The sequence below is a fragment of the Balaenoptera acutorostrata genome, chromosome 6 (assembly GCF_949987535.1).
Source record: "Balaenoptera acutorostrata chromosome 6, mBalAcu1.1, whole genome shotgun sequence".
NCBI lineage: Eukaryota > Metazoa > Chordata > Mammalia > Artiodactyla > Balaenopteridae > Balaenoptera > Balaenoptera acutorostrata.
Genome location: NC_080069.1, coordinates 124,079,691 through 124,218,142, shown reverse-complemented (window position 1 = coordinate 124,218,142; position 138,452 = coordinate 124,079,691). Strand labels below are relative to the sequence as shown.

At 57.2% G+C, this 138,452-nt stretch overlaps 3 protein-coding genes across 8 annotated transcripts; 2 read left to right on the top strand and 1 right to left on the bottom strand.

Moving 5' to 3' along the window:
• The first annotated feature begins 38,212 nt into the window (after positions 1 to 38,212).
• Positions 38,213 to 42,173, top strand: TMEM250 (transmembrane protein 250). 3 transcript variants are annotated; one of them, XR_452179.2, is made up of 3 exons: positions 38,436 to 39,617; positions 39,939 to 40,520; positions 41,173 to 42,173. XR_452179.2 is itself a non-coding variant. In XM_057548367.1 (2 exons), the coding sequence occupies exon 2, from the start codon at positions 40,021 to 40,023 to the stop codon at positions 40,438 to 40,440; it is 420 nt and encodes a 139-aa protein (XP_057404350.1). In that variant the 5' UTR covers positions 38,213 to 38,577; positions 39,939 to 40,020; the 3' UTR covers positions 40,441 to 42,173. The 3 variants fall into 3 exon arrangements, 2 of the variants coding, with proteins under 2 accessions (XP_057404350.1, XP_007194452.1); XM_057548367.1 differs by having other exon boundaries at positions 38,213 to 38,577; positions 39,939 to 42,173; XM_007194390.2 differs by having other exon boundaries at positions 39,939 to 42,173.
• NACC2 (NACC family member 2) lies at positions 40,415 to 135,415 on the top strand. Of its 4 annotated transcripts, none has more exons than XM_057548366.1 (6): positions 40,415 to 40,520; positions 101,002 to 101,950; positions 126,789 to 126,953; positions 129,090 to 129,195; positions 129,492 to 129,589; positions 131,058 to 135,415. In XM_057548366.1, exons 2-6 carry the CDS (start codon positions 101,065 to 101,067, stop codon positions 131,561 to 131,563), a joined length of 1,761 nt encoding a protein of 586 aa, XP_057404349.1. In that variant the 5' UTR covers positions 40,415 to 40,520; positions 101,002 to 101,064; the 3' UTR covers positions 131,564 to 135,415. The 4 variants fall into 4 exon arrangements, with proteins under 4 accessions (XP_057404349.1, XP_057404347.1, XP_057404348.1 ...); XM_057548364.1 differs by lacking the exon at positions 40,415 to 40,520 and adding an exon at positions 59,307 to 59,419; XM_057548365.1 differs by lacking the exon at positions 40,415 to 40,520 and adding an exon at positions 99,476 to 99,618.
• LOC130708505 (collagen alpha-1(I) chain-like) lies at positions 53,784 to 101,066 on the bottom strand. Its single transcript, XM_057549186.1, has 7 exons — positions 101,047 to 101,066; positions 100,817 to 100,931; positions 99,490 to 100,192; positions 58,820 to 59,631; positions 54,385 to 54,760; positions 54,132 to 54,264; positions 53,784 to 54,012 (listed from the first exon to the last, which is right to left on the bottom strand). The coding sequence occupies exons 1-7, from the start codon at positions 101,064 to 101,066 to the stop codon at positions 53,784 to 53,786; spliced, it is 2,388 nt and encodes a 795-aa protein (XP_057405169.1).
• Positions 135,416 to 138,452: the final 3,037 nt, after the last annotated feature.

Sequence of the window (138,452 nt, the reverse complement as noted above, 5' to 3'; positions counted from 1 at the left end):
GTATGAAACAATGGTTGTCTGACATTGGAATGTAGGCAGCACAAGACAGTGATCCCCAAGAGACGGGAAGCAAGCAAGGTGACCCCACAAGGACCAAGTACCACAGGGGCGAGTGCTGCATGAAGAGCTCCAGAGAGCTGCAGAGCAGCCCCTCAAGTCCCAGGGGAATTGATCAGCACACATGTGTGTAAGGAAAGCATGCAATACTGGAAAAGGAACACAAAGAGTAATCCTCAGAACTCACACCTGAGAGTGGTTTATGTTTCCACCAACTAGAGTGAGAAGGTCCCATGATACACAGGACATTGGGTGGGGCACTCAAGAGGGCATTGCCTCAGGTTTGGGGCAAAATTACCCCCGAACTAACAGTGCTGTGGTCTAACAGACTAACAGAGCTCAAAGGCCAGCCTCCAAAGGAGCAAACTGTTCCCAGTAATGTAAGCACACCCCAGTAAAAGCTCAAGACGATCTGCAGGGACACATAAATACCCAACACACAAGAAGATAAAATTCACAATGTCTGGCATTCAAGCAAAAATTACCAAGCATGCAAGGAAGCAGGGAAATGTGGCCCATGATGAGGAGAAAACTCAGTACAAGGACACAGAAATGACACAGATGAGAGTCAGTATACAGGGCAATTAAAGTAGGTGTTATCACCCTCTTCCCTCCTCCCAGAAGGTAGAGGGGAGACTGAGCACTTCACAGAGGAACATGGACAATATAAGAAAAGACCCGCATGGAATTTCTAGACGTGAAAAACGCTGGATGGAATTAACAGCGGAGTAGGCACCAAAGAAGAAAAGATGGCAAGTGAACTTGAAGACATAGCAAGAGAAAGTGTCCGAAATGAAATACACAGAGAAAAACGACCAGGAAAAGTGGTACTGGTGCACCTGTCATTGGAGCCCTTGAGGGAGAGCAGAGAGAAGGGGGGATAGAAAAATACACAAAGAAATAATGGCTAAACCTTTCCAAAATTGGAGAAACCTGTAAACCGACAGGTCCAAGAAGCTCAACAAACCTCAAACACAAGAAATATGAAGAAAACAACACTGAAGCATGTTACATTTCTTAAAACCAGGGATGAAGAGTACATTTTAAGAGCAGCTAGTGGGGAAAGTACATAAGGGACAGAGGAAGGAAGATGGACAGCCAACAACCTGCAAGAAGAAATGCAGGTGGAAGACAGTTGAGCAGTGTCCCTCAGGCTCTGGAAGGAAAAAAGGGTCCAACGACATTGAATTCAATTCTACCACTGCTGAAGTCTCTCTCAAAAGTGAAAGTGAAATAAAGGCTTTTCAGGCAGACAAAAGCTAAAAGAATTCATCACGAGCAAACCCACCCCATAAGAAATGTTAAAGGAAATCCTTCAGACAAAAAGAACATTATTCCCAATGGAAAAAGAGGTCTACACAAGGGAATGAAGAGCACTGGAAATGGCAACTGCATGTCTAAATATAAAATGATTTCTTTCGAATTAAAAAAAATCTTTAAAAGGAATTGATTGTTTAAGGCAAAAAAAAACCCTGATAATGTATCATGGGGTTTACGACATATGTAGAAGTATGAAACAGTAGCACAGAGGCCAGGAGGGGGCTACTGTTGTGAGGTTCCTACACATACGTGAAGGGGTTTAGCATCACCTGAAGGTAGATTGTGATAAGTTAAAGATGTGTAATCCTTAAAGAAAGCACCAAAAACACAAAACAAAGAGTCACAACTAATAAGCCAATAAAGGGGATAAAATGAAATACCCTTTTAATCGTAAAAATACTTGATTAATCCAAAGGATGGCAGAAAAAGAGGAAAAAGGAAACAAAGAGCATCTGGGAGAAAGAGAAAACAAATAGCAAGTGATAGCAATAATCACATTAAATGTAAATGGTCTGAACACCCAACTAAAAGACAATGATTGTGCTATTGGTCCATAAAAGGGAATAAGATCCTGACACATGCTGCAAAGTGGATGAACCTTGAAAACATCGTGCTAAGTGAGATAAGCCAGATACAAAAGGCCCTATATTGTAGGATTCCATTATACAATATACAAAGAATAGTCAAATTCATAGCAACAGATAGTAGAATATAGTTATGAGGAACTAGGGGCGGGGAATGGGGAGTGAGTATTTAATGGGGACAGACTTTTGGGTTGGGGTGATGAAAAAGTTTTTGAAATAGTAGTGATGGTTGCACAACATAATGAATGTAATTAATACACTTAAAGATGGTTAAAATGGTGAACTTCATGTCGTATATATTTTACCACAATTTTAAAAATTAATAATGAAATATAACAAACTTCATGGAATTGTACAATTTAAATGGGTGAATTATACAGTATGTAAACTAATATCTCAATAAACTGTTTAAGAGAAAAAGGTGGGGCTTCCCTGGTGGCGCAGTGGTTAAGAATCCACCTGCCAATGCAGGGGACATGGGTTCAAGCCCTGCCAGGAAGATCCCACATGCCGTGGAGCAACTAAGCCCGTGCGCCACAGCTACTGAGCCTACAGCCCGTGCTCCACAACAAGAGAAGCCACCGCAATGAGAAGGCTGCGCACCACAACGAAGAGTAGCCCCCTCTCCCCACTAGAGAAAGCCCAGGCGCAGCGACGAAGACCCAACACAGCCAAAAATAAATAAGTAAATTAATTTATTTTTAAAAAGTTAGATTTAAAAAAAAAAAAAAGGCAAAGGTTGTCATAATCAATTTTAAAAATCACTGTGTGCCAGGCACCGTTGTTGACAGTGGGGACTGAGCAAGTAAAACCCAGCCTGGGCCCTGCAAGCTCACCTTCTAGAAGAGACAATGAAGAGGAAAAGCTGTGAAGAGTATTCGGAAGAGGGGATGGAAGTGATGGAAAGAAGGAGGCTTCAAGGAGGGGCCGTGGGGAGGAAGCTCCGTGGGCATCAGGGAAAGAGGGCTGCAGGCTGCGGAAATTGCAGGGCTGCAACCCGAGTGGCCAATTTGAGCAACATTATTTATAATAGCAGTGAAATAGCATCCTCCCAAATGTCTAAATGTCAAGGAAACTATTAGGAGTTTTATGCTACAACCAATCCATTGAACATTTTGCAGCCATTAAAAAAATATTTTTCAAAAGGAATGTTGAATAACTTGGGGAAATGTCTGTTGCGATGGGTAAAAAACAGGAAATAAAGTCAACCATGTGATACAATTATAACAGGGCACAGGGGATATGACAACCGCTTGCGCAGGGCTGGCCAGTAACCGTGAGTCGGCTGCTGGGATTATTCCATCCCATCCTGAGCGGCCTCCTGCCAGCTTCTCCCAAGGCCAACCCAACTCCATTCAGTGACATCTCCCCGTCGCCACTCCGCATACCCTGGTGCCCAGAGCCCCTGCCCGTGACCCCATGTAAGGGCGTGAAAACGAGAAGGGCTTGGCCGTGCCCTCCGTACGCTGATCCCGTGTCCCAGGGACAAATGAGAATCTTACTTGAATCTTCATAAATCTTCCATTCCAGACAAACCAAAGGAAGACCAGGGCGAAGGAGAAAGGAGGAGGGGAGAGAGCCACGTCCTCTGCTAATTCTTTCCAACTGCTGTTTATTGAAATGAGGCACCAGGGATAAACCGGAGCCGGATCGATGATGGTCTGTCTAATACAATCAGCTGAGGGCCACCAGCCTCCTGCCCCGCCTGCAGCCCCTCCGTCCAGGTGACGGTCCAGAGGAAAGGGGCCTGGACCAGCCGGCCCCAGGCCCTGGGAACCTGCCCACCTGCCCCCCCCACCACCACCAGGGCAAGCTGCTCACAGGGCGTGGGGTCCATCTGTGGACGCAGAGTGAGGCTGCTCTCTCCCAGCTCTGGGCTGACCCCGGCCTCCTTGTCCTCCTGCCTTCCTGCAGGGACCCCCAGAGAGGTGAGCGCGTGCCCCGGGCCCAGCCACAAGCTCGTGGGGAGTAGGGCTCCGACCCACGCCCTCTGGCCGCTGCAGTTCCCAGCCGGCCTGCACACTCCAGCTGGCCCGGGTCTCAGCCCATCAGCTTTTCCTGCCCTGCTCCCCACCACCGCAGCCCCAGCCCTGGGTACCTGGGGTCCCCGGGACCTGGTGTCTGTGATTCCCCTCACGCGAGCCCTGCAGGCTCACCTGCAGCTTGGTGCCTGGCTCCTGGGAGGCACCTTCCTTCTACGTTGAGTAACCGGAGGCTGACAGGGGTCTTAACCTGGCTGAGGGTAGAGTTGCCAGGAGATTTTACCAAACACGGGTGCCCTGGAGACGGATCATGCTGGGAAGGCCCCCCAGGGGGCGGACTGGGGGCTCTGATCTGGGGAGGGGGCGGCAGGATGGGCTCACTCAGGACCCCGCTGGGCCGCCATGAAGTGGATCTGACGGTGGTGGCGGCACAGGTGCCCACGGCTCTGCACCCCCTGCTCAGATCCAGGCCACATGGGACATCCACCAGCTGCAGTTAGGGGCCAGGCAACCTTACCTGGAGACCCAGGGGTGGCGCTCCTGGGCCCCAAATTCCCCAGGAAGTGGGTAGACATGGGCTCATCAGGGAGCCAGCTTTGGGGGGGTGGAATCGTGGTGCCCCAGCTCCCAGCTTCCTGATGACAAGCTTGCTTCCCGAGCGCCCCACCTCACCTTCAAAGTTGACGTCTGAAAGCAACTGTGATCAATGACCTTGGCCAAGTCGAGAATTAGTCTTTTCGAGAGAGCCTTCCAGGTTCCACCCATCAGGTGAGGACCATTAAAGGTGGGAGGAGGGACAGAGTCACGCAGGGCAGCCAAAAGGTGATGTACTGCCAAGAGGCTGTCACGGAAACCATCAGATTTTTGAAAAATAAGCCTGCGTGCATGGCCAGCCTCACCTGGCTATAGACTGGCTCAGTCCATCGTCAGGAGGCAACGGAAACAGATCACAGCGGGGGGGGGGCAATGGAAATAGATCACGGGGGGAGGGGTGGTCCTCATCCCTCACCCCCACCGCAAGTGTGAGGAGGCGCTGGGCACACACCCAAGGAGCCACCGGCCATGGAGCGCCAGCCCTTGGAGATTTTCTTCCCAGGAGGCTGCTGGGGACCACAGCTCCTTCCCGGGGAAATGGAGGGGGCCGTTGGAATCCCCCATCCTGCCCGGTGGCGGTCAGTCCCCCTGCTGTGGCCAGGACCCCTGAATGGGGGTGTCTATAATGTCACCCATGAAGTGGGTTCACTTAGTCAATGAATGAATCCTGGTCCAGGCCTTGCCGGAACTTGACGGTCAGGTTTCGGCTGGTCCTTGACCTTGGTGGGTGAACAACTTGGGAGGTTTGTCGCCAGTCACCTCTTTCCAGAGACAACTTCATGCTTTCGGCTCAGGGTCAGGAACATGGCTCTGCTTCCTGGCAGCAAAAGCAAAAAGGGCAATGGATTGTGTGCCCCCGGGTTTCACGTCTGCAGACACAGCCTTTCCTGGGGCCGACTGACCCAGAGCAGGGTTTGCCTGTGTTCCCTCTGCAGGGCCGGCCAGCGAGGCAAGAGGCCTGGCCTTTACAGGGTCACAGGGCAGCTGTCCATCACCCCCCGCACCGCCCCCAACTCTTTCTTCCTCAAGGAATGTCTTCCCCGTAACTTGTGTCACATGCTTTCCCGGTAGAGGAAAGACACAGGATGATGGTGTTGGAGAGACCCTGTGACCTGAAGGAGGGGGGAGGCCACCCAGGCCACCTGGTGACCCCATCAGCCACCTCTAGGCACTGCTTCCGGAGGCCCAGGCTCCAGTGCCCCTCACTTAGGATACCTCCCACAGACAGCAGCCCCGTGCCCCTAAAAACGTGGTGGCTGCCACAGGAACAAGGAGGCCGTAGGCAGCGCCCCTCTGGACCCCATTACCTGCAGCCCCTCATCGCGACTCTGACCCAACCCGACATCCGCAGATCCGAGGAGACGTCCAGCGAGGGGATGTCGTTTACTCACAGTACGTGCTGAACAGGTGGCTCCTCAGGAGAGCGTGGCCCGCCTTGCCCACCTGGAGACCCCGGCCCAGTGGACCAGGGGTCTGTGGTCTCACGAGCTCCAGGCGGGGGTAGCCCTGGCCGGGTGCCCCCAGGGCTCACAGCCCTGCCCCTCACGGAGGCTTTGCCCAGGCGGGCAGGGGACGCTCCGGGGGGCAGACCCTCGGGGCTGGAGTCCAGGACTGCGTCCCCACTTTCCACAAAGCCACCCCCTCTCCGGGTATAGCTCCACTTCTGCCCCTTTCTGACGACCCTCCCCTCTGGCCTCAGTCTCCCCACCTGCAGGGGGAGGGGCGCGTGCTGAGATTAACCGCTGATGGAATCGGCGTCCGGCGTGCAGGAGAGGAGCGTTTGTGTGGTTTCTGCAAGCTCTCCCAGGAGATAATGATTCGATTTTGTGCTTCTTTTTGAAAGTCCCCGGCGCAGGGGATACTGAGGGGGAGGGCTGGGGGGACCACGGGGGGTGTCCGGGCTGGGCTCTGTCCACTGAGGAGAGACCCTCGCTAAGTAGCCCTCCAGACACAGAGTGGGCGAGCCCCCCAGCGAACAGGAAGCCCGGGTCTCCCTAGATGGGGCGAGCCTTCCCCACGCCCAGCCGGCCTCGGGCTCCCGAGCAGGGAGAGGAACAGCAGAGACTAAGAGGAAATCAAAAGCAAATTATTTTCGGGATTATAGCTCTCAAGCCCCAGCAAGATCGTGTCCATTTTTCATAGCAGACAAAAACATTTTCCAAGGGATCAATTTTGCCTGTAAAAGTCGCCTTCTTTCAACCCACAATCCATCATATTTCCCCATTTGCAATTTCTTGGTGTCTGAGTGTTTTAAGTTTCCTATGAATTATTTTACAAAGCTTTCTTTCTTCTGCTGAAATGAGGTGCCTTGGCCCAGCTTGGAGGCCCAACACCCTTAGGCGTGGGCCAAGGGACCGGCAGTGTCCACCCGCAGGGCCTGGTAGGTCCGGGTGTGGGATGGACTTCTCTGTCAGGGGCCCCCCGTCATCCCCTCGACCCCGGTCAAGGCGGCCGCAGCCACCGGAGCCCCAGGGTGGACACAGGCCCAGCTGGGTGGGTGGGGAGCTGATGGGACGGGCCGGCAGGGCGCAAGGAGGCCACCAGCCATGGGGCGGGGTGGGCAGAGGGGGAGGAGGCTTGGGGAAAGTTTTTGAAGAGATTTATTCTGATGTGCTGCTGAGGGAGGGTCAGCCTTCAAGAGGCAGCGTGTATAAAAATTTCCCGGCCTGTTGATTGGTCTGTCACAGTGATTTGTGGCTCTTCCCCCGAGGTGGTGGGGAGCAACTGGGCCCGTGAAGGCGGCCGGACAGATTGCTGAACAGAACGGGAGGGAGGCCGCGGCGGCAGGCAAGATTTATTGACCTCGACCCACGGAGGTCCCTTCAGTACTTTTAATCTGGCCTTTCAGCCTGTCACCAGCACTGATTACAGCCCGGCTGGCTCCCCGGGGCCCCGTGGGGCAGAGGCACGGGGGGATGCCCTGCCATCTGGCCGGCCTCCCCCCTTGGGTGCCCCTGACCTGGGAGGAGGAGAGGGGATCCATCCCCTGCTACCCTGATTTGCCATCAGCTGGAGCTGCTGCTTAAAAAAAAACAAAAAACAAAAAACTTTCTTGAGACATAATTCACGCCCCGTACCATTCCCCCACCCAACGTGCACAATTCAGGGGTTCTCAGGGTATTGGCAGAGTTGGGTAACCAACACCTCAGTCAATTTTAGAACATTTTCATCACCCCAAAAGGAAACCCTGAAGACAGTTTGGCAGTTTCTTACCAAAAAGGCACTCTTAGCCATATAATCCAGCAATCATACACTTTGGTATTTACCCAAAGGAGGTGAAAACTTATGTCCACCCAAAACCTTGCACACATGTATTTATGGCAGCTTTATTACTAATTGCCAACACTTGGAAACAACTGAGGTGGCCTTCAGTAGGTACGTGGATAAATAAACTGGTGCATCCAGATGATGGCATATTGTCCAGCGCTAAAAGACAGGAGCCATCTAGCCAAGAAAAGACGCAGAGCAACCTTAAATGCTGTTAGTAACTGAAAGAAGCCAATCTGAAAAGGCTGCATTCATGCAAATCTAAGCCACAAGTGCTATCCCCCTCCTCACACCTGTTAGAATGGCCATTATTAGAAAGATAAGACCTAAGTGTTGGTGAGGACGTGGAGAAAATAGAAACTTTGTGCACTGTTGGTGGGAATGTAAATTGGTGCAGCCACTATGGGAAACAGCATGAAGTTTCCTTAAAAGATTAAAAATGGAATTACCACACAACCCAGCAATTCCACTCCTAGGGACAGGCAAACCTTGGTGATGTCACGGATTTGGTTCCAGACCACCGCAATAAAGTGAGTCACACACAATTTTTTTTTTTTGGGTTTCCCAGTGCATCTAAAAGCTATGTTTAGGGACTTCCCTGGTGGCGCAGTGGTTAAGAATCCGCCTGCTAAGGCAGGAGACACAGGTTTGAGCCCTGCTCCAGGAAGATCCCACATGCCGCGGAGCAACTAAGCCCGTGCACCACAACTACTGAAGCCACGTGCCTAGAGCCCGTGCTCTGCAACAAGAGAAGCCACCTCAATGAGAAGCCCGCGCACCACAACAAAGCGTAGCCCCCGCTCGTCGCAACTAGAGAAAGCCCGCGCGCAGCAACGAAGACCCAACGCAGCCAGAAATAAATTAATTAAATAAATAAATTTAGATTGAAACATAAATAAATAAATAAAAGCTATGTTTACACTATACTGTAGTCTATTAAGTGTGCGATAGCATTATATCTAAAACACAATGTACACACATAAATTTAAAATACTTTATTGCTAAAAAATGTCAAAACAATTACAATAGTCACCTCAAAGGTCACTGACCACAGTCACCATAATAAATATAATAATAACGAAAAGTTTGAAAATTACGATCATTACCACGTGACACAAAGACACAAAGTGAGCAAATGGTGTTGGAAAATGGTGCCCATAGACTTGCTCAACGCAGGGTTGCCACAAACCTTCAGTTTGTAAAAAACGCAATGTCTGTGAAGTGCAATTAAACCAGGTCTGCCTGCATTTATCTGAAGGAAATGAAATCACTATCTCGAGAAGATATCTGCACCCCCATGTTCATTGCAGCATGTGTACAATAGCCAAGACATGGAAACAACTTGTGTCCATTGATGGATGAGTGGATAAAGAAGATGTGGTCCAGATGGCTAGACCCTGAGGGCATTATGCTGAGTGAAATAAGTTAGACAGAGAATGACAAATAGTGTCATGTTCACACTTACATGTGGAATCTAAAAAATCAAACTTAAAGGAACAGAGAACAGATAGGCATTTGCCAGAGGTGGGGTCTGGGATGGATGAAGGCATTCAAAGGGTACAAACTTCCGGTTATAAGATAAATAAGTCAGTCCTGGGATGTCATGTACAGCCCGGCGACTATAGTTAACATTGTACATATTGTCACCAAGAGAGTAGATCTTAAAAGTTCACATCACAATAAGAAGAGAGTTGTAAGGATGTGAAGTGATGGATATTAACTAGACTTACTGTGGTGATCAGTTCACAATATGTACATGTATCAAATCATCACGTTGTACACCCTGGACAAATACAAGGCTGTATGTCAATTCTGTCTCAATAAAACTGAGGCGGGGAAAGACTACAGACTGTATGACTCCAACAATGTGAAATTCTGGAAGAAGCGAAACTATGGAGACAGTGAAAGGGTCAGGGGTTGAGGGGAGGGAGGGATGAACTGGTGGAGCACAGAGGACCCTTAAGGCAGTGAAGCTGCTCTGTATGATACCATAGTGGTGGATACACGTCATTGTACTTTTGTCCAGACCCACAGAACGTGGGGCAGGAGTGAGCCCTAACGCAGACTAGGTGATGATGACGTGTCACTGTCGTTCCATCAGTTGCGACAAGCGGACCCCATCCGGTGGCGGACGCTGAGGGTGGGGAGGCTGTGCGTGGAGGTGGGAGCAGGGGGCACGTGGGAAATCTCTGGACCTTCTGCTCTATATTGTTGTGAACCTAAAACTGCTCTTAAAAATCAAGTCTATTTTTAGAAAGGAAAAAAGGCCCTTTGTTCTTTAGCTATTACCCCTCCTCCCCCCATGTCCATCCTTGGCAACTACTTTCCGTCTCCGTGGATGCAGGTCCTGGATACTACCCGTAAACGGACAGTGCAATGCATGTGCTTTTGTGTCTGGATTCTCCCGCTGAGCATGATGTTTCCGAGCTGCACGCGTGTTGTAGCGCGTGTCAGGGCTTCATTCCTTTTACGGGTGAATAACGGATGGACCAGATTTTGTTAATCCGTCATCCGTTGACATTTCCACCTTTTGGCCATCGTGAGTAGTGCTGCTTGAACAGCCTGTATGAGTGTTCGCGTGGAGGGAAGGTGTCATTTCTCTTGGGTACATGCACGCCTGGAGTGGGATTGCTGGGTCTTGCGGTAATTCTGTGTTTAATGGTTTGGGGAACGGCCAGATTGTTGGCGGTTTATTTTTCCACTTTTCCCTCATGATCTAAGTCGGACGTGCTCATCGTCCTAAATCTATAAGATACAGAAAAGTGGAAAGAAGCAAAGCAAACAAAAGCCCCCACCCGTGACCCCGGAGGCAGGCCTGCTTTCCCCTCTGACTTCTTGGGGCCCATCTTTGCCCGCCAAGACCACTCAGCTGTGTACCTGCCTTTTCTCCTTGTGGTTAAATATTTAGCATAAATATTTCCCTGTGTTGGTGAAAACCCTCCTACATGTCATTTTGAATGGTTTTCTGATACTCTGGGCAGTGGAGGCCCCGCTATCTGCTCTTTCCTGGAGCTGCTGGGCGCAAAGAATGACACCATGATGGGGGCATCTGAGCAGAGGCCTCTTGGGAGGTGCTGTCCACCCCTTCCTAGCCTCCCGCTCAGCCCCTTTTAGGGGCCACGGCCCTGGTCTTGGCATTGACCGGCTCAAGGGCCCAGGGATGGAGACCAGGACAGGCCCTCGGGGCCTGGAGTGTGGCTCAGACTGGCCACCTCCTGGGCCTCTCTCTCTGTGAGCGACCTGGACCCACAGAAGGTCCTGTTCTCCCCTCTGGGTCGCCAGCTGACCCTGGAGGGTCTGAAGGGCACAGTCAGCTATCCCAGTCTCCACCCGCCAGGGGCTGAGAGGCAGGAGGGAAGGGCTGGCCTGCTCCCTTCTTGTCCCAGGCTCAGTCCTGGGGAAACTGTGGTCCGCTTCTGAAACTGGCCCCAGAGGAGAGTCCACTGTGTGTCCCAAGAGGAAGGGGCTCCCCCTGCAGGACACGCGGGGACGTGGACGAGCTAGGATCAGAACCAGAACCGCCAGCTCAGCCCTCACCATGCCGGCTCTGCTCTCAGCGCCTAACCGTAATTGCTCATTTGACGGCTGCACCCATGAGAGAGACGCTGCTGTCACGCCCATTTTACAGATGAGGTCACCTGCTCCGAGGCTTGACGCTGGCCGGGGACAGAGCCCTAGTGGGCTCTTCGCCGCAGGGTCTCGGGGCAGCTACTCTGCCACCTACCAAGTGGCCCTTCAAAGAGATGGCAGTGGGAGCAGCGGGGGCAGTGGGCCCTGAGTCCTGTCACAGTCTGGACCTGGGGCCCTGGGAGGGCCTGCATCCCACCCCGGGGGCAGACAGGGCCCTGAGCCCAGCCCCCAGCCCCAGGTGGAGCCCAGATCCCGGAGGAGGAAGGCACTGGCTGCCGTCCTGCACAGAGCCTGGGCAGGGTCCTCTCACGGTTGAAGGAGAGCGAAGCTGCGTCCTCAGGGCTCTGAGCGATCCAGGGTGTCCAGGGAACGGGTCTGAGTGCGCCCCCCATAGGCCCCGCCCAGCTCTCCCTCAGGACTTCACCTGGTCACGGCCCCTCTGCCGAGGCAGCTCCGGGGACCGCACCACGGCCGCGTCCCGTGACGGGGGGCCTGGCGGAGGGCAGCCGCCTGGACCCCCAGGGTAGCCCCACCCCCTCACCCAGACGTGCTGAGCCCCGAGGCAGCGGGGTCTAGCGTGACTTTGGCCCCGTGGAGGACGGAGCAGGAGGCCGAGAGCAGCCCGGACGGCAGGGTCCACTCCATCCCGACCTCCCAGGGTCCAGGCTCCTCCCCAGGCCCCGGTGCGAGGGGTGCACTGTATGATGGATGGGGGGACCCTTGCACCCCAGGGTCTTGGGGAGATGGGGAAGCCAGGGGTCGATCCATCTGTCACCTTCCTGGGGACTAAATTCCCCTTTCTCCAGAAGGCTGGGAAACCTCTAGTGTTTAGAGAATCAATAATAACTCGAGCTAAACCCCAGGGCCGGACAGAGACACTGAAGGGAAGTGACATGGGCAGACGCTCATCACCTCCCCAACGACACTGTCTCCGCAGCTCCTCCTGGCACACGGGCGTCCTGTGTGTGGCTCGGCCCCAATCCGTTCGGAGCGCGCACTTGGAAATTAAATTCCCTTTAGCAAAGCGAGCCTGGCTTCAATCAGCCCGAAGCACGTTTTCCCATCCCCAGCCCGCCCCTCCCCACCAGCAGCATCTTTTAAGTATGCAAATGGGGACACCTTGCTAACCGGCCAGCAGATTGATCCTGCTGTTTCATCAGGGAAATGAAATTAAAGTGGAACCAGGAGGCTGCTGGGCTGGCCCGTGTGCTCTGCCCTTCAGCTGCTTGGGTATTCGCCTGGACACGGCTCTCTGAGGCCCGCCTGGCCCCTGACCCCTGCCTCCCGCTGTAGAGGGCGAGGGTGGCCCTGACCTTGAGAGCTTCCGGAGAGCGCAGGGGTGCTGGACGCCTACTGCAGGACTCCCAGCTGGGTCGATCCCACCAGCACCTCTGCCCTGGCATGGGAAGGCAGGTCCCTGAAGTGTCCCCTCCCGTGGCCTGTGCCCCTCCAATCAGATTGACTGGTGAACGTGATAGGAATTCAGGCCCTGGACCCCAGGAAGACCCCACAATGCAGTAGGGGGGCTTCTGGGAGCCTGCAGTTCCCCTCTCTTGGGGTTCGATGCCCACCCCTGAACTTCCTCATTTGCACCCATGCGCCCACGTCATTCCGTGGATGCCCAGGGCTCCTGCCCAAGCTAGGCCTGGCGCTGGATCCTGAAGACACAGAAGAGATGCCGCCCTCATCCCCACCCCGACCCCCAGCCAGTCAGACTGTGGCTTCCCAAGGAGGACCTCCAGGAGAGGGAGGGGGGGTCTTCAGGACCCTCCAGGATGGCTCTGGGGTGGTGGGATTTCAGGCTGGGGAACAGGGGGACTGTTGGGGGACTTGTGGCCAAAGCCTCTGCCCAGGGGCCCCGCCACCCAGGGCCCATGGTAAAGACAGGTCGGGACCCAGCGGCCACTGGTCCCAAGCCAGGGCAGGCCCCGGGGGTCTCACCTGGGTCATGACCTCGTGCCTCCCTGCATGGCCCTCAAGCCAGGATGCAGCTGCGTCCAGAGGCAGGAGGGATATGGGACATGCCTGGGACGAGGGTGGCTTCTAAGTACTTGGTCAACCTTTCCTGAGCCACTCTTGGCGCCCTGTCCCCACTCAGGCCGCCCGGGAACTGGGCAGTTCAGGCCCAGACCTACCCCGGGGGCCACAGCAACAAGTGCTGTCCTGCCAACGTTCACAGGAAATGTGGGTAATTAAATATATCATGATGACGAGGGGCAGAGGGTAGAGGCGGGGTGAGCCTGTGCTAGCTGTGGGGGGGCCTGAGCAGGATGACAGGCGACCCACAGCACAGGGCCCAGCGCGGCCGGGCTCTCAGCCCAGCCTCCCTGGGTGCCTCCTGTCCCCACCTCAGGGCCTTTGCACCTGCCACTTCCCTCCCCCGGGGCCTCGTGTGGCCCGTTCCTTCCTGCCACTCATGAATCAGCTCACAGGCCACTTCCCAGGCGGCTGAAGGGGTCAGCTCCCAGGTGGCTGAAGGGATCAGCTCCCTGGCCGGCTGTCTCCGTCACGACATCCTGGACTTTCCCAGTTACGTGTTTTGCTTGATCTGGCTCTATGAGGCCAGGACTTTGTGGAGAGCCAAGCTGGGCTCCCTGGACTCAGCCCCCAGTAGACGCTGTCCTGGAACCTGCCCGTGTGTCCCCCTGACCCTCCCACCAGCCCCGGGGGCTTGTTTCCCCATTTTACAGGCCACCCCCATCTAATAAGGGCAGACTGGACCCAGAGCCCGGCTCGCCAGCCCAGAGGGTGGGCTAAGGCATCTGGCTGCCTGAGGCCCCGTCTCCCCAAAAGGGAACATGCGGGTAGACCAGGAGGGGGGTGCCGGGCGTCCTGGGTCTCACGGGAGCCCCTCTATGTCTCCCACGCCAGGATGGGGAGCAGGAAAGAGCCCCATCTCTGAATTAGAGCTATAACGTTAATTATGATGCGTGATTCCAACCGTAATTAAACTGATTCATTCCCAACAATCAAAGCTACACTGAATAATATATTTAATTAGCCAGATTTCCTACGCACATTGGCGGGACGGAACTGGCAAGTTCTCGGTGTAATACACTTAATTCTGAAATAAATCATTGTTTGGAGAGACACTCGCACAGCCCACCCCACCCAGGGGACCAGGGGCACTCGGGGAAGGGCTCGGGCATCGCCGGCCCTGGGACTGGAATGATGGGCAATTCCGAGGGCATATTCAGTCTGGAATTCCTTCCTGGTGCTGGGGAGGTGAGTGAGAGGGCCAGTCCTGGGGCCGAGGGCAGGGGCTGAGGGGGAGGCTGAGGGATACCCCGTGACTTCTCGAGAAATCTCAGGGCTGCCATTTCAACAGACGTGAGAACCAGAAGGGCCACCTTGGGATGGGGAGGAATAGGTTTCGTGGGGAAGGTCTGAGCCCCATGACCCGGGAGGCCCCGTCCTCGGCAAGAGTCTCCCCACATCTCTGCCCCGCGCCCCCACGGTGGGCTCTGGCCCCAGACCCTGGGGACAAGGGTGCCCCTGCTGCCCTCGGGTACCACCCCTCCGGCACGCCCACGTCCTCTCTGGGTCCCCTGGGCAACGCCTCCACTCCTGTAACCAGACGAACTTCCATGACCTTGGTGTTTCAATGAAAGACGGGCCTTGCCAGGCTCCAGGCACAGCCGGCTGGGAGCCCCCCGCCCCAGGCTCCTCTGGGCCCTGCGTCCCCCGCTGCAGCCCAACCCTGGCTGCCCAGCTCTTGCTGGCACCTCTCCCGAGACCCCCGACCTCGGCCCGCGCACTCTGCCTCCCAAACGTTTCCCCAGGCTGGACCAGGAGCCTGTCCTTTTGGTGCCCGCGTCCCCTTTGGAGCTCCGGGAGGACCAGGCCCCCGGCTGCCAGAATCCACACAGCAAGAGCCAGGGGCTCAAAGACGACGTGCCCGGGACCAGACCGCCGGCTCCCTCCCTCACGGCGATTCCGGGGGGCAGGAGCGGCCTGCCTGCCTCCCCCTGGACAGCCCGCCCACCCCCCCAGCTCTGGTTACCGCGTGCGTCTCCATCTGCCACCCGCGTAGCCGGGCCTTGTGCATAATTCAGGCGCCTTGGAGAGGCCCCAGCAAACAAGTATTGACGAGGCCCGACGGGCCCGATCGGATGTCGTGACATCGGACACGCGATGAGCAGGACGAGTGTCCTTTTGCCCCGTCTGGGCTTTGGTGACAGTGGGCAGGGAGCAGTGCGGGTGGTCTCCCGGGTGTGGGGGGCTCTGTTGGCTGCAGGTGCCCCAGACACAGCCAGGGGCTGGGCTGCTCCAGTGCGCTGTGGGCAGCGGTTCCTCTCCTGCTGGTGGCTTGACTGGGTGACCACACCCCAGCCCTCAGGCCTCAATCTCCTCGTCTGTGAAATGGATCCAGGGCAGGCCCTGCCACTCAGGGTTGGAAAGGCATGAGGATGACCACCGGTGAGGGCTGCCCCAAGGCATGGCCAGCCGTGGCCTCTGGAGGCCCAGCCGCCTGGTCAGCTCGAGGCTGGAGTCCTGGAGACCCGGGCTTGAGCCTAGGCGGCTGCTCTGGCCCTGAGGACACCACCTCCCCTCCCCAGGCCATGCCCTCTCGCTTGATGAAACTGGAGAGGTGGTTCTGGCCTCTCACGTCCGACTCTAAAATGAGATCTCAGACCTCGGTCTGCAGCACCCAGAACGCGCAGCCATCCCCAAGTGGGCCACCGAGCAGCTCCGAGGGGCCCACTCCTGCAGCCACCGCATCTCTGTCCTGAGGCTTGTGGGTTTCCCTGGAGGTCCGGGCTTCGGGGCTCTTCATCCCGGCCTTGCCACGGGCCACTGGGTGATGGGATAGCTCACTGCCCCCCTCTCCAGGGAGGATACCGGGCAGGGGCTGACCCTTAGCAGGACTTCCTGGCCTGAATCTCAGGTATGATCACCACAAGTTCTCAGCCTGGACAGAGAATGGGGGGTGGGGCATGCTTGCTCTGCTTGCCCCCATCTGCTGCTGGCTGATTCCAGCAGGACCTCGGCCTGGCCACACACTCTCAGGACACCCAGGCACAGAGGACCCAACCTCCAGGACCACAAAGCTGCCCTAACATCATCCCCCCAAGACACCTGGCCCCAGGGGAGCGTGGCCAAGCTGAGCAGAGAGAAGGGATCCTCTGTAGTGTGGCCACCGCCAGGGTCTCTGCCCCCTCCTTCTCGGTCCAGGGGTCCCGCTTGGAAAGGTGTTGTGAGGATCAAGACAGGCGAGAGCCCAGGCGGGGAGGGGCTCACCCAGGACCCCAGGAAGCCCTCCCCGGCCTGCCAGTTCCTGGGGCGCTGCCCCTGCCCATCGTGGCCCCCCCACCTCTCTTCTCGCGTGGGCACCTGCAGGCCAGGTAACCTGACCCCGCTCTTCTGCTGCTGCTGCTGCTTTTTTAAGAAAAGAGGGTTCCCTCTCCTTAAATAATTGATGAAAGTCATTAACAATTGACCCTGCAGGACATCTGGCAGGTGGAGGGCTTTTCACCCAGGCGGCAGCATCAGGTTCAACTGACTTTGCAGAAGGAGGGGTGCTGGCTGGGTGGGGGGCAGGGCGCTGAGCTGTGCCCACTCCCTGCCCCCGCCTGGCCCCCGCGACCAGGGCACCCCCTCTGCAACGTGGGGTTTGTGGGGGGAGGGGTGTCCCTCTGCCAAAGGGGCTGCCGGGTGCCTGGGCTGGGGCAGGCGCTCACAAGTACACACTCTCACGCCCCCCAAGCACGTACAGACACACCAGTTACACACACCACACATGTACACAATCCTGCACACACACGTGCACACATGTCACATGTACACTCATGCACCGTGCACGACACACACATGCGCGCTTGCACGCCTGGGCACGCACACTCCCCGTGAGCACGTGGCAGGTTGTGCGTGCACGTGCCTGCTTGCACACGTGCATGCACTTACACTGATGCACACACCACATACATGTGCACAGTCCCTTCTGTGAGGGCGACCTGCCATCTCGGCTGGCTCTGGGGACAGCAGGGACCTCTTCCAGCCCAGGCTGGGAAGTTCCTTCCTTGCCCCACCCTGGAGGTGGGAAAGAAGAACGGGCAGTCCTGTCTGGGGCCTGCACCCTGGTTGTAGAAGCAGCAAATGGCAGACCTACTGGGCAGCGTCTTTCCTGCTGAGGCCCGACCACACCGGAGTGGGCGGGAGTCTTAGGACACAGGCCTGGGTGCAAGGGGCCGGGGGGTGGGGGGGTGGGCCGGCGACTGCAGGCTGCTTGCAAGGTGATGTGGCGATTGGTGGCAAGGGGCCAGAGAGGCAGCCAGACCCCTGGGGCCTGGCAGGGGGCGGTTTGCTGACCACTGGTCCCCGGGGAGGGCTTTGCTCTCTCAGACCCATCAGAGTCCAACAGAGGGATGCACAGGGAATCCCTTCACCCTGAATCGGCTGCTCTCGGGACAGAAGGAGCTGGCCTCCCCGGGCCCCTTCGCTCATTACACTCAGTTTAATCCTCACAACTCAACAGCATCATCCCATTTTGCAGCTGAGGAAACTGAGGCCTGGGGTGGAGAAGGACTTGCCCAGTGCTGCCCAGCTCCAAACCCGGTGCCCCGATGCCCGAGTCCTCACTCTTACCTCCCGCTGCACCGCCCCCCCCCAGGTCACGTGGGCTCCTGGCAGCCCGGACGGCTGGCTTGGCAGGCGGGGGCTCCTTGTCCGTGCCCACCTGGACGATGGCACTGTCCTCCTCCTGAGCTGGTGTAAAGCCCGCTTGCGCTCTGCCTAAAGGCCCAAAGGGCAGGGGGCACCTGTGGGCTGGGGGTCTTGGAGAAGGGGCAGCCGGCTCTGGAACTTTCTGGACTCAGGTACTAGGTCTCGGAGTGATGTCTGTGGAGAGGAAATGGAAGAGCTCCCAAAGCCAGCCATACCCCTTGTTTGGGGACGAGGAGGAGCTGGAGGGCCGGGGGGAGTAGGCTTGCATCCCCAGCGCAGGGGCCCTGGATGGGTGGCCGGGATAAGCAAGCCAACGCCAAGTGAGGGCCTCAGACGGCACCCCTGCCTTCCCCGCTGCCCCCGAGCCCGGCCCCAGCCAGGGGGCACCTGACACTCTGGGCCCTTCAGGACCCGCCCAGCAGCAGTAGCCCCGCCCACCGGCCCCCAGCACCTGGGAAGTGCGCCCCTCCCCGTGTGCTCCGCCTCCCCAGCCCCACCCAAGTCAATGACTTCCTCCTTGCAGAAGCGTCCCCATTCTGTGTCCATGTGGCCCTGCCCCCCACCTCCCTCAAAGCAGAGGCCCCTAGACTGTGGAGCTGGGCGGGGTGTGGGAGCAGCACCCCTGTGAGCCTGCCCCAGACGGGACCTGTGACCCGGGGCACCTGGGAACCACCCGCCATGGAGAAGGGGGATGGGTGGGCTGCAGCAACGCGAAGACCTCGGTGGGGCAGGGCACCCGCCAAAGGCTGGGAAAGAGCCTCTGCTCAGAAATACTCTGCGTCCCCAATGGAAACTGACTTTTTTGTCTGAACTCACCCTCCCCCGCCAGGGCAATCAGCGGATGGGCTGGGGTCGGTGGGCAAAGAGTAGATGAGCCCCTGGCCCTGCACCTGGGAAGGGGTCAGGGGGCTGCCCTGGGGGACGGGGGAGGGGGGAGGGGGGAGGGGGGAGGGGGGGTCCCACCCGGCTCTGCACATCCCCGCCAGCCTCACCAGGCTCAGGGACTCCAATTTCCCAGTAACTGGTCCCAGCTGGTCCAAAACCTTCCCAAGTGATGCTCGTGGGTGGTGGGGGTGGGAGCCTGTCCCAAAAAACCCCCCGAGACCTGGACCCAGACCCCTGGTGGGGAGGGACGAGGAGGTGCCTTCCTGGGCCCCAGACTTGGGACAGGCCAGGCTGGGTGACCTCGGTGCAGAGGGGAAGTTCTGCCACTCCCCTTCCCGCAGGGTTGGGGCAGATCCGGGAAGCAGAGGGGAGGCGGGGCCTTCTCCTCTCCTGCCCCTCGTAGGTCCCTGTGGCTGGGCCACCCACATGTCAACACAGAGGAGGAAGTGAGCGCCCACAAGCCTGGGGCCCTGGGTGGGGGGCCTTGCTCCAGGCCTCCCGGGAGGGGGTGGAGCCGGGACTCCCTGTCCAGGGCCCCCCCTCAGCTTCCCCTTCCCAGATGGGCTGGAGACCCTGGGGTCAGAAAGGCAGCCGGGCCACGGGGCGGCCTACAGTCCAGGTAAGGGGAGCAGTGGGGGGGGCCCCATCCCTGGGCCGCAGGACCGTCACTCCCCTCGCCCCCAGCCCATCAGTAAGGGAGGGTGGAACCCTCATGGTGACTCTGGCTGGGCGTTTCCAGGAGGCCTCCCACCTCTGCACCCACACACAGGGCCAGGGGTGCGGGGCACTGGGGACCAGCCGAGGCAAACACAGGTTCCCACCCTGCTTGCCCCCAAGGGAAACATCACCAGGGCCCCTCTTCCTGGGCCGCCAGCAGCCCCTTCCCTGGACCTGGCCCAGCAGCCGCCCAAGCGAACCAAACTCAGAAGGAGCCCTCTCCTCCCTGGGGGTTCTGCGACCTGGCCTGGCCTGGCCTGGGCCATCTCTATCCTTGGTCAGCCTCCAAGGTCACCGAGGGTGGAGGCCACCTGGGACTCATGGAAACATGAATAACAAGTTTAGATTTTTCCAGTTTTACAACATGGAGACAGGCTTTCAAACAGCCGCACCGTGCAGAGAGGTGGGGGTCTGGCTTTATGAGGGAAGCGGGGAGGCCCCAGGCACGCACGCCCCCTCGTCACCCCAGGACTCCCTCCCTGGGGAAACTCTGGCCATGAGCGATGATGCCAGGAGGCCTGGGGGACCGTCCCTTCGACTCATAGAATAGTGATTCCAGCCCTCACTCATTGATCTCTCTGAGTTTTTAAAGCAAATTTTATTTGTTTGGGGTTTCTAGTCATTAAGTTAAAACCAGTAAAACAGAGCAAAATCAATACCTGTAGGACACAGCAGAGCCAGTCCGTATTACGATGTAAAACAGGCAGAATAAATTGCAGCCCGGGTTCAGGCTGGGGGAAGGGCCCTGGGCACACGGGTGGATGGTGGGTGTCCTGGAGGACCCTCCCTGACCTAAAGGGGAACTGTGGGCCAGGCGCCCAGGCGGAACCGCAGGCCGCGTGTCCTAGGGCCTCCTGCTGCCCGTCGAACCCTCTGCTCGTTGAAAGTTCTGTAATCCGAACAGCAGATGTGCGTCTGGGGAAGGTGAGTGCGTGACTCAGCCCAGGAAGTGCGCCAAGCTTTGCAGAGGGTGCCAACCGCACAAGCCCCCCACGGCCTCGGTGCCAGCCGAAGGCCCGGCGGGTACGTAGCCGGCGGAGACCCCGCTGCACGCTGGTCTGACCCACCTTTCACTGGGCACCACACGCCAGGGCTTTATCCACTTGGGCGTCTACCCTCACACCCCTGGGAGGAGGGCACCCACTGGGCTGAGTGTCTGGGGGCGGGCGCCGGGCACAGCCGCACCAGGCATTCGACTGGGACCAGGTGAGGGCAGGATTGAGCTGCGGAGAGCGGCAGCGAGAACGCTGACAACACAGTCGCTGCCCTGGAACGTTCCCCGTGCTGCTGGGGTGGCCAGGGCCCAGCAGGGGCTGAGGTCCTCAGGCCCCAGGTGCGGTAGATGGAGGGGCTGCGTCAGGGCGGGACAGGCCCCAGCAGGGAAGAAAGCTGGCTGAGTCCCTCAGTCCAAGAGTTTCCAGAAGCCTCTCATCACCAGGGAGCCAGGTACGTGCCCCTGGCGATAGGAAGTGGCTGCAAAGCCCACCACCTCTGGCTTCTGAAGCTCAGCCCCTTGCAGGACAGGAGAAGGGAAGGCGGGCAGGCAGCCTGGACCCAACCTCTGTTTATAATCCACACACCATACAGTTCACCAAGCTGGAGCGTACAGTTCAGTGGTTTTTAATATATTCACAGATGCGTGCAGCCATCACCAAGGTCAATTTTCCAACATTTTCATCATCTCGGAAAGAAACCCTGGGAAATCCCAACGGGGGCTCCAACAAGGATGAACCTGGAGGACGCTGTGCTGAGTGGAAAAGCCAGATGTAAAAGGACCAGTCCTACGGTGTCCACTCACGGGAGGGCCTAGAAGGGTCAAACCCACAGAGACAGGAAGTAGATGGGGGCCGGCAGGGGTGGGGGTGGGGGCGGGTCAGGGGCCGGGGGAGTGAGTGTCTAGTGGGGACAGAGTTTCAGTTTGGGAAGATGAGAAACATCTGGAAACGGATGTGGTGATGGTGGCACAACAACGTGAATGTGCTTGATGCCCTTGAACTGTGCGCTTAAAAGTGGTTAAGGTGGTGGATTTTGTGTCATGCGTATTTTGCAACTTAAAAAGTAAAGGAAGGAAAGAAGTCCTGTACCCATTAGTTCTCACCCCAAAGCCCCCATCCCAGCCCCTGGCAATCACTGGTCCACAGTCTGTCTGTTGCACATGTCACATAAATAGGACCCCACACAAGCGGACTTTTGTGTCTGGCTCCTCTCACTCAGCATTGTGTTTCTGAGGTCCATCCGTGTTGTAGGTGTCGGTGCTTCATCCCTTTTTATCACCGAATAATATTCCATCCAGTGGATGGACCGTGTTTTGTTTATCCATTCATCAAGTGATGGACATCTGGGTTGTCTCCCCTTTGACCTTTAGGCATAAAGCCGCTTTGGTCACACGTGCACAATCTTCCGCATGGACACGTGTTTGCAGTCCTCTCGGTGTGGACCCAGGAGTGGAATCGCTGGGGCAAACGCTCACTCCAGGTTCAAGTGTTGGAGGGACCACCAGACTGTTCCCAACCTCTATTTTTTAAAGGTGGTTTTGGGATTCACCATGATTAGGGAGGAGAAATTTCCCTTTACAGAAGATGTTCTCAGCCCAGGCAGGACCCGGGGGTCAAAGATCGCCATTGCATATCAGGCAGGAGGGTGTCCAGTCCTTCCGAGGCGTTTGGTGATGAAAGATCGTTGCCCCGTGCCCTGCCCTAGACGGTCCAGGCGTTTAATCTCACAGGTGACCTCAGGGTCCACAACTCCCGTCTTCTCTCTCGGAGGATGAGTAGAGGCTTTTCTGCTACAGGCATCGCAGGTTTTCTTGCCTCCCCTGCTCGCCTAGGCCATCAGGCCCCAGTGCAGCCGCCGCCTGGCACTCTGCTCTCTGGCGGGATCGCCGCAGTAGGGGTCTCCGGAGGGCAGGCCCACTCGCCCCTCACACACTGGGAGAAAGCGCAGGGCAGCCCCCTTCCCCCACTCCAGGGCGCCTCCGAATCAGAGCACATGTCATTGTCTGCTGGGACCTCTCGAGGAGACCCCTGTCCATCCCCCAGGCTGGGGGCACCAGCAGAGGCCTGAGCCACTGTAGGCACTTGTGCTGCAGGGTTTCCAGAAACCCCACCGGGCAGCAAGGTCATGGCCCTGCCCACCTTTCCTGTTAGGGAAACTGCCTGGTGGAGGGGGGCCCCCAGCTCCAGGTGGGAATCTTCAACTGACAAAACCTAAGGTATGTGTGGGGGGGTGGGGAAGGGGGTGGGAGGCGAGGCCGTGGGGGGAGGGGCAGTGGGGGGGAGGGGCGGCCACAGTGACCCTGCGGACCCGGAGGGTGGGAGCAAACCTCCCACTTCAGGAAGCTTTTCCTTTTGGTCCGTCCAACTCCATCCCCCAGAATTTGAGAGTTCACGGAATAGAGGATTTGGGCACTTGGATTCCACAGAAAATTAAATCAATTACCAAGTCTAATAACGAACCCCAGGTTTTTAATTAAACTGAGCGTAATTAAATGGTGAGCGCAGCTCTGTCGATGTCCTGATCAGGCCCTGGGGGGCTCGGAGCATCCGAGGAGACCACACGGTGCTGGTGGGAGGGGGATTGATGGGCCGCATCCGCAGGGCTGGGGTTGGGGTGCGTGTTTCAGGACGGCAGGTGTGACAACGTGACGGCGTCACCCTGCAGAGGGTCAACACCTCCTGGCTCAGCTGGGAAGACCTTGGAGACGCCCAGCCATTCGAGGCCCCCGAGAGCCAGCGACAGCTTGAGGTCACACAGCAAGCTGGCGCCAGGCCTCCCCACTACTTGGCCGAGGGCACCTGGCAGCCGAGCTCCAGCCCCCTCTTCTTGCGGTGGCCCGGCTCCAGGGGTCTCGGTGTCCTAGGGCAGAGGCAGCAGTGGCGGCCGAGGCAGCTCCCAGCCCGGACTCCACGACCAGGCTGGTCCTCTCTGCCTGCAGAGCCCCGGGCTGGGCCCCCCTCCGCCCGCTTACCTCCTCCTGCCCGTACGGGCTCCTCATGCCCTCTTGGCCCTGAGCCCAGGGTCTTAGTGGTCAGTGGAAGCAAAGGCCAGGCCTGGCCAGAGCTGCTGTGCTTCCATAGAAGCCATCTGTGCCAGGGCCTGGGCACCGGGCACCAGCCCCACTGGCCCTCAGACCACCAGCTGCCCAGCCCCACGCAGTGAGCGCCACGGGGGTGACCCTGGGGCCAAGCAGGATGGGGCGGCTGCTCGGGCTGCAGTGGGCCAGGGGAACAGGCCTGGGGGCTTCTCAGGGTTCATGGGGAGCCCTTGCTTCAGAGGCTGCGGAGGGGCCCTCGAGGGCCCCGTGTGGGCAGTAAACGGACCTGCATCCAGTCCCGGCCATCACAAAATTGTGTGCTTGTGACCTCTTGCCTCTTCTGTAAATCAGAGGTGAAACAGTGTGGTGTTTCCTGACGCCGCCAGGCAGATTCAAGGCCATCCGGGGCAGGTAATGAGAAGAAACTAACATCAAATGCAGCCAGTTTGACCAAAAGAGATCCCAGCAGGGCCCCTCCTGGACCCTTCAGCCGGGCTTCCCAAGCCAGCCTGAACTCACCCCATTGGGAACTCATGCTGCTTCTGATGAATTTCTGCCAGCTGTCCCAGGCAGCCCCAGGGCAGGGAGCGGCCCGTCACCCTGGCACCCCCGGCACCCAGCAGTCCGGGGAGATTCCAACTCACTTAACGCCTTGCAATCCCAGCAGAAACACCGCAGAGAGAACCCAGCCTCCCTTCCTGATGGCACTGTCCATCCAGCTGTGCAATCCCTTCAAGAGCTGCTGAGGCCACTTGGGTCCTTCTGGTCTCACCCTTCCCCCCCTGCAGCTCCCTGCCCCCCTCCCCATCCTCCCCGCACCCCGCCCAGGTGCCCAGAATCTGATGGATGTGTGTGGACGTGACTCTCTGTGCTGGAAACTTCCTACCCCGGGCGTCAAGAACTAAACAGCATAATAATAAAAAAAGAACCTTCACGGCGATTGTCTGATCTAAATTTATTTCATAACATGCAGAATTAATAAGACACCGGCTTTAAGGCAACCATGGCAACCGAATGCAGAAAAGCTTGTCCCGGCAAATAGATGAATTCATAAATAACCCTGAAGTGCTGATATCAACAGTGGCGGGACACTGCTTCAATGCTAATGCAGTACGGCGCCCCTATGACGGTGTCCGGCCAGAGCGGCAAGGCATGGCCCCACCAGGGGTGACTGTCCCCCAACTGTTACCTGGAGCTGGCGTGAGGTGGGTGAGTGTTCTGTGGCTGATCAAATGGGGGGCCTTGCTGAGCTCTGGCTCCTGTGGGGATCCGGTCTGCAGATAAATGAGCCTGGGGGCAGGCGGGGTAGACACAGGTGAGCCAAGCTGTTTCCCTGCAACTCTGACAGCCAGGTGGTGCGGCCTCTGGTCCTTCCCCCCAGGGCAGCAAGCCGATTCATGGAAGAAGGCACTTGTTCATCCATGGAATCATTCACACATTCGACAAAAGAATGTGGGGTACAGCGGTGAGCGAGGTGGGCCGGACAGGCGCGTCTGGGGGAGCCGCTAGACACACGGGCAGACTGCCGACCTCCGAGCTGCCCGCTCAGCCCTGAGTGACACCCCGCTGTAGACTCTCCCTGTGCCCTTGACTGAGAGCTGGTCAGGTGTGCCTTGCCTCCCCGTGGCCTACAATTTTGGCTGCCCTGGCTCTTCCATTTAGCGTGTGACAACGAAACAGCTCAGTGTGACCGTGACTCTGCCCAGGAGCATGAGCGGCCCACGGAGGGGGGCCACTGCACTGCCCGACTGGCCACGGGAAGGATGCGCTTCCCAGGTGTTTGGCCTCCGCGTGGAGTCTGGCGCTGCCATTGGGAGCTGCGTGCTGAGGCCGGCGGTCCGTCCTCCTCCTGGCTGGCCGGTGCTGAGGGTGTGCGTTCCTTCACCCCCAAACCTGAGTCTCCTCATCTGAAGTGCGTGAATACGAAACTGTGGACTTTGGGTGATTACGAGTGTCAACATAGGTTCATCAATTGTAATAAATGGACTGCTCTGGTGGGGGATGGTAATGGGGGAGCCTGTGCTTGTGCGGGGGTGGGGTGGGGGGGAGTGGTAAACGGGGAAATCTTTGTACCTTCCTCTCAATTTTGCTGCGAACCTAAAACTGCTCTAAAAAGTGGTCTATACATACATATTTAAAGTGACACCGTCAGAGGTCATTGCCATTTTTACTTAAGCGTTTTTTCAGCACAACTCCTTATAAGAAGGCTTTCTCACCTTGCCGGGTGGTCCCCCCAGACCTATAGGAACTGTCCTCCTCAGGCTCGCAGGTCCTCGAGTCCCCCTTGTGCCTGGAAGACTCCTTTGCCCAAGAGATGTTTCTGACTCAAACCCGAGGAGCTGTCTGGACACGGTGGGCAGGGGCACCGCTGCCTGGGGTGGGGCAGACCCAGGCTGTGCCCCAAACCCCCGGGGAGAAGAGAGCAGGAGCCACTCGACGGGGCTGTGAGACTCCTGTCCACACCTGCCCAGCAGCCCTGACCACCCACCAGACACTTGGGCCGGGAAATCGGCGGCGGGCTCCTGCAAAGCTGGCGGCTTGTCTTCGGGGCCCTTGACATTCTCCGCAGCACTACAGTGGCCCCCCGGGGGCCCAACCAGTGCCCAGCAGCCCCACTCACCTCCTTTAATGGGAGGTCATAATGTCCATCTCCTAGGGGTGCCCCCACCCGGGCAGCAGGAGCCCGGGTGATCGATCGTCCTGCTGGACCCATGACCCCGCCGGGTTTCTTGGGTAGGTGTCTGGTCCCGGCCTTACCCATCCTAGACCTCTGTCCAGAGTCAGGCCTCTTAACCTCTGCACCTTCATTTTCTTACCCATCTCCTCCCCCTGTACGTGCATCTCTCTCTGTCTCTCTTTGTCTCTCTCTGTGTCTTCTCTCTACACACAAGCCCAGGCCTGTGTTGCGGGTCATCCCCTATCCCATGCGTCCCTGCAAGAAAACCTGCAGCCCCTCCACGTCCCACCTGATCAGGACTCATCCTGTTTCAGGAGGAAGGCTGCTGGGGGTGGGGGTGGGGGTGGGGGTGGGGGCTGCAGAGCGAGTCCCGCCACTGCCTGCCCCACCCACCCCCGCGGAGCAGGGGACCAGGGTTCCCAGGAGCCGGTGGAAAGGGAGCGGGCGCCCCCTAGCGCCGTTGGAGGAGCGCGGCTCCAGGCCCCTCGCTGAGCCGCCCCGCCCGCGGCGGGAGGGAGACACGCCCCTCGAGGGGGTGGGGTCTGCCGGGTGAGGTCGCTCAGCCGGTCAAGTGGGCGGGTGCGGACCCCGGAGTGGGCGGGTCAGGACACAAAGCCATCCTCTTGGCGCTGTGCACTCTCTCCATACCCCGGTGCTCCCCACCTGCTCTGCTGCGGGGGTCCCATGTACAGGGGGTACAAGTTCCTCCTAGGATCAGCGCTCAGCTCACCCAAAAAGCCTGGGCTCCCGGCGCGGCTGCACCCTGACCCGCAGCAGCGCACCCCTCATCTTGAGGACTCCCCAGAACCAGGGCCAGGCGGCAACGCGGCCCGTTTCACGCCCAGTTACCCGGGGAAGACACTGGCACGGAGAGCGCGGGCGACCAGCCCGGCCCCGGGATGCGCCAGGGCGCCCCGGGTGCGCGGGGGTGAGCAGGGAGGGGTGCCCCAAGATGAGCCAGGGTGTGCGGAGGTGAGCGGGGGTGCCCCGGGGTGAGCAGGGATGAGCCAGGATGCCCCGGGCGCGTGGAGGTAAGCAAGGGTGCCCCTGGGTCCCCGCGGTGAGCGGGGGTGAGCAGGGGTGCCCGGCGTGCTCCAGTCCCGCCCTGGAGAGACCGAGGCCGCGGCCCGGGCGCACGGCCCGGCCCGGGGGTGCCCCCTGCCGGCCGCCGCGCGCACCAGCCGGACCGAGCCCGGGCCGCGGAGCTGGGGCGCCTCTGTCCCGGGCGAGTCTTCTGGTGCTGCGGCTCCATCACCCACAGCCTTGCGAGCTGAGATGACTCACTGCGCAGGCGCGGAGGTGCGCACCTGCTCCTTTAAGATGCTCACCTGTCTGTCTGTGCGGACGCCTCGGAAGCGCAGCTTCCTCCTGTCCTTGAGGGCGGGAGGGTGTTTGGCAATATTTTTTCTTCCTCCCGGGGGTATAAAACAACGGTGGACCTGCGGTTCACGCAGTCTTAGGTGTATGACAATGGGTCGCTGCCCCAAGCGAGTTCTGGATGCTGTGATTGTTCCCATTCAATGAAGAGAACCTACCCCGGGACCACCAGCCCATAAGGGAAAGGGCCCTCACCACCTGCCCTTACCACTCCTGGGAGCAGGCAGGGAGGGCTGCAGGAGGCTGTTCCCTCCAGACCCAGACCACAGGGCCAGGGCCTGCAGGCGGGAAAGGGGAGCCCCGTGGAACAGCCCCTGCAGCAGCAACACACAAGGTGGGTGCAGAAGAGCCGGCTTGGGGTCACCTTCAAGGCAGGCTCCATCCAGCAGCTGAGTCCTGGGCCTGAGACCCTTAGCACTCCCAGAAGCCAGCAGCACAGCTCTCAGGGCCCTAGGACATGGGTCAGAGGTGATGGAGGGAGGGGCCTCGGTCTGCCCTAATGTCAGCCCAGCACTGTTGAGAGCTAATGCACACCTGTCCCTGCCCCCAACACACACACACAGTGGAGGAAGCTGGGCCGCAGGGGTTGTGAGACCCCAGAGATGCAGCCAGGACGTGGGGGCCCCGAGGACAGTCTGGCCCCAGCGCCCTTGCCTGAGAGGGTCAGTGCTTGGTGAGTGGGGTAGCACTCGTTCTTTCATGGGGGATACTGTCCCTGGGACACAGAAGCCTAGCTGAGGCCTGGATTATTGCTGGACAGGAGCAGTTTCTGTGTCAGGGGCATACAGATTCCGCTGTCCTTCTCGGAGGGTCAACACACCAGCCCCCAGAATCCCTTTACTGCTCAGGACACCTGCATGCTGGAATGTCGGAGTCCAGGGGCCTTGCGTCTCCACGGAGCGGGGACGCCACGAGGACGCTGGCCAGGTGACTGCCGCCCGGGCTGGGGCTGCTGCCTTTGCCAGCCAGGAAACTGGATGGGGCCGGAGTCTCCCACCCCCGGCCTCCCTCCAGGGGCACGTGCTGACCGGCGCTTTGCCCCTCCCCGGGTTCAGTTTAGTTTATTTCCCTCCACTAAACTCTCAAAGCCCAGAGGGGCCGGAAGGCCCAGGACCCTTGGCCGGGCTGGAGAGCTTCTAGGGGCGCAGAAAGGAGCTCAGAGTCCCAGTGGAGGCAGCTGCAGGAGGACCATTGGAAGCATCTGGAAGGATACAGGGTGTGGCAGGGAGGGGACAGGTCAGTTGAAAAGGCGTGAACACAGCAGGGACGCATGCACGCCTTAGTGGACATCCACACAAGGCCACCCACTCGGCTTGTGTTGGGGCTGAGGCCTGGGTCCCATCAGCTGGCACGCCAGGCCCACACCCCGCCGTCCACACCGGGAGAGCCCCTCTCACCTGCTCCCCGACCCCGAGCCGTCTTGCTCTTCCAGCGCTTTTTATGCAAACTCAAGTATTTAGATTTACTTATTTTATTTATTTTTGGCTGCGTTGGGTCTTCGTTGCTGCACGCGGGCTTTCTCTAGTTGCGGCAAGAGGGGGCTACTCTTTGTAGTGGTGCACGGGCTTCTCATTGCAGTGGCTTCTCTTGTTGCGGAGCACGGGCTCTAGGCACGTGGGCTTCAGTAGTTGTGGCACACAGGCTCAGTAGTTGTGGCTTGCAGGCTCTAGAGCGCAGGCTCAGTAGTTGTGGCACACGGGCTTAGTTTCTCCGCGGCATGTGGGATCTTCCCGGACCAGGGCTCGAACCCATGTGCCCTGCATTGGCAGGCAGATTCTTAACCACTGAGCCACCAGGGAAGCCCAAGTATTTAGGAATGTATGTTTTTTTTTTTTTTTTTTTTTTTTTTTTTTTTTTTTTTTTTTTTTTTTTTTAATTTATGGCTGTGTTGGGTCTTCGTTTCTGTGCGAGGGCTTTCTCCAGTTGTGGCAAGCAGGGGCCACTCTTCATCGCGGTGCGCGGGCCTCTCGCTATCGCGGCCTCTCTTGTTGCGGAGCACAGGCTCCAGACGCGCAGGCTCAGCAATTGTGGCTCACGGGCCCAGCCGCTCCGCGGCATGTGGGATCTTCCCAGACCAGGGCTCGAACCCGTGTCCCCTGCATTGGCAGGCGGATTCTCAACCACTGCGCCACCAGGGAAGCCCGGAATGTATGTTTTTATTGCCCCCATTTCTTTTTCTTTTTATTGTGGTAAAATATACATAACACAAAATTTACCATCTTAACCTTTTTTTTTTTTTTAACCATCTTAACCATTTTTAAATGCACGGTTCAGTGGCATTAAGTACATTCTCGTTGTGCAACCATCCCTACCAGAACTTTCAGTCTCCAGAACTTTCTCATCTTCCCAAACTGAAACTCTGTCCCCATTGAACACTCACTCCCCTCCCCGCCCCCCAGCCCTGGCCCCGCCATCTACTTCCTGTCTGTGGGTTTGACTACTCTAGGGCCTCACATGGTCGGGATCGCACAGTACTCGTCTGTCGTGTCGGCTTATGTCACTGAGCACGATGCTTTCCAGGTTCACTGCCTTTTACTGAAGGAGCTTGGTGCCCCTATGGGCTGACAGTCCAGCAGACAGGCTGTTCTTTGGCCCCGGGGACCCTCAGTGCATTTGCTGGCTAAGACCATCTTGAGCCTGGACACTGTGTTCCAAATAAGTGTCCCCCTTTGCCGTGTCCTGGACCACCAGCCTCTGGGCTTCCGTGGAAGCCTGCGGCTCCAGAGCCCCCAGGACGATCAGGTCGCAGCTCTCCTCCTCAGAGGCACGGACACCCTTTGCGGCTTGTTTTGCAAATGACAGGAGGAACAATTCCCGTTGGCAGGAGAGGCTGCCGGTTCTCAGGAGGCTATGTCTGTACCAGCGAGAGCAGGCGAGGGGTGGTGAAGGCAGGACCGCAGGCGGGGAGTTCCCCGCCCCCCAGCCCGGAACCTCGCACCTCAGTCGTTGTCTGCAGCAGAGAGAGCAGGGGCCCAGCCACGGCAATTGTCAGGGGCCTTAAAGAGTTAGCCAGCGTCAGCGATCCATCCCAAGGGAAGGTGAAAGGCGTGCGCACCCAGGTTTACGTACCAGGGTGTTCATCACACAATTGTATACGCTCACAAAACACTGACACCAAGGCTCGTGTCCAGCTGGAGAGGAATGATGAGGTGACAGGACATTGTGTACCGGAACACAGGTGGCCCCAAAGGCCAGATTTATGAAGAGTGTCCACTGACATGGAAAACGTTCCTTACGAAAGGCCACGTGGGAGAGAGCAGAATGCAAACCCAGGTACCCAACAGAGTCCCGCTTTGACAATTAAGTACAATACTAGAGCACTTCGCCGGAGGACTGCAGGCACCAAGGAACACAGCTTGTCCCCCCGCGTCCCAGGGCAGAGCCGGGCTTGTCCCCAAGGGGCCCCACAGGGCGGCTGGGGAAGCAGCAGAGGCAGGGTGTGTGCTGATGGCTTAACAGAGGCCAAATCCACCAAAACGTAGGGAGAGGGGTAAAGAGGATCCCTGGGTGAGATGGGAGTCCCGAGGTGGGGTCCCGAGATCCGGGCAGCAGTCAGGGGCTCAGACTGAAGCACAGAGACCCAGCCATCCCTGATCAGCTCGACCAGGTGTACATGAGCCTCCCCTCTCCCTCCCTCTGTCTCTCCCTTTCTGTGTGTGTTTTCCTTTTCTCACCTGCTAGAATTACACGAGAAGCAGATTTGGTTCTGGTTGAAATAGACTCGCCAGATTTTACAAAAAGAAACGCGCTCCACAAAGCTTCGGCTCCCTTGTTAAAGCACAAAGCCTCGTGCAGTTCTCCTTGGTGATTTGCTCTGGTCTGGGTGGTCCTGTTGGACAGGGAGGTCTTTGGCAGGTACCAAGGGAAACGGGCACACAGCCTCGGTCAGAAGGGAAGCAAAGTGATGGGGCAACGGGACTGCCTGGGTCCCCACCACAGGGTGCACTTGGCGAGCTCGGGTCCGTGCCCACCTCGGGCCAGACCTTGAGTGGAGACCACCTCTTCCCCATGCAGGCCCAGGCGCAGGTTCACCCTGGCCTGACTGCCTGTCACACACCCCCACCCCTGCCCCGCAATATGGACAAAACACAGTTTAAGTCAAAACCCTCATTTAATCAAGAATCAGAGGGAGGAACGGACAGACGCTGAGGAAACCGTTCCCAGTCCATTTCGGTTCCGTTGTTCTGGAAAAGACCAGGAGGGAGCTGGCATCCACACCGATGTGAATGCCAGGGCTTCCGGAGCCAAGCAAAACCAGAGTGGGACTGGTTCCAGATGGTGACTTCCAGGCCCGGCCATCCAGGTGACACGTGTGAAGGCTGCTGCATTCCCAGGGCAGCAGCTGACGGGGATCGAAGCCAAGTGCCTGGTGATGGGCTAGACCTCCACGAGCGGGAGAGGGAAGGGGCCGCCCTGTAGAAACAGGTGGGCCCTGACCTCCCCGTCCCGCTACGGCCCAGCTCTGCCCCTGCTCCCGGGGGCGTGCACACACAGCCATCCATCATTTCCGGGCCTCCAGATTATTCTGGGGCTGATTAAATTAGCGAATGTAATCACAATCTGAAGCAAGTTAATTGAGAGAATTTATTTGGGCCTGACAGTTTTATGCATGTTTGATTAAGTATTATAAGGTGTGTTTTTGATTTTGCATAATTTACCTTTAAATCCTGTACTGGGGGGCCCATCAACCATTAACGACCAAAATAAACCTCTTTTAAGATGCATCTATTTATGATTTATTTCTGAATGCAATATCTTCCAGATCTTTTTGGTGCTGTTGCCAAACTGACAAATATGTTAAAAGTAACATTTTGAGCCATTGCGTTCACCTTATAAATCTTCGGGAATGGATACAATTCATTAAAAGTTTTGAAAGAAGTACAGGTTAACATTTATATTGCAACAAGTGACATATAAATGCCTATGTTTTTCTTCCGAGCGTGACATAAAATATATCCGCCCCGCCAGTCTCCTCCGAGCCAGACAAATCGCACACGCTCGGGGGTAATGATAACTCCGCCACAAATCTTCACTCCTGTCAGCACAAAACTGTTCAATCAACAGGATGTGACTTGTGTCTTTTGTGAAATTAGCACAGGAGAAAATACAACCTGGGCTGGGGAGCGGGGCGGTGGGTGCTGGGAAGGGGCCGAGCCGGTGTGAGCGCTGACCTTGAACACGAGCCGCCCCTGCCCGCTTCGCGGCCTGGGTCTGGGTTTTAGGAGAGCACATCCGTGAGACGGTGGGCCTGCCACCCGGGAGGAGGCCAGGGCCACCAAGGAGACGGGCTGTGTGGTCTCCTCCTTCCCACGGTGAGAGGCTGGGTCCCAGTCCGGGAGCTCACACGCTGGCAGCATTTAATGAGCACGCATCCTGCCCCAGGCCCGGCTGAGGGCTCCACACTCTGAAACCCTCACCAACAGCCACTGGGGATGCGACATCCAGCTCACGGATGGAGGCTGGACACTTAGGGAGGTTACGTAGCTTAGCCCACCCACTGCAGAGCCCGGGGGGAGTGGGGAGGGAGGGTGGACCCACCTCTGAAATCAGGGCAAGTCCAGCTGCCTGGGCCAGCCCCCGGTGTCACCCCCCAGGCCTGTGGCCGGGGATCTATGTGCTGCCCCAGCAACCAGCTCAACCTGCTTTCCCTCCAACGCCCTTTACCTCTGCACTGTGCGCCCAGGGTCCCGGACTGGAGCCGGGCGAGCTAATGCCCGTGGATGTCACTGGGTGATGCCAGGCTGAGGCTTGTTTCCCTCCAAAGCCTGGGCCCCCAGTTCTAAATGCCTGGCACAGGGCAGGCACTTAATCAACCAACCAACCAACCAACTCAAGTAGTACTGGACCGGCTGTGTGCCAGGCACCAGGGCTACAGCTGGAGCTTCAGCTCCAGAGGGGTGGGAGGGGGTGGGGGGCGGGCAGCGGGCAGCGGGAGGCCTCCCTGCCAGGCACCACCATGCTGAGAGTGGGGTGCCCACAGCTAGCAAGTGGTGGAGCCAGAGCCCAACCAGGCAGGCTGGATCTGGAGCACACGCTCCGGCCACTCTACTGCACTGCCTTCCGTAAACGCTGTCCACTGCTTCTGTGGTGACCTCTGGGGGTCCGACTGGCCCTTGTGACACACTGGCCCAGAATCCACCTTGAGGAGAGGGCATCCTCTCTGGATTCACAGGGCTAAAGGAGGAATCACATCAGGGGTGGGAGATGCTGTGATCTGTTAGCCAGGCACGATGCCCCCCAAAGACAGGCTGGGATTCTGTAACCGGGGACCAGCAAGGAAATAGCCGTTGGTGAGATGACTAGGGATTTTGCCAGAGTGCCAAATCAACTGGTAATGTCTGCAGCGAGTCTGGAGGAGATGGCCCAGTACGCATGCCACATATTAGCCATCCATGAGTGGTGAGGAGCTTGGGAGTCAGGCCTGGCTTGAGCAAAAATCTCTTTCCTCGTCTGTAAAGTGGAGGCAAGACTATTTCCCTTGAAGGTGGTTATAAGGATGTGAAATATGTTCGCTCAGACCATTTGGGCATGTGACAAGACCACCCCAGACCTGGTACCGTAAAGCAGTAACCTCAGGGTCCATGAGGCGGGGATTTGGACAGGGCCCAGACAGGGCTTCCCCGCTCTGTGCCATCTGGGGGCTCAGCTGGGAAGACTCAAAAGTCGGTGGGTGACCCAAAGGGCTGGAGCCAAAATCACCTGGAGGGCCATTCACTCACAGGTCTGACACCTGCCCAGGGACACCCGAAGGCTGGGCTCAGCTGGGCTGCCCATGAAGGGCTGCCCACGACGGGCTGCCCACATACCCCCATGTGGGCCTGCATCTCACAGCGCAGCAGCTGGTGCTTCCCGGAGGCTGAGGATGAAGCTGCACAGCCCCAGAATCACGGGTGTCACTTGGGCCTCAGGATCTGGTCACTAAGGCAGCCCAGAGCCAAGGGGAAGGAATTTGAGTCCTTCTCTTTTTTTTTTTTTTTTTTTTTTTGGTGGTTTTCAATTTCACTCCCTTGAGCACATAATCATTTTCACACATTTTACATTCTTTTTTTTTAACATCCTTTTTAAAATATTTTTTCATTACAGTTTATCATATGATAGTGAACATAGTTCTCAATGCTATACGGTAGGGCCTTGTTGTTTATCCATCCTATATTTAATAGTTTGTATCTGCTAACCCCAAACTCCCACTCCATCCTTCCCCAAGCCCCCACCCCCTTGGCAACCACCAGTCTGTTCTCTATGTCCCTGAGTCTGTTTCTGTTTCATAGACAGGTTCATTTGTGTCGTATTTCAGATTCCACATATAGGTGATATCATATGGTGTTTGTCTTTTTCTGACTTACTTCACTTAGTATGATAATCTCCAACTGCATCCATGTTGCTGCGAATGGCATTATTTCATTCTTTTTATGGCTGAGTAGTATTCCATTCTATATATGTACCACATCTTCTTTATCCATTCATCTGTCGACGGACATTTAGGTTGTTTCCATGTCTTGGCCATTGTGAATAGTGCTACTATGAACATAGGGGTGTGTGTATCTTTTTGAATCAGAGTTTTGTCTGGGTATATGCCCAGGAGTGGGGTTGCTGGATGACGTGGTAGTCCGTCTCTTGATGGCAAGGTGACTGCAGGGCCGTTTACAAGGACTATGCGGTCACTGAACGCTAATGTGCCTGACTCCGTTGTCGGGACATTTGCGAGGATTAAACCCACTGTCACGGGGCTGGAAGTCACACTGGCCCTGCCCGAGGACTGGACAGTTAAATATGACTGCGGGGACTTCCCTGGTGGCACAGTGGTTAAGACTCCGCGCTCCCAACGCAGGGGGCCCAAGTTCCATCGCTGGTCAGGGAACTAGATTCCACACGCATGCCGCAACTAAGAGTTCACATGCCACAACTAAGGAGCCAGCAAGCCTCAACTAAGGAGCCCACCTGCCACAACTAACACCCAGCGCAACCAAATAAATAAATGTTTAAAAAAAAAAAAAATGACCGCAGAGAGGTCAGCCCCTCCCCACACCCAAATCTGCAGGGCGGCCTGATGTCTGGGGTCACTCAGCCTCTACTGTCCGGGCAGCAAGAGCCACTCCTTGTCTGGCCCCTGGAGTGACCGGATCCTCACTCCCTAGCAAGCGCAGGGACAGTGGAGGGTGTGGCTGGCTAAAGCCGTCCCAAACCTGACAGTCTGCACCTTTAGCATTCCCTGTGCGCCCTGTGATAAATGCTTGTTTAAACCGGGGTGAGGGAATTCCCTGGCGGTCCAGTGGTTAAGACTCCGAGCTTCTAATGCAGGGGGCGTGGGTTTGATCCCTGGTCGTGGAACTAAGATCCCAAATGCCATGCGGTGAAGCCAAAAAAAAAAAAAATATATATATATTAAACCAGGTTTAAACTAGGTTTCTGCAAAGGCAGAGGGTAGAGGGTTTGTGGGCCATCAGGCCTGCTGTAGGAGGCTACTCAGCTCCACGGTAACTCCAAAGCAGCCACAGACAACCAGGGAGAGGGTGGGATTTGGCCCAGGGTGCCCTGGTTTATGGCCGGGCCTCGAAGCCGCTGACACTCAGGCGCTTCTCAGGCCCTTCACGAGGTATCACAGCGGCCGGCTCTGCGACACCACACGCACCGTCCCAGCAGGTGGCGCCAGGCCACTGCCCACAGCCTGGACACCCACGGGAAGGCCGGGGACAGGAGGGGAGGGAGGAATGCCTGGGAGGATGGAGGGCACGAAGGAAACCCCCACTGGACCCCAACACCAGGCCGAGCCTGCGAACAAACGGCACACTTTGGCGGGGCTCCCCCGGCCCTGCCACTGAGCTGGCTGTGAGGACAAAGCCTTGTCCTCGTCCTCGGGGCTCCTGACCGGCGGTGGTCGGGCTGCCGGGGAGGTGGCACCTAGCACTTCTACTGAATGAAGCAACAGAACACAGCAGAGTGCATGGTCAGGAGAAGTACTGTTTGTGAAGCTTCTGGAGTTGTTTAAACATGTGCGTGTGTGGACTAGATCACAATGAAAAGATACATCTGACTGTGTGGGCCATGGTAAGAAAACTGAGCTAGTGGGAGAGGCTGGTCCATAAAGGTAGCTTTCGAGGTGTAAGAAAGGCAGGATTGAGAATCCCCCCTGCCAAGGGGGGGCCAGGGAAGGGGTGGCACATAGTTGGAGGTGGTTTCCCAGAGGTAGGGATATTGATTGGGGTCTTAAAGGGTGAGTAGGAGCTCGTTGGGTGGAGGACAGGTAGAGGGACAGAAAAGGCAAGTGTGAAGGGACAAGTCACGGACAGGAGCAATGGGGCCTCCTGACAGAGCCGGGGAGGGGGCCTGTATAGGGCATCTCAAGGGGACAGGGCTGGACCACGGTCTGGGGAAAAAAACAGCACCCTGGGGTAGGGTGCAAAGCAGGGGGGGCCACTGTGGAAACCCAGCAGCAGAGAAGATGCATTTTAAGAATCACTTCTTAAAATATCTCTCTTCTTTCCCATCCTCTCCTGCTGCCACTTTGCCTGATCTAGAAACTTCTCAAAACTCTCTGGGCCCCTTCCTCCCCTCTCCAGCATGACCCTGCCAGACTCTCCTCACCAGCAAAGCTGCAGCTGAAGGGGTAGGACCACACGCGCCCGCAAGCATCGGACCCCTTCCCACACGACAGGGAGGGGGCGTGGGCGGGTCGGGGTCAGGACCTGCAAGGGGAGGTGACGTGCTTGCAGGTAGGGGCTCCTGCAGGTGGCTCGCCGCCCTGGCGGGTCAGCCGTCTTCTGTAAAGGATGCCCGAGGAGCTGGCCTCTATCAGAGCATCCAGTATCCAAAACAGCGACCCAGACCAGGACCCGCAGGCACTGGGAGACAGAACCAGCCGCTCCCACGCGTGTGCAACTAGCAGCTTCTCCACAACTGATAGAATTCAGGCAAATGGAACTTGCCGACTAAATCCAAGCAGGGTGAAGAGTTTCCCCTACCCTGACCTCGATCGGATTAAAATGTTTAAACACGTCTACACCGAAAGCCTCACTCTCCTGGCAAAGGGCAACCCCAGGGCTCCGTGGGTGTCAGCCGGCCCGCCCTGACTCCCTACATTTGGGGACCTCGGTGTCCGTGGGTGGTCAGCCGGCCAGTCTTCCCTACATTTGGGGACGTGCGTCCGTGGGTGGTGTCACGCAGTCCGCTTCAGACTCGCCGGGCGGCAGACACGCAGGACAGGGACCGATCTCGGGGCCATTGGCAAGCGCTCTCCCGGGGCCGGAAGAACAGCTGCGCCCTTAGGACCCGCGCCTGCGCACTGCCAACCGCCTCGGGCGCAGCGGCGCATGAGCAGAGGAGCTGCCCGAGGACTCCGCGGCTCAGGTTCGCTATCTGCGCCTGCGCAGGACGGGCCGAGACGCCGGCGGCGTAGGCGGGGCGGTGTTGTCGGGTGGCAAACTCAGGGGCCGCGCGCCGCGCCGCGCGCGCACGCACGCACGCACGCACGTACGCCCAGGGGAAGCGCCGAGTTCCGGGCGCTCGGGGTCGGAACGGAGCTGGGGGGAGGGAGGCGCTCTCCGTGTCGGCTCGGGCGGAGGGGCGTGAGGAAAGTCCTACGGTGGCCGCAGAGGGACGGCGCTACGGCTCCCACGCTAGGCCAAACGCCGCCGGCCACCGGGCGCGGGAGCCCCTGGCCCTTTGGGGCGGCCCCGGGCGGGGACGCGTGAGGGTCCGGGCCGCGCCGTCGGCACCATGCGGCCGCCCTGCTCCCGGAGCCCCGAGGGACAGGGAGCCGCGCGGCTCGGGACGCCGGCGCGGAGAGGGCACCCGGTGAGCGGGCGGGGGTGCCCGGGCGGGGCGGGGGCGGCTCCCGGGGGCGCCACGGGTCAGCCCTGCCTCCGGGATCTGGGGCCCGGCACCCCCCAGAAGCGAGCGCGTGGGTGCCGCGCGGACGCCCCGGCCCCGACCTGGAAGCCCGTGGCGCAGATGCGTTGCCCGCGGCCAGGTGGCGATGGGAGGATGGCGAGCGGCCCGCCCGGGGCCGCGACTCCGCCGCGTGAAGGGAGCACCGACGTCTGAGTGCCATTAGCTGCTGTCAGATCGCGTTCTGACCGAAGCCTGCGGGAAGGGCTGGGCCTGTGGGCAGAGGAGGGTGGACGCGCCCGGCCTCCCCCTCCTCCGCCTCAGGCCAGAGCAGCAAGTGGGCGGCCGGAGAGAGAGCTAGCAGAAATCCCCCTGCAGGCCCTCAGGCTACAAGCCATGTGATGGGACGCAGATGCCCTCGGCAGTGCTTCCCCAGAGCCTGTAACCAACTTTGCTGCTCCGATTTTACACGTCCTGAACTTCCAGTTCTGTGTTTCCAGCCACAATTCAGGGAACCTATAAATGACAATTGCCAGGCAAAACTAGAGAGCCATTTGCTGTTCCTCCTCTCCTGTGGTGGCCCAAGCCACAGGGCCTGTGCCCTGCGATAACACCACTGGCCCTGGGCCGTCATCTTCTCTGCCAGGCACGGGCAGCACTTGCCCAGTAACGCCTGCTAACCACAGCACCCCTGCGAGCCCAGCGCTCGACATCCCCGTTGTGCAGAGCAGGGACGGTCTTGGGGTGAGGTGACCTGGCCAAGGTCACTCCTGGTGAACGACAGCACGAGGGTTCAGGCCCCGCAGGGGAGCCCAGAGCCGGTGCCGGCTGCCTGGTCCCCAGCACTTGGCCTGTCAAGTTGCTGAAGAGAACGGCCCCCGTATGCCCTGTGGACATCCTCTCCCTCGTCCTGTCCTGTTGTGGTTGCCACTCGGGGACTTATTCACCCTGGATAAAGAGCCACAGAAGTGCAGGCAGGCATGGGCATCCCACATAAAAGCCGGACGGTGAGTCCAGTGAAGGGGACTCGCCGAGCCTGGGGGAGGGGGAGGTTAGCCAGGGTTTCTGTTGGCCCTTCCTCATGGGTTTTGGCATTGACTGCCAGGGGGCCTGCGGCCACTGTCCTGACCCTTCTTCCTGGTGTTCCTGGTGGAATTTTGGTTCCCAGTGATTGGGGGTCAGTTTGGAGTGTCCTCAGTAGCGTTTATGGGAAGAGTAACCCTGGGGGATGTGAGCGGATCCCAAGTCCCAGGCTCGGTCTCCCTGCGGCCCCGGGCTGGCTGGTGTCCCGGCTGACCTGGCTCCTCTCCGTGTCACTCTCCCTGCAGGCCCACGCCTCCCCCGGGACTCAGCCTCGGCCTCCCAGGCCCAGGCACCCGTGACGCCTATGCTGACTGCCGCCCGGGCCCGATGCCGGTCATGCCCATCCCCCGGCGGGTGCGCTCCTTCCAGGGCCCGCACACCACCTGCCTGCACGCCGCCTGCGGCCCGGCGCGCGCCTCCCGCCCGGCCCGCACCAAGTACAACAACTTCGACGTGTACGTCCGGGCGCGCTGGCTGTACGGCTTCATCCGCTTCCTGCTCTACTTCAGCTGCAGCCTCTTCACGGCCGCGCTGTGGGGCGCGCTGGCCGCCCTCTTCTGCCTGCAGTACCTGGGCGTGCGCGTGGTGCTGCGCTTCCAGCTCAAGCTGTCGGCACTGCTGCTGCTCCTGGGCCGCCGGCGCGTGGACTTCCGCCTCCTCAACGAGCTGCTGGTCTACGGCATCCACGTGACCATGCTGCTGGTCGGGGGCCTGGGCTGGTGCTTCATGGTCTTCGTGGACATGTGAGGGCGCCGCGGGCTCTTCCGGGGACGGTTTCCGGCGACCCAGCCGTAGATGCACCTGAGGCGGGCGCTTTTCTCGACGCGGTAGGTCAGGGCCCTTTCGGCGCCGTGTCAGAGGCATAACCCACCCCCGACCCCTGCGTCTCTGGCTCAGGAAAGGGCTGAGACTTCTGTGAAGGGGACACTGGCGCCCTCCCTCCTGCTGGCCTTTGCTCGGACCCTTTCTGTGTGTGGTTTCGGTGCCGCGTCCCCTGCGCCACCTGCTGGTGGATCCAGCCTGCACTTCCCAAGCTATTCCCGGGGCGGGGGCGGGCGGGGTATGGGTCCAGTCTGTACTTGGAGAGCCTGTGTCCCTGTCGCCGCTCCAGGGCAGTGGTGTCACCAGTGGTGTGGGAGGTCCCCGGGAGGGGTGTGCTACCCAGGTGCAGATCTGGAGGGGAGATCCTGGCCGCACAGCCCCCTCCTGTGCGCCCCCGGCCCCTGCCCCAGCCTTAGGGAAGCGTCAGGCTCCACCAGCTGATGCACCACACTGCCACCAAGCTCTTCACTCCGCCCTGGGCCACCGAGTCCTCGCTCAGCCCACGGACTCTCCTCCATTTGTTACCCTGCGAGGCGTGGGGGTCCTGAGTCCCAGGCCGGGCTTCAGCGGCACCTCGGTTTGCTTGGCAGTTCCTAGATCAGGGGCCAGCCCAGGGGAGTGCCGGGTCCAGGACGCAACTCTCTTCCTCCCGGGCAGGTCTGTTGAGAATGTCAGCTGGATGTTGTCATCTCTTCAAGTGTGGATTTCTGGGGAGGTAACTCAGTTTCTTTCTGGCCTTGGGGGGCTTTCATTCTCTTCCCCTCAGGGAACGTCCAGGTTTGAGACGTGTCTGTTGGAAGACATACCTCTTGGAATCAGGGTTGCACCAGGGCTGGACCTCCGAGTGAGGGGCTCGGCGGCCCCTTTGTCCCTGCCTCGGCGGTTGTTAGAGCAGCTGGGAGTACAAAGCAAAAATGAATGTGGGCCTGGAAAGAACCAGTGGTCCAGGGGGGCTTTCGGTTGCAGAGAGAACATACCAGAGGGCCAGCATTTTGCCCAGACCCCTCACCCTGGCCTCCATCAGTTGGGGACAGGGTAGCCGCAGGCCTTGTGGGCAGGCGAGGGGCACTCTGTCAGATGGGACAACAGCCAGAGGCGGGACATAGGGCCCCATATTGAGGGTGACAGGGAGGCCGATGCTACTTCACCCCACACCCGCGGGCACGGGCGGTAGCCCCTTCAACCCTGCCTGGCCGGGTCCCCCAGTGGCCAGGGGGAGCTGTCGGGGCAGTTGTGTGCCACTGGAAAAAAAACCAAATCAGGTAAAGAAGGCAAAAAACACTTGGCTGTAAACTGTGGTCTTTAATTTGTAGACAGTTTTTGTCGGACGACTGTCCACTCGAGGTCAGTGGACGGCTCCTCCGAGGGAAGTGGGAGTGAGTCTGTCCCCGTCACCCGGACGGCAGGCGCGGAGCCGACCCACGTGGACCCCACTCCTCGGCGCTGCAGAGCATGTTTTGCACCAAATCATTGCTGTTTCCTAAAAGCTTTGTTTTGTGTTAGTTGACTCACGTTACTCTGAGGTGGGCACGTGTCCACGGGGCTGGGGCAGCAGGGGGGTCACGGTGGTGCGGACACAACGCTGCTTGGTGTCTTGAGTGCCTGTGAAATTCTTTATGAAATGAGCCACCTGCATTAAACTTATTTTTTTAACACGTTGACAGAGTGACTGTTTAAAGCTCAAAAAGTTTATACCTTTTTTAAAGGATATAACCAGCCCAGAATACCACAGATGCCGTTTTTCACGAGTCAAATCCAAACCTTGAAAAGCAGCCATCTGCCGTGCTGGAGAAGGAGTGTGGTGGGCTGTAGGGCCACCCTGCCATGAGTCCAGGGGCCCCACCGCTGGAGCCTGTCCTGGGGATTTGGCTGGGTGGCAGCGAGAATTTGTCGGCGCTGGCTAAGCGGGGGCCCTGGTGAGGTCCAGGAGGGCTTAATTCAACCAACAGGCGAGTGTGTATCGTCCTTATAAGACAGGTGATGCCCTCACGTGCCAGAATGGCAGTAGGATGGGAAGACACTTACCCCCAGGAGAAAAACTGGAAGGAAACCAAAGTTACGAATTCTTGTTTAACCAAAAAGCAATTGGAAAAACGAGTGACAGGTTATTAGTTAGTATCTCTACTGTGTAAAGGCTTCCCTGGCTTCTGTGCAGGGGACGCTCACGTTTCTCCCTTGCAAAGACTTCTTCCCACGTGATGATGAGGGTGACGCCCTTCCACGCAGCCAGTGTGGCCAGAAAATGTGGCCCTGGAAGAGGAGCTTCCAGGGGGTCCGTGGCAGAGCGGCCTAGCTTCCATCTCTGGAATTTTGTGGAGCTTGACGTTTCAGAAAAAAACAATCCGAGTCCTTTTGGGGTTTAGTTTGTGGTGGCAGGGTTGGTAAAATCCTCACAAAAGCCTTGGCCCCCGAGCAGCAGCAGAGGACCCTTGCGAGGTGCGGTTTGTTGCACGAAGCCTGGCCGAGGCTTGGGTGGGGATGGTGCTTCCGGCCGGGAGGCCACTCTCGGGTGCGCTGGCTTCACTGGGAGCGGGTGGCAGCGGGCAGCACTGTCCCAGATTTGTCCTCTCACCACGCTGGAGCCTCGGGTTTGCCCACCTTCTGCGGCGTCCACAGGCCTCCTGGCCTGGCCTCGCCTTGTTTCGGGCAAGTTGGAGGGTTTTCTCCAGTGGGTCTCCAGACCAGCGCTGTCCAGCAGGGCTTGTGTGTGGTGGGGACGCTGTCTGCTGCGGGAGCCAGCAGCCCGTCCTCTGGGCTGAACGAACCCGATGTCCCCGTGGGGGGACAGTCACCATTTTCAAAGAGCACACGCTGAGCCGGCCGCTGCAGGAAGGCAGGGGCCGTGCGGGGTTTGCCAGCAAAGCCTCATTCTGCCCAGACTGTGCCCTAGTTACCAGTTCGGGCACCGTCCAGAGAGGGGTCTCCTGGGACCTCGGGGCACCACAGCCCGGGGACCCCAGCAGCAGCGCCGCTGCTGGTGGGGAGACGGCACCTGGACCGTGGTGGTGACACCGGGCCTTGATTTTGGGAGTCGGGGAGGGTGGGAGAGGGCGGGCAGGCAGTGTTGACCACAGAGAAGGGAGCTGGCCAGGGGAGGGGAGGAGCAGTGCCCCAGGGAGAGCTGGGGGTGGGGCGAGGCCTGGGAGAGTCGGAGGGGGCACTGGGAGCCTGGCGGCCTGTGGGGAGGACGGTCAGATCTGGGGGCGGCCATCCCCAGGCAGGAGAGCAGGAGAGCATCTGGAGAGCAGCAGGTGTTCAAGACAGGAGGTCAAGGCCGGGGCAGAAGCCGCCAGCGGTGGGGTGGGGGCGGAGAGGAGGGGAGAGGGGCTTCCCTTGAACAAAGAACAGGGCCGCGTGGTGGCCTCCTTCGCACCGGGTGTTGGGGGCCTCTTGGTGGCCCGCCCGTGGGGCCGGCCCTCCCTCTGCTGAGGGACCCCGGCCCGGAGGGTGGGAGGGGCTGCCGGTGGGAGGTGAGCCAACAGTGGGAGGGAGGCAATGGCAAGAAGGGGAATTTCTAGAAACCACATGGTTATCTGAGAAAGTCCAGGTGCTGTCCAGGCCCCGGGCAGGGGTGGACGAGGTACCCTCGAAGACGCCCTCTTTGTCCCTGCGGCTGCTGCTGGCAGCCCCGGGAGAGGATGGTAGTCGGACCCCCGGGGGGCCCCACCTCCCCGACTGCCTGGGAGGACGGCCCAGCGGGAGGGACGCAGCACCCTGCACCGAGGGTGGCCAGGGCAGGCGCAGCCCACCTCTGGACCAGAGCTTGACCCCCAGGGCCGCTGCGGAGGAAGGGCCGTCCACTGGGACTCGCCTGCGGATATTGATGTCCCTGACCTTGAGAGGTCCCTGTCCGCTCTAGCGCCTGATTGGACGAGGGAGGATGGCAGGGCTTGGTGCTGACTCAGCGCTTCCTTCCCTCCGCACAGGCCGGTCCTCTCCCTTCTCCCTTTTTGGTGTTGTTTGGAAAAGGCCCTCTTCCGGGAAGGCCCTTCCTCTCATCCCCCGGGAGGCCTGGCTCCTGCAGGGGCCGCTTTCCAGAAAATCCCCGGCAGCCTGACAGCTCCCCAAAGACAGAGGGCCCCCCCCCCCCCCCCGCCTCACCAACATCCTTGCCCTGGAGGGGACAGGGCCACGCGGGAGCAGCTGATTCAGTGCTCGTGGGCCCGCCCCTCCCCCAGCCGCCGCCGGGCAACGTGCCCAGGCAGGCTGGCAGCTGTGTCACACGGGGCCTCAGGCAGGGTTGCTGTGGCTCTCGCTGTGTGGCCCGCACCGCGCCCGGGGCGGGGGGGGTGGCAGACTGATGCTGGGAGGGCCTGCGCGGGCGGGCGGGTGGGGTGCCAGGCGCCCCCGTACAGGCACATCCACGGTCCGATGCAGAAGAGGCCCACGGGAGGGTGCTCGGGCACGGCCATCACAGCCAGGAAGTCAGCTCGTCCTCCTAAGAGACGGCGGGTACGCCAACCTGGCCGTGTGCAGGCTCCCAGGAGCCCAGGTCGGGCAGAGTTCCCCACCTCTGGCTGGTCCAACAGTGGTCACCTGCCACCCTGACCCAGGTGACCCGGAGCCCTGGGGCAGGCACAGGCTGAAAAGGGCGGGTACTGCCACCTGTACGGACTGGCCAGCTGATGGGAGCAGCCTGGGCCAGAGGGGGCAGGGCATAAGCCAGGACCCCCAAGGGCCCGGAATGACAGGCGGCCCAGGTGGACGCTGGGGCAGGCCCTGAGCCCAAGGCAGGCAGGTGCCAGCTCTGTGGGTCCCGTAAGCAGGTGTGACAGGAGACGGGGGACCTTCCTCAGTATCCCCAGTACAGGGAGGGCCATGGAAGTGGGGCGAGCATCCCGGGAAGTGGGGACGTGCGGGCTGGAGGGCCGTGTGGTCAGAGTGGGTGGGGCCTGGGGCAGCCCCCCCGCCTCGCCCCCCGCCAGCTTGTCCCTCTGGGTACCGCAGTTCACCCCAGCCGCCCGTGGTTGGCTGGTCAGAGAGTGTCTTCAGACAAAGGCCCCGGAGTCCAAAGCAAGTGTCTGAAAGGTCCAGGCCATGTTCCCATCAGCTGCGTGTGACCCTTGTTCATTACACGAGGGGACCAGTTCAGTGCTCCGTTTTGCTTCCTTAGAATACCAACGACCAGTCCTGGCTGAAACGCCGCATGGATGTCCATACGGAACCAATCAGTCCAGGCTAGGTGGCCCTGGGAGGAGGCGTATCCCCGAGCTGAGGGGCCCAGGGGGCTGGGGCAGGGCTGGGTGGGTGCACACCTGGTGGGTGCGGAAGGAACCGGCCGTCCTGCAGTGGAGGCCACCTCCCCAGGCAGTGAGTGGTCACCTTCCTGCCCTCACCGGGGTCAGGAGCCAGGCACCGGCTGGCCAAGGCCGAGATGGGGAGGCGGACGGTCTGGCCCAGGGCCGGGCACAGCCAGGTGTGCAGGGAGCTCCCACATACAACCTGGGCCCCGCTGGTAGGAAAGTTGCTGCCCACTCTGACCACCGGCTGCCCTTGTGAAGGGATTCACCTGACCAGAGAATGGGTTTCCAGTTCCTTCCGGTGGGTGCCAGCGCCCTCTCCCCTCCCCCCACCGTGCTGCCACCTTGGCTGGCGGCGCTGGGCCTCGCTCCGGCCCGGGGCACCCCTGTCCCTTCTGTCCCAAGAGCCCGGGGGCCCTCTGGCCCCACCGCTCAGCTCTGGCTCCTCCAGGCCTGGGCTGCTGCCCGGATGCCCACCTGTGGAGTTTGCTTTGCAGAACCGAGGGGGCCTCTGCCGCCTGTGGGTGTGGGCAGCCCTTCGATGATAGAAATCTGGCTTTTAAGTGGGAATTCGTCATTTACCACAGCACGGTGACGTAATGGTAACACGAATCATTTGTATGTTTTTCAAACTGTACTGCGATGGCCCTGTTTCCCCAGCTCCCTCAGTGCACAAAAGTGCCCCAGTGAACACCATTATCCTAATCCACACCCTGGGCTGACTCAGCCCACGCTCGATACCCACCCGTGGCCCGGGCAGACGGGTCATCGAGGTGCACTTCAGAGCGGCTGCAGCCCTTTTTGACCCACCACCCCTCCTCTTGCCATGCGGCTGGCCGGTGCGTGCCTGTGTGTGCGTATGTACACGTGTACATGCCTGTGTGTGTCCTCAGTTTCGAGTCCTACCCTGTTCACCCAGGCTCTGAGCAGGGCAGGTGGACGGGTCCCGGCCCTGCCACCCTCTGCGCCCAGGGCTGCCTCTAGGTGCTCTTGGAGGGCACTGGGGGGCTCGGGCCCCCGGGAATGGGAGGCCCCCGGTGGCCATTATCCACGTGCTCCTGCCCGGAAGACAGTGGGCTGTACTCAGCTGGGAGCCTAGGGTCCTGGCTCCATTCGCCTTTCCCGCTTGGGGTCAGCAGGGCACTGTTGTCGGAGCCCGTTCACGTGGGCAAGGGCCCTGTGCCCTGCCCCTGGGGAGGGAGGGGTTGCTTCTCTCCACCACCAGCTCCTCCTGTGAGATAAGGGGAGTCTGCACTCACAGCCCGGAGTGGACGGGGCTGCTGGACACAGCTCTTCCCAGAGGGGCGGGGAGGGGGCTCTGGGGAGTACAGCCCAAGGCCAGCACTTCCTCCCGGGGCGGGGGCTGCAGAAGAGGGCGCAGCGGGCTCTGATGTCCCCTGCAACCCAGACCTCCCTGTGGCCGAGCTCTCCTGGCTCCCTTCTCCAGGAAGGCGCCGGAAGCCAGGGGTGGGGACTGCAGGCCCTGCTGGGGGGGGTGCAGATTGGATGGCCCTGGTCTTGACCTCAGAGACACGTCCCGAGGGGACAGCCTGTAGAAGGACCTTCCCGAGGAGACCTGGCACTCTGCACACAGTGGTGGAACGCAGGAGCGAGTGAGTGAATGGGGCTGTCCTGTCTCGGCCCTTGCGGGACGGAGTATCGCAGACCCGGTGGCTCGTAAACAGTAAACATCCGTTCTCACAATTGTGGGGCTGGAAGTCCAAGGTCCTGGGGCAGGCAGAGTCGATGTCTGGTGAGGGCAGCTTCCCGGATCACAGACACCGTCTTCTCTGAGCCCTCACGTGGTGGAAGGGGCGAGAGGCTGTGAGGCCTCTTTTATAAGGTCGCTAATCCCATTCTTGAGGGTGGAACCCTCATGACCTAGTCATCTCCCCAAGGGCCCACCTCCTAATACCTTCATCTGGGGTCTAGGATTTAACATATGAACCTGGGGGACACACACACACTCAGACCATAGGTGCCCCTGCCTCCGCAGGGATCGCACTCAGTGGGCCCTCTACTTTCTCAACGACGGTGTCCAGGGTCACTCAAGGCCTCCATAAGCTGGGTCTCAGGGGCAGGATGTCTCCCTCCAGAAATGCCCACGGGCATGGGTGTTTGCATTTTGCTGAGTTATTCCTGGAAAGGCAGCCCCATTGTTTAGGACCTGGCCCCCGGAAGTCCTTCTGCTTGTCTCACCTGGGTGTCTCTAGCTGCAGCTGCTGAAGCCTTTACCAAGTCCTGCCTGCATCCTGTCCTTCTCCTCCCCTGGGAGCATGTGCCCAGCTCTCACCTGCATCCCGTGGAAGCACTGACTGCCCCCCAACCTGCCGTGCCCACCCTGGCATGACTGCGCACCAGACCCTGCTGTCCCTCCTGGGAGGAGGTGAGTCACCGCAGCCGCCTGGCCCTCAGCCTTCTCGGGAGCAGGCAGCAGCAGCTGCTTAACAGCTGCACTAAATGTTAGAGGGAAATTTAGGACAAAAGAGGGAGAAGATTGGAGCGTCCAATTTAAACCGAGGGGAGGCGTCCAGAAACCAAAACGGTGCTGCCCTAATTCACGTGCAGAGAGAGCCACGGGTTTGCAGCCTCTAACAAGAAACCAAAATACTCACCCAGTTTCCTTCTGTGCAAGGGATCCAAACTCGCCTGCCAAGGAGCCTCAGCTGGCCCGGGGCACCACAGGCCCCTCACTCTGGCCGGTGCACCTGCCCTGCAGGCCAGGTTGAGGCCAGGAGGGGATGGGGAAGGGGCCAGAAGCACCTGCGCAGACAGGTGCCCCACCCCCAGCTGCAGCTCCAGCCAAAGGCCACACGGGGTCTGGGAGGCGGTGCCTCACCCGAGCAGTCCCGGACTTCTGCACCCCAGCTATGGGTGCGCTCTTGGACAAGGCTCCCAGCTGGAGAAGACGGTCCAGTGGAAGCAGAGGCTGACCCCAGAGAAGGGCTTTTGAGGAGGAGTCGGGGGCCAGGTGAGCAAGCCTTAATCTCCAGAGTAGCCTTCGGCAACTTCCTGCCCCTAAATGAGGACCCCACCCTCAGTGGAACTGCTAGGCCCGGCTGCCGGGGGTTGATCTGTAAGAGAGCAAGAGGGCAGGAGGTGGGCCTCTGGATCCCCCTCCCCAGCAGGGACCCAGCCCTGAGCTGCAGCCTTGACTTCACACCTGCTGGCTTTGTCCCCCCGCTGGGCCCTGAATCAGCCTCCAGGCTGGAGTGGGGTCTGTGTGCTGACACCGAGTCACTGCCAGGAAAACCCAGCATACCGGGCCCCTGCCAGGGGTGTTTAGGAATCCCCGGTTCTCCGAAGCCAATCTGTGCCTCCGTCGCAGACCCATACTGGAGCCGCAAGCGGGACCTGGAAGGGGTGGGCATTCCCGCCCGGTCCGGAAAGGGAATTAACAGAAGGAAACGAGCGTGCTCTGCCTGGGGTTTGGAAGGGCAGTGGCTTATGTGATAAACGGTACTCAACCCAGCGCCTGCTCAGACCTTCAGCTGTGAGTAAAATGCCCGGGGCTGGGGTCCCTCCCCCTGTAGAGACTAAAGAGGAGGGAGCTTGGTAGGTTGTCAAGGAGAGAGGCACCATCTCCAGGTGTCGGCACCCCTGCAGCCTGCCTGGGGCCAGGCGACCCCCGCCCCAGGAGAAGCCAGTGGCTCGCTCAGGTGGGGGCAGGGGCGAGAGGAGCAGGGCAGGTCCCCATGGACACAGGGCGAGGCGGCCACGCTCTGCACCCTCAGCCTCCTCGCTTTGTGGCCGATACTCAGCCCGGCTCCTCCCTCCTGGCCCTTCCTGTGTTTTGGGTTTTTTTAATAAATTTATTTATTTATTTATTTTTGGCTGCGTTGGGTCTTCGTTGCCGCAAGCGGGCTTTCTCTTGGGCTCTAGGCACGCGGGCTCAGTAGCTGTGGCACGCGGGCTCAGTTGCTCCGCGGCATGTGGGATCTTCCTGCACCAGGGCTCGAACCCGTGTCCCCTGCATTGGCAGGCGGATTCTTAACCACTGCGCCACCAGGGACGTTCCCCCTTCCTGTGGTTCTGTAGGCACCTAGTTCCCTGGATCGGCTCTTCCTGCACAGAAGTGCCCATAGGGCTTCGTTCCCTGGACCCTGGCAGATCCACGACCATGAAGCGGGAGCTCCCTGGTGAGGCTCGGGCTCCAGCGGCAATGGGACCAGGGACAGATGGGGACTTGGCTGTTAGCACAAAGCCCAGGCCTGAGCTAAGGCCATATCTGGTGACCAAAAGACCTACCCCCCCCTCCCCCAGGCTGGACGCCCCACTCCGGCAGCCTGGATCTGAGCTGCCACGTCCTTGCCCGGAACTTCCCAGGGCAAAAGAAAGATGACACGGTGATGGCAATGGCCAGCAGGGACCAGGGCCGTGATACCGAAGGGCAGGGCTGGATTCGGTCATCCCTGCCATCCCAAGCACCGCGGGTACGGACAGTCAGTACCTCAAAGTGCAGGGACCTCACCTCCATCCATCCTCCAGCTGGCTCAGGGCCACGCTTGTCAGTGACCTGCTGTGGGCCTTGGGCCATGGCTCCCCTCTCTGCCCTGATTCCCTGAGGGTCTGCGTGGGAGGGTCTCACTTGGGTTGGGCTTGGAGAGCAGAGGGCCCTGTGCGTCCCTTCTCTGTGCCGCCCCCCTGAGCAGAGAGTGGGTCCCGGCCCCTCCGTGGGACCTGGAAAACAGGCGGGAGGCCTCAGCTCGTCCCTGAGCCAGACGGCTGGCGGGGCAGGCGGAGTGGAGCCGCGCTGGGGTGTCCCTCGGGCTCCCCACTGCCCACCGGGCCTTGGCCAGGCCCCACACCATCCCCAGAGGCCCAGAGCCAGCTTGGGCAGCACCGCCCCTCCACGCCCCTCTCCCAGGGTCAGGCCATGCCTATGGTGGGCCCAGGAGCAGACAGAGCTGGAGGGGGCTCAGAGGGTGCCTCGGCCATCACGGGGGCACTGCTGCTGGGCACTCGATTCCCAGAAGTGCAGGGCTCTGTGGGGACCCCCCCACCCCTGGGCGAGGGATGACCCCAGCCCGTGGTGAGGTGTTAGGAGTTCAGTGAAGCCGCCACTTTGGGGGAAGATTCCCAGGGCCAGCGATGGCCACGTGGACTTTGTTACCCAAACCTCACGACCCGCTGCGGAGCAGGTGAGGCTGCCCTTGGAGAGGCCCAGGAGGTGCCAGGCCCACTTGTAGCCAGGGCCACAGGAATGATGGTCCAGTGGGGTCAGAGGCCAACGGGGTCAACTGGACATGTCACCGCCTCCCCCCGCGGAGGCCTCGATTCACAGGGCCTGGGGCAGCATTCAGCCCCTAGAGTACCACCTTGGGGAGCGGGCCGGGTGAGAGCTGACCCCTGGGCACCTGGGGGTGAGTCCAGCCCCTGCCCTGCAGGGAAGGCTCTGCTGACGGCCGCGCCCTGCGGGCCTCCCCTCAGTCCCTGTGCGGACCCCACCACCCCGGAGAAGGAATGATTTTTAGTCCCATGTGCCTCAGACCCCCAGCACTTGGTTTTCCTCACAGGACCAGACCGGGATCCAAATCCCTGGGGCCAGTGCTCTGGGCCGGCCTCAGGTGGAAGCCCCCGGGGCGTGAGCTGCTGTCTCACGTGCAGACCCCAGACTCTGTGTCTCTGCCTGGGGTCTGAGCTGCCAGAGCATCTCCCCGGCCCAGCCTCCCATCCATCCCCCGCCTACCCTGGGCACACAGCTGGCAGGGCCCGTGAGTCCCAGGCAAGGGCCCGGGTCCTGCAGCAGGGAGGGCAGGCCAGGCCGGCCCCAGGATGCTCCCCACAGACCCTAGCGTGGACAAGCGCACCTCAGACCCTAACGCGCACACCTGTCACCTGGGGCCCTGCACTCTGTGATTCGTGTATCGGGGCCCGGGGCGGAGGGCAGAGGGGAAGCACAGTGAGTAGGGGACCCAGGACAGCAGCGTGGCTCAGGAAGCCACTAGAAGGTGTTTGGAGGAGGAGGAGGAGGGAGGGTCGGCCATGTGGCCAGATGCCGAGAGGTCAGGGCAGACCATGTGACCACTGGTGACAGTGGGGCTTCCGTCCCTGAGCCTTTGCCCCCCAGCTGAGCCTGGCCTGACTCCCCAGGGCCTTGAAACAGGAGCAGCAACTGCCACTTGTCATTTCCACGGGGGGGCTTGATCCCCCAAACTGTTCTCCCCCCTCCCCATCTGAGGAAATGGCCATCATGGGCCCCCTTCCCGGCAACAGTCTGAGCGCTGCACCCCGATCCCTCGGTTCTTCTGCGCCCCCTCCAGATCCAGTCGATGCCCCTCAGCCCTCCCTGGACCCCGGGAGAGGCCCCAGCAGGTCCAGCAGAACATTCTCCTTTGCCCAGCAGCCCGGAGACCTCTTCCCCTGCAGGCGGGGCAGAGCAAGGCAGAGTCCTGGCCCCGCCCCTCGCTGCCGGGCCCCGCCCCCTCGGAGCCTGCTCCTGGTGATACCTGGATCCCTGCTCCCTCGGCCCCGCCCACCTGCCCCCCACCTCCCCCTCAGGTCTGCTCAGCCAGCAGCCTCCTCCTCTAAGTGCCCCGCACGGCCCTTTGTTTTTTTCTTGTGGAAAATACGCACAACATAAAATCCACCGTCTTGACCACTCTTAAGAATACAATTCAGGGGCATCAAGCACATTCACATTGTCGTGTAACCATCCCCACATCCGTCTCCAGTACTTTCTCGGCTTCCCAAACTGACACTCTGTGCCCACTAGACACTCACTCCCCATCGCCCCCCAGCCCCGCCCCGCCATCTACTTTCTGTCTCTGTGGATGTGACTCCTCTAGGGCTTCCTGTGAGTGGATCCTGCAGGATCTGGCCTGCTGTGTTGGGCTCGTTTCACTCAGCACAATGTCCTCAAGGTTCATCCATGCTGCAGCCTGTATCAGAATTTCCTCCCCTTTTTAAGGCTGAGCAATATTCCATCAAAAGTATCATATATACTACATTTTGTTCATCCTTTTGTGGACACCCAGGCTGTTTTCACATTTTGGCTGTTGTGAACAGGTGCACACATCTCTCGTAGACCAGTTCTTCGGGGTGCACACCCCGGAGGGGGATTGCCAGATCATACGGTAGCTCCATGTTTAATTTTTTGAAGAACGGCCCATGGTTCTCCACGGCAGCGGCACCGCTTAAATTTCTACCCACGTTGCACCCTCGTCTCCCGACATATCCTCCCCAGCACTGGTTATCTTCTGGGTTTTTTGTTTTTTGTTTTTTTTTCTAGCCATCCTAATGGATGAAGTAGTATCTCACTGTGTGCACGGCACTTTTCAGTCCGTGATATTTTGGGGTTTTTTAGCTGTCTGTCTCCTTGACTAGGACAGCAGCCCCAGGGGAACAGCCCTGGCCCATCACGTTCTCCCGGGTCCCAGGGCTGACACAGAGCAGGACTTCCAGGAGGACCTGATGTCTGGAGACAGGTGTGCTGCCTGCTCGCCCCCCTGCAGCCTCGGGGAGAGCCTCGCCTGCAGCCCACCCAGGCTGCCGGAGCCTCCCTCTGAGCAAGTCCTGTCTCTTCTTCCTGATTAAACCATCTGCTCACAAGCGTAGCAGTTCAGCCATACCTAGGGCCGCAAGGAGGGGGCCCAGAACTGTGAGAGCCAGCTGGGGGGTCGGGATGGCTTCCCCGAGGGCCCAGGTGAATTACCCGGGCCTGAAGGATGAACCAGCCGGAGTTCACTTGCCAACGCCGGAGAGGAGGTGTCCCAGGCAGGGGAGTTGCAGGTGCAAAGGCCCTGCGGCCGCAGGCACAGGGGGAGCAGCCAGCACAGGCAGCCTGGGTCCTGAGAACACAGCGTGGGTGGGTGGGGAGAGGACCAAGGCTGCGGAGTGGCCTGGTGGGACGTCACTGATCACAGAAGAGACCCAAAGTGGGGTCCCGCCAGCCTTTCTCTCCACTACATCTACCCCCCCTCCCCCCTGCACTTTGTCCTTGGGCATCACCCTAGTCCCCAGCTCCCATGTCTACAGTACAACTGGACTTTTCCATCGGATGCACAGAAGTTTAAGAACCGCCCCCCCTCATGGGGTCCAGTTGCCACCCACAGGGGAACGTGGGCTGGCTGGGGGGCTGGAGCCCTGGGAGTCTGTTCCCAGATTCACTGCAGGACAAACTTGGTCCCAGTTCTGGTGCAGGCGGATGCCCCCCAGTGCAGGCTTTGCAGGGGATGACGGGCACCTGGCAGGCAGAGCCAGGTGCCGCTGGGCACTGCAGGCCACCCCGGGCTTCAGAGTAAGCTCAGCAATGACACTGAAAAGTGCCAACAGTACCCACGGGTGCCCACAGGTGCCCGCGGCCCAGCACGTCCCCAGAGGGGAGTGGAGGGACACCTGGGGGGTGGAGGGGTGGCCCTTCCCCAGGGGTCTCACTGGTTCTCCAGAATAACTGCCAGAAAAATAGCAGTGGCAGTGGAGGGGGTGGCCAAGGGACCAGGGGGGTCTCCGGGCAGCCAGGGGTGCTTATCTCCAGGAGGCCAGGCTGCCAGCCACTTTGTCAGAGGATCTGCGGGGCGGGGGGGGGGGGTGGGCCCTTCAGACTCACAAGCCCCAGCCAACACCTCCCCAACGTCCTGCCCCTTGTGCTGGAATCTGCACACAACGTGCCCCTGCGGGCAAACGGGACCTCCAGGCTCCACCAGGAACAAAAGCAGAGACGGTTTCCTCGGGAGGGCAGCTGGGGCCTTCCTCGGAGAGGTGCCCAGCCTGACCGGCCTGTGCTGGGCTTTGGCTGGTGGGTAGCCTGGGCCCTGGGTGGCCGGGGAGGTCTGTGCCCGCTGTCCTGGGCTGTCATCGCCCTGAGAGGCTGTGATGGTGAACAGCCCCACGCTGCCCTCCAAGCCTGGGTGGTCGCCACCTTGGGGTCCTGGCAGACTTCCTGGGGGGCTCCTCAGGTAGGCTGAAGGATTGGTATTAAAAGAGGGGGTGGCCTCGATGAACCCCGAGCCAGGGACGGGGTGGGCAGAAACCCAGCTAAACTGGAGGGCCTGAGTTCTGCGGGTCTAGGGGAGGGCGGGGGCCCTGCTCAAAGCCCAACTGCGAGTGGATGGCCTGGTTGGCACGGAGCAGTGTCCTAACAAAGAGGTGCTTTGTGGGCTGCTGGCGTGCGGCCGCTAACGGGGTGGCTGGGGCCCCTCTCGGAGCCGGAAAGGGGGCCTCACCGCTTTCCTGACAGTCGCCTGGTCTGGGGTGGGGGGTCTTCGCTGACTGTGCCTCTGCTGGGAACACAGATGCTCTGATGCTTGCAGGAAAACCCTCCACGAGCCCCTCCCGACGAAGGCCCGGGAAGCCCCCACCTGGGGGCAGCTTCCCAGGAGGGACTGGACCTGAAGTCAGGTATCCCCTCTGCCCCAGACCTGGAGGCTTCTGCTGAGAATGTAAACGCTGGCCATGCCACCCCAGGCTTTTCCGTGTCCTACTGGCAAAGGTCAAGCCAGGAAGCAGACAAGCCTCCCTTTGCTCTCTGGGCTGCCTGGGCCAAGGGGCTGGCTCAGCTGCTGGCTCTCACGCAGGGCAGCCGACAGGACCCTCGTGGGGAAGCGCTGCTTTCTCGCTCTGCCGGTTTTGATGCTGGAGTCTGTTCCCAGCCCCGCAGCCCTGGCCAAGCGTCTGACCCTGGGGTTCCCCGCCTGCTCCTTCCCTTCCTGCTGACCGGGCACCGTGGACACTCTGAGGACGGGAAAGTGGCACCAAGAACTCAGGCAGGTGGGTGGGGGGTCCCGGCCCCTCGTCAGTGAGCACACAGCACCCCTCAGGCTCTCACACTCTGCAGATGTCCGTGGGCCTCTTGTCTGTGCGTGGTACCCCCCAGGGCCAGGGCAGTGGATGAGACGGGGAGCCTGTGCCCGAGGGGGAGACGGGCTGTGAACGTCAGAGTGGATTAGTACCATAGTACCAGGGTTGGGTCAGGGAGAGCCGACTGGCAATGGCCCAACTGGCTCTTTCATATGGGAGGGTCAGGAAGGCCCACGGTCCAGGGACATCTAGGCAGAGACCCAAAAGAAGTGATAGGGTAAGCCTCAAAGACATTGGGGGAAGAAGGTATAGGCAGTGGGAACAGCAGGTGCAAAGGCCCTGGGGCAGAAGGATGCCAGCATGTGGAGGACCCATGCAGAAGCCAGTGGGGCTAGAGCTGGAGAGCGACCAAGCAGGGGTGAGTGTAGGATGAGGAGCCAGGTCCCGGCCACTCTAAGGGCTCGGGCTTGCGTTCTGAGTGAGAAGTGAGATGGGGCCACCGAGGGGCCTGAGTGGGGGAAGGTCGTGATCCGACCTGTTCAGAAGCATCTCTGCGCTGCCATGTGGTGACAGACCCAGGCAGGGGCAAGAGAGGGCAGACGGGGAGGCCAGTTATGGGGCTGTTGCAGTGACCTGAGAACGGGGGGGCTGGAGCAGGAAGGTAGCAGCGGGGGCGGTAAGAAGGGGTCGGATTCCTGACACAGCCTTGAGGCAGAGCTGTCAGGACTGGGGTGTGAGAAAAGTGAGAAGGAGAATCCAAGTTTGGCCTGAGGTGCTGAAGGATGGAGCTCCCAGAAGGAAGAGCTGTCATTTGCTGAGGCGGAGGGCGTGTGCGGGGGAGCAGTTTTGGGGCACAGTCAGGGTCTGTTCAGCCGTGTCACACTGAGACATCTATCAGCCACCCAAGTGGACAGGTCAGGAAAGCGCCTAGCTAAGTGAGACTTGGGCTTGGTGTGTTTGATGGGTCTTAATGCGTCTTCGAGATGAGCCTTGGGTGGAGGAAGCAAGCCTCTTCCCAGAACTGGTGAGGCCAACTGGGGCAGACCCGCCCGTTTGCATTCGATTTCAGGGATCCCGGCATCCCTGAAGACCACAGCCCCCAGGGTGGGAGCCCCGTGCTACATGGAGCCCAGGACAAGAGTAGAGTGAGCAGAGTCTGGGTGCACGGTGCAGTGGTCTCAGCTGACTGGTGTGGACACGGGGAGCCCGGAGGAGGAAGGCGTCCCTTCAGGTCCCTCCTCCACGAAGCCCGGCTCCATCCAGCCGCTGCTCCAACAGGCCTCCCCTGAGCACTCAGCCACCTGCAGGACTGCCGAAGCAGCACCTGGCCGGCTACCAAACGCTTCCACTGTCCAGGGAAGGACAGACAGGTGACCAGGCCTTGCTCCCAAGTGCACCCAGAGCCCCCGCCCCTGAGACCCTGCTCATCAGTTTGCAGATTTACCTCTTGTGACTACCCTCTTTCCCCAGCCTGACGCTCTCTGGATAAAAGGGGGAAAATCAAGCTACAGCCATGAAAGCTCAGGACCAGAGGCCGGGCCAGTCCTCCCTGAGCTGAGAAAACCCTCGCTGGCATCTCAGGGGGGTTGCGGTGCTAATCAGATCCCTCAAGAGGGGACTGGGGCCGCTGCCAGGCCTGTATATCAGCCAGCCCAGGCTGATCGTTTATAACGTCTAAGAGTCCTAACGATCAACAGATAGAGGCATGGGGCTTCGCAGGACCACGCCCCACCCTGCCTGCTGGGGGACCCGGAGTGAGGGACCCCCAACCCAGCTGCATTTTCTTCCTAAGCTGCATTTTTCTCATAAGTAAAACAGGAATAGAGAACCAACTTTATAGAACTGTTGTGAAAATTAAGTTAGATAACACGCAGAACATGTAGCACACGCCTGGATTTTAGTAGGTATTCAACGGTAGCGATGAAAATGTGCAAGTGTGGTTTACACGCACACACATGCACACTGAAACTGCACCGAAGCCCCTTATCCTTGGGGACGGGTTTCTGGTTATCTGTTGTCTTCTAAAATCTTATCAACGCTTTCCAAACGTCCCTCATGAAAGAAGAAAGAATCTCTTTAATAGTTAGAAAACACAAGTGAGGAAAACAACCCGAATGTGCGAAGTTGCGACCAGCTCACCGGGCGAGTAGGTTCCCACCGGCAGCGTGTACAACAGCCAGCACCCCGGCCCCTCTTCACCTCTAGACCCCATCCACACGGTGACCCCAGCCCTGGGCAGGGGAGGACCTTGGCGCCTAGTGGAGCGCTTCTTGAGTCCTGACCCCTTGCTTGGAAGCAGCTAGACGTTCTGCTCACAGGTGTTGTTTGCAGAACCCCGGTTTCCCAGGGCCCCGAGATCCTAAATAACACTTAGTAGCTAGCTGCAACCCTGGGGCTGCTGAGCTGCCCTAGGCCAAGGCATGGCCTCCCTCCCGGCCCAGGGCCTCAGCGGGTCCCCAAGCTGAGCGGGTGGCAGTTACCTGTCACTCTCTCTGTGCACCTCTTGGGCTGGGACCTCACGCCAATCCACGTGACTGTGCCGGCAACCGGTAGAGGCCCCTCAGGACAGTCAGACTGCCCTGCAGGCTGGGGCATGTGCTGGGCTGGGGGTGGTGGGACCTGGGACAAACTTAGCTCTAAGTGGGGTTCTGGGGGTGTGCCCAGAGAGTCTTCGAGGGTTCATACCCTTCACCCAGAGGGCAAGGCAGGAGTGAGCTGGTGGGGGGAAGCTTTCTGTGCAGACCCTCAAGTTGGGGGTCAGGGGTCAGTCCACGACCAAGGTCAAGGACCTACCATGAGACTGGGGACAGAAGTACTTAGACCAGGCTTCTGACCACTGCCCTAGGAGTGACCATGGCCAACTGTCCTGCAGGGCTTTAGCCCCAGCCTCTGACCCCCAAGGGGCCCAAAATGTGCTCAGCGGGGGTGGACGTGGGGGTGGGCATCTTGCTCTTCACATCAACCCCGTCCTCCTGGTGACGCTATGTTCAGGGCCACTGTCCTGGTGCCACCCCCACTTTCCTGCCAGGACCCTGTAGGGGTGAGGGAGCCAGGAGGTCTCTAGTCTTGGAGGACCATTGCAGCCTGTCCTGACCCCAGGCCTCAGGTTAGGGTGGGGCGACTGAGGGGGACTTCTGTGGGTCCTTTCCGGTTTGTGGCTGATTTTATTTCTGCGCACTTGTTTTAAAACCTCACGTCTGTCCACAGGAGGGTGACCTCGAGCAAACCGGGAGCCACGGGGGGGCGGCAGTCACTAACGGCCAGTGCGCCCAGATCACTCCGGGCCTGAAAGCAGACCCCGCCGCGTCTACGCAGCTCGCAGTTACCGGGATCCGCGCAGGAGGCGCCGCGACGCGCGGTTCGCCCAAGGGCGCTCCCACGTCCCCGCTTTCTGGCCTCCGGAGCGTCGGTGCAGCCGAGGCCGCGCACCCGCTCCCGCCGGCGGCCCCACTTGGCCCAGCATCCCGGAGGCTGCCCCGTGCAAGCGCGGCCGCCGCGGGGAGGGGCCGCCCCAGGACCGGGGGCTCCACACCTCGAGAGGGTGTGGGTCGGCGCCCCTGCCCTTCCCGCGTCCGGCCCCGGCTCAGTGCCCGGCGCAGAGTCGCACGCCAGGAGTTTGCGGAGGGGGCGCACGGAGGGGTCGTGGAGCGGCCGCCCCCGCCCCGGACCCTCGGGCCGGGGATCCCGCCGCCCCCGCCCCTCCCAGGGCGCCCACCTGGCGGCGGGGCGGCGCGCCCCAGGGCGGCGAGTGCGCGCGCGCGGCCGGCGCGCTGTCCCTTTAAACGGCCCGCGGCGCCTCCCCCGCGCGCCCCGCCCGCCGCGGTGCGGCCCGGTGCTGGGCGCGGCCGGAGAAAGTCCATGTGAGCCGGAGCGCCGGGCCGCCGGAGCACTTCCTGCTGCAGGCCGGACCGGGCCGGCGCCCGCAGGTACCCCAACTTCGCGCCGCCCGCGGGTCCCACCGCCGCACTTCCCGCGAACTCCGCGGCGCGCCCGCCCTCGCCTGCCGCAGTGCCCAAGTTCGCGCCGCGCGCCGCCCGCGGAGCTGGCCGGCGGCGCCCGGGCCTGGGGAGGCGCTCGCCCGGGCCGGGCCGCGCCCCGCCCCGCCGAGCGGGGACCCGGGCTCCGGGCGTCTCCTCTCCTGCCGGGTTTCTCGGGGCGCTCGGGACACTCGGTCTCCCCCGACCGGACGGACGGAGCCCAGCCCTCTGGGGTGGGGAACCCGCGCGGGCTCGGCCTGGGGACACGGCCCCGGGGACACGCCCCTCCCTCCCGGGCCGTCCGAGGGAGGGACCTGTTGGGCACCCAGCCATGTGTCCCCTGGCTGTGTGTTCTAGCTGAGCCTGTCCTGTGTGGTGGGGGGCTGGGCGGGGGGAGAGCGCCCTGCGTGGGCTGGCCATCAGGTAGAGCTGGTCTTCTGAGCACGCTGCACGCACACCCCTGTACACGTCTGGTCTGGTCCGGGTCTCTCTCCAGGTCTCCCCTTCCCATCCCCCCACCTTCTCCTCCGCTTCCCTCTTGAGCTCCAGACTCCTCTTCCCTCGCTCCCCCCAGTTTGCCCTGATGACAAAGGACGCGGTTCTCCTGGTCTCGGCACAGGTGCTTCTCAGCACTCTGTGCGGGGTGTCGTCTAAGCCCCCCACAGACCCCAGGAGAGGTATCTTCGAGTGTTGGCTCCATTTTAGAGATGAGAAAACAAGGAGTTAGGTGAAGGATCAAGCAGCGGGCACTGCCGTCCACCTTCCAACAAACCCCCTTCCCCTTCTCCCTGTGGCCCTCTGTGGTGTCCGCCCCTCCCAGGAGGCCGTTGGCATTCTCCCGTGGGACAAGCCACTGTTTGTTGGTACCTTGGCTGGAGCCTGAGTGAAGGAGAAGGGAGGGGGCGAGACCCAGGGTGGTTGGCCCCCTGCTGTTTCGGTGAGCTGGCTGGAAGGGGCACAGCAGTAGAACAGGATATCACTCGTCCCCTCTCAGTGGCAGAGATCGCTTCTCGGTGGTCACACCCAGGCGGGGTGGGCGCCGGACGTGGTGTCTCATACCGCACTGACTCCGAGCTGGCTTCGTCCGGCCTCTGCTCTGCAGCCGTTCCGAGCCTCCTGCAGAATCTTGGACCAGGAGAAAAAGCTTGTGCATTTTCTGACACGGGGACACCAGGCCACCCTGGCTGCCCGGAGTGCCTCTAGGTTCTTTGTCCTGGATGTGCTGGGACACTCAGAGAGGCTATCTTTGGGAGGTGGGCTCGTGGGTGACTTTTAACAGAACCCTTAAAGCCTCTCTCTGTTTTCCAACTAAAACGTGAGATGCATTATTCATATAAGAGAGACGGTGGTGATGGCAAGTGCTGAGCTGGCATTTACAGCCTAGGTTCCTCGGGCACCTCTGCCTCTAGGGCTCAGCGTGCTTGACTTGCAGCCTGGGCTGGGGTGGGCCTGGGAGCCCTCCTGGGACAGAAAGTAAGAAATGTGGCTTTGACCCTTTCAGGGATGTTCCCGGGGCTCCACCCCAGGCCCCTTCCTCTGAGGTCTGTGCTCCCAGGAATGCAGAGCCAGGTGTGGGCTGCACCGGATGCGGACTCCCTCCAGACCCCGGGCCTCCCGCTGCCATCCACGGCGCTCCCCCCCGGGGAAGCAAGTCCTGTCCCTGCAGCCCATGCCCAGTCTGCCCCCTTCCAGGTTACCCTGTCCCGTCTCGCCTGGCTCTGCTCCGGCCTGGTCCCTCCCTGGGTTCTGTTGTCCTGCTGGGGTGTGGGGGGTGAGATGAGATGCCCTGGCTGGGGGAAGGGTGGGGAACATCTGCTGAGCCGTTTGAGCGGGAACTGCAGCCCAGATCACGGCCCTTCGCTCCTGATTCTCCAGCGTGTTTCTCCCAAGAGCCTGCAGACCCCCGTGTAACAGGCGCACTTGGGGAGCTTGACCCGGGCTGGGTTCTTGGGACAAGACAAGCTGCCTTCCAGCTGACAATCTGTCGTGTTAGCTGGCCTGGGCCTGGCTCCTTCCCGTGACCGGTGTCCCCGAGGGGTGTCCCAGCCCCAGGAACCTGGCCTTCAGGCCCAGTCTTTTGAAGGGGAGCAGTGTCTTTGGTACAGTTGGAGGGGTGTCGCCCTACACAGGGACAGGGGCCGCCGGTCCCTGGCTGGACCCAGAGCTGTTCCTGGCTGTGGGCAGCCCCACTTTTGAAGCTTGTAAAGTCTGGTTGGGTCTGGGGTCCGACTGGGGGCTGGTGAGGGGCTTCAGGGCCTCTCACTGCCTGCCTGCCTGCAGGGTCTGCAGAGAGCACTGCCCAGCCCGTCCACGTTCTGGACCCTGCCCAGGCCTCTGCGAATGCCTCATTTGCTTCCAGCACGCTTTCCCAGGCACCCCCTTGGTCCTCCCCGAGGTGCCAGTCTGGCCCTCGGGTACTTCCAGGTGGGGCCGGGATTTAGGATCAGAGACAGCATCTTCACTGGTGTCCTCACCCCAATTCAGAGATAAGAGTGACCCCCTCACACCATGGCCCTGGGCGAAGCCTGTGTGTCCTCCCCTGCCCTCCACACCCACGTTCCCTCTCTCTTTCCTTGTGTCCCGAGCCACCGAGGTTGTGCCTGGGAGGCTACATCCCGCCCCCCCCCCGGCCCCCCACCCCCCACCCCACCATCCTGGGCTCCAGGGACCCAGGCCGCTGGCCGGGGGAAGCAGTCCCCTTAGTGAGGCCCGAGGCGCCACTGCCGCCCACCCTGCCTCCTGAGCAGCCAGGGATCCTGGCGACCTCTGTTTCTCTTTTAGCAAATCCTTGCTCTCACCAGGCCTGGCTCTCGATGAGATCATTTGCAAAGTATGCTTCCCGGCTGGCCCGGGCTCCCTCATTGTGTCACCTGCAGCTGCTTGCTCGCTGGGAGCTGGCCTTCCTCTGCCCTGGCCTCTGGCCTTTGTCATTTAAAGTTCAGGTTTTGGAAGAAGGTGCCCTGTGGGTGAGGGTCTCTGCAGGTGGGGCAGGCACAGAGGTGTTTGGGACGTGAACTTGGGAGCCGGGCTCCCTGGCGGCCGCCTTTGTGGTTGGCATCCTCAGAGTGGGGCAGCCCCCGTGAGGACACGGACAGTGGGGGACACTCACCCCTGCCCGGGCCTGGGAGCGTGTCTGAGCAGGAGGGACGGAGCTGGGATCTGATGCGACGCTGGGCTCCCTGGGGCCTGCCCCGCCCCCAGCTTCCGCTGGCTGGACCTGTGTCCAGGCAAGGAGGCACTTAGGAGCAGGACCTCTGAGGTCTCTCTCAGGTCACATCCAGCTCAAGGCTTTGTGACCTTGGGTGGGTAACTTACCCCCTCTGAGCCCCACCCTGGCCTGTGTGTTACTGCTGAGACACCGAAGGTGAGCAGGCCCGGCCTGGGGGCCCTGTGGAGATGCCCCCTGCCTGGAAGTGGACCAGGGCCAGTGAGGGGTTCATGCCCCTTTAAGGGGAGGCTGCTTCTCCGTCTCCAGGGCGGATGGAGGCATACTTTTCTCTGAGGTGTTGGTCTCTGGTCCCAGGGAAAGGAGAGGCTGGCTCTGGGTCTCTCTGAAGGAATCTTACCCCACCCCCTTGGCCCTGGGCCCTGGCATCCAGGAGGGCACATGGCCATGGATGGGCTGGGAGCTCCTGGGCCCCGCCCCGTGTCTGCCCGTGTGCCTGGGAAGCAGCAGGGCCGGGGGCGGGGACCGCAGGGGCCTGAAAGTGCCCATATATAGTCACTGGGGTGAGCAGTGAGCCCGGCCGGCCGTGGGGCTGTGTCCCAGGCCCAGGGCTGGCTGGCCCCCAGGCCCAGCATCAGGCCCAGCCCCCAGGTCCTCGAGGGTGGGCTGGCCCTGGGTGAGGGGCGTGCTGAGGGGAGCTGGATTTGGGGCGAAGCATCAGATATAGCAGCAGGCACAGGTTTGGTGCTCCAGGAGTGTTTGTTGATTGAAAATAAAAATCTCCTGGGCACTTGGTAGTCTGGGCCAAGTGTATTTCTTGAGACACCATTTTTGAAAGTTGGAGGCCGTAACATGTGGCTTGCCCTGTCAGCCAGAGCCACCGAGGGCCCCTCACTGTGGGCTCGGGGCGGGATGCCTGCTCGTCTGCACCACAGCCCTTGCCCCACAGAGTGCCCCCTTCATTATGGTGACACCCCTAGATGTCCCCTCCCCATCCCCACAGATGGCTGGCATTTTCCGGAAGAGGGCCTCCCTCCCTCCGCCTCCTGGACACTGCCTGGAATCCAGCTAGTGGGGAAGGGGCAAGGCCTGCCCGCGCTGCTGGTGGTCTTTGCAGGAAGTCTGCTTCCTGTGCCCCCGGGTTGTCCTGGGTTGTCCTGGGTCCCGCGGGTGGGGGGGGGCCTCCCCACCCTAGCCCTGGGCATCTGCCTATCTTCCTAATTCGCCCGTCCCAGTCTCTGCGCCAAGAAAGGAGAAGCAGCCGCCTCTGCTACATTCCGACTTTTGTGCTGTTAAAAATCACAGTGTTAACATAGTTTTGCTCCTTTAGTTTAGTTTCCTTTGCACTGCTAAGCGCCTTTGTTAAATTTTGTATATTGATACTTTTTGTTGTTGTCAGCAGTTTTTTTTTTTTTTTGGGCCATATAAAGCCATTAGGGTGAGAGAAGATTAAAAAGATACATTACAATTAAAATGTTAATGAAATCTGCATCATACAACTTTTGAAACCCTTTAGGCATTAATCTTGCCTGTGTCATGTCCATTAACTTTGGCTATTCTTATTCCACACTGACCCCTGCTGAGAGATTTGTGCTATAATTGGATTTTTTTTTTTTTAATAAAAAAGAAAAGAAAGCTTTTAAGAAAATAGAGATTGAGTGGTGGCCCCGGCTCCTGCATGAAGAGAAAAGGAGAGAAGGGGCTCCCCTTGGGGGCGGCCGTGGGCCCCCTGCCTCCTCCAGGTCCTGGCCTCGGTCCTCTCTGCATCCCTGTGGGTGACCGGCCGCCCCGTCCACGCAGGCCCTGCCCCTGCTGCTCCCCCAGGGGGACTGAGTGTGGCCGTGTGCTCAGACCTGTGACCACGCCAGGACCGGCTCACCCGTGGCGGGAGGGTGTGTCGTGGCCGCAGTCGGGCTGTGGGTGTGCAGGGGTCAGGGATGAGCTCGCCTTCCTGGGCTGGGTCCCCGAGTCCAGGTGCTGGGTGAGGGGCTGCAATGGGCAAGTTCTGGAAGCGCCGATGGTTTTGGTTTTGAGTTCTCAGGATCCCGCGTCCGCCACACGACACGCGCTTGGAAGTCTGGTGGCGTGGGCACTGGAGTCTCCAGCACGAGGCAGGGGCTGGGGGCTGTGGGGATGGGGAGCGCCCCCCTGGCCTACCCCCAGGGGAGTTGGGACCCCCCGACGAGAGCGTGCCCTAGGTGCTCCGTTAAATTCTCTGCACGGACTCACCCTTGACCGTGGCCGCAGCCCGTGGTGGTTCAGATCTGGGCGGTGCCCCTGCTGGGACGCACCCCTGGCCCGGGTGAGGCCCGGGCAGTGTGGGGCACGGTGCTGGCCCGGGCAGCCCGGGTCTCGCCAGCCCCCGTGCCGCAGTGACAGCCGTGGCGCTGGGAATCTGGTCGGGTGGTTGGCAGGGGGCTGCAACAGATTTCATGTCTGTGTGTTTTTGCAACACCTTTCTATAAAGGGAAACATAATTTAAAATATGATTACTTAGTGTTGTAACAGCCGCCTCAGCGCTCCAGCTATGCCGGGATCATTATCAGAGGCTGATATTAACTTGCAAAGAATATTATGCAAATTGCCCGCTGGCTTCTCCGGGAAACCTTCTGCCGGGATGGGGATGTGCGTGGGGTGTGGGGCACGGGCGGGTCCCTCCCGGGCGACACTCCTGCATCGCCGGCCCATCAGCCGTCGTCGGTTCCTGGCCGTGTCTCAGGACACTGGGCCGGGTCTGTCCCCTTTCTCCACACCAGCCCTCACCCCTTGTCTGCTCTGGGAGGAGGTGGGGGGGGGGACACGGGGAGCGGTGGGGCAGGATGGACCCAGTGGAGGCTTCGGGGCAGGGTAGGGGCTGGAGACTCACGTCCCCCAGGCTCGCCACCGGGCCCTGTGCTGTTTGTTGAGTGTTGCCGCTATGTCGGGCCCTGGCAGACGCGTGGGAAAGCGGTGGTGGGATTGGCGTGTGGCCCTGACTGCCCACTCACACCTGCCCCCTCCTCGAGTCTGAAGGTGGCTCCCTCCCTTAGCAAGGGTGGTGCATGCCCCCTGTTTTGTGAACGCTGCTCTGCGGGTTCCCCGTGGGGTCCCTCAGCTCCAGGAGGGCAGCGATGTTTGTTTGCCGGTGGAGAGGACAGGCTGGAAGGGGCGTGAGCCTTGCGGTCACCCTGGGGTGTAACGGGGGTGGGCGTGAGATCAGTTTCCTGGGGTTGGGTAACAAATGACCATAAACTTGGGGGCTTAAAGCAACAGAAATTTACTCTCTCACAGTCTAGAGGCCAGAGGTCCAGAATCAACGTGTGGGCAGGGCTGGTTCCGTCTGGAGGCCGTAGGGGAGAATCCTGGCCTCTTCCAGCATCTGGCGGTGCTGGCAATCCTCGACGTTCCTTGGCCTGTAGACGCGTCACTCCCATCTCAAGATCTTAACTAATTACATCTGCAAAGACCCTGTTTGCAAATAAGGTCACATTCTGAGGTTCCAGATGGGCATGAATTTTGGGGGGACCCTAGTCAACCCGGTGTGGCCAGGTGGGCGCAGAAACCCTTTAGTGCCTGGAGGGGAGGGGCAGTCTCAGAAGTAGGGGCGGCCTTGCTGGCCATCTGGGTCCGCCCTGTGCTCGCCCAGGAGGGTGGGCAGCCGGACGCATGGGCAGTAGCCACTGCCCCGACGAGCACCTGGACCGCGGGCATGAAGGGCCAGCGCAGGCTGGGAAGTCTGGAAGGACCTTTGGCTCAGGAGCTAAGCCGGGGTCGAGGGCGGGAAATGGGGCCACTGACGGAGGAGGATTTTCCTGAGACAAGAGTGTCTGCGGTTACATAAGTTTGGGGACAGGAGGCAGAATTTGTGTTAATTGTCATAACCCAGTTTAGCGGCCCATCCTTGTCCCGGGAAGCAGCCTGGAAAGGAGAGGGAGGTGGGTCTCAGTGGAGTCCTTGGGGCTGGACCCCAAACTGCAGCGCAGACGCGGGCCACCGCGGCCCTCCAGGTCCTTCCTCCCTGTGTCTCTTCCGTCCCACAGAAGAAAAACAAGGTCATGAAGTGAGAGGAAATGGCCAAGAAATGGAGGCAAAGAGAAAGTAAGAGCAGAGATGTCTCTCGGGAGGAGGTGGGTGCCCAGGATGGGTCTGGAGGGGCCACGGCGTCCAGGCGGTGAGGCGGGGCACCCAGGCGTTGTGCCTCTAGACCTCGGGCGCCCTGCCATTCCTGGACCGTGACCTCAGACAGCTGTGGCGGGCCTGAGAGGGGGCACGTTGGCAGGGGGCTCATGGCATGGGCCTCAGGGTCTCTCCTGGAGGAGGAGCAGGGTCCTCGGGTCCCCCTCACTCCTCTTCCCGCCCGGCTCTGCCAGCCCAGCGGCCCCAGCTTGGTCCCAGTGCAGGTGACCGCCCAGCCGGGCGAGGGCCTGAGGGCCTGGGAGGCTCTCGTGCAGTTTTGCGCTGGGCCTTTCTTCACATTCCCAGTAACCCAGGAGAAGTGGGAAGTCCCCCCACCAGGCCTCCTTGGGAGTTGGCCCCCAGCTCTGCTTGGGGAGCTCCTCTGTCCCTCCCCCACCCCACCCCACCAGCTGCCTGGCATGGGGCTTCTCTCCTGGGAGGACAGGCGACGTGATTTGCTGCTCAAGCTCAGAAGGAGGGTCCCCGCCACGTTCAGAGACTCGTTTCTGGGGGTTTTCAGGATGTCTGGCCAGGACTTGGGGTGGACCCCAGGGGGCGGGCGTTCCCCAGGACCAGGCACCCCTTCTCCGGGATGGGGGCATGGTGACTTGGCTTCCTCCAGCCTCCTGGCCCCGCTGTCACTGTCACAGGTCTTGAGTGTGGTGGAGGAGCCCCTACCCTGTGCCCAGCGCTGGCAGCTGGGGCCGCCAGTTCTGATGCCTGAGGAAAGGGTTAAAAGATGCACAGTGTTAAACTTACAGAGAAACTGCACGTACCGAACACAGAACTTCTTCCAGACCGTTGAGAGTAGTGGCCCCTTATTGCTGGGTGACCCACTGAAACAAGGGCTGCCCGCCTCACCGCAGCTCCAGCGGTCACTGAACGGCCCCAATGGCGCCCACGCCTGGGCCCTTTACAGCCAGAGGGTCACTGTGGAGGTCCTGTCCCAGGCACCTGTCAGATCTGCTTTTAAAATTTTAATTAAAAAAAATTCTGGTTACTTACACGTAAAACCTACCATCTTAAGCACTTTCAAGCACACAGTTCCGGGGTATTGAGTCCATTCACATTGTTGTGCAGCCGTCACCACATCCGTCTCCAGGACTCTTTCATCTTCCCAAACTGACACTCTGTCCCCATTAAACACTCACTCCCCTCCCCCCCGCCAGCCCCGGGCCCCGCCGTCCACTTTGTGTCTCTGTGGGTTTGACTCCTCTAGGGCCTCACATGGGTGGCATCACGCAGAATTTGTCCTCTGCGTCTGGCTTTTGGTCAGCATGATGTCTGTGAGGCTCGTCCCTGCTGTGGCCTGTGTCAGGATTTCCTTCCTTTTTAAGGCTGAGTTTAGTCCGCTGTGTGGACGGACCCCGTTGGGTTTATCCTTCCTCCGTCCGAGGACACGTGGCTGTTTCCGCGGTTGGCTGTTGTGAATGGCGCTGTGTGAACACGGATGTGCTCGTGTCTGTCCAAGTCTTGTTGTGTCTGTTAGGCTTTTTCAGCCTGCAAGATCTGAGGTCTTTTCCTTGGCTCTTGTGACCTTGCCCCCAGAGCCCAGCCCAGTTTTGCAGAATGCCCCCGGTCTGGGCACGTCTCGGACAGCGGTGCTGCGGCCGTGCCACTGTCCTGCCGGCTGGAGGTGGCCCGTGGTAGATTTTGTCCAGTCACTTGGGGGAATTTGTCTGGTGTGTGTGTTTCTAAAGCAACCCCAGCATGGGGGTCACGGCCAGGGGTGTGTGGGGGAGCAGGGCAGGATACGGGGTGTGGGGCAGGGGTGAGTAGTGGGCCGCACAGGACCCTGTGTGCGGGGAGGCGTTGGGTCTTTGGCCCTGGAACGGGAGGCTCTTGAGTGGTGAGGGGTGTCGGGTCTCATCAGCACGGGCTGCTCCCGGAAAGGCGGGTGCCGTCCTGGCTGTCAGTGGCCACGTCCCTCCAGTGTCCCCCGTGGAGAAGCTCTGAGCTGGGCTCTGGGCTGCTGCTGTCACAGCCCCTGGCCCCCGGCCCACTCTTCCTCTGGGCTGTGGGGCTCTGCGAGGATGAAGTAGGAGGTGTACCCAAGCCTGGCCCCCTCCTGCCCACGAGGAGCCCTGGGGAGAAGCGGGGTCGGGGAGAAGCGGCTTCCCTAGCACCATTTCCCGTGTCTCCTCCATCTCCCGACCTGGGGCTGCACCGGGGCCATCCTGGTACTTGGCAGATGTTGTCTGAGTCTGAGCAGATCTGTCCGAAACCAGCAGGTCCCCGTTCCCTCAGATCCCGGGTCAAGGTCAGCGTCAGCGGAACGGGGGTTGTGAGTTTCCCAGGACTGCTGAGACACAGCCCTGCCGACTGGGCCGTCTGAACCAGCAGAGGTGTACGCTCCCCAGTTCCGAGGCCAGAAGCCCCCCATCAAGGCATCGCAGGGCCGAGCTCCCTCCCGCCTCTCCCAGCCCCTGGCCACACGGCTTCTCCTGTGTCCAGATTTCCCTCTTCTCAGGACACCAGTCGTTGGCTTCAGGGCCCACCCTAAATCCTCTAAGACCTCATCTTAACTAATTGCTCCTGCAGAGACCTTGGTTTACTTATGGTCACATTCTGAGGTTCCAGGCGGACATGAATTTGGGGAACCCTGTTCACCCCAGCAGAGGGGTGAAGGCCGAAGTGTCTACCTGCCCCTGTTCCCTTTTCTCCATGGCTGCTCCCCTCCCCAGTCTTGGAAGGAACTGCCGTACTGTCCCCGTGTCTCCTGATCTCAGGTTGGGCCCCCCGCCCTCTGACCTCCTGTCCAGCTCCTCTGTTTGGCCTCTGGCTCCGCTCTCTTGGGGATGGCTGGAGTGCCAGGCCTCCTGTCTGGTGGGATGGCCCCATTTCTGCAGCTCAGAGGGTTGTGAGGTTTCCAGCCCAGTGCCAGAAAGGCTGTTTGCCCGCACGGGAGTTCTCCGTTGGAAAGAGGGCGTGGAGGGGGGTTTGGTCTGATGACTTTCATGTCAGCGTGCACGTCTAATGGAGTAGGAGTTAGGAGTAGTAGGAGTTTCGCAGCCTCAAAACGCACAGGATCAGCCCTCTCGCTCCGAGGTTTGACAGGGTTGAGGCAGTCGGCATGAAACCCTGGTCAGAAGTGGTCCGTATGTGAGGGTCAAGTTAGCAAGATAAAATCGGCTGCTTCTGGCAAACATGTCTGTTTTTCCTTGCGGGGAGAAGGACAGACGGAAACACCTGGAGGTTGGGAGTGGCCGGTGGGACCGCTCTGGCTGTGAGCCAGCCTCACCTGCACGAGGATGGTGGGACCAGGGCTCTGCGGTGGCCAGCTGACCGCTGACGGGTGTTGGACGTAGCGGGCCGGGACCCCTCCACCCGCCGGCCTATCTCTAGGGGTGTGGGCAGGGCCCGGCCTTCCTCCCACCAGGGGCTCCAGGAGTGGGGTTTTGTGCCAGAAGGGGAGGCACTGCCTGGGGGGCAGGTGGGGCCTCCACGCACGGAGGGCCTTGCTCTGCAGCACCCACGAGGCCTCACCTTGGCTCCTTATGCGTCGCTCGGCGTGACTCCGAGGGCCCTGCCCCGTGCTTTTTGGGTGAGGGCACCCCACGGGCACCAGGGAGAAGGCAGGTCTAGCCACGGGCACAAGGCCACAAGGTGGAGGCTTGGGATGGCCCCGCTGGCTGCTCCCTTTTATCAGACCCCCACGGCTCTTTGGGAGAAGCCCCTCCACGGCCCCGCCCTCTGCAGGGAATACCAGGCGGTCATGGTCTTGCCTTGGTGGTGAGCTGGCCCAGAGCTGCCGTTAGGCCATGCCAGGGCCGAGCGCCTTTGGAGTGTCTTGTGCCCGCTCATTTCATGGGAGGAAACAAGGGCCCGAGGGGTGAGTCACAGAGCAGAGCCGGGGGTGGTGATAGCTGTGCCCACTCATGGGTTTCTTGGGGTTCCAGGGTGCTGCCCTGGTGGGCTGTGGTGGGGCAAAGACAGCCGGAGCCCCCGGGCAGCAGCGGCTACCTGGGCCAGGTGCATCCGGGTGGACGGAGCTGGGTCAGGACAGACTGCCCCTGGGTGAGGATGGCCGCACGAGGGACCAGCAGGAAGGGGCAGCGTGTCCTCGTCCTGGGTGGGGTGGGGGTGAGGAGTCGCCCCTCCCCTGGCTCTCGGGTATTCCTGAAGGTTTCAGTTCTTCCTCAGTGTTTCTTAACTGCGCTTTCGTAATAACTATAACTGCACAGAGCCCCCGAGCGGGCTCGTTCCGGGCCCCGGCAGCTGTGATTACATTGCAGCCACTGATTTCCAAGAAACCTCGCGAGGGAATTTGTTATAGCCGCAGTGGACGCGGGTGCCCAGCACCGCCTTCCCGGACGGCTTGTAGCCGGGGGAGCACTTGCCCGGCCTGGGCAGGAGGAGGGCCTGGTGCTGGCCTGTTGCCCTGGCCTCGGCTGGCCTGGGTGGCCAGGGGAGTGATGCTTGCAGGGCGTTGGTTAACAAGGTGGGCCAAGGTAGTCCCTTAGGAGCTGGCCGGCCTGTGTCCACCCGGCCGCCCTTCCCTCTGGGTTTCCAGCGGCCTGGGAGCCTGGTGGGTCCCGAGGTGGCCATCCCAGTTCTGAGTTTCATTTGGTCTCTCTTCTAGGGAACTCTTTCCTGTGTCCCTCGTTGGTTCCAGAACATACGAACACATGTGTACAGACTGTTTCTTTTCCCCGAGACTATTGGAGACCCTTGACCCCGGGCTGCAGTGTTCCTAGGTCAGCCTCTTCCAGCACCTCCCTTCATCCCCGTGCTTCCTGGAGGGGCTGCTGGCGCCCAGGCCGGCCCCGCTGCCCCCAGGCAGCTGGAGGAGCAGCGCACTGGCTCCTGTCCAGGCTCACGTGGAGACGGGGCCTTCCTGGGGCCACGGTCACAGCTGCTTGTGACGGAGAGGGACCAGTGGGACCTCCGGTGCCAGGCGGGACCCGGAAATGCTGTCGTCATGGTGATGAACAGCACAGGTGTGGTTACTTAGCCTCAAAGTCATCTTAACACTAGTGCTGGGAGCTGGTCTGTTTCTCTTACTGCCTTCCAGCCCCCTCGCCCCAAAGTGCACCGTCTGGAAACGTGAGACACCCCAGGTGTGGAGGGTGCTTGGCGGGTCCCCGGGGGTGCTGGAGGGTCCGTGCCACCCACAGGCCTCCCCGCTCAGGCGTCTGGCTGGCGTCCTCTCCCCGAGCGCTTTCTGCTTTGGGGTATTGGAGGGCAACCCCTCCTGGGTGCCTGGAGAGGAGAGCCCCCACCTGTGCCACCCCCCCGAAAAATACGACGAGCAAGGGCACCAGTGTCCTTTGTCAGCTGATTCCGTGCAGTCTGGGCCGGGCCACTTCTGCACCGACCGTGACCTTAACAACACTGTCTAAGACCCCACACGGTGGGCTGACCCGTGGGCCACTGTAGAGCCCACAGGGCTGGAGATGGAGGTGAGGTGGGCGGGCCTGGGGTCCCGCAGGCCACGGGCCGGGTCCTGCTTCCAGGCTGTGCCTTGACGTGGTCACGGGCTGAGGAATCAGGGAGCTGGGCCCTCCCAGGGGTCCTGGGCAGCCCGGGGTCTGCAGACCCTGCTCCACCTGCCCGGCCCCGGCCGTCGGGCCTCTTGCTGGTAGGGAGCGTCCTCTGCCTGGAAGCTGAGGGGCGGCACCCCTGGCTGATGCCACGGGGCTCAGCCTCCGAGGCTCAGGCCCCCGCCGCGGCTCGCGTTTGGGGATCCGGCGGGTGGGCCTCCCTCTTGGCCCCCTGCCCCCTTGGCCCCCTCACGTTCGGGGTCCCCCTTGCCCAGGACGGGAGGCTCAGACACATGCGTGAGTAGTGTTCAGGTTCTGTGCCCTAAGTTAATATAGTGTGCACTTTGTTTTAAAAAGCCATGATTGAAGTCAAATTAACATATTTACCTTCGGTGCTCCCAGGGGAACCGTTAGGGAATCGCAGAGGTGCAACGGCGGCTGCCGTGTGCGGTGACAGTGCCGGCTGCTGGCGAGGGTGGCACCCAGCTCTCCAGGCCTCCCGGGCAGGTGGTCCTCACAAGCGCTCACCCCCAGCCTCCCCTGCAGCTCCCCTGACGCTCGCAGGGGCCCGGGGGCCCTCCTCCCCGATGAGGCAGAGGAAACCAGGCAGGGGACTGTGCTGTGGCCCTGAGGACTCGTGACCCCACCCACCTTGGTGGCTCTTTCCTCTGGGCTTTGCTCAGCCCTTGTGGCCAACGCCCAGGGCCTTCGTCCTCCTCTCTCTGGTGCCTGCTTGTGGCCCAGGAGCATTTTGTCCTGAGTCCTGTCTGTGGATGAAGAGGTCTCATGTCCACTCTCAAGATCCAGGCTCCAGTTCTCAGGCCAGTGAGCGAGTTCCTTCCCCACCCAGAGCCTCAGTTTCCCCATCTGTAAAATGGGGTAATGGTATTTATTCTGAACTTGAATTAAAAGAGGACACAGGACTTGGGAATTTAGGTCATTGAAACCAGCCCTGGGATTATTTAGGGAGCCTCCCCCCCCCCACCCCACCCCACACACATGTCTGCTCTTCTCAAGGAAACTGGATTCTGAGGTCAAAGGACCTGAGGTTTTCTGGATTCGGGGCTTAGGGGAGTGAGGGTCCTGGGGAGACCCGGGCTGCCCCACCGCAGGGTGGGGGACATGCCTGGGCCTTGGGCCTGTGGACACAGTGTCTGTGGGTAGGCGTTGCCCCCTCTGCCCCCGACACTATATTTTTAAAAACTTGTGCATGGATTTTTTTATATGCAGCACTGAAAATTTTATGATTGAAAAACTATTAATAGAGTGATCGTATTTATCTGATTTTCTCCTTTGAAAAACACACCTTTGTGTAATGAAGTACAAACGAATATTTAAATTCATTGTTCAGTTCTCAAACTGCTTCTGCCTACCTTTTATTACCATGTAAGTGGATATCTTAAGCACACTTGGCCGTGTAGCCTACAGAAAAGGGCAAAGATCTCAAGCGCACAGTTTGATGTATTTTTTTTCTTAATTTATTTTTGGCTGCGTTGGGTCTTCGTTGCTGCACACGGGCTTTCTCCAGTTGCGGCGAGCGGGGGGCTACTCTTTGTTGCGGTGCGCGGGCTTCTCATTGCAGTGGCTTCTCTTGTTGCGGAGTACGGGCTCTAGGCGCATGGGCTTCAGTAGTTGTAGCACGCGGGCTCAGTCGTTGTGGCTCGCGGGCTTTAGAGCGCAGGCTCAGTAGTTGTGGCACACGGGCTTAGTTGCTCCGCAGCATTTGGGACCTTCCCGGACCAGGGCTCGAACCCGTGTCCCCTGCATTGGCAGGCGGGCTCTTAACCACTGTGCCACCAGGGAAGCCCCAGTTTGATGAATTTTTATGCAGCCAACACACCTGTGTGACGAGGGTGAAGGTGAAGGCTCAGCTCCCAGTCCCCCACGCCCCGAATCCTGAACCTCTAGTGGCTGGAAGAGTTTACTGTTCTTGAACCTCCCGGAGACAAGTGGGCCCGGCTTCTGCTCAGAACTGAGACTTTCAGATGCGTCCCGTGGAACGAATCTGGAGGGGTCCTGGTGGGAGGTGTTGCCGGGGCTCTTCCACGATTTCAGTATCTAAACTGTTGTGGGCTGTGGGTCCTTTCCGCTTTGGGGCTATTATGAACACCCTCTGCTAGGAAGGTTACAGGTGCAGATGCTGGGTGAACACCTGGGGGAACGAGGAGGCTCTGGGGCGCAGGTGCATGCAGCTGACCCCCGCCCCCCGCAGACCCTGCCCAGGACAGGTGCGTGACCTGCCTAGAGTCTGTTTGCATCCCCGGTGACTGGTGCCCTGCCTGCCTTCTTTGGCATTCTTTTTGTGAGCCCCCTCCCCCCTTTCAAGTCTTCGCCTCCCTCCCCCCTTTCTGAGCCTCCCTTTCCTTGACTGACTTGTAGAATTCTTTAAATATTCTGACCACACCGCCTTTGTTTTATAGGCACCACATCCCTGTGGTCTTTTCACTGTTAATGGTGGACTCTTTGAATTCTTGATTTGAATGAAATAGTTTATCAACAATTTCCTTTATGATTAGGGCTGTTTGTGTCCTCTTGGGGACCCTTCTACCAAAGGTCACATTTCTCTTTTATTCTTGAAGTTTGATTCTTATGCCTTTCACATGTAGTTCTGATGAAGTATAACTTAAAGTTTTTTTTAATTGTGGTAAAGTATACATGACATAAAATTTACCATCTGAACCATTTTTAAGTGTATAGTTCTGTGTGTCATTAAGTACATTCACATCGTTGTGCAACCATCACCACGTCCATCTCCAGAATTTTCCCATCTTCTCAAACTGAAACTCTGTCCCCACAAAACTCGCACTCCCCCTCCTCTACTCCAGCCGCTGGCCCCCACTGTCTCCATGAAGCTGACTTCTCTAGGTCCTCCCATGGGTGGAATCCTACAGGATTTGTCTTCTGGTGACCGGCTTATTTCACTGGACATGATGTTCTCCAGGGTCATCCATGTCGTACCCCACGTCAGGATTCCCTTCTTTTTTAAGGCTGAGTAATATTTCATGGTCTGAGCAGGAAAGCTCGATCAAAGAGCATTTGAGGAACTGAGTGTATTTATAGTCACTGAAGAAAGAACGTTGCACTCAGACCGTTCAGTTAGTTACGCAATTGCTGAGTGTCCCCCAGGCAAGAGCACCAGCCCCCTTTGGGCAGTGTTCTTTGCTCCTGGGCAGAAATCATCATTTGCATCTCTTCTGGGCACAGCCTTGTTTAAGAGTTAACAGGTCACAGGCTCTGGGACATAATCAATATCAGATAGCAAACCAAGCAGAGGTACCCACAGTCCCCTGGAGAATGAAACAGTCCTGGTGGCCTCGTTGGCCGGTCCCTCCTGTGACATGGAAAGGGCACAGTCACTCTTTACCATATTTCCAAGTTTTTGATAATCATTCAGCATCCCTCTGTGATCATAATTTCCAAGTATAGTGTTTAGAAGCGGGTTTTGTGTTCTGATCCATCACACGCCGTGGTAAGAGGGCACCCTGTGGAGGGCAACACCAGAGCTGTCCGGCGCGGGGGGCAGCTGCTAAAGCTGGTCAGTTTCTCTGCATTTCACAAGGAGGCTCAGGTCCGTTTTCAAGAAGCTCACTAACTGCAGAGGTGGGTTTTTGCTCTTACTGAACTCCCCCCAGAGCCTGGGAGCCCACGCGTGTTGCCAGCGGTGGCCCCGGGTTCAGGCTCGGCTGCAGGATCGGCTTCTCCAGCTCCATCAGGGAATAAAAGAGACCAGATTCCCATGGAACTGCTGCAGATAGCTACATTGCCATGAAAGGTAAAGGGACTCTGGAAAAGTATTTGTTTCTGAATTCTGAGGCCTTGGGGAGAAGGCACACAGTGTACAGAACGTTTTGTGTAGTTTGCAGAAGTCAATCTACCACCTGGAGGGCTCGAGCTGCATTGGGATGGAAGAGGAGGGTTTTCTTCCCCAATATTCCAAGACCAGCCCCACAGTTAGATCTTTCTCACTGTGGTCAGCATGGACCTTGGTCAGCAGCCCATCACTTCGTGGACCTAAAGACATCTGGAGACCTGGCCCCCTTCCATGGTCGGGTAAGAGCCGTCTCAGGGCGAGCCCATGCAGGGCGCCTCCTTGGGAGATGCGCAGGTGGGCAAGTATGTCCCTCTTTGTGGACAGCCCCCTCTGGCCTGCAGCTTCCAGGGGGCAGAAGCCGCCTGTGGGTGACCACATGGGATCGGCTCCTTTCACAGGGCAGCCAGCAGTGCCAGCCTGGAGGAGGGGATGTCCTGCAGGAGCATTGAGCGGAACCGTAGCATGAGGGTTTGCTTGCTGTTTCCCAGAGTAAGAGCATAAATGGACGGTGAGGATGGAGACCTGCGTGGAGCTCCTGAAAGGGAACACGTGAGGATTCTGTTCCCACGGGCGGCACTGGATGGGCCAAGTTGAGCCCGGGAAGGCTGGCTCTGGATTTGACACCTCTTCCTGGGCAGTTCTTCCTGTGGAGTTGAAAATTACAGGACATCAAATCCAGCATTCCCCAATTCATCAGCTGAAAACAGTAGTTTATGATTGACTCTGGGAAACTACAGAGAACAGTCAGATGTAAAGTCTGACTTCATTTACTTCAGGGTCTGATTTGGGGAAGATGAAATCGGTATCGTTATCAGAAGAGATGTGGGTATTTGATCAAGTAGAACACTGAATGGTTTCAGCCTGGCTGTGTATTAATCAAAGGGACAACACATTAAAAAACATAATCTTAGAAATCAGTAACACCCTTCTAAGGAACCTTAAGTGCTTGGGGAGAGAAGAATGTTAATTTTTTTTTTTTTTTTTAAACCCAACCCCCCAATGGTTTTGGGGGAGAAGTTTTTTTTTTTTTTTTTTTAATTTTATTTATTTATTTATTTATTTATTTATGGCTGTGTTGGGTCTTCGTTTCTGTGCGAGGGCTTTCTCTAGTTGTGGTAAGCGGGGGCCTCTCTTCATCGCGGTGCGCGGGCCTCTCACTATCGCGACCTATCTTGTTGTGGGGCACAGGCTCCAGACGCGCAGGCTCAGTAATTGTGGCTCACGGGCCTAGCTGCTCCGCAGCATGTGGGATCTTCCCAGACCAGGGCTCGAACCCGTGTCCCCTGCATTAGCAGGCAGATTCTCAACCACTGCGCCACCAGGGAAGCCCGAATGTTAATTTTTTAAAAAATATCAAGGATGTGACTAGTGCAAAGTACTGAAAGTTACTCTGGGGCAATCAGATGAGCGGTCAGGGTGGCGGTGAAGCACCCGGGTCTCCTCGTCCTGCGGTGACGCAGATTCTACACGCCAGCAGCGGTCACCATTTTCACACAACACCAGGTTCTTGTTTTACAGAATATAATGCTTGGCAGTAAAGGATCCATAAGCACCTTAAAAAAAATTGTCTTATGAATAAGCCCATCAAAACCAAGCAAATTTTGCCCAAATTTTAACATTTCATGGCTTCTTTTCAGACTCGTCATGGCCAGGTATTATAAACCCAAGGAAATAAAGATTCCTCTCTGTGAACCTCCCACAGTGCTCCCTGTGTCCATCCTAGTTTTTATCTTCTCCACCCCCTTTCACGTGCTGGGGCAACCAGACATTTCACTTTGGGGCAGAATGCCTCTTTTCCCCGCGATAAGGAAACACACCCTTCCGTGTGCTTGGATGTGAGCCGCGCTGCTAGTAGCCCCGTTTTATTAGTTGCGCCTTTTAACTCCCGTAACTAACTTCTCCCTGATCAAGAGGGCTGCAGGTGATAGGAGGGACATGATAGGGACCTGCTTGTCTTATGTAAACGTCTTAGCACATCAGGCAAACCCAGAGCACACCTGTCAGCACCCCCCCAACACACACACGTGCCTCTCACACCTTGTTAAAGTGGCCGGGAACGTGGACATGGAATCTGGTGAACATGCATTAAGAAGCAGAGTGTGTGTGTTAAAGCTCGGCTTACTGACCAGTGTTTGGATCCTATACTTAGAAATTATCCATCTATCTAAACATTAGTAGTTAATTAAATTTAATAGTAGTATAGGGTGTTAAAGTGAATGAGGATTTTGGGAATTTTAGGTTGATACACCACACAGTTGCTTTTTTTTTTTTTAACTTTGTATTTTGAGATAATTGTAGATTCACGTGCTGCTGTGAATAGTACAGAATGGATGGATAAACAGAAGTGGTCCATCCCTATGATGGAGTATTGTTTGACCATAGAAAGAAGTGAAGTACCCTTGAAATGGGTGAATTTTATAGTGTATGAGTTATATCTTATTACAGCTGGTATTAAGAAAGATAACACTGAGAGACGCAGTGTACCCTTTGCAGGAACCCCCTGAGGCTGCCCTTTCGTAGCCCCCCACCACCTCCCTCACGCCCCTTTTACCCTCTGACAGTCATTAACTGCCCAGGTCTCTGTTTCTGTAAGCGGTCCTTCTCCCCTACGCTTGCCAGCATGTGGTGTGTTGCTGTTTTTCGTTTCAGCCATTCTGATAGGTCTGTAGTGCATCTGTTTGTAGTAATTTGCATTTCCTAGATGGCTAAAGGTGGTGGACATCTTTCATTTGCTAATTTGTCATCTCTGTGTCCTCTTTCATGAGCAGTTTCCATGACTTTAGTCAACTTCCTCTTTTTTTTCAACACGTGTATGTATATCATTTATTTTAAAAACTGGGTTCTGAGCATACATTTGGTTTTACAGTTTGGTGTCTTCACTTAACATACTGCAAATTTTTTCATGTTATCAATATTCTCCTGTGATTTTTCTTTAATTGAAGTATAGTTGATTTATGATGTTGTGTTAGTTTCTGGTGTACAGCAAAGTGATATATATATATATATATATATATATATATATATATATATATATATATAATTTTCCATTATGGCTTATTACAAGATACTATAATAATAGTCTTTTTCATATTCTTTATCATTATGGTTTATTACAAGATACTGAATATAGTTCCCTGTGCTATATAGTAGAATCTTGTTGTTTATCTATTTTATATATAGTAGTTTGTATCTGCTAATCCCGAACTCCTAATTTATCCCTCCCTACCCACTTTCTCCTTTGGTAACCATAAATTTGTTTTCTATGTCTGTGAGTCTGTTTCTGTTTTGTAAATAAGTTTATTTGTATCACATTTTAGATTCCACATATAAGTGATATCATATGGTATTTGTCTTTGTCTGACTTACTTCACTTAGTGTGATAATTTCTAGGTCCATCCATGTTGCTGCAAATGAAGAATTATTTCATTCTTTTTTTTGGCTGAGTAGTATTCCATTGTATATATATACCACATCTTCTTTATCCATTCATCTGTCGATGGACATTTAGGTTGCTTCCATGTCTTGGCTATTGTGAATAGTACTGCTATGAACATTGGGTGCATGTATCTTTTTGAACTATAGTTTTGTCTGGATATATGCCCAGGAGTGGGATAGCTGGATCATATGGCAACTCTATTTTTAGTTTTTTAAGAAACTTCCCTACTGTTTTCCACAGTGGTTGCACCAATTTATATTCCCACCAACAGGGTAGGAGGGTTCCCTTCTCTCCACACCCTCTCCAGCATTTATTATTTGTAGACTTTTTAATGATGGCCATTCTGACCAGTGTGAGGTGATACCTCATGGTAGTTTTGATTTGCATTGCTCTCATAATTAGTGATGTTGAGCCTCTTTTCATGTGCCTGTTGACCATCTGTGTATCTTCTTTGGAGAAATGTCTATGTAGGTCTTCTGCCTTCTTTTTGATTGTTTTTTGTTTGTTTTTTTGTTATTGAGTTATATGAGCTGATTGTGTATTTTGGAAATTAATCCCCTGTAGGTCGCATTGTTTGCACATATTTTCTCCCATTCTGTAGGTCGTCTTTTCATTTTTTTTAATGGTTTCCTTTGCTGTGCAAAAGCTTATAAATTTGATTAGGTCCCATTTGCTTATTTTTCCTTTTTTTGGGAGACTGACCTAAGAAAATATTGCTATGATTTATGTCAGAGAATGTTTTGCCTATGTCCTCTTTTAGGAGTTTTATGGTATCATGTCTTATATTTAAGTCTTTAAGCCATTTTGAGTTTTGTGTGTGTGTGTATGGTGTGAGGGAGTGTTCTAACTTCATTGATTTACATGCAGCTGTCCAGCTTTTCCAATGCCACTTGCTGAAGAGACTGTCTTTTCTCTAATGTATATTCTTGCCTCCTTTGTTGAAGATTAACTGACTGTAGGTGTATGGGTTTATTTTTGGGCTCTCTATTCTGTTCCATTGATCCATATGTCTGTTTTTTTGTGCCAGCACCTTACTGTAGCTTTGTAGTATTGTGTGCAGTCTGGGAGGGTTACACCTCCAGCTTTGTTCTTTTTCCTAAGGATTGTTTTGGCAATTCTGAGTCTTTTATGGTTCCATATAAACTTTAGGATTATTTGTTCTAGTTCTGTGAAAAATGTCATGTTATGGGTAATTTGTTAGGGATTGCATTGAATCTGTGTATTGCTTTGGGTAGTAAGGCCATTTTAACAATATTAATTCTTCCAATCCAAGAGCATGGGTTATCTTTCCATTTCTTTGAATCATCTTCAGTTTCCTTTGTCAGTGTTTTATAGTTCTCAGCATATAAACCTTTCAGGTTTATTCTTAAGTATATTATTTTTTTGATGTGATTTTCAAAGGGATTGTTTTTTTACTTTCCCTTTCTGATACTTCATTGTTACTGTAAAGAAATGCAACAGATTTTTGTATGTTAATCTTGTATCCTGCTACCTTGCTGAATTTGTTTATCAGTTCTAGTAGTTTTTGTGTGGAGTCTTTAGGGTTATCTATATATAGTATCATGTAATCTGCATACAGTTTTACCTCTTTCCTTCCAATTTGGATGCCTTTCATTTCTTTTTCTTGTCTGATTGCTGTGGCTAGGACTTCCAATACTATGTTGAATAGAATTGGTGAGAGTGGGCATCCTTGTCTTGTTCCAGATTCTTTTTTTTTTTTTTTTTTAAACATTATTGCATTGGGGGGGTTCCAAGCAGAGGTTTTAAATTTGGATAAAGTAGTCAAGTTTATCAGTTTATCCTTATGGAAGACTTCTTTGCATAGTCCTAGATCCCCAAAATATTCTCCTATGCTTTCTTCTAGTTTTAACTTTTTTTTTTTTAACTCTTTTTAAATTTATTTATTTATTTATTTATGGCTGTGTTGGGTCTTCGTTTCTGTACGAGGGCTTTCTCTAGTTGTGGCAAGCGGGGGCCACTCTTCATCACGGTGCGTGGGGCTCTCACTATTGCGGCTTCTCTTGTTGCGGAGCACAGGCTCCAGATGCGCAGGCTCAGTAGTTGTGGCTCACGGGCCCAGTTGCTCCGTGGCATGTGGGATCTTCCCAGACCAGGGCTCGAACCCGTGTCCCCTGCATTGGCAGGCAGATTCTCAACCACTACGCCACCAGGGAAGCCCCTAGTTTAAACTTATACATTTAGGTTCTGATCCATTCTGGGTTAATTTTTGTATCAGCATGAGGTTTAGCTTGAGGGTCACTTTTTTTGCCTCTGGATGTGCCGTTGCTCCACCACCACTTGCTGAAAAGGCAATCCTCCACTGATGGCTCTGCATCTTTGTAAAACATCAGTTAGGCATATTTGTGGGTCTGTTTTAGGGTTATCTATTCTGTTCATTAGCCTGTCTGTCTATCCCTATACAGTCTTTTTTTTTTTTTTAATTACCATTTCTTCCTTATTTATTTATTTATTTATTTATTTATTTTTTATAAGCTTTTTTTTTTTTTTTTTTTAATAGCTACTTTATTTATTTATTTATTTATTTTTGGCTGTGTTGGGTCTTCGGTTCGTGCGAGGGCTTTCTCTGGTTACGGCAAGTGGGGGCCGCTCTTCATCGCGGTGCGGGGACCGCTCTTCATCGCGGTGCGCGGGCCTTTCACTATCGCGGCCCCTCCCGTTGCGGGGCACAGGCTCCAGACGCGCAGGCTCAGTAGTTGTGGCTCACGGGCCCAGCTGCTCCGTGGCATGTGGGATCTTCCCAGACCAGGGCTCGAACCCGTGTCCCCTGCATTAGCAGGCAGATTCTCAACCACTGCGCCACCAGGGAAGCCCCCTTATTTATTTATTTATGGCTGTGTTGGGTCTTCGTTGCTGTGCACAGGCTTTCTCTAGTTGCGGCAAGTGGGGGCTACTCTTTGTTGCAGTGCGTGGGCTTCTCATTGCGGTGGCTTCTCTTGTTGTGGAGCCCAGGCTCTAGGTGCACGGGCTTCAGTAGTTGTGGCTCGCGGGCTCAGTCGTTGTGGCTCTCAGGCTCTAGAGCATAGGCTCAGTAGTTGTGGCACATGGGCTTAGCTGCTCCACGGCATGTGGGATCTTCCCGGACCAGGGCTCAAACCCGTGTCCCCTGCATTGGCAGGCAGATTCTTAACCACTGCCCCACCAGGGAAGTCCCCCCCTACAGTCTTGATTACTGTAACTATATAATAAGTCTTGAAATCAGGTAGATTGATTCTTCCCATGTAATTCTTCTCCAAAATGGTCTTAATTATTCTAGTTTTGTTGCCCTTCTGTATAAATTTTAGAATAATCTTGTCTGTGGTTACAAAAAAATCTTGCTGGAATTTTGAAAGGAATTGTGTTAAACCTATATATCAATTTGGGGAGAATTGACATCTTTACTTTGTTGAGTCTTTCAATCCATGAACATGGTATGTCTCTCCATTTAGTTAGACCTAGATTTCTTTCAATAGTAATTTGTAGTTTTCAGCATGTAAGTCCTGTACGTGTCTTGTTAGATTTACATGTAGGTATATTTTTTTTGAGTGATTATAGATGGTATTGTATTCTTAATTTTAGTAATTGCTAGTTCATAGAAATACAGTTTATCTTATATCCTGTGACGTTGTCTACGAAGACAACCCTGTCATCTGCAAACGGGGACAGCTTTATTTCTTCTTCCAATCTGTGTGCATTTTCTTGCCTCATTACACTGTGTTGAGTACGAGTGGTGAGCAGACATCCTTGCTGTGTTCCCCATCTTGAGGAGAAAGCGTTAACTGTAAGATTTTTGTAGATGCTCTATATCAAGTTGAGGAAATTCTCTGAGAGTTTTTATCATGGATGGATGTTGAATATTGTCAAATCCTTCTTATGCGTTGAATGATATTTTCATGTGGTTTCACTGATTTTCAGATATTGTACCAGCTTGCATCCCTGGAATAAATCCCACTTGGTCATGGTATATAATTCCTTTTAAATGTTGTTAAAGGGCTTCCCTGGTGGCGCAGTGGTTGAGAATCTGCCTGCCAATGCAGGGGACACGGGTTCGAGCCCTGGTCTGGGAAGATCCCACATGCCGCGGAGCGGCTGGGCCCATGAGCCACAATTACTGAGCCTGCGCGTCTGGAGCCTGTGCTCCGCAACAAGAGAGGCCGCGATAGTGAGAGGCCCGCGCACCGTGATGAAGAGTGGCCCCCGCTTGCCACAACTAGAGAAAGCCCTCGCACAGAAACGAAGACCCAACACAGCCATTAATAAAATAAATAAAATAAACACAGAATAATCATTAAAAAAAAAAAAAGAAACAGATATTTAAAAAAAAAAAAAAAAAAAAGAAATGTTGTTAAAATATGTTTGTTAATATTTTGCTGAGGAATTTTGCATCTATATCATGAAGGGCCCTGGTAGTTTTCTTTCTTTGTATCATCTTTGGTTTTGGTATTGGGATAAATCATAAAATGAATTGGAAAGTGTTCCTTTCTCATCTATTTTCTGGAAAAGATTGTATATATGTGGTGCTAATTCTCCTTTAAATGTTTGGTAGCGTTCTCCAGGGAAACCATCTGTGCTTAGAGATTTCTTTTTTGAGAATTTTGAAATTAAAAATTCAATTTTTAAAATAGTTATAAGACTATTTGAATGCTCTGTTCATTGTGGTAGTCCCCCCCCACCCCGCCCCCGCCTTAGGAATTGGTTCATTTAATTTAGATTGTCAAGTTTATGTGTTAAAGTTGTCCCTATCATTGCCTTATTATTCTTTTGACATCTGCAGGGTCTGTAGTGATACCCCCAATACCTTTCTGATATTGGTAATTAATTTGTCTTTTCTCTCTTTTTTCTTTGTCAGTCTTGCTAGAGGCTTGTCAATTTGATTGATCTCAGAGAACCAGCTCTTCATTTCATTGATTTTCCCCTGTATTGATTTTCTGTTTTCAGTCTTACTGATTTCTGCTCTTACTATTTTTCTTCCTTCAGCTCGTTTGGGTTTATTTTGTTCTTTTTCTTGGTTCTTGAGATGAGAGCTTAGGTTATTGATCTGAAACTTTTCCTTCTTTCTAGTACATGTACTTAGTGCTGTAAATTCTCCTCACAGCTCTTAAGTGGTGTCCCACAAGTTTTGATATATTGTATTTTCATTTTCTTTTAATCCGATTTCCTTGAGACTTCCTCTCTGACACATGGATGAGTTAGAGGAATGTTGCTTGTTTCCAAGTGTTTGGAGATTTCCCTGTTACTTTTCTGTTATTGATTTCCAGTTTGATCCCACTGTGGTTGGAGAACACATTCTGTATGATTTCAGTTCTTTTAAATTTCTTGAAGTTTGTTTCATGGCCCAGGATCTTGGTGTAGGTTTCATAGGCACTTGAAAAGAATGTGTATTTTGCTATTTTGTGGTGGGTGGTTCTGTAAATGTCAATTAGATCCTGTTAGTTGATGTTTAGCTCTCTGTATCTTTGTTGATTAACTTTCTAGTTCTTTCAGTTGTTCAAGAGAGGGTTTTGAAGTCCCCAACTCTCTTTTCTCTTTCTACTGGTTTGTGCTTCATATATTTTACTGTTCTGTTGTCTGGTATATACACAAGATTGCTATGTCTTCTTGGTGATTGACCCCTTGACCATTGTGAAATGTCCCTCTCTGTCTCTGATAATTTTCTTTGCTCTGAGATCTGCTTTATTTGATATTAATATAGAAACCCTTGTTTTCTTTTAAGTTTGTGTGATTTATCTTTTTCTATCCTTTTTTATTTTTTAATTTTTCAAAGTTTTATTAAGTATAGTTGATTTAAATCAAGTTAGTTTCAGGTGTACAGCAAAGTGTATAGTTAGTTTCAGGTGTACAGCAAAGTGTATAGTTAGTTTCAGGTGTACAGCAAAGTGATTCAGCCATATATATATGTATATATGTATTTTTTTAACTTGCCTTTATCATATTCAAAGTGAGTTTCTTGTTGACAGCATATAATTGAGTCTTTAAAAAAAATCTATTCTGCCAACTCTGTCTTTTAATTGGTCCATTTAGGCCATTTACATTTAATGGAATTATTGATATGTAAGGGCTTAAATCTGCCATTTTATTTTTTGATTCTGTTTTTTCTTCTTGATTGTTTGTTTCTCTGTTTTTTTCCCCTTGCCTTCCTGTGGGTCACTTGAACATTTTAAAAAAATTTATTTTGATGTATCTGTGTTTTTTGTTTTTTCTTTTAAGAAGGGTACAAGTCCTCCTTTTTAAAAAAAATTTATTTTATTTATTTTTGGCTGCATTGGGTCTTAATTGCAGCACGTGGGCTTCCTCTAGTTGCGGCAAGCAGGGGCTGCTCTTCGTTGTGGTGCGCAGGCTTCTCATTGCTCTGGCTTCTCTTGCTGCGGAGCATGGGCTCTAGACGTGCAGGCTTCAGTAGTTGTGGCTTGTGGGCTGTAGAGCGCAGGCTCAGTAGTTGTGGCACACAGGTTTAGTTCCTCTGCGGCATGTGGGATCTTCCCGGACCAGGGCTCGAACCTGTGTCCCCTGCATTGGCAGGCAGATTCTTAACCACTGCGCCACCAGGGAAGCCCTGTGTCTGTGTTTTTTATTTTGTTATTATTATTTTTAAACATCTTTATTGGAGTATAATTGCTTTACAATAGTGTGTTAGTTTCTGCTTTATATCAAAGTGAGTCAGCTATACATATACATATATTCTTATATCTCCTCTCTCTTGCGTCTCCTTCCCACCCTCCCTATCCCACCCCTCTAGGTGGTCATAAAGCACAAGTGTGTTTTTTAAAAGTAACAGCTCTATTGAGATATAATTCCATACCATATAATTTACCCATACAGTGTACAAGTCAGTAGTTTTTAGTCTATTCAGAGTTGTGTAACCATCACCACAATCAGTTTTAGAACATTTTCATCACTCTGAAAGAAACCCCCTGTCTTTCGTCAGTCACTCTCATTTCCTCCATCCCTCCCTAACTTCACTATTCCTAGTTTTAGGCAATCACTGGTCTACTTTATGTCTCTGTAAACTGTTCTGGACATTTCATATAAATCGAATCATACAACATGTAGCCTTTTGTGTCTAGCTTTTTTCAGTTAGCATCATATTTTTGAGGTTCACCCATGTTGTAGCATGACAGTACTTCATTCTTTTTCAGGGCTAAACAATATTTCATTGTATGGATAGACCACATTTTGTTTATCCATTCTTCCATTGATGGACATTTGGGTTGTTTCCACTTTTTGGCTATTATGGGTAATGGTGCTATGAGCATTCAGGCACAAGTTTTTGCGTGAGTATACGTATTCACTTCTCCTGGGTAGATACCTAGGAGTGGAATTGCTGGGTCATGTAGTAACTCTGTGTTTAACCGTTTGAAGAGCTGGCAGACTGTTTTCCAAAAACGGCTACACCATTTTACAATCCCACCAGATCTTCACCTGCATTTTTAATGTGATTTTTATTATAGCCATTCTAGTGAGTGTGAAATGCTATTTCATTGTGGTTTTAATTTGCATTTCCCTAATGGTTAACGATGTTCAGTATCTTTTCATATGCATATTGGACGTTTATGTATTTTCTTTGGAGAAATGTCTCTTTACATGCTTTACCCATTTTAAAATTGGGTTATTTGTCTTACTGTTGAGGTGTCAGAGTTTTTTTTATATATTCTACGTACAAGTCTCTGATCAGAAATATGATTTACAGATATTCCTTCCCATTTTTTGTTTTTTCACTTTCTTTGTGGTATTCTTTGAACCACAAAAGTGTTTAATTTTTGTGAATTCTAATTTATCTTTTTTTTTTTTCTTGTGCTTTTGGTGTTTAAGAATCTACTGCCTAGTCTAAGGTCACAAAGATTTAGTGTTTTACAGTTTTAGCTCTTAACATTAAGGTCTTTGATTCACTTTAAGTTCTGTGTATGGTGTGAGGTAAGGGTCCAACTTCATTCTTTAACATGTGAATATCCAGTTGTCCCAGCACCATATGTTGAAACACAGTTTTTCCCCCACTGGATGGTCTTGGCACCCTTGTTGGCCATAGACACATGGATTTATGTCTAGACTCTCAATTCTGTTTCATTGATCTGTATGTCTATCCTCATACCAATACCACACTCTCTTGATTACTGTAGCTTTGTAGTAAGTTTTGAAATTGGGAGGTACTAGTGTTCTTTGTTCTTCCTTTTCAGTATTGTTTTGGCTATTCTGGGTCCCTTGCATTTCCATATGAATTTTAGAACTGGCTTGTCAATTTCTACAAAGATGTCAGCTGGGATTTTGATTAGGTTTGCATTTGCTCTGTAGATCAATTTGGGGAGTAGTCCCATCTTAGCAATATTAGATCTAATCCATGAACATGGATACCTTTCTATTTATTTAGATCTTTAGTTTCTTTCAACAAAGTTTTATAGTTTTCAAAGTATAAGTTTTACACTACTTTTGTTAAATTTTTTCTTAGGTATTGTGTGCTTTTTGTTGTCATTATAAATGGAATTTCTTACTGAATTTCATTTTCAGATTGTTCATCGTAAGTGTATAGAAATACATTTGATTTTTGTCTATTGATCTTATATCCTGCAACCTTGCTGAACTTGTTTCTTAGTTTTTTTTTTTTTTTTTTTTTGGCTGTGTTGGGTCTTCGGTTCGTGCGAGGGCCCTCTCCAGTTGCGGCAAGCGGGGGCCACTCTTCCAGTTGCGGCAAGCGGGGGCCACTCTTCATCGCGGTGCGGGGACCGCTCTTCATCGCGGTGCGCGGGCCTTTCTCTATCGCGGCCCCTCCCGTTGCGGGGCACAGGCTCCAGACGCGCAGGCTCAGCAATTGTGGCTCACGGGCCCAGCTGCTCCGCAGCATGTGGGATCTTCCCAGACCAGGGCTCGAACCCGCGTCCCCTGCATTAGCAGGCAGATTCTCAACCACTGCGCCACCAGGGAAGCCCTTGTTTCTTAGTTTTAATAGTCTTTTGGTTGATTCCTTAGAACTTTCTTTGTACAAGATCATGTCATCTGTGAATAGAGATAGTTTTTCTTTTTCTTTTCCAACTATATGTCTTTTATTTTATTGTCTTGCCTAATTTCCCTCACTCAAATGTAGAACTTGTACAATGTTGACCTCCTTGCCTTGTCCTTGAGGTTAGTGGGACAGCATCCAGTCTTTCACCATGGGCTATGATGTTACTTGTGGGTTTTCCACACATGTCCTTTATCAGATTGAGGAAGTTCCCCCTATTCCTAGCTGGTTGAGTATTTTTTAGGTGCTGAGTGTTTTTATGTGTTATTTATGTGCTGTGCGTTTTTAGATGACAGATGTTAGAATCATCTGACAGAGGTTTTTTTTGTCTTGTTTTGTTTGTATTGTTTATCTGACAGAGGTTTTCAAGCAACACTGCAGTATTCCAGTATTACATAGTCACAATTAATTTTGATATCAGCTTGTCAGAATTCTTCAATATAGTTGACTTTATAATTTTATAGTTTCCATGATCTTGAACATCATGTAAAAGAGATGCCAGCTTCTCTGGTTGAAACAGTATATGGAGTTTAGGAAATTCAGATTAACTCCTTTCCTCATGAGAAAACACATCTAGATCTTGAAAATAAAGTATGCGCTGGATTTACAAATCAGGGAAAAGACATTGTGTTGTCTTTTTAACCCATTATCAAAGCAGTCTGATTTGCCCAGGATTCCCCTTGATTGCAGGAATTTGGGGTATTACATGGAAGTGCTTTTTGGTCTAGTGGTTTCTCTGAAAAGGGTCCCCTCCCCTTTACATGCTAGCCCATTTAAAATATTAGAAGTTACGTTTATGTTCTGGGAATTCGGAAAATATTAGCTTATAAAACTGCTCGTCTATTAGCCCGTGAGGACACAGCTCTTAAGAGTCTGTAATTCATGGATACCCTTCAGAGGGAGGAAAAAATTCCACCCTCAGTGTGAAGGTAGGGCTTCCTTCGAGTCTAGACACAGGGAATCCTCCGCTTCAGCCATGGGTCAGAAATAAACATGGAAAATGTCTTTTCTCCATGTCTCCGAGAGATGTTTTCCTTTGCAGGGGACATGAGCTATTTCGTTGATGGACAAATAGACAAATAGATGACCGGTGGGGACAGACAGGACCCCGTAATCCTCCCTACAGAGTCTCCCCATGGTCAGAGCCAGCCCCCCCTCACTGCCGCCCCCTTGGGGTGCTCTGGACAGCGTGGCTGAGACCAGCCTAGCGGTCCCGGTAACTGCTCATCCCTGGTCCTCACCGCAGAAAAGGGACATGGCCCGAACCACACGTTAGGATACAGGTGGAGTGACGGACTTTGCCACCAACCAGCTCGGACTGCTCCTGCAGGCGAGTCCACCTGCCTACCTGTCAGGTGTAGTTGTTTAAAGGTTGTAAACAGGACCCTCGTACAGATATAGAGAGAGTACATGTCAGGGCTGTGTCTACGTCGACGTGAAGGAGCCGGCAGGGTGGGCCCCCCGGGGAGGGGGAGGGATGTCCTGGACCTGCCAGGCCCGACCCTAAACTGGCTAATGTCCTGCAGGGCAGAATCCGTAGAGATATCTATGGGTTCTGTGTATGGTGTGAGGTAAGGGTCCAACTTCATTCTTTAACATGTGAATATCCAGTTGTCCCAGCACCGTATGTTGAAACACAGTTTCAACATACTTTGATATCTCTCTCTACCTGGAGAGATATCTTTGCATCTTTCCTGGACAAAAAAACTGAATGAGTGTGCACGTCACCGGACGGAGCCTGGGAGGAGCACGGGCAGAAGGGTGGTCCTCGTCCTCGGATCATCCCCTGGGCAGCCCCTGTGATGGTGAAGGGTCGAGCAGTCGATAGTTTGCTTAATTTCCAAGTTTTTAATAATCTGTGACCCGTCGCCCACCCACCTGGAACTGATGTTCGCCTGTCCCGTGAGCTTGCCCCCCACCCGGCTGCCTGCCCGTCATGGGGCAGGTAGAGCCTCTCCATCCGGCCTTTCCCGACCTGGTGGCGTCGGGGCCAGGGGCCGGGGTGGTCTTGCTGGAGCAGGTGCTGCAGGGGCTCTGCCCGTCTCTCTGCCCCCAGCCTCTCCTGCAGGCTGGGCTCCCAGGTGACGCCTCCACGGCCAGGTCCCCGTGAGGACCAGCCTCGTGCTCTGTAGAGCGGGGGAAGCATCTGAGTGAGGCGCGTTCCCAGTACTCAGCGGTGTCGGTCGCAGGGCCCTCACTGTGGTCCCAGTGGCTGGGGGGACCCGTGACCCACTTCAGCGTGCCTGGCGTATCGGGAGCACCTCCCACCCCACCAGGCAGCAGGAGACCACCCAGCGTCTGGCGGGATATGAGTGTGTGGCTGCGGCTTCCTGCACCTCCAGGGCAGTCAGGGGAGCAGGTCTGGGGCAGAGCTGACCCACCTGGCATTGCTTCCTCTTCCCGAGCCCCCCAGGGGAGGGTCTGTTCCATCCTAGAATGTGGTGGGACCGGTGGGCCTTGTCCCCACCCAGTGACAGCTCAGGATGAACCGTGTGACCTCCGGCCAAGGGATCAGGGACATCTCTCTCTCTCTCTCTTTCTCTCACACACACACAGATGCACACACGCACCTCTCCATCCCGGGCTCCCCTTCCACCTGTGCACACCCCCCGACACCCACAGCCTCTCGGGGCGCCCGGTGTGTCTGGGGCTGGCGGGCTTCAGGATGCAGAGGGGGAGGTTCTGGTGAAGGCGGCTGGATAGCGGATACCTGGATACCTGGCAGGCGGAACGAGCAGGGGAGGGCTGGGGAGGACACGCCCGGGGCTCCTGAGGGTCTGCAGGGGCTTGGTGCCCACCCAGACGTGTCTTTGATGCTTTTTACCCAGGAGCGATCTGGCTGTTTGTCCTCTGTCCTGATCACATCTTTGAGGCCTTGGCGAGCTTGTGAGCCTACAGGACGGCCCTCGACCTTGGAGGCCAGGAGGCCTGGGCCTGACCCTGGGGGACCACACGTGAGGCCTTTCAACCTCTCACCTCAGCCAACCAGCTTGTCCTGGGGGGCCTGGCCCTTCCCGGGGTGCCCACGGAGCCCCCCCGTTCCCGGGCAAACCCAGTTGGCTGGTCCCCTCCCTGGGCCTCGGTTTCTGGAGATCTGGGTCTCCATGGCCCCCACCTCCTGGCTTGTCTTGGGAACCACGTGAAACTCGGGGGGAGGTGGGGAAGCGACAGAGCTGTGGCCGTGGCCAGGTGCTGGGAGGGAGGCCCCCGGTCCCCCGGTCCCCGCCTGGCGCCCCCCAGCCTGCCCCGCAGAGGAGCTGCCTCCACGGGAGGGGGAGAGGGGGGTCCTGCCCCCAGCCTGGACCCACCTCTAGGAAAGAGCACGCCACCCAACGTGCTGTCAGTAGCTGCCGGTGATCGGCATTCCCCGGCTGTAAAGTCGGGTGTTTGTATTTATGGTCTTTATTTTTCATATCGGTAACTGCCTTTTATGGCCCTGCTGTCGGCCTCAGCCTGCCCCCTGGACTTCCCTCCTCACCCAGGACGCGTCCGCGTCGCAGGGGTGCTTCGGGGAGATCTGGTTTTGTGGTTGAGATTCTCACGCTGCAGCACGAGAACAATTATGTGTAGCTTTTATTTGGCCCCCAGGATTCTTACTGCATTATCCATATTTCCTTTAATTTGTGGGATTTCTAGTAAATGGGCTTAAAAATAGGTCTGGGCGTGATGCCAGGCAGATGCGGGCAGCAGGCATCTCTGCGTCTCTCTGTAAAGGCAGAGTGGGGCAACCCCCGTGTCACTCGGGCCTGTGTCTCCTGCGGGTCCCTCTGGGGGCCCCGCCTCTGCACCCCAGGACAGGCAGAGGTGCACCAGGCCAGGGGCCCCGACTCCAGGCTGCGTTTGGGGGGGCCGGGGCCAGGGCTGGGCAGGGTGTGTGCTGAGCGCTGGTGCTCGGGGCTGCCCGGGAACGTGGGGGCCGGGGGTGCTGGGATCTGTTTGAAGGAACGGAGACAGACGTGTGCTCTGCTGCAGGCCGGGTCACCTGTTGTTGGCTCTGCACCTCCTGGGCAGTGGCTTTGCCCCCAGGTGCCCTCAGTGCCCCAGCTGCACCTCAGCCCCCAGGGACCCTGAGATCTGGTGTCAGTGCCGCCCACCAGGGCCCCGGATGCTCCTCTGGCGCCCACCCGTGGGGACTGGTGCTGTGTTGGGCTCTGAGTTGCCCGGAGCCTTCAGTTCTGAAGCCCCTACGCTGTGTCTCCCCGCAGACAGGGGGACTGGGCCCCGAGGGCAGAGCTGAGGCCCACGTGGGCCTCTCCTGCGCGTGCAGGGCTGGAGTCCCCTCGGGAGAAGGTGGGACAGGCTGGCCGGCCCCAGGGGAGGAGTGGCAGGGTCCCTGAGGTGCCGCGGGCGTATCCCCTGCCCCACGCTTGTCTCTTTCTTTAGGGCCGCGAGGGGTGAGGCTGGCTAGGGAGTGGCCTGGGGCACTGCCGCCCAGCGCCAGGGGGGGGGGTGGCCCTGGGCCAGTGCCCGCCAGCAGCCACCTTGGTGGGAGCGTGGAGGTGGGAGCTGGTGCGCCGTGACCCCGTCTCAGCCTGTTTCCCCCCCCCTCACCCCAGCAGCTGATTTAGTATTTCTGTGTCGGTCTGATTTACATTAGATTTTTAAGCATAATTAGAAATGCAGGGGAGCTTTGTGTCTTACCTCGACTATTTATGGCATGATATGCAGATGAGGAGAGCTATGAATATTAAAGATGGGAGTGCGTGCAGAGGTGCTGTCGTTAATGAGTTGGGTGACCGGCCGGGCCTGGCACGCACCCCCTCCACCTGCCGCCCGGGACCCCCGTCAGCCCTCGGAGGGGACAGCAAGGTGCTGTAAGGCCGAGGGGGGCGAGTCTGGCTCCAGGGGCCCAGCTGCCCAGGCCGGGCAGCCCCTGCTCTCAGTGCCAGCCCCCGAGTGCCCCCAGCCTGGGTGCGGGGGGGATACCCAGCTTCAGCCTACGAGGGAGGAGTAGGGTGCCGTCTGCAGGCGCGTATCTGGCTTTTTAAGTTACTAAACGATTCCCGAGGGGCACACTCTTCAAGCTTACGGTATTTAAGTTACAAATACGGGTGAGAGAGATTGTCGGCTCTGTTCAAAACACTGCTTAATTCTTCTCAAGCCTTCTGGAACCATTTGATGGCTAGTCCATGGACTTGGTGGGTGCAGGGTGGGCAGGTGGGCTCATGGGGGCCACTGCCCTCCCTCTGGGCCGGCCGCTGCTGTTTCTTTAGGTTCACGCCCTGTTTGTTTGGCTCCCGACCCCGTCTCCGCACGAAATATCTGAGCGGAGGGTCAGAGGCTGGCGTGTTGGGGGCAGGCAGTCATGTGGTAGGCGGTGGCATGTCGGAAGGAGCCCCAGCTGCATTGTCCCCCCCGCACATGGGATGAGCTGGGCCACCCAGACCCCTAGGCTGGACCCTCTTCAGAGCCCACCGCATGGGCCACGCGCTGTGTGACGCAGGGCCCGCTGTCCCATCTGGGAGGACGTCCACCCAGCCCCCGCCCAGCCCCCGTGGTCCTGCGGCCAGTGGGGCTGATAGGGCCTGGCTGTGGGTGCCGCACCCAGTGCCCTGGGCCCTCGGGGGGCTGAGGGTGCTGTCTGGAGGGCCAGCAGGGAACTTAGGTGTGTGCTTCGTCTCTGTGAGGACCAGCCCTGCATCTGTGGCTCTCTCCTTGGGGCTGCAGGGGACGGACTGATAAGCACATTTTTGAATTTGCAGATTCTGGCAGGCTGCCCTTCTCTGGTTGGAAAAAAAAAAGCTTCTAGGCAAACATTTGTTAGTGCAGTTAAAACCGGCTTTTATGCCTGATGCCGGTCCAGGCTGTGGTCTGGGTAGAGGCTGCCCAGGTGCCTGGCTGAACACAGGAGGCCTGTTGCCTCTGCCTGTCAGGCTGGGGCTCAGCGAGCTGCGAGGGGTGGGGTGTACTGGAGGTGTGGCCGCAGCCCGGGGCCCGAGTGGCCCTGAGGTTTCGAAGGCCTGTGCGCCCCCTGCCCTGGGCACAGGGGACTCCAGGACAGCCAGGTGCAGAGGCCGAGGTGGAGTTCTCATCTCTGCAGCAGAGTCCTGGAGGCCCGGGGCAAGTCCAGGCCTCAGCGTCCCACTGTCCGGCAGGGTCAGTCCCCACCCTCTTGATGACCTCGGTTGCCCGGGATCATGGGTGCTGAAAGCAGGCAGCTGGGCAGGGTGGTGACTGGCCGGGAAGCTCATCCTCTGGGTACCTCAGCCTCCTCGTCTGCACCCACCTGGAGGGGGTGGGGCTGGGAGGCGAGCACACAAGTCGGGACGGGCTCCGAGCAGCTGAGACCCTACCCTGGAGCCCTGGTTCCCTGCCCGGGGCCTTCCATTAGCAGCCTGGCCCCCTGACAGCCCAGCCCTGCTTTGTGGTGTATTAAAAGTTTCATGCAAACCTGAGGCTCAAGCAGGCCGGTGCCTCGCCCGGCTTCCAGGGGGCCTGGCACGCCGAGCCGGGCAGCCTTGCTTCAAACAGCCACCCGGACCTCCGAAGGGTCAGCCCCCAGGCCGCTTGCCCCTTGCCCCTCGGGGGAGCAGAGCTCACAGCCGAGCCAGAGCATCCACGGGGGGCTGCAGGTGGGGGTGCCAGAGAGCCTGGTAACGAGCCTGCGCCGCGATCGGAAAGCAAGGCCGTCGCTCTGATGGCTGCTGTCCGGAGTGACACCCCGCCCCGCCCACGCTCTCCTGACAGCCTCCGCGGGGCAGCCTGGGCGGTACTCCTGACGCCCCGACGCGCCCACGTGTGTTCACGCCGACTCAGTAACCTGCCCACCTCCCTGCAGGACACGGCCCTGGGGGATGTGGCCGCTGGGGCCTGGCCCCAACTCCGGAGTGCCCTGACTTTTAGGAGGTGGCCTTGCTGCCCGGCCGGCTTCTCCCGAGGTCCTGAGATGGCAGGGCTTGGCGGCCGGGCAGCGGGGCTGCCACGGGGATGGGCCCCCGGCTGGGGGTGAGAGGGGCTCCTTTTTCTGCTGCCAGAATGTTCCCTGGCACACCTGCCCCCTTCTTCCCCTGCGGTGGCTGTGTGTTTGCCGAGGTCCAGGCCGCTTATTAGATTGGTAAAATTAAATCCTGCAAAATAATTTAATTTAAATTAATTTGTCTCGCCTCCCTTTCCCTCTCTGGTGGTGCTCCTGCAGAAATTAGACGCTGCGTTCCTGCGCGGCGCCGTGCCCCTGCCGTAGCAGGCCTTTTAGGATCTGGGGTGGGGGGGGAGGCTGGGCTCTGACGCCCCCTGGTCCCCTGTGTGCGCGCGTGTCTGCCCCTCTTGGGGCTCATAGCCCCACATCCTTCTCTCGGCCACCTGTGGGTGCGCGGCCCGCCGGGGGCTGGGAGGCATTCTGGTGGACAACCCATAATCCCAGCTGTCCCCAAGGGAGGGTCCACAGAGAAGAGACCCCCCCCCCCACTTGTTCCTGGGGAGGTCTTAGAGTCTGTGTGGAACGGGCCTCCCCTGAGGCTGGCACAGATGCAGGGGCTGGACTTTGGCTTTGTTATGTCCCAAAGCGGGTTCCATTCTGAAGGGCGTTATGAGGGGGAGGGTTCCGTGGTGCAGTGGCTTTGAGGATGGCCAGGATGAACAAAGATAGGATCTCGGATGTTCCTCCCGGCTCTTCAGGACTTTCTGTGAGTGGACGGCACAGGAGTCTTGCTGTGGCGGGAAACAGAAGAGGTGGTGCTGCTTGGGTAGCAGGGGGTGGGGAAACAGAGGCACAGAAGGGGAAGGAGGTCGTGTAGGGCTGGGCAGGGGAGGCCAGCTCAGGCCCCTGGCCCCTCTCCTCTCCTGCCACTGCCCACGGATCGGCCCTCGGCACGTCCTGCTTTCACAGCCCTGGGTGTGTAAGCCAAGCCTTTATTTTATTCTTTTCTCCTAAAGTTCAGCTTTGTTCTCGCTCCGGCCGAGGCTTCTAAGAAAGCAACCTGAAACCAGCTCGTGCCGGGCTGTCCTGGGCTGGCTGTGGGGTGGCGGCCTCACCCACACAGGTGGCTTGAGGACACGGCAACAACAGGGCTGGTTGTCCCCATCCCCGGGGCCAGACGGCCCCGTCACCTTCCAGGGGGAGGATGGTCCCCTCTCTGGGTGAACGGTCTGGCCGCAGCCCCGGGGGGCAGGCCCATGAAGCACGGACGGGGCCTAGGCGGGCGCCGGTCTCTAGCCGTGTGCCAGTCTCTAGCCGAGCGCTTTCCTAATAACATCGTCTGCCTCGACCCTGTGGTCACCATCGGAGGGTGAACGTGACCCCCCTCCCAGGCGGGCATCCCAGACGTGGAGTCCTCTGCTGGAGGCCATAGGACCTGCATTTGAGGTGGCTGGCACTGGGCCTGGCGTGGGGGGTGGTACCCGGCGGAACCCAGGAGCCGCTCTTGGAAGGGTCGGCTCCGCAGACCTCGCTGTGCCCTGCTCTCAGTTCAGAACCTGGTTGCTCCCTGCCCAGCCTTGGCCAGTAGGGACCCTCTGGGGGCCAGTGCACTCTGCGCCTTTGCCGCTTCCGCCCACCCCAGCCAGGCTTGGTCACCCGCTCCCCTCTCACGGCCCGAGAGCCCCCATCTGGCTCAGGAGGCCCCACTTCACTCTCTGGGAGGCTCCCGGTGGTGGGTGAAGGGACCCTCCCCACTGTGCTGTGTGTCCCTGGGCCGCACAGCTCCTCTCTTGCGGCCCTCCCTGGCTGTGCCCAGCATTGGGTGAAACGCCCATCAGGCATCGGACAGACTTTTCCAGCCTCGGCAAGCTCCCGTGTGGCACCTGGGGGACTTCCCTGCAGAGCTGGCAATGAAGCAGGGGCCTGACGGTGGCAGCTCTTCTCCACCCAGGGAGGGCCTGGGTGCAGCACAGCGGAAGGGAGAGCTCGTGTAGGGCAGTGGAAGGCTGGGTGTCCTGCACCCAGGCCAGGGTTGGCCCCTGCCCTTCCCTACCCATCACGGGCCCCACTGTCCTTGGGCCTCTGAGTGTCCCTCTGTTTCTCCACATTGGCTCCATGTGTGCGCGGTCTGCCCCCCTTTGTGGCTGGACAGGCACACGAGGCTGTGCCTGCATCCCCCCCCCCGCCCCCCAAGGCCCCAGTCGCTCATCGTGGGGCTAGTGGGCTTCTCCGGGGCCCCAGGAAAGGGGGACCACCAGGATGGCACAGCCCAGTCTGGGGGGCCTGGCAAGGCTACCCAGTGGGGGTGAGGGGAGGTGTGCAGACCCGGGCGTCCATGTGGACCCGAGAGTGCAGTGCGTTAAGGGCCCTCGGTCCGTCACCTGGTGGCCGAGGCCAAGCCAGGACGTGAAACCTGGCTGGTGCTGAGATGGTGGCCGCCCCACGTAGGCCTCGAGCAGGAGGAGGCCCAGCCAAGCCCCGCTCTCTCTCCCCGCACAGCCCCCGGGTCCCCAGAGCACCGCGCGGGGACCATTTCTGTTAACGCTGCACATGCGGGCCTGTACTGCCATCACCCCTCGAGTTGTCAGCAGCCCCATGCAGGAGGCATCAAGCCGCCTCTGCTGGCCGCTGCTCGCTGGGCGGCTTCCCTACACCTGGACTTCTTCCCTCTCTCCATTCAGCGGCTTTTTATCTGGTCTCGGAAGCTGAGCCCACGGTGTGTGAATGGGGAGGCGCCAGATGGCTCTTTCTTTCTCTCCGGATGCCTCGGAAGGGACGGTGGGAGGGGTGCTGCCTGTCGCCCCCCCCCCCCCGCCTTGCCCCAACATCACCTGATGGTGGCGATGCTGGGCGCTGCAGGAGACAGACCTCCCCTGGCCCTCTCCGCTGTCAACCTGCCCCTTCTCGCAGGCTGCCACAGTTGGTGGCAAGCAGGGAAACTGAGGCTGGGCAGGCCAGTGGTTTGCCCCAGGGCCCACGCGGTCCAGCAGGTGGGGGCTTGAGCCTGGAACAAGGTGCTATCCTCTGCAGCAAAACAGGCAGTGCACACAGCACGGCCGCCCCCGCCCAGGAGGGGCTCAGTAGACGGCGGACGCTGTGGGCCCCGCACCGCTGGCCCGGCCACGCGGGTAACCTGGGGGCAGTGCCTTTGCTGCCACCTCTCCGGGGCAGGTCCTTCGGGGACTAGGGCAGGTCCTTCGGGGGCTCCTGGCTGATGGCCACCACGGGCTTGGCCCCCGGTTGTAATCACAAAGTTGTACTTCTTTAAGAGAGCTGCCCGGCTGGGGAGTTGGGGGACAGGGTGATTCCCTGGGGTTTTGGGGCCAGACTAGCTGGGCCTGCTGCTGTGGGACCCCAAGAACGGGGGAAGGCGGGCACTGGGGCCTGCAGGGCGCTGGGGGAAGCGGGGCTGGGTCTCTTCCTCCCTGGCCCCTTGCTCTCACCTCTTTCTGCCTCATTTTCTCATCTCCCTTCTTTTCCTCCCCTGCTCACCCAGCTTCTGCCCTGTCTGCCCCGACCCCCTGGCCTCCCTTCCCCCCTGGCCGGCCCCCACCCGGCACCCCGCCGCCTGCCCTGCAGGAGGTAGGCTGCTCTGCCAGCCCTGCAGACTGTTTGGCATAGTTTAAATGCTTTGACACTCGGGCTGTACAGGATGGCAGGGTGGCAGTTCACTGGGTAATTCGTATGCGAAACTGCACTATAAATTTCCAGGCTGTCTCAGTTGCCGTGGCACCACGAAGCGTCTCTCCACGTACCGTACAGTATTTCTGCCATCTTTGTTTGCATTGCAGTGAGTCATCAAAAGTCTGTCTTGTACCAACACCCGGAGCCCTGCATTCCTCTGGCACCAACACTCCACTGTTTTTAAAGCCGGGGCTGGGAGCTGGCATTTACTTCGGCTCCCAAATCAAAGGCGGCTATTCATTCCCGAGAGCTGCCTGAATGTCCGTCTGCATCCGGCCTCTTCATTTAGATGCTGTGCGCTGCCCCGGAGAGCCGGGCTGGGTGCAGCTGAGCCGAGGCCCAGCCCAGCCGAGACTCTCTGTCCCCCTCCTCCCCCCCATCCTCCTCCTCCCCCTCCTCCTCCTCCTCCCCCTCCCCCCACAGCTCCTCTCGCCCTCCCCACCCCAAGGGCTCCCGCTCCGTTTGCTGCATTCCCGGAGCAGCTGGCGGCTGCGGGCGGCCGGCGTGCGGGCGAGCCTGCCCCTGCCAGGCTGAGCGGGCAGTGCCGGGGCCACGGCGGCAGCGGCCAAAGGTAGGTCTCCCCTGCCGCCGGTGCCACCCGCCAGGCCGGCAACTTCTCCGCAGCGGGGGCACTGCGGGCCCTCCCCCCGAGCGGCCGCCCACCTGCTCAACTCCTGTCGGCGGCCGGGCCGGCGCTCCGCCCTCCTTCCGCCGGCCGCCCGGCGCCTCTGTGGCCGCCCGCACTTTCCTCCCGCGGGACCGAGCGGCCCTTTGTACGGGCGCCGACTGCGCAGAGTTGGGCCGGCGCCTTCTCCGGCCCGTCCGTCCCGGCCCCGCTTCTCTGAGTCGGACACCAGATCCACAGCCCGGGAGCCCCATCCCCAGACCCTGCGGGCCGGCGGCATCCGACAACGGCCAATCCCTTGCTCGGCTCTCCCCTGTCTCCCCACGACCCCTTTAGTCACCTGGGCTGGGAGCGAGCCAGCAGGGATCGGCTGGCGTCGGGAGCTGGGGGGCCGGGAGGGCGCGCAGGTGGGGCTGCGACAGGCTCCCAACTCCTGGGCTGGCAGCCGGGTCCCCGAGGCAGCTCGGGCTGGGGGAGCCGGGCGCGGCTCGGAGCCCCTCTGGCCCGAGGTCTCCTTTGCCTGGAGGGCAAGCAGAGGTGGCGGAGAGGCTGAGTTCTCCCAGCGTCCGCTCACTTCCCTGCGCAACCGCTCCTGCCCGCCTCTCCCGAGGGCCGAGGGGGCGGCTTCTCAGCCGGCGGGGCAGAATGCCCCCCCTGGCGGGCCCTCCGCACGGCTGCTCTAGGGAAAAGGGGAAAAGCAAACCGAAACCAAAGCCTCCGAGAAACCGCCCCCCACGAGACCCCCGCCACACACACCGCGGTGCCCTGCCCCTCGCTCTGGGTTCGGGCCCCTCCCAGGGGACAGGCGGCAAGGGGCTCCTTTGCTGCTAACTTTTTCCTGGGAGAAGAGCTGTGCGGACGCGGGCCTGCCGCCCTCGCCCCTCCAGTGCTGTGGGTGGACCGCCCGTCCCGGTCCCGTCCTCCCGTCCTCCCGTCCTCCTGTCTGTCCGCTGCCTGCAGGCCTGTTCTCGTCTTCTGCCAGGACAGGGTGTCTCCCGGACCCGAGGGCTTACGCGCTCTGCTGGGTGGCCTCTGGGAGCGTCCCAGGGTGGCGTGGGGACCCGCCACCCCCACCCCGGCTATGGAAACCCAGCTGGGGCTTCTAGCATCCTGGGCGGCACTGACGGCCCTGCCAGGCTCCCACCGTCGGCCGGGTCTGCGGCGAGACCTGGTCTGGCTCGTTGCGGCTGGAGGGTCTGGGGGTGCCCTGGAGGGGGGCCCGGGCACTGGGGCAGAGCGGGGTGGTGCGGGGCTTGGCCCTGCCGGTGGGCCGCCGGACGTCCAGGAGCCTGACGCTGACCGCGGCGCCCCGCGCCCTCTCTCCCGCAGATGTACCCCGCTCGGCCGCTCCCGCACTGAGAGTCTGAGGCCCACCCGCCGCCCCCGCCCGCCATGTCGCAGACGCTGCACATCGAGATCCCCAACTTCGGGAACACCGTGCTCGGCTGCCTCAACGAGCAGCGTCTGCTGGGCCTCTACTGCGATGTGTCCATTGTGGTCAAGGGCCAGGCCTTCAAGGCCCATCGGGCCGTCCTGGCCGCCAGCAGCCTCTACTTCCGCGACCTGTTCAGCGGCAACAGCAAGAGCGCCTTCGAGCTGCCGGGCACGGTGCCGCCCGCCTGCTTCCAGCAGATCCTGTCCTTCTGCTACACGGGCAGGCTGACCATGGCGGCCAGCGAGCAGCTCGTGGTCATGTACACGGCCGGCTTCCTGCAGATCCAGCACATCGTGGAGCGCGGCACGGACCTCATGTTCAAGGTGAGCTCACCCCACTGCGACTCGCAGACCGCTATGATCGAGGACGCCAGCTCCGAGCCCCAGAGCCCCTGCAACCAGCTGCAGCCGGTCGCCGCCGCGCCGCCCTACGTCGTGTCCCCCTCCGTGCCCATCCCGCTGCTAACCCGCGTCAAGCACGAAGCCATGGAGCTGCCGCTGGCCGCAGGCCCAGGCCTGGCCCCCAAGCGCCCGCTGGAGACGGGGCCCCGGGACGGCGCGACGGTGGCGACGGGCCCCGCGGTGGCGGCAGGCACGGCCCCTCTCAAGCTGCCCCGGGTCTCCTACTACGGGGTGCCCAGCCTGGCCACCCTCATCCCCAGCATCCAGCAGGCGCAGTACTCCCAGGGGGAGCGGACCAGCCCGGGGGCCAGCAGCCTGCCCACCACCGACAGCCCCACCTCCTACCACAACGAGGAGGACGAAGAGGACGACGAGGCCTACGACACCATGGTGGAGGAGCAGTACGGCCAGATGTACATCAAGGCCACGGGCAGCTATGCAGGTAACGCGTGCTGGGGGCCTGTCCCCACGCCACCACTGCGGCCGCCTGCCTGCGGGCACGGGCGGACCTCCGGGCACCTCCTGCGTGGGCACCGAGGCTAACCTGGCCTTACCCCGTGGCACTCACAGCTTGGCAGGAAGACGGGCACGTCCGGGGGCCAGGGCACCCCGGGGGCACAGCTCAGGGTGGCCACTGTGCTGCAGGTGTACAGGGACAGTCCCCAGCCCAGACCGGGCGAGCTGGCAGGAGCTGACACCCGAGGCAGGAGCAGGACCCAGGTCCGTCTTGCAGGGCCTTAGCTAAGGACTTTAAACTCCATCCTGGGTGAGATGAGAGGCCACGGGAAAGTTCAGCCGCAGCGTAGCGTGTGGGACGGAGCCCTGGCTTTCACCAGACCAATGAAGAGACTGAGGGCCTCAGTGGACCAGGGACCTGCCTGAGGGCTCACAGGGCAGTGTGTGACCCAGACTGGTCACTCACCTGCTTGAGGCCTCAATGTCCCTGTCACTGAGGTGCCTGCCCCAGCAGGCCCATCTTCACTACCTTTGACCTCAGCCCTTTCCCCACCCATGTGCTTTTGCCTTCCCTCTGACTCAGGGAGGCCAGAGAATCCCTTGGGCCCCTCCCAGTCGCGGCCGTCTCCCTGGGGCCAGCACCAAGCGGCAGGCCAGAGAGTGCCTCTTGAGCTGAACCTGCTGCCCCTCAACTTATTTTGGGGGGGGGACTCCCGCATTTGGGATCCATAAACCCAACACGCACTGATTTGCGACGCCTGGTGTTGCCTGTAAACTGCATCACAGTCGCCAGAGATGGTTCAGGATTTGCTGCGTGAAGGGTCCCGTAGTTGAGACCCCAGGTCAGGTGTCCCCTTGCCTTCTGTGTTCCCCGAAAACTGGCTGTGTGCCTGGGCCCGCTGCCTGTCCTGATCTGCATGCGGGGCCCGTGTCCAGTAACTGGCCCGGATGCATGCTGCCAGTGGGAAGTGGCATCCCAGAGCTGGGGCCCCAGAGGGCAGTTTGGGGACTCTTTCCGCCCCTGAGACCCACCACGTCCTTGCGCCCTGATGGGGCCAACGCTGCCCCTCCTCTCCCTCCCCCTTCCGCTCCTCCCCCTCCAGGAGGGCACTGGTCCATCAGTCCTGGGGGGCAGGAGCAGAGGATGCCTGGTGCACTGGCCAGCTCGGGCCGTTGGGACAGCCGGTCCCCGTGTGGCACTGGACGGCTGGGTTTCGGTCTCTGGTCTGGCTAGCGTGGGCCCTTCTCAGCGTTCCTCTCAGAGCTGCGGCGGAGGCACTGCCCTGGGCAGCTCCCCCCAGGGGCTCTGGGCCTTGGTTTTCCCAGAACTCATGACTTTATTTGAATGCGTGTTGTCATGTTTGTATGAATCGTGCAGGATACTAGCACACAGACCACCTCCGTCTGGACTGGGTATTTTCCGCTTAGAGGTAGGGGGTGGGGCTTGGTGTTCCTGACACCGAGAAACCGCAAGCTCTGGTGTGGGTCAGACCTGGCCGGGACCCTGGGAACCACCCGTGTGCAGTTTCCTCTGCCCGACCCCGCCATCTCCCTGACAGCCCCCAGGGGGTAGAAAGATCCACTGGCACCCAGACTGGGCCAGAGGGAGCTGGGGTGGCTCCCAAGCCCCTTCCCCAGGAAAACAGGCTACACGGGCTCAGGGCCAACCCCGCAGCCCCTGAGGACCGCCCCCCCCCGCCCCCCCAGTGCCAGCAGCTGGACGGGGCTCAGCGGAGGGGTCAGGACAGAATCTGCTGAGGGCCCAGGGGCGGGGCTGCCCACCGGTGGTCCCTGGCGGTGCAGTGCCGAACCAGGAGAGGACCCTAGTTCAGGTGTCGCCCCAGGGTCCTCCCTGTATGGCCCCCTTCCCGCCAGCGTGGCCTCGGGCCTTGGTGTGTCCGAGACGGTGAGAGACAGCACAGGTGCTGGGATTGCTGGGTGTGGGTGCAGGGCGGCAGCCCGTCTGAGGACACCTGCCCCTCTGGCTGCATGAGCCTGGACCCTCTCCTCACCCGGACAGTTGTGGCCCACCTGCGCCCTTGGATCTTCCAAGGAGCCAAGGGAGGTGGCCGTGGACAGCCCGGGGTGCGGCTTGGGAGACTGAGCTGCCCCACTGCCTTGACTGGGACTGGGTCTTCTCACCAGCCCCTCCTGCACTGAGACCAGCTGCTGGGTCCTACTGGGGCCGGGCACGGCTCGGCCAAGGCCTGTGAGCCCCGCACCCCACATCCCTGGCAGCGTTGGAGGTGGGACGGGATGGAGGGAAGCTGCGAGACTGGGGGCGGTGGCCTGGGAGCCTGTCTCCAACAGGACTCGGGAGGCTCCGGTCTGGGTTTTCTCCTCCCTGAGCCCGTAAGTGGGGCAGGGAGGGGGTGTGTGATTTCTTGGTTAAAATCTAGGTTATCGGCAGTGACGTTGCTGGCATCACTGGGCACCGGGCGCGCTGGGAAGAGGGTTGGGGGGAGGGTCCGTGGGGGCCGGGCAGGCAGAGAGGGGCCCGTCCCCAAAGGCTGGCTGCCCCTTGGGCGCTGGTTTCCCGTACCCCAGGCTCCCTCTGCGTTGGCCTGGTCTGGCCAGGGGGCATCCTCACACCCCCCATGGGCAGCCGAATAGCCAGGTGCCCCGTGCCGGGGCCTGGACAAGGATTGGGCAGGGCTCTCGAGCTGGTGGAATCTGGAATGTTCTAAGGTGAACTGGCACATGAGGGTTCTCAGGAGTCCCTTCTCCTTTCGGTTTCCCCACCTGCCAAGGGAGGGGGTGGCCTGAGTGACCTTCAGGGGTCTTCTCTCCAGCACGCCGTGTGCAGGAAAGCGAAGGACGCAGAGCCCTGCACTGGAGACCCCGTCCCCACCCTCATCCCTGTGAAGACCTGTTAACAGCTCCCACGTGATGGGCTTCTTGTTGTGGAAATTGAGGAATTGAATATTACAGATGAGTGGATGGACTCTTGATCCCTCCCCCCGGCAGCCCCCGTGTGGTTTCCCGTTTCCGTCCTGTGTGTTCCTCCATTCTGTCCAAGTCCTGTGTCATCGTCCGTTAGTGGAGATGCCGTGGTTGATTTATCCACTTCCCTGTTGGAGGATATTGGGTGGTTTCTAATTGGTTAGGTGAGGAGAGGTGCCACTGGGAAGGCCCTAACCATGATGGGGCCGATCAGACTCACCCCACATCGCAGTGGGCTCAGCCCCCCACCCCGGGGCCCAGGGCAGCTCCTGCTGCAGCTCCGCAGGGCCCAGAGCCGGTGGGCATCTTTCTGCACATCAGCCTCTAGCCGGGAGTGGAGCAGGAGCGAGGGGCCACCCCGTCAAGGCAGTGCGGGTCTGGGGGGGTTGGTGTTGGTTCCGGGGGTGGGCAGGGCACAGAGGGCACTCCGCCGTGAGGGGTCCGCTTCCATGGTCTCTACTTGTTCACGCTCTTTGGGCACATCTGTACCCACAGGCTGCGAGCGGTGGTGGCCAGGAAGGGCGTATTCCCTGCCCTACCTGCTGTGGACACACAGAGACACAGACTGGACCCTGACGCGGTGTTTCATCGTGGCGGGGGGCCCCCGTCAGGGTGGGCTGCCCCTCGGCCCGGGAGTGAGGCTGAGGGGTGCGGGGATGAGCCGACAGAGGGCATGGAGGGGGAGGGGGACGCCAACCCGGGCCCCCTCCCCTGCTCTCTGCGGTTCTGACCACCTTCTGGCCTCCGGGCCCGCCCCCCTCACTGGGCGGATGTGCTCCCTATGGGCTTCTGAGCCACAGGCCCGCCTAGGTGTTCACGCACCAGCCCCGAGCTTCCACCTTCACGCTTTCCCGGGAGGGGACCGCCGCGGGGTGCCCTGCTGGTGTGGCCGGTGAGCTGGTGGCCCTGTGTGGCCCTGCTCTCCCTTCCCCTCCGGGTCTGCCCGCTGTCCCCACGCCTGGACGCGGGACGGACCCTGGTGGTGCGCGGGAGGGGGTCCTGGCACGCAGCAGCACGTCTGTTCCCGGGTTCCGCCGCTCTGAGCAGGGGCCGCAGAATGGCTCCTGTGCGCGGGAGGATAGAGCCCTGCCCCGGGCCAGGCCTTCCCAGCATGGCCTGTGAGGTCAGCGCGGCTGCTGGCCCATCTTAGCCTGCAGCGTTCCCCCTCCGCACGGCAGGGCGTCCCTCCAGCAGAGCCTCGGGGAAGCCTGGATGGCGGCTGCTCCCACCCACAGCTCAGAGCTCACGAGCTGTCGCTTGGGGGTCCCACAGAGAGGGAGCAGTCAGCGTGGGTTCTGCAAGCCCCACTGCCCGCCACCCACACTGCCTCCTGCCCTGGCCCAGGAGCGTCCGCACCGTTAGAGCCCAGCACAAGCCCTGGCCTGGCTACAGTGGCGCCCAGGTAGGGGCGGCCTGCCAGGCTCGGGGGGTTCCCGCTCTTCTACGGCAGCATCCTGGCAGCTCAGGCCAGGCGAAGGAGGTGCCAGCGCCAGCGTGTCTGTCCCACTGTATACCCCGGAGGCTGCCCTGAGCGCTGGCCGGGCACCCCAGGCGCCATCTGGGGCTCATCCCTGAGGGCCTCTGGGAGCGGCCCCCCTGGCTCCCTGGCCTCAGCTTCCATGCAGTGTCGCGTTTAACCCTCACACCCCCAAGCACCCTGAGATTTCTTCTTAAACCAGTTTTATTGAGGTGTAACTTACGTACCTCGGTGACCCGGGTATGAAACTACCCATTTGAGATCCGGGTGTGGTACCATTAGCGCGGTCAGATGGAGAACGTGTCCGTCACCCTGGGGACCCTTGCGCCCCTTTGCTGGCATCCCCTCCCCCACCCCCAGCCGTGGGCAGCCTCGGATCTGCTTTCTGTCCTCTGGATACTTTTGTCCGCCCCGTAAACAGAGTCAGGCTGTCTGCACTCTGGTCCGGCTGTCTCGTCAGCAGAATGAGTTTGAGACGTGCCTGTGCTGGGTGGGCAGGCCTGCCTTTTTCTCCCCCTCTTTTTTATTTATTAAAGCGTTTACACACAATAAAAAGGGCCAGTTTCAAGTGTACAGGTGATGAGTTTGGCCATTGTAATCAGTCAAGTACCACGGTCAAGATACACAACAATTTACTTCCCTCAGATGTTTCCCCGCGTCCTCCCCACCCCATCCCACCACCGCAGCCCCTGTTGCTTTCCATCACTATCATTTTTCCTTAAGTGGGATCACACAGAACGGAGTCTTTTATTTTTGACTTTTTTCATTTACTGTATCTTGAGATCGATTCATCCCTGTGGTTCTGAGCGTGGGTCCTTGGTCCTCGTGGTTGATGGTATTCTCCCATGCCGTGGACGTGCCACCAGTGGCAGTCGTGTGTGGCCGTTATCGTCGTGCTGCTGTGAACATCCACGTACACGTGGGACTGCTTTTTTGTTCATCTACTGAAATTATTATGTGGGTTTTCTCCTTAATTTTACTGATGTGGTGTATTGCATCAGTTAATTTTTAAATGTTGAGCCACCCTTGAACTCCTGGGATAACTCCCACTTGGTCATTATGTTTTATTGTTTTATATATTGCTGGATTCAATTTGCTAATGTTTTCTTAGGGAATTTTGCATCTACGTTTATGAAGGTTAATTATCCGTAGTTTGCCTGTAGTATCTTTGTCTGGTTTTGTAGGAGGATATGCTAACCTTATGTCTCTTTTCCTTACTTTCTGAAAGAGTTTGTATAAGTTTGATGTTATTTCTTTCTTAAGCATTTGATAGAATTCATTCACCAGTGAAGCCACTTGGGCCTGCAGTTTTGTAGTTGTTTTTGTTCCTTATGGGAAGGTTTTCAATTATACATTCTGTTAGTTTAGATGTAGAACTGTTCAGATTTCTCTCACATCTTGCTCGAGCCATGGTAATTTGTGTCTTTCAAGGAATTTATCCATTTCTGATCTATGCAGGTATTAATATAGCCGTGCCAGCTCTCTTATGTTTACTATTTACCTGGTGTTGGCTGTTTTCATCCTTTTACTGTTAACCTACCTGTGTCGTAAAGCTCAATTCTTATAGGTAGCACATGATTGAGATCTGCTTTTTTATCCAGTCTGACCATCTTTTATTGGGAATCTTTCAACCATTTACGTTTAGTGTAATTTTCAAGGGGGTTAGGTTCAGGTCTGTCATCTCACTATTAGTTTTTTATTAGTCATGTTTTCTTTTTTTCCTCTTTTCCACCACTTTCTGATTGAATTTTTCCAGAGTTTCTCTTTAGCTCTGCTGTTGACCTAGTGGTTAGACATCCCCCCCACACCCCCGCCATGCTTCGGTCGTCTGGAGCTGACTCATGAATCTTTGACTTATCCCATCAACCTTCTCAGGTGTATCACCCCCTCCTGTGGAACTCAGACTTTCAAAACAGTGTGTTTTCATTTCCCCTCTCCGGTCCTTAGTGAAATTGTTGTCATGTATTTTACTTCTTCATAGGCTATGAGCCTTATGATGATGTTATTGTTTTTACTTGAAACAGACAGTTGTCTTTTTTCCACTTTTAGTCACTTTTAAAATTTAAATAGAGTAGAATTTACTGTTTGGGGCAAATTGTTCTCTGAGTTTAAACAAATGTATATAGTCACGTGATCACCTCCATAATCAAGATACAGAGCAGTCACCTCCCACATTTTATCATCCCCCTGCGTCCCCTTTGTAGTCTTTCCTTCCTCTCCCCCAACTCCTGCAACCACTGGTCTGTTTTCTGTCTCATCAGTGGAATCACACAGTATGTGGCCTTTTGAGTCAATGCATTTGAGGTTCATTCGTGTTGTGTGAGTTTGTGGTTCTTTTTTTTTTGGACTGCTGAATAGTATTCCCACAATGGGTTTATCTAGTTGCCAGTCAAAGCACCTTTGGTTTATTTCTAGTTTTTAGTGGTAATGGATTGAGCTGCTACAAACATGGCATCTAGGTTTTTGTGCACCCTTGAATTGTCAGTTCTATTTGGTAAATTGGCCTAGGAATGAGGTAGTGGGTCATACGGTAAGTGCATATTTAACTTTATAAGAAATTGCCCAAACTCTTGTCTAAAATAGTTCTGTCACTTTACATCACCACCAGCAAAGCAGGAGGGTTCCTGTCATTCCATGATCTTGTCGGCACTTGGTTTTGTCTCTTTTTTAAAAGCCATTCTCATGGTCTATAGTGGTGTCACACTGCAGTGTTAATTTGTATTTCTCTAATGTCTAATGATGTGGAACACCCTTTGTGTATTTATTTGCCATCTGTATACCTGCTCTGGTCAAGTGCTTCTTCGAGTCTTTTGCCCTCTTTTTATTGGGTGGTTTGAATATTGAGTATTGTTGATATTGTGTATTTCTTATACATTCTAGGTGTGAAAGTCCTGTGTTGGATATGTGACTCGTAAACATTTTCTACTAGACTGCAGTTTGTCTTTTCTTTCTCTTACTAGTGTCTTTCATAGACATTTTTAAATTTTGATGAAGTTTATTTTTTAAATTTTTAAATTTTTAAATTTTATTTTTGGCTGCGTCGGGTCTTAGTTGTGGCACACGGGCTCTTCTTTGCAGCAAGCGGGCTTCTCTCTAGTTGCGGCGTGCGGGCTCAGTAGTTGTGGTTCGCGGGCTTTGTTGCCCCACGGCATGTGGGATCTTAGTTCCCTGACCAGGGATTGAACCCACGTCCCCTGCATTGGAAGGCGGATTCTTTTTTTTTTTTTTTTTTAATTTTTATTTATTTATTTATTTATTTATTTTTGGCTGTGTTGGTTCTTCGTTTCTGTGCGAGGACTTTCTCTAGTTGTGGCAAGTGGGGGCCACTCTTCATCACGGTGCGCGGGCCTCTCACTATCGCGGCCTCTCCTGTTGCAGAGCACAGGCTCCAGACGCGCAGGCTCAGCAGCTGTGGCTCACAGGCCTAGTTGCTCCGCGGCATGTGGGATCTTCCCAGATCAGGGCACGAACCCGTGTACCCTGAATTGGCAGGCAGACTCTCAACCACTGCGCCACCAGTGAAGCCTCTGGAAGGCGGATTCTTAACCACTGGACCGCCAGGGAAGTCCCCTGATGAAGTTTAAATGGTCAGTAATTTCTCTTACAGATGATGCTTTTGCTGTTGTATTTGATTCTTTACCTAACAAGATTATAAGAATTTTTTCCCCTATGTTTTCTCCTGGATGTTTTATGGCTTTGGGTTTTACATTTAGTCTGTGGCCCATTTTGAGTTAATTTTTGTATAAGGTGTGAGACATGGATCGAGGTTCTGATTTTTTTTCCATGTGGATGTCTAATTTTTTTTAAAAAATTTAAAATATGAAAAAAAACCTATTATGTTTACCCACATATTTATCTTGTCCAGTTCGTCATACTTCGTATAGATTAGAGTTTCCATCTGGTGTTATTTTCCTTCTGCTTGGAGAATTTCCTTAAACCTAGTGATGGACTAGTAGTGAATTCTGAAAAATTACAAAGAGGTCTTTATATCACCTTTTAAAAAAATCTGCCTTATTGAAGTATAATTTTTTTTTAATTTTTTAAAAATTTATTTATTTATTTATTTATTTATTTATGGCTGTGTTGGGTCTTCGTTTCTGTGCAAGGGCTTTCTCTAGTTGCGGCAAGTGGGGGCCACTCTTCATCGCGGTGCGCAGACCTCTCATTATCGCGGCCTCTCTTGTTGCGGAGCACAGGCTCCAGACGCGCAGGGTTAGTAATTGTGGCTCACAGGCCTAGTTGCTCCGTGGCATGTGGGATCTTCCCAGACCAGGGCTCGAACCCGTGTCCCCTGCATTGGCAGGCAGACTCTCAACCGCTGCGCCACCAGGGAAGCCCTGAAGTATAATTTATGTATAATAAAATTAGTCAGTTTTCATTGTACAGTTGTCACCTTCATTCTTGAAGGGTATTTTTGCTGGATGTAGAATTCTAGGCTAACTGTTACTTTCGGCTTTCAGTAGACGTTCTCTTGTGTTCTGAAATGCATTTTTTTTCCTCAGGAAATCATAATCATTCTTCTCTGAGTTTCTCTGTATGAGTTGTGTCTTTTCTTTTCAGGCTGCTTTTATTTCCGCTTATATTTTGTTGAGTTTTTTGGACGTGTGCTTTTATACCATTATTCCTTCAAATATCTTGTGCCCCTCCCCCCACAACTCCAATTAAACATGTTTTTGTCCCTGAGGTCCCAAGGCTCTGTTTATTTATTAGTTTTTAGCCTTTTTTTCTGTTTAGGCTTTAGATGGAGTAGTTTCCATTGCTGTTTCTTCATGGTCGCTGATCTTTTCTGCAGTTCCGTTTTGCTCTTATTTGTATGTTCCATTTCTGCCCTCATTGAGTTCCTGCTTTTACATTTTTTAAAAAGTTCTGATTGTATTTTTATAGCTGGTTTTAAAGCCTTTGCCTGCTAATGCTGTCCACTTTGTTACTTCTTGGTCTGTTTCTACCTACTGATTTTTCTCCTCCTTTGGATCACCTTTTCGTGGTTCTTCACGTGTCTATTAATTTTGTAACAGGTGCTGGACATCGTGGATGTTGAGCACTAGCTGTCTTGTCCTGAGTCTCTCATAGTGGAGTTAAGTGGAATTTCCATAATGAGTAATGATTTTGAGCGCTTTTCCATACTCTTGGCAGCTTGTCTGTCTTCCTTTGTGAAGTGCCCGTTTAAATCTTCTTTCCCACACTTTTTTTTTTTTTTTTAATTTTTAATTATTTATTTATTTATTTTTGGCTGCGTTGGGGTCTTCGTTGCTTCTTGTGGGCTTTCTCTAGCTGCGGCAAGCGGGGGCTACTCATTGCGGTGGCTTTTCTTGCTGGGGAGCCCGGGCTCTAGGCGCGGAGGCTTCAGTAGTTGTGGTGCATGGGCTTAGTTGCTCCGCTGCCATGTGGGATCCTCCCGGACCAGGGCTCGAACCCGTGTCGCCTGCATTGGCAGGCGGATTCTTAACCACTGCGCCACCAGGGAAGCCCTTTCCCACACTTTTGTAGAGTGAGTTGTCTGTCCTTTTCTCACAACTTTTCGTAAGCTTCTAAGTACTCTGAATAGACCTCTTCTGTCAGACAAGTGTCATAAATATCTTTTCCCACTCTGCAACTTGTCATCTTCTTAATATAATTTTGATGTAGTAAGTTTATTAACTTTTTTCTCTTTATCAATAGCTATTCTTACATCTTGTTTAAAGAAATCTTCCTTTACCTCCAGATCAGTGTAATGTTCTTCGATGTACCTTAAAGTTGTCTTTTTGATTTGAAATCATTTTAAGTTTGCAGAAATGTTTCAAGATAAGCACAAAGAACTCCTGTATACCTTTCCCTCAGACTCACTAGCTGGTAGGAATTTGCCACATTTTGCTTTGTCATTCTTTTTCTCTTTTTATGTATAGGTTGTTTTTTTTTTTTTTTTTTCTCCAAACCATTTGAAGGCAAGTTGCAGATGTTATGCTCTTTTACCCCAAAATACTGAGCATTGCTTACAAACAGGACATTCTCTTGCATAAACACAGTACAGTGTTCAAAACTCAGGAAATTCAGGGTTTTTTTGTTTTGTTTTGTTTTGTTTATTTATTTATTTTGGCTGTGCTGGGTCTTTAGCTGCGGCACGTGGGATCTTCGTTGCGGCATGCGTGCAGGATCTAGCTCCCTGACCAGGGATCGCACCTGGGCCCCCTGCATTGGGAGCGCGGAGTCTTACCCACTGGACCACCAGGGAAGTCCCCAGGAAATTCAGTTTTGACCCAGCACTGCTATATAATCAACGATGCTTAAATTTCCATGCTTAAATTTCTCCAGTTGTCTCAATATTGTCCTTTGTGGTCATGTTGCGTTTTTCTGATCCAGTATTCAGTTCAGAATCACACATTGCGGGCTTCCCTGGTGGCGCAGCGGTTGAGAATCTGCCTGCCAATGCAGGGGACACGGGTTCGAGCCCTGGTCTGGGAAGATCCCACATGCCGCGGAGCAACTTGGCCCGTGAGCCACAATTACTGAGCCTGCGCGTCTGGAGCCTGTGCTCCGCAACAAGAGAGGCCGCGATAGTGAGAGGCCCGCGCACCGTGATGAAGAGTGGCCCCCGCTTGCCGCAACTGGAGAGAGCCCTAGCACAGAAACGAAGACCCAACACAGCCATAAATAAATAAATAAATAAATAAATAAATTAAAAAAAAAAAAGAATCACACATTGCATTTCTGGTTATTCTCTTTAGTCCTTTTAATTTTGGAATAGATTCTCAGCCTTTATCCTTCATGAGGCTTTCCTTTTGAAAGACCATGGGCTGGCTGTTTTGCAGAAGGTCCCTCTGTTTGGGTTTGCTGGGTTTCGTCTCACGATTGGGTGCCTGGTGTGCATTTCTGCTGGAATTCCACAGGAACAATGCTGTGTCCTTCTCCAGCCACGACCCTGGTCTGGCTCAGTGTTGGTGATGGCCCCTTAGGTCATTTGGTCAAGGTGATCTCTGCCAGGTAGAGTCACTGTAAGAAGAGAAGGTGTGTCATTAACCTTTCACCTAACCCTTTTAGTGTTTATTGATGATTCTTGCCTGGATTGATCACTACTCTGATGGTTGCAAAGTGGTGATCAAAACTCCATAACTCCTACATTTATTAGTTGGTGGTCTTTTGTACGGAAGAGCTTCTCCAGACCCCCTACTTATTTATTTTATTCCTTCACTTATTGTTGTCGTTTATTTGGTGTTAGTATAAAGTTGCTTTTTTTTCTTTAAGCATTTTCATGTTGTCTTTTTCAGCAAAATATCCCAGGCTCATCTTATGCTTTCTGTTTCCAGCCCTGGAGTCAGCTTTTTTCCCTCTGAGTGGGGAATGGTATTTAGGAACCAAGATCTGGGTGCTACGTTTGCTTATTGCTACTAGGGTGCTGTTTTTATACCCTTTTAGTAGTCAGAGCTAGGGAATTTATATATTTAAAAATCACGAGTTTGTACTGATATCTCCAAATTTAACTCCATGTCCTAGGTTTCTCCCAGCCTCCTCTCTTCCTTACGTCTGTTTTCCCCTCTAACAGGCAAGATTCAGACTCTCCTGCTTTCTTATTAAGGCTTTTCTCTCTGTAGTATATCTGGAATTGATTTTTTTTTTTAATGTGGTGTGATATGGGGCTCAAGATTTACTTTTTTTTTTTTAAGAGGATTTTTAAAAAATTTATTTATTTATTTATTTATTTTTGGCTGCGTTGGGTCTTCGTTGCTGCGTGCGGGTTTCTTCAGTTGTGGCGAGCAGGGGCTACTCTTTGTCGCGGTGCGCGGGCTTCTCATTGCAGTTGCTTCTCTTGTTGCAGAGCACGGGCTCTAGGCACGCAGGCTTCAGTAGTGTGGCACGCGGGCTCAGTAGTTGTGGCACGCGGGCTCAGTAGTTGTGGCTCGCGGGCTCTAGAGCGCAGGCTCAGTAGTTGTGGTGCACGGACTTAGTTGCTTCGCGGCATGTGGGATCCTCCCGGACCAGGACTCGAACCTGTGTCCCCTGCATTGCCAGGCAGATTCTTAACCACTGTGCCACCAGGGAAGTCCCATAAGCCTCTTTGCTTTTTCTTTTCCTTTTAAAATTTATTTAGATTTATTTTTTGCTGCGTTGGGTCTTCATTGCTGCACGCCGGCTTTCCCTAGTTGTGGCGAGCGGGGGCTACTCTTCGTTGCAGTGTGTGGGCTTCTCATTGTGGTGGCTTCTCTTGTTGTGGAGCATGGGCTCTAGGTGCGTGGGCTTCAGTAGTTGTGGCTCGTGGGCTTAGTTACTTCGTGCATGTGGGATGTTCCTGGACCAGGGCTCAAACCCGTGTCCCCTTCATTGGCAGGTGGCGGATTCTTTTTTTTTTTTTTAAATGAGACCTTTTATTTATTTGTTTGTTTGTTTGTTTGTTTTTGGCTGCGTTGGGTCTTCGTTGCTGTGCGCGGGCTTTCTCTAGTTGCAGTGAGTATGGGCTACTCTTTGTTGCCGTGCGAGGGCTTCTCGTTGCAGTGGCTTCTCTTGTTGCGGAGCACGGGCTCTAGGCGCACGGGCTTCAGTAGTTGTGGCACATGGGCTTCAGTAGTTGTGGGGCACGGGCTTAGTCGCTCCGCGGCATGTGAGATCTTCCCGGACTAAGGCTTGACCCTGTCCCCTGCATTGGCAGGCGGATTCTCAACCACTGCGCCACCAGGGAAGCCCCAGCCTTTTCTTTAAATATTGAAATGGTCATATAGTTTTGCTTTCCTGCTCTGTTGATGTTATAAATTGCTTTTTTGAATATTAAAAAACCTTGTGTTTCTGGAATAAGCTCAACCTAGTTGTGATGTAGTATCCTTTTTACATACCTCTGGATTCAACTGCCTAATTTTTTTGCCCTTTTTGGGGGGGGCTCTCTGGAGCTGTGACCACCCCCAGTCAGTGTTCATCTCCTAGAAGGAGGCCTCAGGTGGGTGGCCAGGTGTCCAGCAGTTGCTAAATCGGGGGAGCCACTCCCATCTGGCCAGACCCTGAGCGTGGAGCCCCTGCCTCTGCTGGGGGTGCCCCCCCGCCCCCCACAGAGCTCCAGCCTAAACATTGGGAAACCTGTTAAATGCATACCCCCCGCCCACACAAGGCACACAGTGTGGGCGCCAGTGTATGTACCCCAAACCCACATCAGAGGAGCGGGAGTTTGGACCCAGCGCCTGGACCACCGGCTGTGTGGGACAAGCCCGTGCTTTCCATATTGCCTCATATTTTCTCTAGGATTTTTGCCACTATGTGGACGAGAGAGGGTGCCCTCTAATTTTCCTTTAAGGTAATCTCTCCCTTTTTTGCGAGCAAGGTTATCTGGCCTCATAAAATGATTCGAGAATTATCACCCCTCCCCCCTTTTAAAAATGACCTGGAAGAGTTTGTATGACATTAGTCCATTTCTTAAATATTTGAAGTAATGCCCAGATGAAGCCACTTAGGCCTGGAGTTTTTTGCAGGACGGTATTTATCAGATTCATGTCTTTATTAGGTCCAAGTTCAAATTTCTTTTTCTTCTTGTGTCAGTGTTGGCAAGTTGTGTGTCTCTTCAAGTTTATAGGTTTCATCTAATTTTTAGATTTATTGGCGTGAATCTACTACTTACATCCTCTTAAAATCTTCCTAACGTTTATCGAAGAAAGTGGCAAACTGTGACCTGGGGCACATCTGCCCCATGGCCTGTTTTGGTAGAGCCCACAAACTAAGGATGCTGTTTATATTTTTAAAGAGATGTTTAAAAGGAAAAAAAGCAAAAACGAAGGATATTCAACAGAACCCAGCCTAAAAGATTGACCCTCTGGCCCTTTACAGTAAAAGTTTGCCAACCCCTGTTCTGTAGAATCTGCTGTGTCATGTTAATACAATATTAACAATTAATATTGTTAATTTGTGTCTTTTTGCCTCTGCCTCATTATCCTTCATTCAATCTTGCTAGAGAGTTTCCAACATACTAGTCTTTTCAAAGAACCAACTTTTGGATTTTTCCCTCTTATGTATACAGTTGACCTTGGGACTGCATGGGACCACTTATACACGGATTTTTTGTAATAAATACAGTAGCTGTAAATAAATATACATTTCTTTTTCACATTTTCTTTTCCTTTTTGATGTCTAGTGCTGGTAACACATATAATACCTACAGTGTTCTGTATCATATAAGACAATATCGATGCAGGTACTGAGAGAGAGATGATTCATCTTGTAAACAGATGATGTAAGCTTACGATATTCGGTGAATACAGTCTAGTACTGTAAATGTATTTTCTCTTCCTTATGATTTTCTTAACAACATCTTCTTTTCTCTAGCTGACTAAGAATACAGTACAAATACATGTAACATACAAAATGTGTGTGAACTGACTGCATATGTAAGGCTTCTGGTCAACAGTAAGCTATTAGTAGTTAAGTTTTGGGGGGGAGACAGAAGTTATATGCAGCTTTCCGACTGCTCGGGGGGTTGGCGCACCAACCCTCTCATTGTCTAAGGGTCAACTGTACTTATATATATATATTTTTTAATTTCAATTTATTTCTACTTCCTCTGAGTTAATCAGCTATTCTTTTCCTAGTTTTTTGATCGATTGATTTCTCAGCCTTTTAAAATATATGCACTTTAGGGCTGTCCATTTCCTGGTCAGCACGGCTTAATTCTACCCAACACATTTTGATACGTCGTATTTCCATTATCATTCAATTAAAAATATTTCCCAGTGCTTTCGTGATTTTTCTTTTCTTGACCCTTGGGTTATGTAGTGGTGTGTTGCTTACATTTTCAAACATGTTTTGGATTTTCCGGTCATCGATTTGTTGTAATTTCTGAATTAAATTTCCTGTGGTCACAGAATATATTCAGACCACTTCATTGCTCTGACGTCTGTTGAGACTCTGTGCCCCAGCAAATGTTCCATATGCACTAGACAAAAACTATGTTGCACCAATAATTAAATCAAATCTTGCTTACTCTTTCAGATTTGTTTTTATCTTCTTATGTTGGCTCAAGAGATGGGGTGTTCAAATCTCCAAGTAGGCTTATAGATTTGCCATTTCTCCTTTTAGTTCTGCCGGTTATTATGAAGTTTTGATTTGGGTGCCTATCAGTTGCAGGCTTGTTTCATCTTCCTGGTGAACTGGTCCTCTTATCATCGTCAAATATCCTGTAGCACCAGGAAAGCTTCTTGCTTTGAAGTCTGCGTGGTCTTACATCAGCAGAGCTGCCCTGGTATCCTTCTCTTTGATGTTCACCTGATGCACCTTTTCCGCCATCTTTCGCTTTCAAACTTTCTTTTGTTTGAGATTGTCCTTTTGTTTAAGATTGGCTCTTGGGTTTTGTTTTTTTAATCCAGACTTAACAGTTTTTCACTGGAGTGTTTAGTCCACTTACATTTCATGTAATTACTGGTATCTTTGGGTTTCATCTACCATCTTAACTATTTTCCTTTGTCCTCTCTGATCTTCTGTTGTTTCTCCATTTTTTTCCCTTCTTTCAGGTTAATCAAGCATTTTGCTCTATTTGCCTTTCCATGCCTGTTGTAAGTTTGTCTACTGGTCTCTGAAGGGTCGGAGGTTTCAACATTCATCCTGACTCACAACCTTCCTTCAAGGAGCCTCACAAAGGCCTCCATCACTTTAGCCTCTTTGTGCCCCTTGTCGCGCTGGTTGGGGTTGTTTGCGTGTTTTGAGCTGCACCAGCCCTTTTGTTGTTGTCATTTTAAATAGTTGTGTTTATACTTACCTGCACATTTATTTTTTCCACATATTCCTGCTTTACCCTCGCCCTCTTTTTTGGGGGGCACCGCACCGCGAAGCTTACAGGATCTTAGTTCCCCAACCAGGGATTGAACCCGCGCCCTCGGCACTGAAAGTGCTAAGTCCTAACCATTGGACCACCAGGGAATTCCCTACCCTCGCCCTCTTATCTGGGATCACTTTCTTCATGTGGCTTCATGTCTTTAATCAGTTTGGAGTTCTGGGTCATTATAGCTTCCCACATGCACCCGCCCTCCTTCCCGGGCTCCTGTGACACGCGTGGTGTGCATTCACCGCGTCCTGGGAATTCCAGGTGACTTTTATTCTGTTTTATGACTTTCCTATTTCTTTTTTCTTCTGCTGCTTTAACCTGGAAGTTTTGGATTGAATTATTTTCCAGTTCACCAATCTTCTCATCTGCTCTGTTTAATTTCGTTTTCAACCAATCATATTTCTAGGATTTGATTGTTTTTATTGATTCTAGTTTTCTGGTGAAATTCTCCATCTTGTACATTTCTTGCACAAATTAAGAGTCCTTATTTGAAAGGCAGTGTCTGCCTGTTTAACCTGTTACATTACAGATCACCCATGGGTCTGATCTAATGTCTCTTTGTAAATTGTGGGTTTTTTTTTTTAATCATTTGGCTCTGCTTTCTTGTATTGCTGGTAATTTTTTATTGAATGCTTCACATTGTGTGAAGACATTTTGGAAGCTCTAAGCAGAGCTGCTCCAAAGAGGGTCCTGGACCTGTTAGAGGTCTGCCTGAGCGGCCGTCAGATTTATCAAGCAGTGATGTGACCTCCTGGAGTAAGTCAGGCTGGGCGCTCCTGGTTGCCCTGCTCCTGGGCCCTGGCTGTTCCCGGGTCTCGGCTGAAAGCCTGGGTGTTCCCCAGAGCACTGCCTGCTCGGCAGGCCCCAAATCTCAGTGTTTGTCCAGCCCATACGTGGGACGCCACATTCTTTTTTGAATTTATTTATTTTATTTTTGGCTGCGTTGGGTCTTCATTGCTGCGTGTGGGCTTTCTCTAGTTGCAGCGAGCGGGAGGTACTCTTCGTTGTGGCACGCTGGCTTCTCATTGCGGTGGCTTCTCTTGTTGCAGAGCACAGGCTCTAGGCGTGTGGGCTTCAGTAGTTGTGGCACACGGGCTCAGTAGTTGTGGCTCACGGGCTCTAGAGCGCAGGCTCAGTAGTTGTGGCGCACAGGCTTAGTTGCTCTGCAGCATGTCGGATCTTCCCAGACCAGGGCTCGAACCCATGTCTCCTGCATTGGCAGGTGGTTTCTTAACCACTGTGCCACCAGGGAAGTCCCCGTAAGTTTGTTTTCTATGTCTGTTGAGTCTGTTTCTGTTTTGTAAATAAGTTCATTTGTATCAGTTTTTAAGTTCCCACATATAAGTGGTATCTCATGATACCACTTTCTCTGTCTGATTTACTTCACTTAGTACGATAGTCTCTACTGGGCAACTTTTTTGAATGCAGCTTTTAGAGTTGTTCTTGCTGAGGGGCTCAGTCCACTATTGGCTACTGCCTCCTACTCACAGTGGGCGTCTCCGGGATATATTTTACAAGTTCAGTGCATTTATTTTTGTGTAGCTAACGTGTGCTCGTTATCTTAAAGAATGTAGAACGATCATACAGTGAAAAGCCGTTCTCCCGCGTGGCCCCTCCGCCTCCCACTCTGGTTCCCAGAAGCATCCACAGTCAGCCTGGCATCCACGGGTGGGCAGGGAGGCTGCCAGCTTCTCAAGGTCGGCACTGGGCAGGAGGATGGAGAACAGAAAAGGGACAGGGTCAAATTGGCGATAGAAGAGCTGCCGGCATCACTGTGGTGGGTGTGAGGGGACCAGGCAGGGGACCAGTGGGGTCTCCTAGGGCCAGATTTGGGTGCAGGAGACAAAAAAACCCAGAACCCTGGGCCTGGGGAGGGGCAGCACCAGGTTTCATTGGGACGGGCTGAGTGGGAGGGGGAGCTGCCCAGAGAGAGTTTCAAGTGTACCAAGCTGTGGCCCGGGGGGCCGGTCACCAGGTCTGGTGGCCACGGTGCAGGCTTGCACTGGCCGCAGAGCCCTGCTGGAGCACCGTCCAGGGTCTGGTCTCTCGGCCCTGCGTCTTCCCCAGCAGCTATGCCTGTAACCCGCTGTGTCCCTTTGTGTCCTGGCAGCTGGGGTTTACACACAGGTCCTCCCGACTCTTGGCCTCGTGTTTCTGTTTCCACCTTTATTTTTCTTTCTTACTGGCTTTCCCTGCCAGACTTTTGCTATTTTTTACCCCACATGCCAAATTGCATTGGCTCTTGGATGCATTTCGTGCCCCCGTTTTAGATCCAAGAAATGGGATGCATCTTACAGCCGGTGGTGTATCACAGTTACGTTGCTGTCACGTAAAAGACAGAATGATGCCCGTGGTGACCCCCGCAGCCCCCTGGGCCCAAGTGCACCTGCAGGAGCCGCCACCTGCCCTGCTCCTGGGATGCTGATACAGGTGTGCTCAATGCAGATGCTTTTCACGGGTGTGGCCCTTTCAGAACTGCCAGTCTGGTTGGCACTGAGCTGGCAGCTGCAGAGATGGGCTACATCGCCCACCCGTGGTGCGTTTGTCATGAGTGGAGGCCACCCGGAGCTGAGCGGAAGGGGGCTGGGGAGGGCTGGGCGGCCGCCTGGGCATGGGGTGGTGTGGCCTGAGTGTCCACCACCCAGAACAGCTCCGTCAACCAACCCCCAGGGCCCCAAGACTCCACCGTGCTGCTCCGACAGTCACCCCCCAACCCCATCCCCTGGCAGCCACTGTTCTCTGTCCCATGGTTCTGTCTTTGGAGTGTGTCTGACACATGGACCTGCCCAGGAGATAACCCTGGACACTGGCCCCTCTGCTGGGCGCAGTGAACCTGGGATCCATCCAAGTTCTCCATCAGTAATTTGTTCCTTCTTGCGACCCTGTGGTGACTGTCGTGTGGACGGCTTCCTGGCTGTCCCTTCCCCTGACGCAAGACATTGGGTGTTTCCAGTTTGGGGCACCTGTGAGCAGAGCAGATGTGGACATTTCTGTACAGGGTTCGTTGCGTCCAGCCCTCATTTCTTTCTTCTCCTGGGTAGATACCTAAAAGTGGAATTGCCGGCTCAGCTATGCATACGGTTAACTTTGTAACAAACTGCCGCATGGTTTCCAGTGTCCTCACTGCTGGGACGAGCATTCCAGGGGCTCCGTGTCCTTGCCGGCCTGTGCTGTGCTCAGGTCCCGCTGAGCCGTCCTAACCGCGAGCAGTGGTGTCTCAGCACGGCTTTAATTTCCATTTTTCTAAGGGCTCAGGATGTTGAACATCTTTTCATCTGCTTATTTGTCATCTATGTGTTCTCTGGCGAAGTGTCTGTTCAGATCTTTTGCCCATTTTTTTTTTTTAAGCATCTTTATTGGAGTATAATTGCTTTACAATGGTGTGTTAGTGTCTGCTTGCCCATTTTTAAAATTGGGTTTTTTGTTTTCCTTCTGTTGAGTTTTGAGAAGCCTCCCTGGAGGCAGGTGGTTTGCAGATCTTTCCTTGGTCGGTGGTAGCTGGCTTGTCTTCTCATCTTTCATAGACAAGAGTTCTTCATTTTGATGAAGTTTAGTTTCTCATTTAATTTCTTTTAGGGATTGTGCTTTTGGAGTCACTTCTAGGCTTTTAGCTGAACCCAAGATCACAGATTTTCTGGTGAAAGTTTTGCAGTTTTGTGTTTTACGTTTAGGTCTGCGACCCACTTGTGTTCATCTCCGCGTAAGGTGTGAGGTTCGGCTCATGGGTTTGTGCCTGTGTGTGACCTGTGACTTGGCACCGTTTGTTGGGAGACTGTCACTTCCTTCTTTGGGTATGTGTGCATCTTTATCACGGATCGGCCAAGCGTACTTGTGTGGGTCTGTCTCTGGACCGTGCACTGTGTGTCTGGCAGGCCTGGTCACTATGCTTTGTGGGGAGCCAGTGTTGGGTGGTGTGGTGCAGCATTTTTCTTTCCATTTGGTTTTCAGTTGTATTTTTCTATATAATTAAGAACTAGGGGTTCGGTTTCTTATGCTGCCATCTGAACAAACGGCATACACTTTTGTGGAGTGGGTATCACCTTTTTTGTCCCCTGTCCGCCCCACCCAACCTCAGCAAAGCTACACTGCGGCTGGACCAGGGCGGCTCGGGCACCTGCCGGTGGTCACCCACATTGCCGGGGCTCCCGGGGGCGGGGGTTGCTTATGCTGTCTCTGATGGTGATTCCCTAGGGCACACTATGGATTTGGGGACGGGAACAGGGGCCCTTTGGGCCTTCCTGGACATGACAGCATCCTGTGGTCGGGCGTCTTGGTGTGTGTTGCCCAAGGACAGGGTCCAGCAATTTCTTCAGATTCCCAGTCTTTGACCCTCAGGAGGTTAAGGAAGTTCAGGACTGAGATCAACGTGACCCTCCCGGTTTCCCTCCTTCCATTCATTCTTTTTTTTTTCTTTTTTTGGCTGCGTTGGGTCTTGGTTGCTGTGTGCGGGCTTTCTCTAGTTGCGGCGAGCGGGGGCTACTCTTTGTTGCAGTGTGTGGGCTTCTCATTGCGGTGGCTTCTCGTTGCGGAGCACGGGCTCTAGGCGCATGGGCTTCAGTAGTTGTGGCACGTGGGCTCAGCACTTGTGGCTCACGGGCTTAGTTGCTCCACGGCATGTGGGATCTTCCCGGACCAGGGCTCGAACCCGTGTCCCCCTGCGTTGGCAGGTGGATTCTTAACCACTGTGCCACCCGGGAAGTCCCCCGTTCATTCTTTAAAAAAAAATTTTTTTTATTGTGGTAGTGTAGCTAATATAAGATTTACTGTTAAGAGCACTTCTGAGTGCACAGAATCAGGTACATTGTGCCACCATCACCACCATCACCTCCAGAACTTTCTCATCTTCCCAAACTGTCCCCACTCGACACTTGCTCCCCTCCCCCCGCCCCAGCCCCAGGCCCTACCGTCCACTTCCTGCCTCCATGGGTTTGACTCCTTTAGGGACCTCACACGAGTGGGTCCTGCAGGCTGTGTCCGTCCGTGTCGGGCTCACCCCCCTTGCGTGATGTCTCCCCTGTTTGGGTTCAGGCAGGTGTCATGGTGGGGGCAGCAGGACCCTGAAGGCACAGCCTGGACCCCTCTTCCTCTCTAGCTAGAGACCCTGCAGGGCCCACCATGCACCCTGTGAACACACTGGTGTTTTCTTTGGCTCTTGTGGTCTGAGGGAAGCTTCTGCCTGCCTCTATCCCTGCTGCCCGTTTGCCCAGATTAGCTGCTGTTCCAGATCGTTCCATCGGGACCTTTACGACCGTGCACCTTCCCTACACACAGAGTGATTGCTCACCCCCCGATACAAACAGCTAATTGCTTTCACGCGCTTCTCTTCAAATTTCACGGGGCCTAAATATTTGGAGCCCACGATCCTAGAAACCAACATTATAAAGGGTTATAACCGGGGCCGTTGATGATACAGGCGGCCGCCCCGGTCCTGGGGCAGCAGGAGGCTGCCGGGTCCCCCGGTGCTCAGGGAGACCTGGGTGTGATCCAAGGGATCTCTGCAGGCTGCTACACCCCTGCCCACAGCCCACCGAGGGGTCTCCCATCACCCTTGCCCTCAGGCACTGGAGTGACCCCGCCAGAGGCCGCCAGGGAGACTGGAGGGGCCCCGTCACTATGCCCTGGTGCACAGACTCTCCTGGGTTTCCAGAACCTCTTTGTAACTCGGCACCCCTCCCTAGAAGGAGGCCGCTGGAAGCTCGGGCCGTGGTGGGTAATTTGGGGCTGGGGAGGGACGGGGGCACATGAAGCAATTCGGAGCACCTTTCCAGATGAGCTGCCACTCTGTTGAGGGTATTTTTAGCCTGCACAGTATCCGGCACATGGCAAAGCAGAAATAGAAGTGGCTCTTTTGGTTCTTCTGGATCTGACAGCCTCTGGCTCTTGGGGAGCCGTGCTGGGGCTGGGGGGCGGGGGTGGTGGGCGTGCGGAGTGCAGACAACTTCTGCTGTTTGGAGAAACGTTGTGGCCGAGGAGTTGTAGATGGGGATTATTTCTGCTGGTGAGCGCTCTTTATGTAAATGCCACGGCGCCAGCGTTGGCGCCCTGCTCCCGAGTCTGCGAGTGTAATCACAGCAGGCTTGGGGGGGGAGGGGGGCGGGGCAGGCCGGGTAATTATGTTTTAAAATATCATCCGGGTTGTTTTTCCTGTGCTCCCTGAGCCCCTGGGTAATTCCGGGTTTGGAAGATTCTGGCGGCTCTCTGCCAATCTGCCCCCAGCCCCTGCCAGCGTTCCCCAAACATGCCAGGTGGGAGATGCTGCCCGACCCCTCCGAGCGGCCACCCTTCTGACTTCGGCCCTGAGCTGTGCTGCAGCCTCGCCCAGGGCTTGGCTGATTCAGGAAAACTCCCTCCTTTGACCTGGAACTGTCCGCCGCCAGGCCGAAGGCACCGCGTGCCACCCTCGTCCTGTGCGTGCTGGCAGGTGCCTCCCTAGGAACGGCTGAGCCCTGTGGGGACAGGGGGAGGGGTGGCCTGGGGGTCTCCTGGTGGGGACTGGGGCTGACTCCGGAGCGGGTGATTCCAGACCCTGGTGGGGTGGGCTAGAGCAACAGGTGGGTCCCCAGCCCATCCTCGGGGCTGGAACTGACCATCCTGCCTTCTCCCATGGGACTTGCCCTGTGGTTTGGGGGGTGCTAGCCCTTCAGGGACTGGGCAGCCCTGACCTTTCCCCCACAAGACCTTGGTGCAGAGATAACTAGGGGCTAATTCATGCTCACACTGTGCCAGGTCTGGGGCTTGGGCACCCTTCCTTGCCAACCTCCCCCTCCTGAAGGGCTTCCAGGTCCTTCTCCCAGCCCCGCCTGGCCTCCCCCAGACTTAGGTGCCTCTGCTGAATTTCCCTGTGACCCCAAGGGGGTGTCACAGTGCAGAGGGGATGGGACACCGGCCAGCCCAAGGGACTGCCTCTGACCATCTTGGAGTGGCCTCGAGACCTTCCCAACAGGCCCTGCCACTGAGCCCCTGCCCTGAGCCTGCTGGAGGAGAGCTTCCAGCCCAGCCTTGCCCTCTGGGTGTCTGAGCCCTGGGAGGTTTTACAAGCCGCGCTCTCCACCCTCAGTGGTCACTGAGGCTGCTAATGAGAGCCGTCGTCCTCAGCAAGGAAAACCCAACCCTGAGTGGCCATCAGAGCAGCCCGGAGCCTTTCCAACCTGCAGACCCTGCCTGGGTGCCCGCGTGACGGGTGGGCGACGGGGGGACGGGCCCTGGGGCCTTCACCTGCAGGCCTTGCTGCTCAGCCAGGTGTGTGGCATGGGCCCGCCCTGGAGCAGCTGTGATTTCTCAACGACGACAGCTGCCGGGAGCAGGTGGCCTTCCCAGGAGTGACCCAAGATCGCCATGTGCTGGGGACACAGAGGAGGGAGGCCGTGCCCCTGCCCTGTGTCTGGCCGGGATGGCTTGAGCGCGGGCCGCAGGGTGAGGAGTGCTGGACGGATGGCCGTGTGTGAGCCTGAACGGGGAGGCTGGCCTGCGGTGGAGCCCGGCCGCGTACGGGCCTCCAGCTGGCCCTGCAGCAGGAGCCGGGCAGGAAAATGAGGAGGGGGCGGGGGGGCAGGCGCGGGGCGGGAAGTGGGGGCCTGCTTGTAGGGTCTTGGGGCGCCGAGCCTGGTGAGGTGGGGTCCTGCCCACCATGGGGGCCTCCACGTGGCCGCTGCCCTCACCCAGCCTGGCCGCCTGCTGAACCCTCTGGGCTGGGCGCTCCCTGCGAGCAGGGGACAGGCCCTCGGCCTCCCAGCACCTGGGGAGGCACCTGGGTGTGCTGGGTGCCCAGCAAGTGCCCGATAGACTAACCTCCCACCATGAGCCCGAGAGGGAACCCCCAGCCCAGCCTTGAGCCCCTCCAGAGGTCCCGTGGGTAGGTGGGTGGTTATGGAGGCCGGGGGGGGGGGGATGGGGCCGAGGCGGTCCTCTGCTTGGTGTCCTGTGCGTGGTGCTTGCGCTCAGGGTGTGACACGGGGACGTCAGAGGGGGCCTCCCCCACTCCCCACCCCCGCCGCCCCATCATAGCTGCAGGTGCTGGCGCGCCTGGGGGTCCCTGATGACCCCCAGTAGTGGTTTGTCAGGAACATTCCCAGACGGCCCGGAGGCCTGGAGCCGGCGTGGAGACAGCGTTGGCGCTGCCCGGCTGTGCCACCGCCTGGCTTTACTGTTGGCGAATATTGATGGAGCTGCTGTTGGCCAGGAATAATACATGGTGCAGCCTCTGGGGGCGGGGTGCCCACACGCAGGGTCTGCGTCCCCCCCACCTGTAGAACGGGGCTGCTGTGAGGAGACAGGCTGGGGAGCGGTTGACAGTACAGGTCTGTTCCCCTCCCCCGCTCTGCCCTTCCTCCGCCCGGTCCCCTTCGAGGGCCGCTCCCTCCCTGCCCCCACCCCCAGCCCTGAGCCCTCATTCCTGCTCCCCCTGCAGGCCTCAGCCTGCTGGACACCCCCCCGGGAGCCTCCCGGGCCCCCAGCGACTTGCTCCCAGGCCGGCTGGGAGCCCCTCGCCTGCCTTCTCTGCTCTCTGGTTCACTCGGGTCCCTGGCAGGGGCAGCACCCGGTGGGCGGGGAGGGCGGGCATGCAGCAGGCCTGGCCCGGGCCTGGGTGGGCAGGAGGGGAGATCTGCTGTGTCCCTGACCGGGTGGCCTCTGGGCCCACAGTGCAAGAGAAGCCGGAGCCCGTGCCACTGGAAAGCCGTTCCTGCGTCCTCATCCGCCGCGACCTGGTGGCCCTGCCCGCCAGCCTCATCAGCCAGATCGGGTACCGCTGCCACCCCAAGCTCTACTCCGAGGGGGACCCCGGCGAGAAGCTGGAGCTGGTGGCAGGTGAGGCCTCCCCCACCCTGTCTGTTGTATGCAGCTGCCCTGCCTGTGTTTTTTCTTCGGAGCTATGAACAACGGACTCATCACCAGTCAGTCAAAAAAAAAAAAAAAAAAAAAAGAACATCTTAAATTTCCTCTAATTTCCTTTTAGAAGAAAGTGTCATTAAGAGGAGTTATTCAATTGAATTAATTTAGCATTTTAATTGAATCCCCTGGGCTGGTCGTGCTTCTGATTGGCAGGGGCTGCAATCATGATTGTGTTTTAATTTAGGTCGCGGATAAAACCAAGTCCGGTACAGTTTACTAGCGCCGCCCCCCCAGCTCCCCAAGTGTACAATTGCCTCTTTCGAGGGGTAATGACCAGAGCTTCCAGACGGCAGCTCCCAGGCAGCAATGGACTTGTTTCTTCTGTAAAAACAAACAATACAATGGGGTCCAAAGCCCCTTAGGGCTCGTGCCTGTCGGAAATATTTATCTTCTCAGTGTTGGGATTCATTCAGCCTCACAGCTCCTTGGAGATTTTTTTTGTCCGCGCTGTGAGGCTTGTGGGATCTTAGTTCCCCGACCAGGGATTGAACCCGGGGCCTCGGCAGTGAGAGCGCAGAGTCCTAACCGCTGGACCACCAGGGAAGTCCCTCCTTGTAGATGTTTAAGGCTGTCCGGCGGGAAGATGAGAATTGATGGGGCCTTCCCTCTTCCTCCGTGAGCTGCTGGGCCATCACTCCTGACCAGCACCCCGCCTGTCGCTCCCGGGCAACATCATGGGGTTCCTTCTTCCTGAGCCGTCCCCACTTCTGGAACCACGCCTCAGCAGGCGGTCTCGCCTTTCAGCCGACAGGAGGGCAGCTGGGCGGTGTTGGCTGGTCTGGGTGGGCCTGGGTGGGGTGGGGACGCCCCCGGCCATGCCCCGAGCCCCCCGCCCCTGCGGGCTGGCGCCGTTCCAAGCAGCATCCAGCTGCTCTGTTCGGGGAGCGCTGGCATCAGGCTCCTCAGGACCCTGGGGATGGGCGTGGTCCCCAGGGAGGCCTGTCTATCAGTCTGGGGTTGGGAAGGGTGCAGGCCGGCCGCCTTCCCTGGCCAGGCCCCACCTGGCCCCAAGCCTCCTGCTAAACACCCCCCTTTACAGATCTCCCCACAGCGAGTGGGCTGTCCGGCCCGTGTGGCACAGGGTGACCTGCCCTGCTGTTGGGTTTGAGGCTCTGCAGACCTTGGGTGGGGTGAAGCCCTGTGGGACCCTTGGCGTGTCGTGGCCGGAGACGCCCGATGGTGGTCTCCATCCAGAATCAGCCCCGTGCTTCTTAACCGGGGCCTGTGGGCTTCTCTGGAGACCTGGCTTGTGGGGAACAAAACGTTAAGTCGGGGAAGGCCCCCCGAAGCCGGAGTGGCAGCTTTCACAGGGGGTCCTCGCATCCCTGCCCTGCCCCCCCGCCGCCCAGTAGGGAACACTGCCTTGTTCATGTTTTCCAATGAGGAGGTTCAGTACGTGCCCTGTAGAAAGTCAGATCATAGACAAAGGCCCAGATGAGGCCTTGCAGGCTCCCGAGCGGGGCGGCATGTCCTTGCCCTTCAGTGTTCTTCACGCCGGCTGACTCTTGCGGAAGCTCCTCTCCACGGACAGCGTCCAGGGGAAACGGAGGCTCCTGTCCCTGTCCTTGGTTGGCCTGAGCCCTGGTGGGGGCCCGGCCTGGCCAGACTGCGGGGCTCACTGGTCCCGTCTCTGCCCCGGGCTGACTCTTCCCTCCCGGCACCGGGAGAGGTCCGTGCTGGGCAGGGGGCACTGCAGCCCGACCGCCATGATTCCAGCTCCCGTCACTGCCCGTGGCTCTTTGGTGTTCAGGGAGGACTGAGAGGCAAGATGAGTGTTTCCCAAACCCAAACGCAGGTCATCAGCTCCAGGCAATCCCCTCGAGGCTGGGAGGGCAGTTTGGGGACAGCCCTTTGAAGCGTGTGACCAAGGCTGCCTGCTTCTGGTGACAGGGCCCCAGTGCAGCGAGGAAGGCCTGGAGGGGGGCTGCCCCGTGCCCTCCCCCACCGACCCCCTCACCCGTGGTCCGCCCGTCCTGGCCCCAGCAGCCCCTGGGCTGCCCGTGGCCCTGGGTCTGGGGTTGAGGGCCTCCCTTTTGTGTCTGGCGGCCGCAGGCTCTGGCGTCTACATCACGCGCGGGCAGCTGATGAACTGCCACCTCTGCGCAGGGGTGAAGCACAAGGTTCTGCTGCGACGCCTCCTCGCCACCTTCTTCGACAGGTAGGTCCCCCGCGGGCCCTGCGGTCTCTAGAATCTTCTCTAGACAAGGCCGTGCGTCCAGGGTCCTCCACCTTCCCGACCTCACAGGTGTCAGCCCGAGGCCATCGGCCAGACCTGGGTCTGGGGAGGGCTTGTGGACCCCCCCCAAAGTGAAGAACCACACCGGCTCCACGTCACTGGTGGTGGGGGGGCTCCTTCCCCTAAGGGGAGGCGGGGCATGCAGGCGGGGACCCCGTTCCCGTGCGTCCCCTCCAGCCGGCGGCCTCACGCTGCCCCCCTTCCTGTCCCCCCGCCAGGAACACGCTGGCCAACAGCTGTGGCACGGGCATCCGCTCGTCCACCAGTGACCCGAGCCGCAAGCCGCTGGACAGCCGCGTCCTGAACGCTGTGAAACGTAAGAGGAGGACTGGGGTCTCGGGGGTGGGGAGGCGTCTCAAGGAGCTCCAGGAGCCCCCAGGCCCTTGGATGTCAGCCTGGGAAAGGTGGCTTCTCCCCAGGAGCAAGCCGGGCCTCAGGGTCGAGGGGGAGAAAAGAGCAGCTCGCGGGGGCCCGGTCTCGAGGTGTTAACATTCTTGGTAGGTTTCCAAGCGTGATGAATTCAGCTGCGAAACTATTTTAATATGTGAAATAGATCTAATTTTCCTTTTGGAACAAAACCGCTTATTTACATTTTGGGGTTATTTTGAGCCTTTGCCATCTGCTTGGCCCGCTTCTGCCTCCCGCTGCTGGGCCCGTGGGGGCGGAGTGTGGTCCATCTCGGTGGCAGACCGCCGCCCCCGTCCCCCCCGCACCCCCCAGACGAGGAGGAAGCCACCGGTGCCCGGCACGGGCCAGTGCAGCCAAGAGCACGTCCTCCTGTAGCTGTCGGCACACGAAACACTGTCTTAGTTTTCTTGCTTAAAAAATCTCTCTTGTGAGGCTAATTCTGTTTTAGAGCAAAGAGGGGCCTTTGCAGCCAGTAATCGCGTCCCAAAGCATGGGTGGGCTGCCGGCAGGGGCTCTGGGAAGATGCCGAGAGGGGGTGCAGCTGGTGCTGCCCCAGAGCAGGGCTCACAGCGGAGGGGGCTCACCCTGGGGGACCCGCCTCTGGGTTCCGTGCTGTTCGGAGAGCTGGATCTTGTGTCTCCTGGAGGAGAAGCGGGGAAAGGGCGTATCGTTATTACTGCTGCTGCTGATGCCACTGCTGGGCTGGGGTCTCCGGGCCGGGGACTGGGCTGAAGACAGGTGTCAGCCGGCCCCCGCCTCCCTCCTTGCCAGCCCTTTGATCGGGCCCAGAGAGACCTGAGCCTCACAGCTGAGTGGGTGCCCAGGCCCTGCCCCGATTCCCACTCCACCAGGGCAGGGATTCTTTCAGGCTTGTCTGACCAAGGATGCAAGGTGGGTGGGACAGAGTGGGGAAGCGAGGCCCAGAGATGGGGGCCCACCCAAGGCCACACTGCCAGCCAGTGGTCAGGAGGAGCCAGAGCCCCCTGGGCCCTCTGTGCTCCTGCTAGAGCCGCAGGCTGGGGTCCTGTTTGCTCTGACTGCCCCTCCCCTGAAGGTTCCCCCAGGCTGTCCCAGAGGAGCAGGGCGGGGCCTCCAGCAGCGAGAAGGGTGACCGCTGGTCTTCAGGCTGGCCCAGGAGAGGCCTCGGTGGCCCTGTGGTCTCCCGTGCCAGAGGGGAGCAAGGTGGAGGAGACCCTGGAGGTCCCCGGCCTGCCCCACTGGCCCCGCGGTGGCCTCTCCAGCCCAGAGCGCTCTGCCCCCTGGCTTGTCCAGGGCATCTCAGTCCCACGGCCCCTCAGGAGGCGGAGGGCCGGCATCGTGGGATTCCTGCGGGTGGGTGGCCGCTCACGCCACCTCCCGGCGCCCTGTCCTTGCAGTGTACTGTCAGAACTTCGCCCCCAGCTTCAAGGAGAGCGAGATGAACGTGATCGCCGCGGACATGTGCACCAACGCCCGCCGCGTCCGCAAGCGCTGGCTGCCCAAGATCAAGTCCATGCTGCCCGAGGGCGTGGAGATGTACCGCACGGTCATGGGCTCCTCGGCCGCCAGCGCGCCCCTGGACCCCGAGTTCCCGCCCGCCGCCGCGCAGGTGTTTGAGCAGCGCATCTACGCCGAGCGGCGGGGCGATGCCGCCAGCATCGTGGCCCTGAGAACTGACGCCGTGAATGTCGACCTGGGCGCATCCACCAACCCCACCTTCGAGGCCGGCTCGGAGGCCGACGGCGCCGGCCCCGTCGTCCAGGAGGTGGCCGCGCCCGAGCCGCTGCCCGCCGAGGGCCAGAGCCCCCCGCAGCCCTTCGAGCAGGGCAGCGCCAGCAGCAGCCGGCCCGCGACGCCGGCCGCAGGGAGGAGACCGGAGGGCCCGTACGCGGGGACCTTGTAGGAGCCCGAGGCCGGACCGGGCGCCGAGGCGGGTACTGAAGCTGCTTGCATGCGTTACTAATACAGACAAATGTGATCAAGCCACTTACCTACTGAACTGCTACTGTTGCCTGAAAAAAATGTGATTTTTATTCTGCTTGTATTTAAAATTCATGAAGGAAACAAATGCATTCGTTATACTGTAAACGATTAGGCCCCTGGCGACCTAGTTGCGAGGAAGGTCCGGGGGCTCCTTTTTGATATTCGAGAGGTTAGTCTCCACATTGTAGCTTTCCCTCCCCCTGTGCGGGGAGGGGGCGAGAGGCCGCCAGACCCTGGTGCCCGGCCTCCTGCCCCCACGGTTCCCTCTGCCTGGGGCGAAGCCAGGGGCCTGTGGGGCGGGAGCATGTGTCTCGGGACCCTCGTTCCTTTCCCATGGGGACCCCCCACTCCTCCGGGACCACGGGCCAGGGCTGGGCCCCCAGGGGCCAAACTCCTTGTTCTCCCTTCTTCCTGAGACTCGGGGCTCAGGCCCGCCGGGTCCGCCGTGCGTGTGGGGTGTGGGTGTGTGTGCGGAGCGTGTGTGAGCGTATGCGGGGGCGGTGGTGACGGCACAGTGGTGGGCCGTGCTGGTCACTGTGGGTGGTGGAAGCGATCTTGGCTGCGTCTGCTCTCCTGCCCCGCGCCCGTGGGGTCTCCCCGACCCCTGAGGCTCCACGGACCCTCGGTCCACCTGGGACCCAGGGCCTGGGCCGCCGGCCCCAGCACCTGCTGGCTCCAGCCTGGCCACCCGCCCGCCATCCTGTGAGGTGGGGCCCCTGCCCCGGGGCAGCCCACGCAGTCTGCAGCCACGTTGGGTTTATGTTTGTTTGTTTATTTGTTTTCGTCTTAACTCAGATCTATTTCATGTATGGTTTGGAAACTTTCAGACCCAAAAGAGCAAAAAAATTAGGGAGGATTGGGGTCCCTGCCCCCACCCACTACGGCTTGGGGGTGGGTCCACCTGGATACCGTGTCGCCCAGCCCCCCCGGCCAGGTCCCACTCACCCCCTGTTGAGGTGCAGCCAGGGTGTGTTCCGGAGGACGGGAGCCGGGGGCCAGGCTGGGGCTGGAGCCAGGCCCCGCGGTGCTGGGCTCCCCGGTATGCGCGCCTCTGACGTTGCGGGTGGGTGGTGGGCACAGGCCTGAGCTGGGGCGGTTTGCAGGTGCACGGGTTCTGGAATGCGTGGCGGGGGCGTGGAAGTGTTGGTTTGAGGCTGGAAAGCTCACTGTGAAGTTTAATTGCTGTTTGCGGGGAGGGGCGCAGGCTGTCCGAAGTGCTCGTGTCCGGACGTCCAGGGGCTGCCTTCCCCTCGAGTCCCAGACAGCCCCCAGGCCTGGCCAGAGGCACACCCCACCCCCAGACTTGAGCGGGCCTGCTGCTTCCCCCCCTCCCGTCCCCCTGTCAAGCAGGTGTGGCTCAACCCCCCTGACCCGCAAAGTTGAGCTGCCCTAGTGGGTCCCAGCGGGGGGCAGCCTGGGGGGCAGGGCAGGGGGCTTAGGCACTCTCCCATCCGGGCTCCTAGTCCTGCTGACTGCGGCCCTCCCTTGTGGAGGGCCCTTGGGGGAGACCTTGGGCGGGGGGGCGGTGGGGATGCCTTCCAGCCAGGCCAGACAGGTGCCTGCCCTCCAGAGAGCGCTGATGGCTCCGGGCCGGCGTCGGGGGACCCTGGGTGGGCACGTGGCACAGGGAGGGCCGAGCCCTGTGGTCCCGGCCTGAGGGGCTGCAGCTCCTTCCTGCTGGGGCTTTGGACCAACCACCTGGCCCAGAGGCGGGCCTCCTCTGTCTCAGGCCCAGGTGGGGTTGGAGCTGGCAGGGCACCCCCCAGGCCCACAGCCCACCAGGGGCCAGGACCAAGTCCTCCTGGAGTTGGGAGGAGGCCACACCCCCTAAGCTGTCAGGAGGCTGCGGGGCGGGGCGTGGTGGGTGAGGCAGACCCCACCGTCCCCTCTCCAGACGAGGTCCTTTCATCTGTCCCTGCCCCACGTTTGCACTTTCATTCCACCATCCTGGGGACCTTCGGGGGCTGGCTGCCCGTCCTGGCTGTTGACAGAAGGGCTCGCTCTTCCCCTCTCCTCCACTCCAAGGTGGGCACGGCCCTCACCCGAGGCCAGGACAAGGAGGGGTGCCGCTGGTCCAGCGGGGGAGGCGGGGGCCTCCCAGAGATGGCCTCACCGCCGCTCAGGCTAGCACAATGTCCCGTGATCTCTGTCCTTTAATTGTTTCTAATCGCCGTCTGTTTTGTTGTTCTGGGTAAGGAAGGCAAGAGCTACAGGTGAAACTTTAATAATAATCAAATGTGAATGGGTTCTGAGCTCTCCCTGCGCCCCGGGCGGGCCAGGCCGAGCGTTTTGCACTAATGTGTCCCGCGGTGGACGTGGGTCGAGAGCGTTGCAGATGGGCGTGGCTGATGATTGTATCTGCCGGGGCGCTCCCTCTGCGTCCTGAATGTTCCTCGGGGTGGGCGGCGGCGGGCCTGGGCTCGGAGGGGCCTTCCAGAGTGCCTTAGCATCTTTTGATCATTTTTCCCAAGGAAAACCAATTAAGAGAACCGGACCCTCCCCCTCCTCTGTTTACAAGACGACTAATTCCTGTCCTGTGAGCGTGATCCTGACTCACCCAGATCCTGTAGACCGAGAGACAAGCCACTCAGTATTTATGAGATGTCTGCACCTTTATCCCTAAGCTTGACTATTAGCAATACGCATATAACTACATAGAGTCTATTACATAGAGCTAAGTCCTATCAGCGCCTTTGGAGGAGAGGAGGACTGGGCCGGTCCCAGCGGCTGTGGTGGGCGGCTGGCCTGTGCTCCGGCGGCCGCCCGCCCTCTCCTGCCCTCCCCAGCGGCCGGGACGTACCAGGGAAGCAGCTGGGACGAGTGCAAAGGTCCAGGAGAAGGGACCGGGAGACGCGACATGCCGTGAGCTCGGTGGGGCCGCCCGCCTGGCCGGCGGCCTCGGTACTTGAATCCCATCTTGCTTTCTGCACTGTGTCTGGTCTCGCCCAGAGTCCTCTGTGGTTGCTTAACCTTGCACTTGATTCGATCGGCTTTCCTTGCCCCTGAGTGTGGACGAGAGGCGAGGGGAGAGGTCTCTGAGGTGCAGCCCTTGGCCCCTGCCCGCTGTCCCGGAGCCGGGCCTGTTTCTCCTCCGTGAAAATGCATTCCTCGGCGGCCTTAGAGGAAGGAGGAAGGCAGAGAGAGGCTCGGCCTGGGAGGGGTCTGCTGTGTGCCCGGCCCTGACCTGTCCCCGTTTGACGGCCGGAACCCTCCAGCACTGGCCCCGTGCGTGCCACCCTAGCCGTTGATGGCTTAGATGCCCCTCCAGTGGGTTTATCTTTATGGAAATATCTTGCTGCAAGTAGAAAAAGGCCTGTGGCCCATTAACCAACTGAAAACTCAGAGAAAACCTCTGTTTGCCTCTGCCAGCAGTAAATCCTAAACACAGAATTGAGAGTTCAGAGCCGTCTTGAGCTTTAACTACTGTTTCCAAATGTTGCTGCTGCATAAATTTGTCATTATGTCATCCAGCCAGCTCCGGGCGTGTCACCCGCCGGTGGCCGGAGACCATGGGGGGCTCGGTACAAGGTGTTTCTAACATAGCAAGGGCTTCTGGGTTTTGTTTGTTTGTTTGTTTTGTTGATTTGAGAAAAACGGAAAGGAAAATGATGCAGCATCTAAAGCATTCAGATTGGACAACCTGCTTGAATTCTGATCAATGCTTCATTGTTAGCGTTTTGCACATGATTGTAATTTTTATGTCAAAAGAAGCCAAAACTTGCAATACTATTTTTAGCAGACAAAAAAATAAAAGAACTAAATATAAAATGTATCAATATTTTTGACTTGAACATTTGGATGGCACTGGGTGCAAATAGACCATTCATCCTTTGGACGGAATGTTTGGGGGAAAAAGAGACTTTTAAAAAGGAGACGGTTGCTGTGAGGAGTCCCTGGAGGGTTATGTACCGTAACTCACGACTGTTAAAAATAAATCAGTAAATTGTCCTGTGCTGTATAAAGGAGGCCTGTTTCACAGTAACACCGAGTTCCATTTCAGCCGCAGAAGAGGCTGGCTTTTTTTTTTTTTCTTTTTCTTTTCTTTTTTTTTTTTTGTTTTTTGGAGAAGAAGGAGGAAACCTCTGTTTGCTCCTCCTGCACCTCCCTCTCTTCCGTGCTGCTAGTTGGCAGAGTCTAGACTGTTGCTTTTTCGCCACGGCTGACACCGTATCGTAACTTAGAAGACACATCGTCCGCCAGTGACCAGGAAACCGAGGGCTTGCAGTGTGCTCAGAGCCGTTTCAGGAGGTGAAATCCGTTACAAACAAACAAAAGGATGTGATCGTTCATTGTAAAGCGCTTTGTAAAATTCACATTTACAGAATAATAAAGTCAGTTCAAACCCAGGTTGCCTGCATCTTGCTCGCCCAGTGGCGTTGGGGGGGGGGGCGACACTGAGAAGCCAGGGAGGGGGTGGGCTGTTGGGAGCAGGGTTACCCTCGGGACCCAGGAGCCCTGGGCGGGGGAAAGGCCATCCCCAGGCTTGCCCACACCTGACCCACTTACCTCCCCCTCCCTCCAGTATCTTACAAGGGAATGGGGCTGGTGGGTAGGATGTCCTTCAGGTCCAGTGCCTGGGGGAGGGCCCTGAGCTCCGGGTGAACTGGCGAGGCTCTCCTTTTCTTTTTCTTGTCTGCAAACTGGGGCCTCCACCTCACCTGGCTCACCTGCCTGCCACTCCAGGTGTGCGGCTGCCTCCCTCCCCTTCCCTTCCCTGCGCCTGGGCTAGGTCTGCCCCCAGGTGGATGGAGGGGGAATTGCACATGGGCGGAGCAGGTCACCTGGCTCGACTGGGGGCCCCCGGGGCCAGGCCAGGCCACCCCATCCCCTGACCATCTCTGGAACCGTCCCTCCAGGCCAGCCCAGGGCTGGGGTTCTCTGATTCAAGCCTGGCAGCTCTGTCCCCCCCTGCGCTCCTCTGCTGTACCCACAGGACCTTTCTGGGCTCCCTTGGGCCCCGGTGGGCGAGGCCTTGCATCAATGTGTCCCACAGACACGGGTCAGGTCTCGGGCCCTCACGCGCGATTCCGACGCTCGGACACCTGGTTGGGGGGCTCCTCATCTCTGTCCTGCGAGGTCTTGTCCAGAAGGCTCACCTCTGACCTGCTTCTAAAAGTACCCCCGGCCTCTCCCGCTTTCTCAGGCTTTGTAGCAGCTGCTCTGCCCAAGCTAGGGATGGATTTATTTGCTCACTGGTTTATCATGCCTCCCCCAGGGGCAGGGGTCTGTAGGTCTGCTTCGTGTGACTTTCCCAGAAGGGGGTCCCCTGGAGCCGTGGCCAGCATGGAGCAGACAGTCTAAAATGGGTGGGCGTGGTTTCCAGATGGGCCCCTGCGGCAGTGGGTCTGCTGGTTTGGGGTCGCCCTGAGCCGCCCCCTCCTTCAGGGGCCACGTCACACACAGGGGCCGGCCTGGGGAGAGCCAGGCGCGCCCGCCGACCCCTGTGCCGAGCCCCGATGGGTGAGCGCTTCAGGTCCTGTTTTCCGAGCTGTGCCCTGATGCCCGGAGCCCAGCTCACCCGCCAGCTCGGCCTGTACAAGCCCCTCCCCCTTCCTGCCCGGGACCTCAAAGCTGTTAGATCGGTGGATTCCAGGTCACCCACCTGGGCTGGTGGAGACACCCAACCTTGGGGCCACAGGCTGCACCCCGGAAGGCCCCCAGACGCCATCATAAGCCTCTAAATGCCCCCGCTCAGGCGGGCCCCGAGCCCCGGCGGCGGGAAGACCTAGGGCCCGGGGTGGGGGTGGGGAGGTGGGTATCGTGAGGAAGGGCTCCGCTCTGAACCCAGGAGTCCTGCCGGGTTCTTCTGGCTCCAGGCGCCCAGCCCAGCCCAGCCCAGCCCCTTTCCCCGTGCGAGCCTCCCGGTGTCCTAGGAGGAGGGGATTCGGGCACCTGCCAGCCTGGCTCTGTCCCCTCCAGCCTCCGTCCTTCAGCCGGCCTCCCTGCCCTTGTAGCCTCCACAGAAACTGGCTGAGGCATCAGAACCTTTGCATCCCACTCCTTTGTCCTGCTCTGGGAAGGGGTGCGGAGTCAGCAGGACCCGGAGGCTCTGCCGGGAGCCCTTTGTCCTCGGGAACAAAGGGTCAGTGCCCGGTGGGGGTGGGGTCCTGAGCCCGCGGGGGAGGGGCGCCCCCGTCCACGCCCTGAGAGTCTGAGCCAGAGGCCGGGTGAGGGCCTGGCCAGCGCAGAGGTGACCACCGTCATGCCCACTCCTGACCCTGATGGACAAACTGAGTGGTGTGTCCTTCACGACCCCCTGGATGGGCACCGGCGCTCCCTAGATGGGGAGACTGAGGCACCCCATGCCATGCTGGCAGCAGCCCAGCTTGGAGGGCATCCTGGCCTGTTGCCGGGGAGGCTTGGGAGGTCAGTTATGGTTCTGGGTTATGTCCAGTCCATCAGGAGGCCAGCCAAGAGGGTCTACTCGGAAGTAGACACAGACGTTTGTCAAGGCACCACTGGGGGGTCTTCACCTGTCAGGGGAAGGAGGCGGGAGCAGGTTAGGGCCCCGCGTCAGGAAGGGTGGGCGGGCAGGGCAGGAGGGATGGCGCCTGCCTCTCTGTGCTGCCCCGGGGCGCCCAGCTCTGAGACCTTTCGGCCACCTGGGCCCCCCACACACAGGTCAGGGCACACGGGAGGTGGGAGAGAAGCAGAAGGTGGATTCGGTGACGTTGTGTCAACAGGACTCCTGCTGTGACAGAGGGTTCAGACCACGAGGCCACCTCCCCCCTCGGGCCCGGCTGCTTGGGCTTCCCTGGGGTGTCTGTGGCCGGTGGCCAGGCCTGGAGCTGGGAGGGGGCCTGAGGGGT

What these genes read in the sequence shown, in the direction of transcription:
- TMEM250 (XM_007194390.2), top strand. Translation starts at nt 39,493, where the DNA reads ATGCCCTGTGGACATCCTCTCCCTCGTCCTGTCCTGTTGTGGTTGCCA. An exon ending in TCCCACATAAAAGCCGGACG is followed by an intron (nt 39,618 to 39,938) that starts GTGAGTCCAGTG and finishes CTCTCCCTGCAG; the next exon opens with GCCCACGCCTCCCCCGGGAC.
- NACC2 (XM_057548366.1), top strand. Translation starts at nt 101,065, where the DNA reads ATGTCGCAGACGCTGCACATCGAGATCCCCAACTTCGGGAACACCGTG. An exon ending in GGCCACGGGCAGCTATGCAG is followed by an intron (nt 101,951 to 126,788) that starts GTAACGCGTGCT and finishes CTGGGCCCACAG; the next exon opens with TGCAAGAGAAGCCGGAGCCC. An exon ending in CGTCCTGAACGCTGTGAAAC is followed by an intron (nt 129,590 to 131,057) that starts GTAAGAGGAGGA and finishes CTGTCCTTGCAG; the next exon opens with TGTACTGTCAGAACTTCGCC.
- LOC130708505 (XM_057549186.1), bottom strand. Translation starts at nt 101,066, where the DNA reads ATGGCGGGCGGGGGCGGCGG. An exon ending in ATGGCGGGCGGGGGCGGCGG is followed by an intron (nt 100,932 to 101,046) that starts GTGGGCCTCAGA and finishes GCCCACCGGCAG; the next exon opens with GGCCAAGCCCCGCACCACCC. An exon ending in GCAGTTATTCTGGAGAACCA is followed by an intron (nt 54,013 to 54,131) that starts GTGAGACCCCTG and finishes GGCACTTTTCAG; the next exon opens with TGTCATTGCTGAGCTTACTC.